The sequence below is a fragment of the Bos indicus genome, chromosome 27, assembly GCF_029378745.1.
Source record: "Bos indicus isolate NIAB-ARS_2022 breed Sahiwal x Tharparkar chromosome 27, NIAB-ARS_B.indTharparkar_mat_pri_1.0, whole genome shotgun sequence".
NCBI classification, from domain to species: Eukaryota; Metazoa; Chordata; class Mammalia; order Artiodactyla; family Bovidae; genus Bos; species Bos indicus.
Genome location: NC_091786.1, coordinates 32,150,229 through 32,279,364, shown reverse-complemented (window position 1 = coordinate 32,279,364; position 129,136 = coordinate 32,150,229). Strand labels below are relative to the sequence as shown.

General features: G+C 41.5%; 1 protein-coding gene across 1 annotated transcript; it reads right to left on the bottom strand.

Annotated features, from left to right (window-relative positions):
* Nucleotides 1-7,982: 7,982 nt before the first annotated feature.
* LOC109553264 (potassium channel subfamily U member 1) lies at nt 7,983-69,750 on the bottom strand. Its single transcript, XM_070781617.1, has 19 exons — nt 69,526-69,750; nt 65,755-65,871; nt 50,858-50,919; nt 49,668-49,758; nt 48,325-48,436; nt 47,099-47,174; nt 45,147-45,222; nt 41,090-41,260; nt 39,893-39,984; nt 37,381-37,491; nt 25,070-25,175; nt 23,443-23,525; nt 22,312-22,381; nt 20,973-21,125; nt 12,691-12,803; nt 12,230-12,298; nt 8,622-8,711; nt 8,385-8,483; nt 7,983-8,040 (listed from the first exon to the last, which is right to left on the bottom strand). The coding sequence occupies exons 1-19, from the start codon at nt 69,712-69,714 to the stop codon at nt 7,983-7,985; spliced, it is 1,938 nt and encodes a 645-aa protein (XP_070637718.1). The 5' UTR covers nt 69,715-69,750.
* Nucleotides 69,751-129,136: the final 59,386 nt, after the last annotated feature.

Sequence of the window (129,136 nt, the reverse complement as noted above, 5' to 3'; positions counted from 1 at the left end):
TGGCTGATTTTGAATCTGCTCCAGTCTACTCAGTAGGTACACTGTTGGAAAATTCTGCAATCTACCAGTCATTGGGACACACCTAAGAAGTGATACCAGGTCTTCCAGACAAGAAACACTGTTCTTAGGAGCTGCAGCAGCAGCAGGACAAGCAATCAAGCCCATGCCTTCCTCTTGCAAAAGGAGGGATAACATTCATCCATCTTTGATTTTTTATTTATATATCTGTTTCTGATCAAAACTTCAAGAAGATTATTATAGCTATGAAAGATGGCATGGATTGGTTTAAAGAGAGGCTAGATACAGGGAAAGATACAGCAATGATGCTGTATCTTGCTAGATACCTTACTAGATACAGCAAGGATGCTATCGTAATCATTGGGATAAGAAATATGGAGAGGGCCACAGAGCAGGTGGAGATGGACACAGAAGACTGCAGAAAAGGCAGCCCTACAGCCAAGTGCTGGATTGGCCACAAGAACAATGGCGACTGTCATGAGTACAGGAACACAAGATATTGGTGTGTGGTCTTGGTGGACTATTATCAGGTTGTTTTCCATTTTACTGGAATTAGGTGGACATATGATCCCTGACCCTGCTTTAGAGATGAAGAACCACTTAGGAACGCCTGTGCTCTCTCCTGCCCATAGCCATTGGTGCTGCAGGAGATCTTGGACAACTTTTAGCCAAGCTAGAGAGATGAGCTGCTTGACTCATTACAGGGGTAAGAACTCAGGCTTCTGGGTTTGGAATGCCCATCCCTGGGGAACACTGGCTGGGCTGACTCCCTTCTTAAAGAGGTCAATTAGTATGGGATGAAGATGAAAAAAGCGACCCAAGGCCAGATCTAAAGAAAACTGTGAAGTAGGATAAATTCAAATTAGGGCCTCCTATTCAAAACATTATTTTTGCCTCTCCCCGGGGGCTTCCCTGGTGGCTCCGAGTGTGAAGAATCTGCCTGCAATGCAGGAGACCCGGGTTCCATCCTTGGGTTGGGAAGAACCCCTGGAGAAGGGCATGGAAACCCACGCCCATATTCTTTTCTGGAGAATTCCATGGACAGAGGAGCCTGGCGGGCTATAGTCTATGGGGTCACACAGAGTTGGATATGACTGAGCGACACTCACACTCCACACTGCCTGTCTCTGGCTCCGCTCACACCTTCTTTCCAGTTTCCTCTTCATTACTCCTCTCTCCTTTTTGGCGACTCCATCATGAACATTAACATTTTAAGGACGAATATAAATTAGCTCTAGAGGGTGGCGATTAGGGGAGTTTGGACACGACTTTCCTTAAGCCCTCTCTCTCCAGCCTATCTCGTCCAGAGAACCCCGTGTGCCCCTCCCTGCCCTGGATGAGGACCACTGTTCAAAAAATTAGGTATTAAGAGAATTCAGTGCTGAAATGGCAGGCAGTGAACTGCATAGCTGGGGTTGGGAAAGTTTCTGCCTAGTAACTTATCTAATTACATAGGATTCTTCCTGCTCTGAGGGCTGGTCCTACCACAATCTTCATGCTCTGAATCCAAAAGAGATCGAGGAATGGGTTTGAATAAGTATCATCAAAAAAGCAAGAAAGTTCCAGAAAAACATCTATTTCTGCTTTATTGACTATGCCAAAGCCTTTGTGTGGATCACAATAAACTGTGGAAAATTCTGAGAGATGGGCATACCAGACCACCTGACCTGCCTCTTGAGAAACCTGTATGCAGGTTAGGAAGCAACAGTTAGAACTGGACATGGAACAACAGACTGGTTCCAAAAGGAGTTCGTCAAGGCTGTATATTGTCACCCTGTTTATTTAACTTATATGCAGAGTACATCGTGAGAAACACTGGGCTGGAGGAAGCACAAGTGGGAATCAAGATTGCCGGGAGAAACATCAATAACTTCAGATATGCAGATGATACCACCCTTATGGCAGAAAGTGAAGAACTAAAGAGCTTCTTGATGAAAGTAAAAGTGGAGAGTGAAAAAGTTGGCTTAAAGCTCAACATTCAGAAAATGAAGATCATGGCATCCGGTCCCATCACTTCATGGGAAATAGATGGGGAAACAGTGGAAACAGTGTCAGACTTTATTTTTTTGGGCTCCAAAGTCACTGCAGATGGTGACTGCAGCCATGAAATTAAAAGACGCTTACTCCTTAGAAGGAAAGTTATAACCAACCTAGATAGCATTTTGAAAAGCAGGGACATTACTTTGCCAACAAAGGTTCGTCTAGTCAAGGCTATGGTTTTTCCTGTGGTCATGTATGGATGTGAGAGTTGGACTGTGAAGAAAGCTGAGCGCTGAAGAATTGATGCTTTTGAACTGTGGTGTTGGAGAAGACTCTTGAGAGTCCCTTGGATAGCAAGGAGATCCAACCAGTCCACCCTAAAGGAGATTAGTCCTGGGTGTTTATTGGAAGGATTGATGTTGAAGCTGAAACTCCAATACCTGATGTGAAGAGTTGACTCATTGGAAAAGACTCTGATGCTGGGAGGGATTGAGGGCAGGAGGAGAAGGGGACAACAGAGGATGAGATGGTTGGATGGCATCACCGACTCAATGGACATGAGTTTGGGTAAGCTCCGGGAATTGGTGATGGACAGGAAGGCCTGGCGTGCTGCAATTCATGGGGTCTCAAAGAGTCAGACACAACTGAGCGACTGAACTGAACTGAACTGAACCAAGACGTCTCTGCCAATTCTTATTTCATCTGAATTTCATTGGTGAGCAAAATAATGAGACTCCTTCTGAGTTTGTGTTCCCCTGGGTTCTGTGATTGTTACTGTGTGTGTGTGTGCACGCACGTGTGTGCTACGTCACTTGAGTCTGTCCAACTCTTTGCGACCGTTTGGACTGTAGCCCACCTGGCTCCTCTGCCCGTGGGATTCTCCAGGCAAGAATACTGGAGTGGGTGGCCATGCCCTTCTCCAGGGGATCTTCCCAACCCAGGGACTGAACTCCTGTCTCCTGCGTTGACAGGTGGGTTCTTTACCACTAGCACCACCTGGGAAGCCCTGTCTTACATGCAGTACTTAGTATTGGCCAGGAACAGGTCTTAGTGCTTTCAATATTAATATATTCAATTTGTATACCCTTTATGTACTAATACTCTCACTTAACCCTCTGAAATATATAATATTGTCACCAAAAGATTATTTACAGAAATCTAAAACATGCTGAGAGCTTAAATAATTTGCCTCAAGTCACACAGCAAAGAAGTGATCAATGCAGAACCGAGCGTTCTTAACCATCACATGCTTGCTGCCTCTCTCAAATGCTGGAGTTTGAACTTAAGGGGAGGACCTCTGGTATGATTCTATTCAGAAAAAAATGGAGGAGGGATTATAAATCACAGAACATCAGAACTGAAACGGCCATAGTGGTGATGAAGACAGCTGAGTTTGGAACGGAAGACGCTGACATCCCAAAAGCTGATGTGTCTCTTCCAAAGCACAGCCAATCAGTGGCACAGCTGTGGTCAGAATTCAAGTGTTTTGAATTCTCATTGAGTCCAGCAAGTGGAAGGGCTTCCTTCCCAGGAGGCGCCCATGCAGGAAACATAAGAGATGTGGGTTCGATCCCTGGGTCGGGAAGATGCCCTGGATGAGGGCATAGCAACCCATTCCAGTGTTCTTGCCTGGAGAATCCCCTGGACAGAGGAGCCTGGTGGGCTACAGTCCAAGGGGTCAAGGTTACAAAGAGTCAGTCGGATACTACTGAAGTGACTTTGCACGCACACACGCGTGGGAGGTTGAAGGAGTTGATGGGGCTAAGTGAGCTTGATTAGCTCAATGAAGAGAGAATTCTACAATGGGAGTGGACCGGGCATACACCTCATCTGATTCTGAAATGTAAAATATTCAACCTGAAATCTGTATACTAACTTGAAGTCAGTAAATTTTCTCTTTTGTCATCTATTGGTACATTCCTAAGTCCTTTTAGAAAGTTGAGTCTCTGGGAGAATTTCCAAAACATTATCATGATTTTTAAATACATAAGGCCTAGTAGTCGCCTTCTACAGTGATGTCCTCTCTGGCACATTTTTGGTTGGAACTCTCCAGATTCATATTCAAATTCAAGTCCACTCCCCTGAACGGCCAGCCCCTGAATGTTTAATGGTACTCTGCTGCCACCATCTGGCAGACTGAAGTAAGAACAGCTAGCTCACTCACTGCCTGTTACTTAAGAATCTTGGTACCAGATTTATGAGAATTGTCCTGGATGCAGTAGAAGTGGTGATGGAGTTATAGTAAGGGAGCAAGAAGAAAAAAAAATGATCCTATTGTGAAAAGAATGAAAGATTCTGGGGAAGATCAAACATTAGATTATAAACTGAAAGGTGTACTGATTCCCTAGATACTATAAATTACTTGTTATAGAAGTGGATGAAATTTGCATTTCTACAAATATGAAGGCATAAGCCTTTTCTTTACACCAAAATCTCTCCAATTCATACTAGAGCACTTAACTTCCTGCTTTGCTACTGCTGCTGCCGCCAAGTCGCTTCAGTCGTGTCCGACTCTGTGCGACCCCATAGACGGCAGCCCACCAGGCTCCGCCGTCCCTGGGATTCTCCAGGCAAGAATACTGGAGTGGGTTGCCATTTTCTTCTCCAATGCATGAAAGTAAAAAGGGAAAGTGAAGTCGCTCAGTCGTGTCCGACTCTTAGCGACCCCATGGACTGCAGCCCACTAGGCTCCTCCATCCATGGGATTTTCCAGGCAAGAGTACTGGAGTGGGGTGCCATTGTTAGAATATAATAAAACACACTTAAAAGACAGATAAATAAAGGGGAAGTTATTCAATTTATAAAACACTTTTTGTTTTTCAAAATGACTGCCAGCACTGCATGCATATAAGTGAGTATAATTGATTTGCAAAAGTTTGATTCATACAATGTGTTTACAGGGATATGTCTACCTCATGAAACCTTGCTGAATTTTCATAAGGGATAAAGATACTATAATAAGATGATACGCAATGTATTTTTTTTTCTTACTCACACCTCTTTAATCAGATATTTCTGCACTCAGTCAGACTCAACCATCCAGTCAGACTCAACCATTGCCTTAAGAATGATTCATATTGTTACAGAAGGCAAAAGAGTCAACGTTTAACTTTTGAACCCCAAACAGGCTCTTTAAGTCCTTTTGATTAACAGTGTTCTTTAGACTTAAGTGTTCAGTTGCAAATTCTACAGGTAATAGAGATTTCAGGAAATGACACAGGAATAGTTTCTTTCTATACCCAATACCGTCTAAGGTTTTCTAGAAAAAATCCAAAAAGTCAGAGAAAATAAACAGGATTAAGATAGAGCCTTTAGGTTGGAATGGAATCAGAAAAGATCCATGAACCTGCTCCTCCATGAAACAAGAGTAACTAGTGAAAATCAAAACAAACACACACACACACGAGCCCATTTAAAGTCTCTGGAAATTGTCTAGCAGGCATGCAGCAAATGAAGGAAATTTATTTTAAAATTATAACAAATCCCACAGTGTAAAGAGACCAAAAGAACATAAGGAATAAAAAGACTAGGAGTATAGGGAAAGGTTGTGTCATGTACGGATGTGAGAGTTGGTCCATCACATGTACGGATGTGAGAGTTGGCTGAGTGCTGAAGAATTGACATTTTTGAACTGTGGTGCTGAGGAAGACTCTTGAGAGTCCCTTGGACTGAAAGGAGATCAAACCAGTCAATCCTAAAGGAAATCAACCCTGAAGATTCACTGGAAGGACTGATGCCGAAGCTGAAGCTCCAACACTTTGGCCACCTGATTCGAAGAGCCAGCTCATTGGAAAAGACCCTGATGCTGGGAAAGATTAAGGGCAGAAGGAGAAGTGGGCAGCAGAGGATGAGATGGCTGGATGGCATCACCAACTCAATGGATATGAGTTTGAGCAAACTCTGGGAGATAGTGAAGGACAGGGAAGCCTGGCATCCATGGGGTCACAAAGAGTCAGACATAACTTGGTGACTGAACAAGAACAATAGAAAAGGGGGCTTTGCAGACCTCAAGACTGGAGGCTAAAAACTACAGTAAGGTATCAAAAAGTCTACAAATAATAAATGCTGGAGTGGGTGTGGAGAAAAGCAAACCCTCCTACACTATTGGTGGGAATGTAAATCGGTGCAGCCACTATGAAGAAGAGTATGGAGGTTCCTTAAAAGACTAAGGATCCATCAATCCCACTCCTGGTCATATATGCAAAGAAAGCCATAATTCAAAGAGATGCCCACACACCAATCTTTACAGCAGCACTATTTACAAGAGCCTAGGCATGGAAGCCAACTAAATACCTATGGACAGAAGGATGTATAAAGAAGATGTGGTAAATATATACCATAGAATATTACTCAGCCCTAAAAAAGAATAGAATAATGCTATTTGCAGCAACATGGGTGGAAAGAAAGAAAGAAAGAAAGTGAAGTCGCTCAGTCGTGTCCGACTCTTTGCGACCCCATGGACTGTAGCCTATCAGGCTCCTCTGTCCATGGGATTTTCCAGGCAAGAGTGCTGGAGTGGATTGCCATTTCCTTCTCCAGGGGATCTTCCTGACCGAGGAATCGAACCCAGGTGTCCCGCATTGCAGGCAGACGTTTTACCATCTGAGCAACCATTGGTGCACCTGGAGATTATCACACTAAGTGAAGTAAGTCAGACAAAGACAAATATTATATGATCTCACTTATAGGTAGAATCTGGAGGGGTAGAACGTGATATAAGTGAAGTTATTTGCAAAACCGAAATAGAGTCACAGACATAGAAAGCAAACTAATGGTTACCAGAGGGGAAAGGTGGGGAAGAGAGATAAATTAGGAATTTGAAAGTAACATACACAAACTACCATATATAAATAGATTAAATGAGGATGTACTGCATAGCACAGGAAACTATACTCAATACTCTGTAATAGCCTATATGGAAAAAGAATCTGAAAATGTGTGTGTGTGTGTGTGTGTGTGTTTGAATCACTTCGCTATACACTTGAAACTAACACAACACTGTAAATCCACTATACTTCAGTAAAAGATAATTTTTTAAAAGAAAATTCTATCTGGGGGGAAAAAAAAAGTCTAGTAGCTATGGCAGGGATGATGGATTTCAGCAAGGAAGGTGACCTAAATCCAGGAGGAACAGTCGCTCATTGCTGATGCAGAGGCCACAGAAGCGGACAGTTACAGAGCTCAGGAGCCAGTAAGGATGCTCCTGTCCACGGGGCTTAGCAAGTTTATGCCTGCATTCAGAGAGACTGCCACTCGGGAGAAGAGAAGAACCTTAGGGAGAAGAAGAATGCTAACGGGAAATTCAAATTCTGAATTAAATGCTGAAACACTGGGAATTAACCTAAACCATCTTTAATGTACCTGAAAGAGACTAAATTTTCAACCAGAAGGGACTAAATTATTGTGAGTTCTCGAGGTTAACTCTTCCTTCCATTAAGTGGTAAGGGTTTGCTGGTGAGCTATCCCGTTCAATTTGAGTAAAGGGAGAAAGTTTCATTTCCTCATTACTGTGTCAGAATGAGAAAATTTTACACTCCTGACAATCCGCAAAGGAACAGAGTCCTCAGGGAACGGTTTTGTTCCCAACACTAGAAGAAATGATAACTATGCCCTGTGACAGAGGTGTTAGCTAATGCTACAATGGCAATCATATATTGTGATATAAATGTTTCAGTCAGATCATGTTGTACACCTTGCTGCTGCTGCTGCTAAATTGCTTCAGTCGTGTCCAACTCTGTGCGACCCCATAGACGGCAGCCCACCAGCTCCTCTGTCCCTGAGACGGAGAATACTGGAGTGGGTTGCCATTTCCTTCTCCAATGCATGAAAGTGAAAAGTGAAAGTGAAGTCGCTCAGTCATGTCTGACTCTTCGCAACCCCAGGGACTGTAGCCTACCAAGCTCCTCCGTCCATGAGATTTTCCAGGCAAGAGTACTGTTGTATGTCAAAGACATCTTAATAAAATTAAAAGAAAAAAGAAATGGTCATGAGGGGCCACCCTTACGGCCCACCAAGCCGTCAAACAGAGGCTGAACTTTCAGACTAAAGGGAGGGAAATACATAGAGAAAAGTCAACAGGCTCATCGCCCGTGTGCCTGGGACTGAGTTGGGAGGAGGCTGCAGCTGGCTGTGTGACCTTGGATAAAGTTAATGCATCTCTTCCAGAGCTCATTTGTCTAGCCTGTGAAGGGGTTGTACTAGAGAACTAGAACTAGTGAGGTTTCTTCCAGCTCTAAAAGACAGATTCTCAGGTCTGGGATGCCCAGTGGGGAAGTGTCTGTCTCTTCTTGGCCAAGTTCAAGAGAATACCTTCTTTAAGAGATGAAGCCCCTCCCCTTTCTTTGGCCACACCCCCCGAAGCTGGGCTGAGGACACAGAAAGCGCACTTGCCTGTCGCGCGTCGAGCCTTGCTTTTGCAGTCACATTTTTCAATTAGCTCGGGAGTCTGCACATCGCTGTGACAGATGGCACAGTAAAAGAAGGCTCTGGACAACGAAAGCAAATCAAGAATGACTTACGTGAGGTTTCACGCAGAAGCAGCACGGGGCTGACTCAGCCCGTCTGTCATTAAATTGTATTTGCTTTAGGGCTTTCTCCCCGTAAAGTGATAAAAAAATTTTTACCTTTTGACATCCTTTGCAGATTCAGCGATAAAGAACCCTAGTGTGTTCTTACGGAGCTTAACTTGAGCAGGTGGATTTAATATCAGCCCGCTGGAAACAGAAAATAAAAATACAGTAATTTCCCCCTCCAAATTCTGGGGCAATATCTGTTTTTACCAATGGATTCTCTAAGTTGCAGAGTTAATAGGACTCAATCCCCTTTTACTGCAGGAATTTACAGTAGAAAATGGGGATTTGACTGCATTTAATTGATCGATTGTGGACAAATATCCTGAGAGGGAGCCAGGTCAAAACTCAGTACCTGAGCTGCATACATTCCCTGGACTATGCCCTGAATCAGAAACAGTCAAAGCAATGCAGATGCAGGAAGCTTTGCTAATTTGAGATATCCAAAGCCAAAGAGGCCAAGGCTGCACAGTTGCTGGTCTTACTGTCATTCTAGTGGTGTACATACATCATTAGGCTTTTTGCCCTTTAGAAAATTCCTTTTATTGGCCAGTACAATTTTTAAACGCATGTCTTTGACTGCACTTTTGTCTTTGACTTCACTTTCATCTATCTTGATTGTAAGATTTTTGAAAGCAGGAACCACATGAACTGTTTCTATTTCTGCACCACTTGAATATTTTGATTTTCTGTTTTCTTATGGTTTGGGTGTTTGCAAACACTGTCTTATAAATTTCAACCATAATATTTTTTGATGGGCTACTCCATTGTGATTATCTGAATTCCTCAAACTCTCCCTGTTTGTCAGGCTCTCCCATTTTTATTTTCTTTAATTTAGACCTCCAATATTGTTAGGTCTTATAACCCTGTGCCTTCCCTCACTTTGTTTGTACATGATCAAAGTTCTCCTTTCCTCCTTTAAAACACACCCTTCCTATCATATTCACAATGGAAAGAGGTCAAGTCTTCATTTGGGCAAAACTTAGTCTGTTGTTAGGATATTGCAAAGTAATGTGCAAGTATGAGAGCCTTACAAAAATAAAAGAGCTTGTGCAACAAAAGCTCTTCAGATCTATGCTGAGAGTAAAAGATGCTGAATAGCTGTGTTCAAGTAGATTGTTATATGAAACCCTGTGTGGCGCTTTCTCTGAGTACTGACTGACTAACACATTCATGGAATGATTGCTTTTAAGCCTGAAAAGCATGGATTGTGCCTCCCCTGCTCCAATATCATGGGCTGATGTCCACCGCTCAAGAAGCATATGCTCAAGTTGCATCTTAATATGTCCTTTTCTAAAGGCAGGGTCCTCTGAACTCAAATTGAATACTTAGTTATGAAGATACTGTCGTGATAACTTCTCTGGTTGCATTTGCAAGAAAAGGTGAACTTTTTCCAAAGACTTGCCCCTGTCTTCATGAATCACAACAAGCTGCTCTGTTAGAAAATGCTGGCCCCTGGAACAGACTCAGGAAATTCTCTAACTGGGATCTGATCCAGCTTTACCGCTTACCAGGTGATAAATTATTCCCCAAGACAGACTCTGAGGATTACCCAGGGCTTTTGCCCATCCTAGAGCCTACTCAAGTGTATCAATTAGAAAAGAAAATAAAAAGTGAGGAGAGATAGGTTTCCCCTAGTTTTTCAATATACTTGCCTAAAGTGCAGCACTGAGTTGCCCTGCTTTTATTCTGTGTAATGACTGGGTGGATTTAGCACAGCTAGGTGACCAGAAGAGCTCCAATCACGTAAGTGCCCAGACTGAGTTCAGAGTCTCCTTTGCCCCTTGGGTGTGGTGCGAGCTTGGGAAAACTATTTACCTTTTCTTAGCTCCTTCTCCATAAAATGGAGCAAATAATTGTACCCTTCTTACAGTGTTGTTGTGAGGATTCGGGAGTTCATGTAAGTGAAATGCTTAAAGTAGTGTTGCTCAGGAACCAGCAATCATGTAAGACTGCTATTACCAATATCTTTGCCAAATCAGGATTTTATTCTTTTGATGCAACTCTGACTCTTTCAAGAGAAACCAGAGTTAAATCTATGTCAGAGCAGGGGTCTCTCTCCTTGGGGGTGGATGTCTGCTAGGAAGTAAACAGCATCAGAACTTCTTGAATATACATGAAACTTAGCTGCTCACTCATGTTTCTGGTCCACAGTGTCCTAACAGTCACCCTAATAAAGTTGATAGAAATCTGGGATGTTAAATGTGGAAACGTATTAAGAGCATTTGGCCCAGTCATTTCTGACTGCCAGTGAACAAAAATGACTGTATTATGGAGATTCAAAACCAAATCACAGATTTGGGTTTTATAAGTGGTATTTTTGAATTCTATGTCTATTTTTCAGAAGTGGGGTTTTGAATTCTCTGTCTTTAAAACTTTGCAAATAATTCTGATGTATAATCCCAGTCATTGAAGGCCAAAGATGTTAAAACCTGATCAGATGTTAAAACCCTGATCAAGCTTCTGGCTGCTCTGAAACTCAAACTGCCTTCCCTGTGAAGTAAGACACCAGCTTCCTCACTCACATCTATTTCCAGCAGAAAGGGAACTTGGACATGGGTTTAGATTTTGAAATTTTCATGAGTATGGTGGAATTGTTAAATAAAATGTAGCAGCCAGAGGATACCAGTCTTCACTCTCCTTAAGGACTTGCTTTGTGACATACCCTGCTGAGTCCTTTCCCTCAGATACCTTCTACACTCTTTGTACATGACACATTATTCCTTCTTTCTAACTTTTCAGATACTTGTACTGATATCATTCAAATTACTGAATTTTTGAGGGTTTCCTATGATTCTAGGTTCCTGGTAACGTCCGTCTTAGAGCTGGAAGTGATCCTAGGAATTCATTTGCGTGACATCCTCATTTTACAGGTGACGGACACTTCTCCAAGGCCACTGATCTGGCAAATCAGAGCCAGGTTCTGAACCTAGTCTATTGATTACAATTTACATCAGAATTAAAGGAAGTTTTCCACTAAAAAAAAAAAAAATACAAACAAGCCGCATGTTTCTTGTTTCCCATTCCACTTAAGCCCCACTTTTTCTTGTTTTCCAGCATCTTTTATCTCTAAATCATTGTGGCTGATTCTGGATTTTCTTTTTTTATTGTATGATCACTTCTCATACTTCTTATATTATCCTATGCATTTTCAGGAAATGCTTATGGTCTAATAAGGGTAACTCTTTCTTTCATCTACCTGATCAATAGCAAACTTTGCCCCATAGGTCAGTCAAATCCCCATTTTTTTTTTTCATATTTTTCAGATTAGTTTCTAAGGCTTTCTAAGGTTTGTGGGAACACTTTGATCACAAATAATTCTATTTCATTGTATGATCTACGGTCAAGCCTTACAAGATCTGGGAATATATTAAGAGGAACAGATCTGAGAAGGTGATCTTGTCGTCTCTCTCTCCTGATCATGAAAGACACTGGGGCAAGACCACCGCAACAGAGGCAAAGCCTTTGCCCACCCACTAGGGTAACCTTTTGAACCCCAGTGTTCATAGATAGTATCAAAGACACCACAGCTGCCTGGGTGCCTGAGAGGCCAGCTCTCACCACAGGGCCACAAGCTTAGTTACGGCTGTGTCTCTGCCAAAATCATAATCTTTAAAGAGTGTCCTCAAAGAATCTGAAGAGGTTCGAAGCCTCACTGATACCAGTAACCGTGGCAGGCGGACTTGTACTCGATGGCGATCAGCATGAGGTGCATCTTTGTGAAGCAGAGCCTGGAGAGAAGACGAGGAGGGGGTGAGGTGAGACAGGAGAGCAGAGCACCCGCTCACAGTGATGGGGGGCTGGGTGCTGTGCTGGGCTCTGCGCCCGGGGGGACACCGCCCCTCGGCAAGGGGAGGGCCTCTCAAACAGGAAACGTTCTCTGAAAGTTTGGACATTGGTGGAGAGAGAGTCCACCCTGGAGGAACTCACAGCTAGGGAGCCAACTGGGACAGCCATGAACCTGTCCCGCACGGACTGTAACCCCCAGCCCAGGTGGCAGACGCTCCAACTTACTCATCATTAGGCCTTCGGGGCCTGTCACCAAGCCTACAGCGAGCCCTCCGTGAGCTTTGGGGAAAGAGCGCGTGGCACGAAACCGAGGAGTGGTTTTCCCTTCACTTACTGGCAAGCGTCAGGAAAGGTCATCCCAGCAAAGTCATTGGAGAGACGTTGCGTCAGGATTTTGTTCTTCAGGCCGTTGCAGAAAAGCTGCTGCCAGGGCTCGTGAGGACAGATCTGGAACACACAGCCAGGCCACGGGAGGCAGGGTGACGTGGAGTTCAGGGTCTACTAGCTCAAGCTGTGTGCTCTGCCCAGTACCAAACCAGTGCCCACTGGCATTCAGGTCCCAGGAAGGACATTTGTCGGGACTTCCCAGGTGGTCCAGGAGTTCAAACTTCTCCTTCCAAAGCAGGGGGTGCAGATTTGACCACTGGTCAGGGAGCTAGGATCCCACATGACTTGTAGCCAAAAAAACCAACACATAAACAACAGAAGCAACAGTGTAACAAACTCAGTAAAGATTTTAAAGAAGTCCGTATAAAACATTTTTTTTTTTAATGAAAAGAAAGGAGCTTTGTCCTCATGATTAACTGGACAAATGTCAAAGGAAGAACTAAAACTCCATCGTACATCTCAATGACTCTGATAACGAAGAGGAAGCATCATGATTTACTCATGCTTCCTGCTAGAAATGAATTCTTCTTCCAGTTATTTCAGCAGGTAGACTGGTTTTTGAGTCAGGAACAACAAGATAAGAAGGGGAATGTGCACTCTAACTCATCTCCTCCTAGATATGGCTGTTTAAGATTATTAAAAAAAATATTAGTTTCCTAGTCATTGACTAATCATATACCACAAGGATGAAAACATCGATGACTTCTGCTCAGGATCAGAACCCTTCTTGGTTCTAATAAACTCAAAAAGCCATCCCAATGCTTGGACATGACAATGTAAAAATCAAGAACAGCGGCAGGTTTCTAGACAAAGGGGAATGTGATGGAAGGATTTCTCTCTCAGAAAAAGCTAAATGCTGCTCTCTTCTGTGCAAGACCCCCAGGATTCTGTTTTTCTCTCTGTGCATCATCCTCTTCTTCCTCCCCATGCAGCCATGAGAATCACCATCACGCTGCTCTGAGCAGGACAGGCCCCTTAAAGCCCAGAATCTCCCATGAAGCCTGGAATTTCTAGGAACTGTGAAACACTTTGGTGCTGGAGAGTTAAGGCCAGCCCAGAAACATGCCTCAGATGGCCATCTTGTGGTTCAGGAAGAAAAAAACAAAAAGAAACAGATGAACAAAAAAATTCTGCCCTGCTAAAAAGGACCACTTCTTTCCAGCATACCTCATCTGAGTCCCAAGCTGCAGGCTCTCCTGCATTTTCCCATTTTCTTTTTTAAAAATTACCATTATTACTGGCTTCACTGGGTCTTCACTGTGGTGCCCGAGCTCTCTCTAGTGGGTGCATGAGGGTCTCAACTTTTAGTGCACAGGCACAGCATTGGGGGTCTTAGTTCCCTGACCAGGGGCTGAACCTGCATCCCCTGCATTGGAAGATGGATTCTTAACCACTGGACCACCAGGAAGTCCCCTCCCACTTTCTTAAAATCCTTAATTGAGGAAGGCTCACCTCCTTGGGCAGTTCAGGCCGTGATTTAAGTCCTCATTGACTACAGAACCTGGCTTAGTGCTGCCAACCCAAAGGTTCCAGCTTATGCAATAAAGTAAAACTCTGATGGCTTGGCAGGTACAGAATCTGCCTGCAGTGCAGGAGACATGAGATGTGGGTTTGATCCCTGGGTCAGGAATATCTCCTGGAGGAAGAAAGGGCAACCCACTCCAGTATTCTTGCCTGGAAAATCCCATGGACAGAAGAGGCTGGTGGGCTATAGTCCATAGGGTCACAAAGAGTTGGACACAACTGAGCACATGGCTCAAAAAATAACCATAGACATGAAGATTTCTTGTGTCATTTTTTTTTAATCAGAAAAAGAAACAGGAAGACAAGACAGATTTGGGATTTGGATAGTAGACTCAGGGAGTTCAAGTAAATCAGTTGGATTAAATCTAATCCAAGTTTAAGTTTAAGGCAATGCTATGCTTAGAACCAACCAGAAATGCTGCTCAGACTTCAGTTTCTCACCATATATTCAATATAGATCAGTAGAGTCAGAATATGTGGCACTGACCCAAGGCTTTCTAATCTGACTGCTCAGAAGTTTTACAAATATTAATTCAATACCTGGGAAAAATCAGGTCACAAGTAGAATGCGTGCTAAGTTGCTTCAGTCATGCCCAAGTCTTTGCAACCCCATGGACTTGCAGCCCTCCAGGCTCTTCTGTCCATGGGATTCTCCAGGCAAAAATACTGGAGTGGGTTGCCATTCCCTTCTTGCCGTGATCTTCCCAACCCAGGGATCGAATCCACGTCTTTTATGTCTCCTGCATTGCAGATGGATTCTTCACCACTAGCGCCACCTGGGAAGCCTACGATTAGATTGAAGTGAAGTGAAGTCGCTCAGTCGTGTCCGACTCTTTGCGACCCTGTGGACTGTAGCCCACCAGGCTCTTCTGTCCATGGGATTCTCCAGGCAAAAATACTGGAGTGGGTTGCCATTCCCTTCTTGCCGTGATCTTCCCAACCCAGGGATCGAATCCACGTCTTTTATGTCTCCTGCATTGCAGATGGATTCTTCACCACTAGCGCCACCTGGGAAGCCTACGATTAGATTGAAGTGAAGTGAAGTCGCTCAGTCGTGTCCGACTCTTTGCGACCCTGTGGACTGTAGCCCACCAGGCTCTTCTGTCCATGGGATTCTCCAGGCAAAAATACTGGAGTGGGTTGCCATTTCCTTCTCCAGGAGATCTTCTCAACCCAGGGATCGAACCCAGGTCTCCCGCATTGCAGGCAGACGCTTTAACCTCTGAGCCACCAGGGATTAGCAAGTCTTATTTTACAGATGCAGAAACTGTCAGAGAAAGTTTAAATGCCTTATCCGAGCAAAGTAGGCCTTAAGACAGTGGCATCCTGACCATTAAATCTAAGTTAATAGGTTTAATCAATTTCAGTTAATAATTAATTGAATTAATTTTAGTTAATTAAGTTAATTAATTACAGAATCTAAAGCACCAAAGTGGAGTACAACATGAGAAAATTTTGCCCTGACTCTGACCAGTTTAGAATTCCTGAAAGGGAGTTTCAGACTTCAACTCCCTGATCAAGTCTCTCTTAATTCCTAGCTTCCAGAAGCCACTGTATGAATACTGACAGGTGCCCATCATCACTGAGGAGGTTCCAACTTACACAAACAGTAGGAAAAACCAACAACAAACAAGGACAGAAAACAAAGCCACAACAGGGCAGGCTGTACATCTGTACCGTCTGTATTTCCACGAAGGAGACAAAGTCGTCATGTAGAGTTCTCACTCTCGTTTCTCCAGACACGGAGAGTAAAATCACAGTCATCACAACAGATACTGAGTTAACTCTCGCTTTTCTAAACTTATAATGCACAGGCGGAGACAATGTCCTCCCCAGCCACTTTCTGGGTCACACACAGTGACCGCTAAGTGAACGTTAAAGTTTGTTCGCTGTAGCATCACCAAGGCTCACGCTGACTGCCTGACGGCTGGTTCTACTTCTCTGTATATGTGTGTGTTACCCGTCAAGTCGCTTCAGTCATGTCGGACTCTTTTCGACCTTTTGGACTGTAGCCCACCAGGCTCCTCTGTCAATGGGATTCTCCAGGCAAGAACACTGGGATGGGTACCATGCCCTCTTCCAGGGGATCTTCCCATGCGGGGATCAAACCCGCATCTCTTTCGTCTCCTGCATTGGCAGGCGGGTTCTTTACCACTAGCGCCATCTGGGAAGCCTCATCTCCTTATATTCACAGAAGGAATTCTGTGGTTGCCAGTGAGCATTTTGCTGGCCAGACTATCTTTTGAATCTTTCAATTCTTTTGCTTTTTCTTTACAGTATTGGAGAAGGGACCAGAAAAGGAATGCCAGTTTTTTAAACATTTATTTGAAAAAAGGAAATAAAGTGCAAAGAGAAGTCATAAAGAAAATTGAGCATAAGAAAAGTCAAATGTGGATGCATAATTAGATGGAGAGAAAGGTCACTCTCTGGAGAAACTTTGAGTTTTCCAGACCCAGCTGAGCGTTAAGAATATCTTTCCTGGAAGTGCTTCATGGGGATGGCATTTGGAAGGCCATGCTATGTGCTATCATATTTCATCCTGGTGGTCCATTGAGCCACTTAATTTGTCTCAAGCAAAGGTATCAACAAACCTGATGTAGGAGACTGGGAGTAGATATCCAACAGCCAGAGGCACATGGCACAGTAGTAAGACTGTAAGTCAGACAATTTTCTGTCTGTTACTCATTAACTTATTATACAGTCAATTAGTTAGCTTCCACAACTGGGATACTCCCTTGAAATACTAAGAGAAACATCAGGTCAGTTCAGTTCAGTCACTTAGCCCTGTCCAACTCTTTGCGACCCTTTGGACTGCAGCACGCCAGGCCTCGCTGTCCATCACCAGCTCCCAGAGCTCAACCTTATGTCCATTGAGTCGGTGATGCCATCCAACCATCTCATCCTCTGTCATACCTGTCTCCTCCTGCCTTCAATCTTTCCCAGAATCATGTCTTTTCCAATGAGTCAGTTCTTTGCATCAGGTGGCCAAAGTATTGAGGCTCCAGCTTCATCATCAGTCCTTCCAATGAACATTCAGGATTGCTTTCCTTTAGGATTGATTGGTTGGATCTCCTTGTAGTTCAAGGGGCTCTCAAGAGTCTTCTCCAGCACCACAGCTCAAAAGCATTAATTCTTTGGCACTTGATTTTCTTTAGGTTCCAACTCTCACATCCATACATGACCACTGGAAAAACTATAGCTTTGACTAGAGGGACCTCTGATGGGCAAAGTAATGTCTCTGCCTTTTAATATGTTGTCTAGGTTGGTCATATCTTTCTTCCAAGGAGCAAGTGTCTTTTAATTTCATGGCTGCAGTCACCATCTGCAGTCATTTTGGAGCCCAAGAAAAGAAAGTCTGTCACTGTTTCCACTGTTTCCCCATCTATTGGCTATGAAGTGATGGGATCAGATACTATGATCTTCATTTTCTGAATGTAGAGTTTTAAAGAAGCTTTTTCAGTCTTCTCTTTCACCTCATCAAGAGGCTCTTTAGTTCCTCTTCACTTTCTGCCATAAGGGTGGTATCATCTGCACATCTGAGGTTATTGATATTTCTCCTGACAATCTTGATTCCAGCTTGTGCTTCATCCAGCCTGCCATTTCCCATGGTGTACTCTGCATATAAGTTAAAAAAGCAGGGGGTCAACATAGAGCCTTGATGTACTCCTTTCCCAATTTGAAACAAGTCTGTTGTTCCACGTCCAGTTCTAACTGTTGCTTCCTGACCTGCGTACAGATTTCTCAAGAGGCAGGTCAGGTGGTCTGGTATTCCCATCTCTTTCAGAATTTTCCACAATTTCTTGTGATCCACACAGTCAAAGGCTTTGGTGTAGTCAATAAAACAAAAGTTGATGTTTTTCTGGAATTCTCTTGCTTTTTTGATGATCTAATGGACGTTGGCAATTTGATCTCTGGTTCCTCTGCCTTTTCTAAATCCAGCTTGAACATCTGGAAGTTCTTGGTTCATGTACTATTGAAGCCTATCTTGGAGAATTTTGAGCATTACTTTGCTAGCATGTGAGATGAGTGCAATTGTGCAGTAGTTTGAACATTCTTTGGCATTGCCTTTCTTTGGGATTGGAATGAAAACTGACATTTTCCAGTCCTGTGGCCATGGCTGAGTTTTCCAAATTTGCTGGTATATTGAGTGCAGCACTTTCACAACATTATCTTTTAGGATTTGAAATAGCTCAGCTGGAATTCCATCACCTTCACTAGCTTTGTTCATTGTGATGCTGCCTAAGGTTCACCTGACTTCACATTCTAGGATGTCTGGCTCTAGGTGAGTGATCACACCATGATGGTTATCTGGGTCATGGGGATCTTTTTTGAATAGTTCTCCACGTATTCTTGCCCCCTCTTCTTAATATCTTTTGCTGCTGTGAGGTCCATACTTTTTCTGTCCTTTATTGTGCCCATCTTTGCATAAAATATTCCCTTAGTATCTCTAATTTTTTTTAAGAGATCTCTAGTCTTGTCCATTCTATTGTTTTCCTCTATTTCTTTCCACTGATCGCTGAGGAAGGTTTTCTTATCTCTCCTTGCCATTCAGATGGGTTTATCTTTCCTTTTCTCCTTTGCCTTTCACTTCTCTTCTTTGCCCAGGTGTTTGTAAGGTCTCCTCAGACACGCATTTTGCCTTTTTGCATTTGTTTTTAATGGGGGTGGTCTTGATCACTGCCTCTTGTACAGTGTCATGAACCTCTGTTCATAGTTCTTCAGGCACTCTGTCTATCAGACCTAATCCATTGAGTCTATTTGTCACTTCCATTGTATAATCATAAGGGATTTGATTTAGGTCATACCTAAATGGTCTAGTGGTTTTCCATAGTTTCTTCAATTTATGTCTGAATTTTGCAATAAGGAGTTCATGATCTGAGCCACAGTCAGCTCCTAGTCTTGTTTTTGCTGACTGTATAGGGCTTCTCCATCTTTGGCTACAAAGAATATTATCAATCTGATTTCAGTATTGACCATCTGGAGATGTCCATGTGTAGAGTCTTCTCTTGTGTTGTTGGAAGAGGGTGTTTGCTATGACCAGTGCGATCTCTTGACAAAACTCTGTTAGCTTTTGCTTCATTTTGTACTCCAAGGCCAAACTTGCCTATTACTCCAGGTGTCTCTTGACTTCCTACTTTTGTATTCCAGTCCCCTATGATGAACAGGGCATCTTTTTTGGTTTTTAGTTCTATAAGGTCTTGTAGGTCTTCATAGAACTGTTCAACTTCAGCTTCTTCGGCACTAGTGGTTGGGGTGTCGAGTTGGATTACTGTGATACTGAATGGTTTGCTTTGGAAATGAACAGAGATAATTCTGTCATTTTTGAGATTGCACCTAAGTACTGCATTTTGGAGTCTTTTGTTGACTATGAGGTCTACTCTATTTCTTCTAAGGAATTCTTGCCCATGGTAGTACATGTTATGGTAATCTGAATTAAATTTGCCCATTCCTGTCCATTTTAGTTCACTGATTCCTAAAATGTTGATGTTCACACTTGCCATCTCCTGTTTGACCACTTCCAATTTATCTCAGGTTCCTATTCAATATTGTTCTTTACAGCATTGGACTTTACTTCCATCACCAGTCACATCCACAACTGGGCATTGTTTTCACTTTGGCTCCATCTCTTCATTCTTTCTGGAGTTATTTCTCCACTCTCTTCCAGTAGCATATTGGGCACCAATCTACCTGGGAAGTTTATCTTTCAGTGTCAGTCATTTTGCCTTTTCATACTGTTCATGGGGTTCTCAAGGCAAGAATACTGAAGTGGTTTGCCATTCCCTTCTCCAGTGGACCATGTTTGGTCAGAACTCTCCACCATGACCTGTCCATCTTGGGTGGCCCTACATGGCATGGCTCATAGTTTCACTGAATTAGACAAGGCTGTGGTCCATGTGATCAGTTTGTTTAGTTTTCTGTGACTAAAACATCATGTATTTAAAATGTATGACACACAGTATACATTCAACACGTGGCTACTCTTATTATTACTGCATAGAATGCCCCAAAGTAATCTGCAAAATTAAATTTTAATGATTATTTGTATAATTATTTCTCGATGAAAATAATTATTTATTATTGTCCATTACTTTGTATTTAACTTATATGTTAATATATGAAATCTCCACTAATAAGTTTTATTTTCTATTTCTACCTTCAGTAACTCAAAGTGCTTCTACATTTATGAATACATTTAGTTTCATAACATCATGGAGTGCAAGGAGGAAGCAGAGTTATGGTTTTTATTTCGCAAGTAAATATTTTTAGGTAAGAGCTTCCCCAGTGGCTCAGCAGCAAAGAATCCATCTGTCGATGCAGGAGACGCAGGTTTGATCCCTGGGTCAGGAAGATCCCCTGGGTAAGGAAATGGCAACCCACTCCAGGATCCTTGTCTGTAGAGTCCCATGGACAGAGGGGCCTGGTGGCTACAGTCCGTGGGGCGGCAAAAAAAGAGTCAGACATGACATAGTGACTAAGCAACGATAATAATTCTTGGGAAAGACTCAGGTAAACAACTTCTTTAAGGTCAGTGTGGTGCCTGGGACTTCAATCCAGATCTCTCAATCCCTTCTCAGCTTAAGTAGAAGCCAAATCTCACTTCTCAGGGCCTTCTTGCTTTCCTCAATTTTTATTTTCTATATCTGATCTTACATTTAGGAGGACATGGGGACAGAGCCAAGATTCAACATCAGTTTACAAGGTTACCTTCTTGTTTTGCTCAACAAATAGAGACGTCAGGAAGGTACACAAGCCTGGCACCAAGCAGCCCTGGGCGATGAATCCAAGCTTTAGTTCAGCAAAGCAGATGATGTTGTCGCCAGCGTTCCAGTTCCAGCTGGGGATCTTTGGCAGAAAGGCCTGTTTCAGGGTAGAAAGTAAGAGAAACAGTCTCATGGACACAGAAAACAAGCTAGTAACAAGCTAGTGGCTATCAGTGGGTAAAGGGAGGGAATGACAAGACAGGGGCAGGGAATTCTCTTAACACCAACTGCTACGTATAAAGTAGATAAGCAAGGATATGCTGTATGGCAGAGTGAAATATAGCCATTATTCTGAAATAACTTTAAATGGAGTATAATCTATAAAAATTTTGAATTACTACATCATTTTACAACATATACAAATATTGAATACTGTACACCAGAAACCAAAATGACATTTTACATTAACTGTTCTTCAACAAAACAAAGTATTGCTGTCTATTTCTCCCTTTAGATTTCTTCACATTTGCTTTATAAATTTAGGTCCTCCTATGTTGGTGTCATAAATAATTACAAAAGTTATATCTTCTTGCTGGATTGACTCCTTTATCATATGTAATGCTCTTCTTTTAATCTGATTAAAGTCTTTGTTTTAAAGTCTATCTTGTCTGATACAGGTACAGCTTCTTCAGATTTATTTTGTTCTCCATCAGCACGTAAAGTATTTTTCCATCCCCTCATTTTCACTCATTTCAGTCTTGTGTGTGTCCTTATTTCTCCTTTTCATTAGTTTTTTTTTCTGAGGTTTAATCTTATTCTTTTCTTTGAAACATAGTCCTCTGTTTCTTCCTTTTATTTGACTCTCTGTGTCGGTTTCTATGCATCAGATAAAATAGCCATCTCTCCTAGTCCTGAATGAGTGGACTTGTGCAGTAGATGAATCTCATTGTTCAACCCTGCCCTAGCCCTTGGCTGTCTCTTAAACCTTTGTCACTGTCCAACCTGACTACTTATTTTAGTGGCTCTCAATATTTAAGGCTGTGTCAAGATCTGTTGGTGACCCGAACGGAAGGATCTGAGTCAGCATCTAAATTCAGGATGAGCAGATTCCAGACCATCAGGCAGCTTTTAAAGTATATAAACATAACTCTTGCCAAATTGACATTTTTATATGGTTAATAATCTTAATGAGATTCCCAATTTCACCTACAACTGGCAAAAACCTTTTGTGTGTAGACCCACTAGAAAATAGTAAGTTCATATATTACTTGGAGGAACTAAGGTTCATCTAGGTCTGTAGACCAAAATAGGAGGAGACTGAACAGGCTATAATGTTGCAATACCTTGTTATGGGACTGAAGTATCTGTATGATGATCCTGGTGTTAGGGTAATAGTTCTTGATAGAGAGCACCCTACATAAACAACAAATATTCTCATTAGTGATGTGCCATGTCTAACATCTTTGTAATATTAATTCAATTCAAAGTTAAACTGATGTGTGCATAAGTACAGGAAAAGCACATATTACAAAGTTCTTTGTTATGATCTTTAATAGCATACATGTGGAAGAATACTATGATTTTAGTGACTTAGCAAATTATATCTATGGTAAGGCCAGCTCTTGGTATTAATAGCTGTGGTCATCTGGGACCAATTCTTGAGGAGGAATTTTCATACATTGTAGCTTTCAAACTCAAACACATTAATTAAAAAAAAAATAGGGACTGAATTGCTGTCTATCATTGAAGTAGCTCATAGACTGTCTAACACAACTTTCTCAAAATAACTTTTACAAAATAAGAAACTAAGATCCTTCTCATATTTACTGCATAGCTGTTTCTTGCTTTTTGTAGAGTAACCTTCAGCTATATACATTTATTTTGCTCTGAGCGCCAACAGGTTGTCTGGATTAGGTTCAATGGCATTGCATTTAAATCTGTTACCACAAATTAAGCTCTTGCTCATGGATAGTTCAGTTCAGGATGGTAACACTACCCATAGCCATCTTGAAAATACAGCCAAAAGTCAAAAGTGCACCATACTGAACCACACACAACCTTTCACTAAGACTCCTAGAAAAAAAAACCCAGTAAATAAAGTCTCTGAATAAGGTTCACAAATCACACGTGCTATCTTTATTTTTGAGATGACGTTAGTGAGAAAGGCGCTATCTGAACAGTTTATCAGTTATCTGTATGTTTGCTTTTTAAATTTACACAGCTGTTATTCATATAAAACTACAGGAAAGTAAGTGGAAAAGCACATCAACATACAGGAAACTGTATTTTGACTTCCTTTTTTCATACATCTGCTGTCTCTGGGGGCAAAAAATAAGGCAGAAACCTGGAATATGATGAATCCTCTGTGCTATGATAGATGACACCTGTTTAGTCCTATGTACTGGGCTTTATTTTAAAGGAGAGAAAATAAAGACCAGAATCTGAGCATATAAGACACAGCACCGGCTTCTTACCTCATAATGTTTGAAGAGTCTTCAGCATGTGAATCACTGCATAGGGGGTTGGCTATGATCAGGCACGCTTCTGCAGAGTCCACCTATTCTTCAAGATGAAACGGCAGTCACCTTGTTAATTGCATGGGCCATGCTTGCCTGTTCCCGTTTGGGCTTTTCTTAGGGTTCTGTTACCTGGTGCATGCTCAGTCACCCAGTCGTGTCTTGACTCTTTGCAACCCCGTGGATGGTAGCCCTCAAGGCTCCTCTGTCCATGGAACTTCCCAGGCCAGAATAGTGGAGTAGGTGGCCCTGGAGTAGAAGATCCCTACTCCAGGGATCTTCCCGAACCCGGAACTGAACTTGCGTATCGCATATCTCCTGCATAGCAGGTAGATTCTTTATCACTGAGCCACCTTGACAGCCCATGGTTTTGTCATAGAATTCCAATGAGAGAGAAAGCGCACTCCAGAAGGACTGGTGATAAGGATACCTGAGAGAGGCACCTTAGATGGATCAGGGTCCCTGACACAGATGCAGATTGCTTTAAAATGGGAATAGTGCATAGTGATATTTTTCCTATCATCCAAAAACATCAATTTATGAGCAGTGATGAGCAATAAGACCTTTTAAGCAATTGCATGAGCAATAAGACCTTTTAAGCAATTGCCTTTCAGTTTAGCAAAAAAATAAATAAATAAATACTGAAGAGGTTCTTATCCCAAGTTGCAGGAAGGAGAAAGATTATTTTGCCTGTGTCAGTTTTTGCTTCACTTCTTTGTGTTGACTCTGTAAATCTCTGCTTTAAAAACTGAAGCTTTTGGTATATATGATTCTGTGAAACCTAAAACATGAAAGGATGCTGGCCTTGGCCTTAAATGAAAGATATCTGGAGGGTTTGTATCTGTCTTAATCTCAGCCTAAATGGGATCTCTGCTATCTTCATTCATGCCCTTTCTATGAGAGGACCTATCAGTGTGTTTAAGAGAAGTTGGTGAAAGCTGACAGACTCCTAGAAATCTGTCATCTGGTAAGAATCCTACTTGGATAGAAAGATCTAACAGACTTCTGCTATCCACAACTTTTCCAGATCAATTAGAACAATAAAATAAAACTGCTGTAGACAGAGATTTCAGTGAAATAAAAATTTAAATGTAAGTGTATGTAAACAGTGAGGTCAATTTGGTATTTGTCAAGAAGGATTTGAAGGCCAATTGCTAACATTTCCTCTACGATCAATAAGTTGAAGGAGTTGTATTTACTCCAGTTAAGAGTCTGGAGTAATACCTTTGGGAAGACCAACACACTATCATCTTAATTGTTGTAGCTTAGGCACCCCACTCCAGTACTCTTGCCTGGAAAATCCCATGGACGGAGGAGCCTGGTGGGCTGCAGTCCATGGGGTCGCTAAGAGTCGGACACGACTGAGCGACTTCACTTGCACTTTTCACTTTCATGCATTGGAGAAGGAAATGGCAACCCACTCCAGTGTTCTTGCCTGGAGAACCCCAGGGACGGGGGAGCCTGGTGGGCTGCCGTCTATGGGGTCGCACAGGGTCAGACACAACTGAAGCGACTTAGCAGCAGCAGCAGCAGCAGCAGCAGCAGCAGCAGGGAAATGACAAGGAGGAAAAGAACTAGATCTTACCGCAACTCGCCTCAGATCCTCCCACTTGAGTGCAGACCCAGAAATGAAGGTTGTATAGGCCATGTGGTGCTTAAATATGGTTTCCAATTCCAACGAAGGAGAGACCCTGGACACAGGATGCCGTGCCAAAGACGGAAAAAGAAGAGTGGCTTCGGTTTAGAGACCGTTATATTATTTAGTGCATTTAATAAAAACCCTAATACTCTTGGAAAATATACATCTTCCATTACTAATCCCCATGCTCAGGTGATGTTGATACCATTAGCCGAAGTCTAGGAATGGGTCTTGAGCTCAGGTACATCAATCATAGTGACATGAAAAGATACAAATTGGATTAATACAAAAAAAAAAAAAAGAATTACTAAGAACAAGGAAGTTCAGGATCAAACGAGAATATTTCAATTATTCAAAAAGACATAGCATTTTAAAACAACTAAATAAAATAGTTTCTAAATATGTAAACATTTAAACAAAATTGGAGACACAAATAGATGAATCTGCCACTGTAATAAAATATCTCAATGCATCTTCTCAATTATTGATGGATCAAAGGGGAAAATGATAATTGTTTGATATTTATAAATTCTGCAAACAACTTTAGAACATTTTTCATTTTTGTTGAGGCAAAATTGACAATTAAAATTGTAAAATATTTAGTGAATCTGCCTGCAGTGTGGGAGACCTGAGTTTGATCCCTGGGTTGGGAAGATCCCCTGAAGACGGGAAAAGGTACCTACTCCAGTATTCTGGCCTGGAGAATTCCATGGACTGTACAGTCTGTGGGGTCGCAAAGAGTCAGATACAATTGAGCAACTTTCACTTTTTCACTTTAGTGTATGACATGATTTGATAGATGTATTTACTGTGAAAGACTCCTCCCACTGAGTTAATTAACACATCAATCACACCTCACGCATTCACCTTTTGTGGGGGTGATGACATTTAAATTCTACTCTCTTAGCAAATTTCAATTATACAATAGTGTTATCAACTATAATCACCATGTTTTATGTTGGATCCTCAGACTTTATTCATCTGTACCCTTTTACCAAATCTCTCCCTATTTCTCCCAATTCCCAACCCTTGGCAAACCATCTCTCCATTTTGTTTATGTAAGGGTGACTTTTTTTTTAGATTTCAGATGTAAGTGATAACATATTCTAATTTAACAATATGGATGAATGGAAGATTAATATACAAAAGTCAATTTTTTTTATACCAAAAGCAAACAACTAGAAAATACAATTAATAAGACACTGTTTCCAATAGTATCAGAAAATATTAATTACCTATAAAATGTCATATACATTTATTACAATATAAATATGTAAAATTATATAATATATAATAAACACAGCAAGCTAGGAGATTTTGCAATATTATTAAGAAACACTAATTGAGAACTACATAAATAGATAACCATAAGTTATCTTAGAGTTAGAAATAGAAGTCAGAGTTAGAAATTGTAACACAAAGAAGTAAATTTTGAGTCAAAAATGCAATGAGATTCTCATCAATTTTTGCAGTTTTTCATAGTTCATGATAAAATGATTATAAAAATTATATGGAAGATAAAGGGCCAAGAAGAGCTTGTCAATTATTGAATAAAGATAAGCAAGGAGGAAAAACTTGCCCTAGGATATGTAAGGATTAATTATGAGCCTTAGTAATTAAAAAAGTATAGTATTAACGCAGTGACAGATAAACTTATTAAAAAAAAAAAAAACAAAAACAGAAGAGATCTATTCAACTGGCAGCATGTCAAATCAGTGAGGGGAAAAGGATTCATTCAAAAACTAGCATTGATAAAATTGGTGTCTATGGAAAAAGATGAAATTTTATTCATGTGTCATGTCACACAAAAAGCAAATTGCTGTAGAATTAGGAATTTAAAACAAAAAAAGAAAATCCAAAATTCTTTATAGGAAATGCAGTTAATTATCTTATTTAAAGGGACTTCCCTGGTGGTCCAATGGCTAAAACTCCGAGCTCCTGACGCAGGAGGCCTGGGTTTGATCCCTTGTCAGGGAACTAGATCCTACATGCGGCAACTAAGAGCTCACATGCTGCAACTAAAAAGACCCCTAATGCTGCGACTAAGGTCTGGTGCAGCCAAATAAATAAATAAAAATAAATATTTTAAACATCTTTTAAATACTGGGATAGGGAAAAATTCTAAGCAAAAACTAAAAAGTTTTAAAATACAGTTGAAAATATTGAAAATATGAACTATAATATTAAAACCTTTTGAATATCAAAAGACATCTAATACTCTGAGAAAAGACAAGTTACAAACTGGAAGAATATGGCTACAGTTCACATCATTGATGAAGAATTAGTGTCAGAATATTTTAAGCTCTCCTAGAAATTATGTGGAGAAGGCAATGGCACCCTACTCCAGTACTCTTGCCTGGAGGATCCCATGGACGCAGGAGCCTGGTAGGCTGCAGTCCATGGGGTTGGGAGGAGTCGGACATGACTGAGCGACTTCCCTTTCATTTTTCACTTTCATGCATTGGAGAAGGAAATGGCAACCCACTCCAGTGTTCTTGCCTGGAGAATCCCAGGAACAGAGGAGCCTGGTGGGTTGCTGTCTATGGGGTCGCACAGAGTCGGACACGACTGAAGCGACTTAGCAGTAGCAGTAGCAGAAATTAAGTAAGAAAACCCCCACCAACAATCCAGTAGGAAAATGGGCAAAACGCATGGATAGGCATTTCACAGAAAGATGAAACACATATGGGTAATGAACATGAAGAGAAACTATACTCTTCGTGATAAGGGGCATGTAAATCAAAACCGCAATGAGATTCCATTTTACATTGATTGCATTGCAAAGATGAAAAAGTATGACCATGTCAACTGTTAGAAAAAAGCACAGATGTTTAGATACACAAAGTCCCTTACACATTGCCAGTAAGCTTCAAACATGGTGTAAACACCTGGCAAAACATGCTATTATCTCCTAAAATGAACATTCACATTTTTTTATACCATTAAACCTCCACCACTCCTCCCCCCATACACATAGACACTCTTGCACAGATCCACCAAGAGCCATATACAGGCCATGTTAATAACAAAACTACTTCCAACAGAAAAGTCTAGAAACAACTCAAATCAGACCAAGAGTGGATAAATAAAGTTTACTCTGTCAATGAAATCTTATAACAATGAAAAAAAAAAGTAAAAGTGTTAGTTGCTCAGTCGTGTCCGACTTTTTGCAACCCTATGGACTATAGCCCTCCAGACTCCTCTGTCCATGGAATTCTCCAGGCAAGAATACTGGAGTGGGTAGCCATTCCCTTCTTCAAACACCAATTAACTATAGCAACACTCAGAAATATGAGTGTATCTTAGAAATATAAAATAAGGAGAGTCTAAGTACTACAATATTCCATGGGTGAGATCCTCCTTCTGCAAAGGTAAATATATTTAAACATTTTAAAGAGTATATATAAATGTAATAAAACTACAGGAGAGATAAAGAATGATAATAATGATGGACAAAAAACTGAGAGCAGGATGAAATGTGGGAAAGACCACATAGTTAGATATAGATTGTGTCCTAAATTTTGTATTGATGGTGACTTCATACATGCTGTGCTGGGTTGTCATTTGAGTTGTGGCAACTCTTTGCAACCCTATGGACTGTAACCTGCCAGGCTCCTCTATTCATGGGGATTCTCCAGGCAAGAATACTGGAGTGGGTTGCCATGCCCTCCTCCATGGGATCTTCCTGACCCAGGATCGAACCCACATCTCTTATGTCTCCTGCATTGGTGGGGGGTTCTTTACCACTAGCAGCACCTAGGAAGCCTGGTGAGTTCATGTACTGGGCTTAGAACATTATTAAAACGAACTAATCAGAAAATTAAATAACCACAATGTGCTTATGTGTAAGTCAGTTACTAAGGCTGTTGTAAGAATTATGATAAATCCAATTCCAATTTCTCAACACCAAGAAAGAAAACTAAATCTGATCATGTCATCCCTCTGCTCAAAATCACCAAGAATTCAGAACTGACTTGGAGAAAAGACAACTTCCTTAAAGCCAAATCCTTACGATAGACTATATAACACTTTTATCATCTGGCCCACTACCAACTGCAATATTTTGAAATTCTCTGAGTAAAAGAGAATTATCAATCCTCTTGACTAAAACTTCCTTTGTTCCCTTAAAACATATGTGGACAAGTGAGAGCTTTGCATATTCCCATATATTAAATATCACTAGAGGTGGAACTTCTGTTTCTAGGAACAGTAAATTAGGTAACTTCAGCCAGTCTTCTACTGAGGATATATAAAAATAAAAATACTAGATGAAATATGAAAACATCTCCTAATAAATCATAAGAGATAAAACCAGACCATGAATAATTACCAGGCCAAAATTGAGAACAAATCAAGGTCTTAGAGGTTAAGTCTGGTTTTGTTTTTCTTTTTTTTCCACCCCCTGAAAGCACTGAGTAATTCAGAAGAAGCACTAACCAAAATGAGCTAACATATATAGCTGATTCATTTTGCTGTAAAGTAGAAACTAATGCAGCATTGTATAGCAACTATACGCCAATAAAATTAATTTTAAAAATTCCTATAAATTGAAAAAGAATAAATAAGTAAAATAAACATGTGAACCACGCCATCACCATGCTAAATGTCAGCTGGTGGTATCACAGGGCAACAGCTCTGCTGATGTACAAAATGAAGAGTTTGATAACGCCTCCAAATTTTAACCTGGCATAACTGAAGTATGGAGACATAGAAGTGTAAAACTGAATAAGCTAGTTTTCAGATAGACTTCCATCCTTAGCTTGTCGCCTGCATAGTACAAAGAACCTCAAGCCTTGAATTTGGATTTATGTGGTCTTGAGACAGAAGTGCCCCATTGTACTTGGAAGAAGTAAAGAAATACCCTTTCTGTAAGAATGTAATATTTTTCTAGGCCACAAGTTATCTACATATATTTTTTAACATAAGAGTCAGCACATAATCTATGATAAGAAAGCACAGGCAAAAAACAAGATACTATGTGTAACATCCAGTAAAAATAACTGACAATAAAAACCAAAGACTTATTGACAAGTACACAGTATTGATACTATGTATAAAATAGGTAACTAACAAGAACATACTCTATAGCACAGGGAGCACTACTAAATGCACTGTGGTGATCTGAACCGGAAGTCCAAAAGGAAGCGGATATATGTACATATATAGCTGATTCATTTGCTGTAAAGTAGAAACTAACGCAGCATTGTAAAGCAGCTATATGCCAATAAAATTAATTTAAAAAATTCCTATAAGATTGAAAAATAATAAATAAATAAAATAAACGTGTGAAACATGCTATCACCATGCTAAAGGTCAGCTGGAAAAAAAAAAATAAAGACTCTAGGCATCAAATTACTAGTCACAAATTACAACATAATTATATTTATTTTATTGAAATAAATGATAAGCCTGGAACACAAGAATCTAAAAACAGAATATCTGAAACAGAACCAAATAGAAACTCCAGAAAACTAAAAAATACAATAACTGAAATGAAAAACTCAATGAGTGAGTTTGTAAACAGATTAAACACAAAGAGAGAAGTAGTAAACTGGAAGGTAGGTCAGAATAAATTATCCAGAATGTAATACTGAGATATAAAAAAGAAGGGAAATATAAAAAAGAAGATAAGAAATATATTTGGTACAGTGAAGAAAAAGGACTCATTCATGTAAAATTGAATCCCCAGGAAAGGAGGATGAAGAACATAGTGACAAGGGCAATATTTGAAGAGATAATTGAGAATCTGCCAAAAATGGTGGAAAACACTGATCTGGAGACTCAGAAAGATTCATGAATACCAAGCACAATCAGTTCAGTTCAGTCACTCAGTCGTGTCTGACTCTTTGCAACCCCATGGACTGTAGCACGTCAGGCCTCCCTGTCCATCACCAACTCCCAGAGTTTACTCAAACTCATGTCCAAGCACAATAAATTATCAGAAATTCAAATCTACACACATCATATTCAAAGTATAACATACTTTCATATTAAATACTACATATAACCTTTTATAAATCTACCTGTAATACTGGAGACCCTGGTTTGACCCCTGGGTCAGGAAGACCCCCTGGAGAAGGAATAGGCTACCCACTCCAATATTCTTGGGCTTCTCTGGTAGCTCAGATTGTAAAGAATGCACCTGTGATGTACAAGACCTAGGTTTGATCTCTGGGTCGGGAAGATCCCCTGGAAAGGGAAAGGCTACCCACTCCAGTATTCTTGCCTGGAGAAATCCACAGACAGAGGAGCCTGACAGGCTACAGTCCATGGGGTTGCAAAGAGTTGGTCACAACTGAGTGACTTTCACTTTCACTATGGTCTTTTGAGAAGAAAATTCATTAAAGATCATTGAACAGACTTCTTAATAGCAATAACAAAACCAGGAAATCAACAGAATAATACTTCATGGTTCTCCAGGATGAAAGGTAGCAGTTTAAGACCCTATATTCATAAAATCATCTTTAAGAATGAGAACAAAATCAAGATGCCTTTGCATTTAAATAACAGAATTTGTTACTGGCAGATCTATATTTAATTCAGGATAAAAATGAGGGGGGGAAAAGCATAATGGAAACCAATATGAAGAAAAATATGTATATATACGTATAACTTAATCACCTTGCTGTACACCAGAAACTAATACAATGCTATCAATCAACTACACTCCAATTTTTTAAAAAAGGGGCAGGATAACAGTAATTTCATAAGAAGGAATCCAAATGGCTTATACATTTGAATATATTCTTGACCTCATTACCAACCAGAAAAACGAGATGAAAAACCACAATATGAGACAATGTCTTACAAATGCTATTCTGAAGAATGAATGGCTCAAATGAAGAAGACTGATGTATCCAAGCATCAGGTAGGGTGGGAAGTTACGTTTTAACTGGTAGTAAGGCTACAGGGCAGCAGGCACTCTCAGGGCTGCTGGGGAAGTGCAGACAAGACAGAAAAAGCATTCTGGACGACTGACAGTTCTATTACAGGAAGATTTAGTACCCTGCAGCTTTACTCCTGGGGACCAGGGCACATATACAAGAACTTTCAAAGCAACATTCTTCATAATAGCCGAAATTGAGGAGAAATGTCAACCAACAGTAGAACGGATTAAGAAAAATTGTCGTGTATTCACATAATGGAATGCTTTACCACACAGCAATGAAAATGAATAGGTACCGCTATACCCAGCTGCAACAAGGACGGATCTCACAAACGCAATATTGAGGTAAATCAATCTGTATCCCATTTTTGTGAGTTTAAAAACAGGAAAAATGTCAGGAGATATGAATTAATAAATGTAAGGTATCAAGTCAAAATCATAATTACCTCTAGGAGCTAAAGATGGGGCAACAGTTGGGGAGGGTTTTGCTGCAAAGCTGGCAATAGAATATATCTTGATTTTGGTGATGGTTACATGGATGTTTGCATCACAATAATTCATTTTAATGTACGCTGTAATTCTGTGTAATTTTCTGAGTTATAATTTAGGATAAAGAGTTTTAAACATGGTACTTAATTATTATCTATGCTCCAATGACCCATGCACAACTGTTGGGAATTTTTCACTTAACTTTTACTCTTATGAAATTATTTAATGTTGAAGAAATTAGAAAATATTTATTGCTATGCATGTGATATGGATATTGGAAAATATTTAATGATACACATATGAAAACGAGGTGACCACTACATACTGAAAAAAAAAATTTGAGGAAATATACTGTTATCATAAAACCAACATTTATTAGCCATAATGATATAAATACTCATTGCTGCTGTAATTACAAATTAGAAGATAACTCTGTTGGAACAAGTGAAGGAGACAAAGCGGTGCAGAGGGCTGAATAACATTCATCTGAAAAATATCAGGTGATAAGTAAATACTGTGTACAACTGAGGAGTCCAAAGAGTGATAAAACATAAATTTAAACTTAAAAGAAATATTAAAAATGAAAGAGGTTAATTATCTGAGTAGTAAGGCTGGAAAAAATTGTAAGGGGTTAAATATTTGGTAGTAAGCATTGAAGTCCCAGTATAATGGTCAGCTGGTGCCAAGAGCTGACTCGTTGGAAAAGGCCTTGATGCTGGGGAAGACTGAAGGTGAAAGGAAACGGGGGCATCAGAGGATGAGATGGTTAGACAGCATCACCAGCGCAATGGACATGAGTTTGAGCAAACTCAGGGAGATAGTGAAGGGCAGGAAGCCTGGTGTGCTGCAGTTCGTGGGGATGCAGAGTGGAACATGACTTAACAACTGAACAACAACATTTTGCTATTGATGTGCATGTTCATATGTTGCCTTCTGGAGCAGTTCTATCTTCTGGATTCCTACATGGATCTGCTCCACCCTCCAACGATTGTTGAATTAGGTGTCTCTTACATGTAATGACAATGTGCCTGTATGTACATGATTTAACGTGTGATGACAATGTGCCTGTGTATACATGGTTTTCCTTTATCCAGATCAGCATTATGGTACCTTTCCAATCTGACAACTGATATCATTTTTTGGTTCTAGGAAGTTTTTACTTTTTCATTTAATTGTGAAAAATTGCATGTATACGAAGTACATAGGATGCATACATTCAATACAAAGAATAACAAATCAATATTTATGTTTGACTGAGCTCAGCTGGGTAAGTCTTCTGCTCCGTGTGGTTTCACTGGAGTCAAGTACATGACTGTGTTTAGCTGAGAACCCTAGTGGGAACAATTTCTGAAAAAGTATCATTTACATGTCCATTAGAGCTGAAATTTGTGGCTCAGATGATAGAGAATCTGCCTGTAATACAGAAGACCGGGGTTTGATCCTTGGGTCAGGAAGATCCTCTGGAGAAGGGAATGGCAACCCACTCCAGGATTCTTGCCCAGAGAATTCCCATGGGGTCACAAAGAGTGAGACACAACTGAGCAGCTAATAAACATACACACACACACACACACACACACACACACGTCCATTCCCTCGGCTGGACTTCCGGAGGAGCTGGCAGCTGCATGGCCCTCATGCCCTTCAGAGCAGCTGAACTTCTCACATAGTGTTCCATGGCATCAAAATACTGAGTGCAGAAGCGCCCAGGCTTCTTATGGCTTGGTTCTTTAACTGGCTTGGTCATTTATATATATTTTACAGGTTAAAAGGAGTCAAAAGGCCAGCTCAGATCAAGAGAAAGGAGATTAGAAGACTCCATTCTTGATGGGAGGATGAGAATGTGTGTAAACAGCTGGGAGGTATTTCTGGTAGTTATTTAAAAAAAACAAAACAAAAAACTACCACTGTTTTCCCTCTGCTACATTCTCAATATCAAGTTAAGTCAAAGGCCAGCCCGGATTCACTGAGAGAAGCAGTATGAATGTACAGTGAGGAAAGGCAACGTGAACTTTGGCATCAAAGGAAAGTCCACCAGAATCACAGACTGTGATAATCACTTTAAAGCCAACAAATGGAGTGATGAGATAGGAGGATTCCAACAGGCTAACTTAGACAGTTTGGCCAGAGAAGGACTCTGAGTGCTGGGGGATGAAAATAAATCATTCACATCCAGTAGGAGAGCTTCTGAGCAAAAAGAACAGATCAATAAAGTAGCCTTTATAGAAGTTCAAGAGAGACAAGATAGGAACTTTGAATAGGGTTATGATAGCGGAGCCTGGCGGGCTATATACAGTCCATGGGGTCGAAGAGTCGGACATGACTGAGTAGCTAGCATTTCACCTTCAGGGCAGACGAAATGATAGCAACAGAATTAGGACACGTACACAGGGTCTGAGGAAGAAAGGAATGTCCAAGACTACGCTTAGTTTTCTGTTTTAAGGACTGGCATTGATGAGATGCCACTTGCTGAGATAAGTAATGCTATTTGCTTTCTTTCTTGTTTTATTTTTAATTTGCCTTGTGAAATGGGAAAGCTGGACTTGAGATCATGAATTTACTTTTGAAAATGCTGAGTCTGAGGGGTCTTTGAAACACTGGGATGGAAATATCCAGTAAGCTACTAGCTGTGTGACTATGAAGCCAGAAAGAATGTCCAGTGGGGATATCAATTTTGGAGTCTTCAGAAAGTGAAGTGAAAGTTGCTCAGTTATGTCCGACTCTTTGTGACCCCATGGACTATATAGTCCATGGAACTCTCCAGGCCAGAATACTGGAGTGGGTAGCCGTTCCCTTCTCCAGGGGATCTTCCCAACCCAGGGATCGAACCCAGGTCTCCCGCATTGTAGGCAGATTCTTTACCAGCTGAGCCACAAGAAAAGCCCAAGAATACTGGAGTGGGTAGCCTATCCCTTCTCCAGCAGATCTTCCCAACTCATGAATTGAACCAGGGTCTCCTGCATTGCAAGCAGATTCTTTACCAACTGAGCTATGAAGGGGAGTCTTCAGAATATAGATGTAATTGACAGAGTCTGGACAAGCCACTCCCAATGTTTGTGCCATTTAAGACATTTCAATCATTATCTTGACAAGTACCTACAATAACCTACGTTATTCTATGAAAATACAGCAGTGGGTAAAAGATGTAACTTTCCATACATTTAATGATTTCCTCTCTGTCTCAACTGGATTACAATTATTAGTGTTTTATCACTGGTTTTAACACTTTGGGTCTTTTGTTTGTTTACTATGTTTTAAATTAGGGGCCTAGCAATGCAAAATTGCTGAAAAGACAGGCATGACAATGATTCTGAAGCAGAACTCTTGGCTATCTATCCGCAGCACCATAAAGGAATTCAGAAGGCTTACTGGTCATCTCATAACCGAGAGCCTAAGGTAACGGTTGGTTGAAGGTGTCATAATGTAAAGAGTACAGTGTTCAACTACGAAAGGCATGAAGAAGGCTGAGGTGACCCCACATGCAATCATGGATAAGACCAAAATGTCATCTCATAGCTGCTTGACTTTAGTGAGTGATCTCTGGATATGGATTGACAATTTAGAAAAATAAAGAAGTTAGTTCTCTACACATTCGCGTGTGTGCGTGCTCAGTTGTGCCTGACTCTTTGCAACCCCTTGGACTGTAGCAGACAAGATTCTTCTGTCTCTGGGATTTACCAGGCAATAATACTGGAGCAGGTTGCCATTTCCTTCTCCATGGGGTCTTTCCAACCCCGGGATTGAATCATATCTCTTGCATCTCCTGTTATTGGCAGCTGGATTTTTTTTTTAATCACTGAGCCCTCCCTATAAATTACACAAAGTCAATTCCAGAGAGCTTAAATACAAAATATTTCAATATAAAAACCTAAAATAGTTACTTAATTTTAGAACAGACAGATCGAAGAACATCAGAAAGGCAAGAAGTCAAAAGGGAAAGAGTTGATAGATTGGAATCTGTGTAAATTGAATGCTTCTTCCTTAAGATAAAAGCACACACAAAAACTAAAAGACAAAGGGGAGGGAAATTTACAACATATGACACAAAAAAGCTACTATAAAAGTATACTAAGTGCTTAAAAGTCAGTGAAGTAACAGACAACCCTCCTTACATAAAAGAAATGAAGAGAATTCCAAAAAAATCAGCAAATCTTCAAAACACAAAAATTGCTCAACCTCATTAGGAACCAAAATTGTAAATACAGAACAATTAGAAACCATTTTGCCTACTTAAAACTCTTTTTGTGTTAAAAAGGCACTTACCAGTGTTTCACAAAATATTTGACTTGGACTCTGGTCATAAAAAGATAAATCACAAAGAACAAACACATGCCTTCTGCGTCCAGCTGGACTTTGCATTTGCAATTCTGAGAACTGACAGAATAATAACCATGAATTGCACCAGACTAGCGCACAAGATTATGGTTATACATAATAATACATGCTATTGTTGTTGTTACTTAGTCACTAAGTTGCTTCTGACTCTGTGTGACCCCACGGACTGCAGCACTCCAGGCTCCTCTGTCCTCCACTCTCTCCCGGAGTTTGCTCAAATTCATGTCCATTGAGTTGGTGATGCTATCTAACCACCTCCTCCTCTGGCAATCCCTTATCCTTTTGCCTTCAGCTTTTCGCAGCATCAGTCTTTTTCAATCACTTAAATAATATTAAAACCTGTACAGAAAAAAAATCCAGCAATTTATAGTCCAGAATAATATTTTCATAAGTTAACTCTGGTCATGAACTGCTTTTTCTTTACTTTTTGCTGATTAATTACTTCCTACTTTTAAAGATCAATGGTGGAAGGGCAATTTTCTTCCATTAAAAATATTTGCACATATTTTAAGTGTCCCCCGCTCATGGGCCGTACAGATATACTTACTCTCCCAGGAATACAATCTCAGTGTTGATCTCCCCTGCTTTGTGGCGGAGAAAGTTCCTCAGGAAAGCCATCACACTGTCCACAGTGATGTTTCCGCACACCACGATGAACCTAGAGAGTGAGAGCAAGGTGCAGCGGGTCATCCCAGGAACAGTAGCATCTTCCAGTCTAGATTTAGAGATGGACTCTTAAACAGCATGTTAAAAAAGCAGAGACATTACTTTGCCAACAAAGGTCTGTCTAGTCAAGGCTATGGTTTTTCCAGTGGTCATGTATGGATGTGAGAGTTGGGCTATAAAGAAAGCTGAGTGCCGAAGAAATGATGCTTTTGAACTGTGGTATTGGAGAAGACTCTTGAGAGTCCTTTGGACTGCAAGGAGATCCAACCTGTCCATTCTAAAGGAGATCAGCCCTGGGATTTCTTTGGAAGGACTGATGCTAAAGCTGAAACTCCAATACTTTGGCCACCTCATGTGAAGACTTGACTCATTGGAAAGTCAAGCATCTTCATTGGAAAAGACCCTGATGCTGGGAAGGATTGGGGGTAGGAGAAGAAGGGGATGGCAGAGGATGAAATGGTTGGATGGCATCACCGACTTGACGGACATGAGTTTAAGCAAGCTCCGGGAGTTGGTGATGGACAGGGAGGCCTGGCATGCTGCAGTCTGTGGGGTTGCAGAGAGTCTGACATGACTGAGCGACTGAACTGAACTGAACGTAGCTTAAACTTAGTTTTAAATAAAGCTGGTATATGTTCCACCAAGATTTTAAATTTAAAAACACCAAAGACTACATCTCTAATATACAAAAGCAGGCTCAGATTCTGTAGGGAATGATTCTACACTTTGAATTGCACATAACTTTTTAGGCATATGTGGGCAACTATTGCAACCGCTAGATTTTTCTTGCTTATTTACAACCTATGATGGACGTGCACGTGTGTTCATTACACTTGATTTTCCACTTGACTCCTGATTGGCTGGTGTAGTCTTTTTTCACTGACAAACCACTGATCATTGGAAAGTCTCACTGATTTTCCCACAGTCACATAGTATGGTTGAGCAGCACCAGAATCCAGGTTATTTTGGTTTATCTCCTGTATCTAAAATTACCCAGTAGTCACAAAAACAGTGAGTCCAGTGGAGAGACATCTCAGAGTGGCCCACAAATCTATGCATGTAACCTTTACAGTGAAAAAGAGCTGTCAGTTTCCTTAGGCTTAGTACACATAAGGAAGCTGTTCCACTCCACCCTATTAGTTATGTAAGAAGCTGAAAGTCTAATTTTAGCCTCAAACTTAAATTTTTCAGACCTCACTGACTTGGCATGTTTTATCCCTTTCTTCAGATGGGCCAGGTCAGATTTTGGCTTATTTAGTTCATTTCATTGTTTTCAATATTTGTTTTTCATTCATCTTGGCTTTTTATTTTCTCTCCCTACTCCTGAGTCAATCTTGGTTTTTATCCAACTGTGTTAAGACATCATTCCATAGGAGCTCATCTCCACTGTGCCTCTTTCCTCAACAGCAGGTAAGAATTGTTCCAAATTTAAGATCTCCAATTCATTATCTTCTTCTTGTTCAGTCACTAAGTCATGTTTGACTCTCCATGACCTCACGGACTGCAGCACATCAGGCTTCCCTGTCCTTCACTGTCTCCCAGAGTTTGCTCAAAGTCATGTCCATACAGTCAGTGACGCCATCCAACCATCTCATCCTCTGCCACCCTCTTCTCCTCCTGCCTTCAATCTTCCCCAGTATCAGGGTCTTTTCCATTGAGTCGGCACTTCGCATCAGGTGGCCAAAGTATTGGAGTTTCAGCTTCAGCATCAGTCCTTTCAATGAATATTCAGGGTTGATTTCCTTTAAGATTGACTGGTTTGACCTTTCTATTAGGTGTGAAAAACCACGATGGCAATGGAGGTAACATACATCCACTGAGAAATCGTGTAAAAGTAACTCTGACTTCACTTTGCTCCTGGGAACAAATGGCTGTGGTGTGGACAGAACAGGCAATCTGTGAAGGACTGAAGAAAAGAGACTCCTCCTCACTCGAGCAAACCTCTTTCTGTCATGAGCCCCACAAGCTTTACGGGAGTTTGGGCTGAGATGACTGAATTGAATTATTTTCAATTCAAACCATGACTTTAACTTGATCCATTATGTAAAATTAGTCATGAGTCAACCACATGATTAGAATGAATAAAACCATTAGTAATGGATCTAAGAGAACAGTCATGATAAGGAATGTGCAAATACTGGCACAATCAACATTTGACACTGAATGACAACATATCTGTAATAATTTTAACTGATTTAATTCTTACGTGTCTCTAGATACGTGAATCAAGTGGCAAATATCATCTTCTCGTGGTATCTACTCTAGCACAGCCCTCTTTTAGGGAGTGAGGACCTTGCCCATACATCCACCTAGGCCAGGCAATAGTGTTCAGAAAGAGACAGTGACCAGCAGAGTATCTCAAACTGCAGAAATTATGCCGTAAAGCTACTTACTTCTTCCCTTTGACCACTTCATAGGAACTGGTATATTTCCTCTCGTTGGCAAGAAGTTCCACCATTTCGGGGACATAGTTGGCGAACAGTACCTAGAAATGATCAGCAAATAAAACCTTAGGTCTCACTATGTCCAAGGATACTCCAAAATTCCAAGATGACAAAGGAGAAGGAAGGTCCATAAAATATTCTTTCTTATAACAAAGACATGACTATGAACCGTGCTTTTTAAAGCACAGTTTAAAATTAAAGAAATTTCTTCCTTTACTTCAGGCTTTGGACTTGGTTAAAATTCAACAGAATGCATTTCAGCCTTCAAAAAGATGAAAGCAAAGACAAGCAGTAAGACAACCTCCCCATCCATTTGGTCCTGCCATCACCTCTAAAGGCCCTTCTGACTCTTCCATTTGATCCTATTTGGGGCTTTGGGGAAAAAAAAAGCAATGGGACAGAGTGGAACCCCACTAAGGGAAAATGATAGAAATGAAGGGATGTAACAATTATGTGGACAGCGGGATGTCAGAAAAGTAGACTGGACTGGATGGGAGGGGAGTTTGGGGGAGAAAGGGCACATGTATATGTATGGCTGAGTCCCTTTGCGGTCCACCCAAAACTATCACAACATTGTTAATTGGTCATACTCCAATACAAAATAAAAAGTTAAAAAACGAAAGGTAGAATGGAGAACTCTGGGATGGTCTTTAAAGAATTGAAAGTAAAGTCACGGAAAAAGGAGGCTTCCTTTGTCCTGGACACACTCCTGAACCAAACACAGATGTTCCCTTATCTGTAGTAAAATGTTGGTGTGGAGAGAGCTTACTCATCTGAGCTGGAAAGAACACTACATCCAGCAGATCAAACCTCAAGTCCCCTTCCTCCTTGGAAGAAAGACTTTAATCTGATGGGCAAAAGATGAAGGAAGATGAGGTTGCTCCGATCAGTGTAGAGGCTAATTAGGAAGGTCTGCTCTCCTTTATTTACTACCTTCATCCCTGGCAATCAAGCAATTATGTCATGGGCTCCAGAGGATGCAGTCTGAAAAACATGGGATTCATTTATCCCTTCATTTTCATTTGACACCTGCTCTGAACAACGCAACACTTGCTCTTAAACCTACATCACTTTATTTCTCCCCATTAACCAAATGTTTTGGGTGTATGTAAGTGATATTCAAAAGATATAGGAAATACTCTTCACCAAACTCCCGAGGGTGAAGACTATGATGAAAATCCGTCCTAGGTATGTCTTGGGTACCACATCTCCAAAACCGACAGTCGACATTGTTGCCATGATCAGGTAAATGGACTCAAAGAATGAAATGGTCTGTGAATTTCTCCCTTGGAGCCAAGGATCACCGGAGTTTTCCACCTGTCCAAAGAAAGAAGACTCAGGCAAGGTCTGTAAATGGACTCCAAGGGAACGTTTATAAAGAAAAAGCAAAACACTGGATTTGTTTCACTTAATTCAATCCAAATGAAATAGTACATGATTCCCAGGTTGCTGTGAAGGGTGTGCAGATCGTGGGTAGTGATTGTGAAGTCGTGTGTCCCATCCAAAGTTTTGCAGATTGTGGGTAATGATTGTGAAGTCATGTTTCCCTTCCTTGCGATTATTGCTCAGATCTGAGGGGGCATGTAACTTGAGCCCACAATGGGATGCTCTCTGGAGAAAATGGCTGACAACCTCTCTTTTCCTTTCCTGTGGGTACCTCATCCAACCGTGGAGCCATGGGACTCGGAGGCTGTCAGGCTGAGCACTTATTATTCAGTCTCATTTTACAACAGATCAGGATCATCATGAGAAAATACACAGTTACACGGTCGCTTCATGTCAGGGAGCTTATGCACATGGATGTTGATGCATAAGGAAGCGCAAAGAAACTTTCCAGATTATTTTTCCTCTCTCCCTGGAAAAATATTTTCAGTGATTAAAAAGTAACTCTGAAATAAGCTGCAAGGATACACTGTATAAAATGGGGGATGTAGCCAATGTTTGATAGTAACTATAAATGCAGCGTAATCTTAAAAAATTGTGAATTGCTATCTTGAAGGCTTCCCAGGTGGCACTAGCAGTAAGAAACCCACCTGTCAATGCAGGAGACATAAGAGACGTGGGTTTGATTCCTGGGAAGATCTTCAGGAGAAGGAAATGGCAACCCACTCCAGTATTCTTGCCTGGAGAATCCTATGGACAGAGGAGCCTGGGGTCACAAAGAGTTGGATATGACTGTAAATGGTGCACAATCTTTAAAATTGTGAATCGCTATATTGTACACCTGTAAATGATATAATATTGTATGGAAACTATACTTTAATTAAAAAAAGAAACTCTGATAAATGTTTCCTCTGATTTTCCCGATTAGTCTTCACTTTTTTTTTTTTTTGGCCACACACACGCAGGATCTTAGTTCCTCGTGTCTTCACGTTTTAAGGAAACTAAGTTTATCAGATTTTTTTTTTTTTACATTAAACAAAAAGAGCAACTGAGGCAATGGCATTTGTGCTAAGTCTTTTCAGTCATGTCCAACTCTTTGAGACTCCAGGCTCCTCTGTCCATGGGATTCTCCTAGCAAGAATGTGGATTCTAGCAAGGAGTGGATTGCCGTTTCCTTCTCCAGGAGACCTTCCCAGGGATCAAACCCTCATCTTTTAGGTCTCCTATATTGGCAGGTGGGTTCTTTACCACTAGCGTAACCTGGGAAGCTTTGTGGTATGTGCTAGTTGCTTCAGTCGTGTCCGACTCTGTGCGACCCCATAGACAGCAGCCCACCAGGCTCCCCCATCCCTGGGATTCTCCAGGCAAGAACACTGGAGTGGGTTGTCATTTCCTTCTCCAGTGCATGAAAGTGAAAAGTGAAAGTGAAGTCGCTCAGTCGTGTCCAACTCTTAGCGACCCCATGGACTGCAACCCACCAGGCTCCTCCGTCCATGGGATTTTGCAGGCAAGAGTACTGGAGTGGGGTGCCATTGCCTTCTCCGTGTGGTATGTCTAGGGTGCAGCTAATCCACTAGGACTGCAGGTGGCCTTCTGAGAGCAGGTTGCCAGAAATGTGTGTTTTTGCAAAGAACCCCAAAGTCTGGGTTTTTAATGTGACTTCCTTTTAAAAAGGTTGGCAACATGTATATTATCATATGTGAAACAGATCGCCAGTCCAGGTTTGATGCATGAGACAGGGTGCTCGGGGCTGGTACACTGGGATGACTCTGAGGGATGGGATGGGGAGGGAGGTGGGTGCGGGGTTCAGGATGGGTAACACATGTACACCCATGGCTGATTCATGTCAGTGTATGGCAAAAATCACTACAATAGTATAAAGTAATTAGCCTCCAATTAAATCAATACATTAAAAAATAAAAATAAAAAGTTTAGCGACCAATACAAAAATAGCAAACACAAAATGCAAAGCATGTTAGGGGCAATAAATAGGGCTGCAGGCCCCATTCAGCCTGGTAATTGCTACTGAAAGCAAAAAAACAAAAACAAACCCTTGTCACCATGGTTTCTCCTTTAGCATCCTCTTGCCCTCTGTTCTGTGAGGGCCAACAGGTCTCTACAGGGAGACTGGTGACTGCTTCTCCCGGGGTGGACCCACGCCCTTGGGCTGACCTTCTAGATGTAGGAATCTACCTTTACTACTGTGACATTTCTCAGGGAAAACTGTCTCCTGCCTGCAAGAGGAGGAAGGATGTGGCAGCCTTCATAATTCCTTTCTTCTTTAATTGATGTACAGTTGACTTATAATATTGTGTTCATTTCAGGTATACATCGCAGTGATTCAGTGATCTTCTTCTGATAATTTTTCATTATAGGTTATTACAAGATATTGAATATAACTCCCTGTGCTATAAAGTAAATATACAGATATATATGAATATATAAATCTGCTCAGTTGTGCCCAACTCTTTGTGACCCCTTGGACGGTAGCCCACCAGGCTCCTCTGTCCATGGGATTTCTCAGACAAGCATACTGGAATGGGTTGCCATTTCCTTCTCCAGGGGACCTTCCTGAGCCAAGGATCGAACCCACGTCTCCTTCATCCCCTGCATTGGTAGGTGGGTTCTTTACCACTAGCGCCTCCTGGGGAGCCCTATAAAGTAAATACTTCTTGCTTACCTATTTTGTGCATTGTAGTTTGTTTCTTGAAACACCAAACACATTTGGTGTTTGACATTTTCCTTGATGAACTGAACATGGCTAAGTTTTTTTTTTTTTTTTTTTTTACTTATTTTTTCCTTTTTCTTGTTATTTTGAAATGGATTTTTGAGAGAAGAGCTCAAGTGGAAAAGACTTCTGGTCTGTTTTCTGTTTTGCTTTGCTTTTCTCAAAGGCCTTTGCAAGCTTTTAGCAGCCCACTTTAACTTCTGCATTTTCTAATGCCCTCTCCTCAACTTTCCTGGAGCAGTTAAGTCCAGGAGTTTCTTTCCTATTGCTGAAATCCATTTATTATGTTGCTGATTATGTGAGATGAGAGCTAATCTTTCTTGTAGACAAAGGAGGCAGCTGCATACACAGATTGATTCCAGGAGGACCAAGAAAGTCCCCAAACTCCCCTTTGCAACTCAGCAACTGCTCCCCCTGCAACTCTCCAGCTTTTCTAAGTACGAAATTCTCTCTGACCCTGTATTTCTTTATTTCTCTATTTATTTTTTATAATGATATTTATATCATTTATTACTATTTATTGGAGAAGTAAATGGCAACCCACTCTAGTATTCCTGCATGGAGAATCCCATGGACAGAGGAGCCTGGCAGGCTCCATAGGGGAAAGTTAAGTCCATGGGGTCACAAAGAGTCAGACATGACTGAGGGACTAAACACACATTACTATTTATATTATTATATTATATGTAAGTATACAATATACTCATTATAATTTATAACATTGTTTATTATGTCTTTACTTCTTTATCTCTTTATTTCTCTGATCCTTTATTCTTTTTCAAATTGCTGGAAACCCTATGATACAGTGATACATTTTACCTGTTGCTTATACTTTAGATGAATGCACTTATTAAATCCTTCTCTAAGAACAGGTTTTGAGAGTTTGGAGAAGACACATCGATACTGTGAGTGCAGGAGATATATGCTTGTGAGAAATATGGAGTGGAGAAAACCCACCCAAAGGAGGTAAAAAGACAGACCTCACGCTGATCACAATGATGGAGACAGGAGCTCGGGAGATTTGCCTCCATTTTTCACAGAAAAGACATGCATGCTCACCAGCAACATCACAGGGTTGGATGAGATGCTCACCAGGTGAATGAATCCTGCAGCCGTGAACCAGATGCTCAGAACGATGGATAACAGCTTGCAAAACTTCACTGAATTGCTAGGGGAAGAAGGAGTGTTGCTGGGTTCTGGCAGGTTCCAGAACAATACAAATACCTCATCCTCTAAACTCCTGCTCCTCAGAGCTTGCTTCTAGACCAAGAGCAATGATACACCTTCCTTGGGAGCATCCTGGAAATGCAGAGTCCCAGGCCCTGCCTTTATCTCTGATCTGCAATATTCCTGGATCCCCTCTCCTTATGCATATACACCTTACAGGTGGAGAAGCACAGCCCCGTGACACACTTTTGTTCAAAACCCTTGGTAGATTCTGGGGGATGATCCCTAGCCTGATATTATATTGACCAAAGGCAGAATCTCAAGAAGCCAGAGAGTGGATTTGCAAAATAAAATTTTGAGTGGATCACAGAAATGAAGAAATGGATTAATGGAGAAATGGATTAAATGAAGAAATGGAAGTGGATTACAGAAATTAAGCTCCATATCGCTAAACTCACAAGAGGATCCTTGGAGGAAGAAGATCAAACAAGCTCCTGTCTCCTAAAGAAAGCCTCCGAGTTTAGCTGAAATCTCTGGGGTTCTCAGCAAGGCTGCCTGTCCCACAAAAACAGCCCTTTCTCCACAAAGCATCAACTTATAGCAGTGAGACCCAGCTGGCCAGAACTATTTGATGATGCTTCTAGTGAGAATGCAGGGTCATGGAGATGGTGCGTACGTAATGTTAGACCAAAATGCTTACAGCTTTAACAGGACTGGAGCTTAAAGGTGCTGGGTTGGCCAAAAGGTTTGTTCGGAATTTTCCATAAGATGTTACAGAAAGACCCAAATGAACATTTTGGCCAACCCAATATTTGGATTTTTTTTTGTAACTGTAATTTTAATTTTGTGGAGACATTTAAATGATTCTATTTCTGTAAGAATGAGTTCATTGCTGCTACTGGGCAGCTCTCAGGCTTGGAGAAACTGTCATACATTCCTAGACAGCTGTGGTGTATTTCATGACAATGAATGTGTAGAATTAAAGTATCTGAGTTCTTTGGTGATCCACTGATTATTTAGTAAAATATTGTTTAGCCTCCATGTGTTTGTATTTTTTATAGTTTTTTTTTTTCCTGTAATTGACTTCTAATCTCATAGCGTTGTGGTCAGAAAAGATGCTGGATATGATTTCAATTTTCTTAAATTTACTGAGGCTTTATTTGTAGCCCAAGATGTGATCTACCCTGGAGAATGTTCTGTGTGCACTTGAGAAGAAAGTGTATTCTGCTGCTTTGGGATGGAATGCCCTGTAAGTATTAAGTCTATCTGGTCTAATGCATCATTCAAGGCTTGTGTGTTCTTATTAACTTTCCATTTAGATGATCTGTCCATTGGCATAAATGGGGGGTTAAAGTTCCTCACTATTATTGTGTTACTGTTGACTTCCCCTTTTATGGCTGTTAGCATTTGCCTTAAGTATTGATGTGCTCCTATGTTGAGTACATTCCTGTGTACAACTCTTATCTTCTTGGATTGAACCTTTGATCGTTATCTAGTCTGTGTCTCTTTGATCATTATGTGATCTTTGTCTCTTTTAACAGTCATTATTTTAAAGTCTATTTTGTCTGAATTGCTTTGATTTAAGAAAAAAAACTTGGGGGGAGGGGGAAGAGTTAAAGCCTAAATGAACGGACACACTGCAGGTCCAAGAAACAAAGAAGAAACAAACTCTTTAAGATGATTGCAAACTTCCAGCCAGTGTGTGAGGTTAATGCAATGGGAGAAAAGTAAGCGAATGCTACCTTGGGAAGTGAGGGATTTCATGACGTTTCCGCTGAAGTTTCTGATGGGAAATGAGCTGAGTTGAAGGTTCAGTTAACATTTGAATTTCCTAATCCAAACGAGTAAGGCATACTTGGGGCAGGCCTGGCATTTACCTGGTGCTGATGGCTCGCAGAATTTGCAAGATTTGAGGGAGTTCCAGCAGCCGCAATGCTCGTAAGAACCTTAAACCTAAAAGCAATCAAAAAAGAAAGCTGCAGTCTGAACTACCCCACACCTAGGACTGTTCATGTTCTCTCTCCCTGAAATGCTCAAATATATCACAATGTCATCAGTTTAAGACCATGAGGACTAGTTCAAATCCTGATTCACTTAATGGCTATTGTCATCTAAAGCAACACCCTTAGCTCCTCTGGTTCCTCATCTGTAAAATGGGAATTATAATGATACCCACCTCAAAGTGCTGCTGAGAATTATCATTACTACAAAGCATGTAATAAGCACAACTCACATTTTACTCTGTTTAACTCTTTTTTAGAATGGAGAGCAAATGATCCGTAAACCACTTAAATTCCTGACTGCAGAATCTCTGTGATACACTCCCCAGGGTTTACATGCTATTTGCATTTATATGGTTTGATAACAGCATCAGTAAGGAATATTTTTGTAGATAATAAATAATACGATTACATAAAAACTGACAAAGGCCACAGCAGACTCATGTACTGTCAATACAACTACCTTAAAGACAAAGTAACTAATTTTAAAAATCTCTAACAGGTCACCGCATATCTGGATATGAGGATTTATAGGTTTTAGATCTGGGAGGCTTTTCACCTCTCCTGTCACGTGGGATCCTAGCACAAAGGTGCCGAGGTGGGTGGTGATGTTGGGTGGTGATTTCCCTCCAGGAGCAGATAATCCCTAAACAATAAAAACCTTAGATATCAGATGACATCAGGCCCATCACTAGGGGCTGGGATGAAAAAAATGGGTTCTGAAAATACATTACAAAACCATACAAACATGGTGAGGAATTTTTTTAATGGAAATAAGGCTTTAAATGGGGGCTTCCTAGGTGGCGCAGTAGTAAAGAATCCACCTGCCAATGTAGAAGATGCAAGAGATGAGGGTTCGGTCCCTGGGGCAGCGAGATCCCCTGGAGGAGGGCATGACAACCCACTCCAGTATTCTTGCCTGGAGAATCCCATGGACAGAGGAGCCTGGCGGGCTACAGTCCATATGGTCGCAGAGTCAGACATGACTGAGCAACTGAGTGCACACAGGCTTTGAAAGTAAATAAAGAATACTTCGGAATGAATGTTGAGGGTTTTTTTTTAATTTTTTTGGAAATTGCTTCTAACTCCCACAATTCACTTACCTAGCCAGTTACTCTTCAAGTAATAAGAAATAAAGGTGGGTGGGATGGTAAAGATGTCTACAATCGAATTCATCTCCAACCAGAACTTGACCTTGTCATCTGCTGCCAGAAACTATGAAATAAAAGCACAAGACCCTGAATTCTGTTACCCTCAAGAATTTTACAGTGAACACTAAAGTGGCTTTTTCCAGGTACTTTTCATTCATTAACTGAAGCCCTGAACTCATTGTATCACATACATACATTATATATATATATATATATGCATATACACTTATATGTATTTATATAACTATATAGGTGACATAGTGGTGAAGAATCTGCCTGTGGGTGCAGAAGAGGCAAGAGATGCAAGTTTGATCCCAAGGTTAGGAAGATTCCCCTGGAGGAGGAAATGGCAACCCACTCCGGTATTCTTGCCTGGAAAATTCTGACAGCGGAGCCTGGTGAGCTACAATTGATGGGGTCGCAAAGAGTCGGACATGACTGACTGAGCACAGACACACAACAGATAATGTATATTTATGTGTGGTCTTCAATAGAAAAGGTCTACAAGTTCGGCTGGCCAAGGCTGTGTTTATGAATTTCCCTATTTAGATTAAGAAAGGAAGCACTTCCAGAAGGGAGGATCTGCTATAAAAATAAGATTGTGATGGCTATTGCGGTTGAATAAATTTTGAAGCGAGGTCATAGAAATACATATATATCCTTAAAAATACATGCATATTTATACACATATATGTGTACACATGTTTGCACGTATATATGCACATATGTGAGAGTGTGTGTACATATATATGTATATATACATACACATCTCTCTAAAACATGGAATAGATAAATCTAAAATCTAGATCTAGGGTGGGCCCTCAAAAATTGCTTGTGGAATGAGAGAACTACTGAATATATGAATGCAACAAAGTTAAAAGCACAGAGTCTTTTATGGAGTTATATGGCACAGAAGCCATCAGTGGAGCAGATGACAATTTCAGAGGCTTCTTACCCAGGTTCTGCTATTTTGTGATTACTAGTTGCTCTTACTCGGTGGCAGGTGGGAAGCCAGTGAGAAAAATTCAGGATGACGGGACGATGATATTTTCTAAAGGAATCCTTTCCACTCATGCTGACATTGTTGGCCTGGTTTACAGGCTCAAGCGCAGGAGAGAGTTTTGGGGTCTCATTATAACTTTTGACAATTCAGGACCCAGACCCTCTGGCTGTAGAGCCTGAGAGCCGAGGCAGATTGTCTGAGGAAGGCATCTCCTAGTATCACACGGATCTCTTCTGGACATGCCAGTGAGCGCCTCTGTTTACTCCAACATTCGATAGGTATACGTACTTACTCTCAGCCCAAAATAGAAACTAAAGAAAGCGTTGAAGGTCAAATCAATCGGGATGGTTCTGTCTTTGTATGAAGAACAGCTTCTTACTGGGCTAGAAAAGAAACAAGGACAGTTTATAAAGATGGACATTTTAAAAGCTGTGACTACAGAGGACACAATAGAGAATAGGTGGGCAATTTTCTATTTATTTACCATGAATGGTCAACCCAGACTCTTATGTGCACATCTCGAGGAAATTACTTTTCTCTTGGGAGCAGAGGTCTGCATGAACAAAACCACCGCACTATGAATGGAGCTAAGAAAAACAGAATTACCTGCTCTTCTTTTCATAGGGTTTGTTGGTTGCATTTCCACTTTATCAATGGGATTGAGCGGCACATGGCTTACATGGCTTTTTAAGGTTTGCAAGACCATCTACCCAGCCAGGACATTTTGGCTTCAGTATACTTCTGAGAGAGAGCTACTCCAGGTCAAATGAACTGATCTGAACCAAATTCCAAGAAAACGTTCCTAATAGATCAGTAAGGAATTCACGAAGCAAAGATGACTAGTTTCTGTAAGATCTCTGAAGTTGCCTGACTCGTGTGGCCCTGTAATCTCATTTTACTTTAGCTGGAGCCCAGTGCAGTTCCCAGAGGATCAGCATGGAGTTCAGACTCTGTTGGGCTGTGTCCCAGAGGCTGTCCTGACTGTGGCAGAAGTGAGGGGAGTGCCTGCAGGGAAGAACACAGGATAATGTGCTCCTATGTTCCTGACGAGGGCTAGAATTTTCTCAAGACCATCCAAACTTGTCTGAAATCTATGAGAAACGCTGAAATGCCTACCGAACTTCTGCGTCAACACCTAAGGAGCCCAAAGCCTGTATGGCCCACATAGAGGATCCAAAGGAGGCGTAATAGCTAGAGGCTTGTAGTCCCAGAAACTAAAACAGTCTTATGCACAGCACCCCAGCTTCTAGCAGTGCAGAATGACAGGATACAGAGGAAACGCATGCATTTGTGTGTGTGTGTGTATGTGTGTGTGGAGCTGGGTTTAGTACTTTCTGGGGGAAACGAAACACTTATCCTTTTTTATGAGCTTCTGTGTGTGAGTATCCGTGAAAGTATATTAAACATTATTCCTGAGAGAAAATTCCAAATTAGCTGGCAGCCTACTGATATAAGCAGACAAGACTGGGGAAATTTACTCACTCAGTAGAGTTGATGAAATAGATTATAAGAGACCCGATGCTTAGGACAAAGACAAGGATAACCTGGAAAAAAAAAAAAAAGAGAGAGAGAGATGTACAGATCCGTTTTGTTAACATGAACATAGATGAATAAACATACCAACAAAATTATGTTTTCCCTTTTTCCCTTCCTTATATATCTGTGGCCATTTTTTCAAACATTCATTCATTCATTCAAGAAAAATGGATTGGTTCAGACAAATGCTGTTTGAGTCCACCTGTATGACATGCCTGGAGAAGTTGAATTTATAGAGTCAGAAAGTACATTGGTAGGTGCTGGGAGAGGGGTGGGCGGAGGGGATGGGGAGTTAGTGTTTAATGGGGACAGAGTTTCAGTTTAGGAAGGTGAGATGTGGGAGACAGATGATGGTGAGAGTCACAACAATGTGACTATACTTAGTGCCACTGAGCTTTCCAGCTGAGTATGGCTAGGAGCATATGTTTTATGTTATGTGAATTTTACAACAATAAAAAAAATTAAATAAATGACAAATTTAAATAAAAACTGACTGGACCTTTACTATAATCAATAAATGAACCTGTATCCTCCCATAACTTCCTTAATTTTAACTTTCACACAGTTCAGAATAAACAATTGGTCCTTTCTGCTGCTTCTAAGGTTTTCTGAGCTCTGGAAGTCCTATCGTTCACTCACGCATTCACCAAACATTTATAGTGCTTAATATGTGTTATTCACTTTATTACACGCTAGAAAATGAGGGCCATGGCATACAGACTCTGAATTTGAATTGCCAGTGATGGTGGAGAAGAAACAGTCCCAAACCTGCCCCTCTAAAGGACGATCAGACTCTTGACAGGAGAGAATGTGCTATAAAGTGAGAAGAGAAGAACAAGTGCTTGAACTTGCCAATGTATCCAGTCTGTAAAATAAGAACTTGTGGAGTGCAATGAGAAATCTACCCATTCAGAATCTTCAGTGCATTTGGATGAAATCTTTTGCAGCCTCCGTGATTTTTTAGATCAATTATACACAATCAGTTAGTTCTAGTTTCCAAACATTAAAAAAAATATGTTCAGTCCAGTGTAAAACTCAGAATTTTATTTACAATTAAAGCTTCACTCCCCTCCAACTCAGGTGCCTCTTGGACAGGCTACCTGTATTTGAAAAGTGGTCAATGTCTTTTCTCTGTTAAGCTTTTTTGTTTTTTAGTTGAAGGCGATGGCAACCCACCCCAGGACTTGCCTAGAAAATCCCATGGATGGAGGAGCCTGGTAGGCTACAGTCCGTGGGGTCGTGAAGAGTCGGACACGACTGAACGACTTCACTTTCAATTTTCACTTTCATGCATTGGAGAAGGAAATGGCAACCCACTCCAGTGTTCTTGCCTGGAGAGTCCCAGGGACGGGGGAGCCTGGTGGGCTACTGTCTATGGGGTCGCACAGAGTCGGACACGACTGAAGCAACTTAGCCGCAGTAGCAGCACCAGCCTAGTGACTAGGCTGCCTCTGGCCTCTAGAGACTTGAGATTCATGATCAGTGTCAGGCAGTGAATCGAAAGGGGAGGTAGGACAGGTAACAGCCAGAAATGTTGGACCTGGCTGGTGTTAGATCACTAGGCTCTCACCCTTGGGCTCTCCAGGCAAGGGAGGTGTTAGTTTGCTTTCCTGGGTTGATTCATTGCTCTGTAGAGATCCCGATTTAATTTCTATTCCTATTCAACAGCTATTTGTTTCGTACCTCTCATGCCCCAAGAATCATTCTGGGGATTGGGATATATCTGTCACAAATATACACAAAGATCCCTGCCCTATGGAGCTCAGGGTCTGGACAATGAAGTAATTAACATGTACCTTAGGTGATATGTGAGAAGATGCGTGCTAGGAAAAGAAAGGAGAGCAATTGAAAAGATCAGAAGTGCAAGGTGAGGGGGCAGACTGGCTGCCATCTAGATAATATTTAAAGCTAAGTGTCCCCACTGCGGTTCTCCTGCGCTGAGTGGAAGCATCTTCTCTCGCTGGCTGCTCACAACTCCTTTCTCAGTGCACTTCCCACTCCTGATTCTGCTGGGACTCCTCCCTCCAGAGGCCTACTTGGACAGGTTCCAGAAGACTCTCCCCCGTGACCCATGTCTGGCCCAGGGACCAGCTCGAGCACCCTGTGCCCCAAGAAACACTAGAAAAGTGAAAGTGAAAGGAAAGTGAAGTTGCTCAGTCGTGTCCGACTCTTTGCAACCCGTGGACTGTAGCCCACCAAGCTCCTCCATCCATGGGATTCTCCAGGCAAGAATACTGGAGTGGTTGCCATTTCCATCTCCAGGGGATCTTCCTGACCCAGGGATTGAACCTAGGTCTCCCACATTGCAGGCAGACGCTTTAACCTCTGCACCATCAGGGAAGCCCTTAAATACAAGAATACAGTCTCTCAGAAAACCTCCTATAGAGACACAGAACTTCAGATCCAAGTACTAACATCAAACATTTCAAGAGAGGAAAGGAAGCCAAGTTGAAAGAAGAAGGAGGAGGAGGCGGGGGGTGGGGGGGTGCTGAAAGGGGTGGCCTTACAGACGCCTCCTGCCACCTGCAGATACCCAGGCGTTATGGGACTTTTCTCTGGGACTCCAGAGAAGGGAGGACTGGAACTCGGCCCTACCAGAAATCAGACCAGACCAGAACCAGAATTTGAGTTCTCTGCCAAGAGGAGGTGATCAGTAAATTGGAAATTGGAGGGAGCTCTTATTGTGGTGGGGTGGTGGTTGGGGCAGGGGGCATGGGGCTTTCCTTAAGGACCGATTGTCTTCAGGGTGGCCATCTCTCTTCACCAATGAACCAGACTCAGCTTCTGCATCCCCAAAGGTCTAAGAGATGCAATCTGATCTTTCTAAGTGGTCTATCACTTGCCAGGAGAGGAAAGTCCCATGCCCCGCCGCCCCAACCACCACCCCGCCACAATAAGAGCTCCCTCCAATTCCCAATTTACCCTGATTTACATGGGATTGGTCAAGATGCTAAGACTTTCAAATGGTTTTCTTTCAACTGCTTTGTAAGTGGCAGAAGCTGTAGCTTACTGGGAGTTACTGACATCTATTTTTCTTGGGGTCTCAACTTTTACTGTCAGTTCTAACATCTGAATCATGAATCAATGGAGACATCACTAAGTTAGTGGGTCTCATGGAGATATTCAGTTGCAAATGTAGTCTGAAGTTCAGGAAAATATGTTGGGGGTGAATATATATAATATATATATATATATCTATATATATATATATCAGTAGATTAATCATTATTAATAGTTTTCATGAAATATTTTTCCTTCTCCTTACATATAATTACATATTTTTCTCCAAGGCTAAATTCCATAAGTGATTATTTATGTGTAAATCATGTATTGACAAGTCTCCAGAAATATGGTGGCAAGGCCATATATTTACAGCAATCCACAACATAGGAATTAACAAAAAAATAAATAAAAGAGGGAAATTTTAGCTTTATTCAAGAAGAACATCAACTTCATGTAAAAAGTAAAAAGGATGTAAATGTAAAAAGGATGATCCAGAAATTATGTGTAACAAACAACAAAATGTGTACCAAAGCAGAGTAAGGCTCTGGGAGCTAACAGCTTGTGAAGGCTGTTCAGGTGAAAATGGGAGATATTCTGAGAAGACTTAGGAATTTCCCTTGGGTTGAAGGAGCAGAGTCTGGAAGTGCTGGCTGGCTGGGAGAGGTGGGAAGCCCTCCATCTGGGCTTTGATTTCTACCTGCGTGTGTGCATGCTCAGTCCAACTCTCTGAGACCCCAAGGACTGTAGCCCACCAGGCTCCTCTGTCCATGGGTTTTTTCAGGCAAGAATACTGGAGTGGGTTGCCATTTCCTTCTCCAAGGGATCTTCCCGACCCAGGGATCGAACCCATGTCTCCTGTATCTCCTGCACTGGCAGGCAGATTCTTTACCACTGAACCACCTGGGAAACCCCAGTGGAGCTTAAAACCCCTGTTCAGCTGGTGGATGGTTATGGGTGTCTTCAGAATACAAACAGCCGCCAATGCAGTTGACAAGGGGCGCTATGAAAACCCTAGATCTTCCTTTGTGAAAATGAGCAGACAACAGAAAATTGACAATTACATAGAAAGGATAAGAAAACAGGAAGATCGGGCCGACAAAACAGACTACATAACTTCCAGGGAAAGAGTGAACACAGAATATATAATCAGACATTTCAGAATTCCCATTAGTGTTCCGGTGAAATTCTAAAAATCTGTGAAACAGTACTGGAGGATTGGAAAGGCAGAGGAACATGGGGTAACACAGGCAGTATTGCAAGAAGCTGTACCCCCGGGTGCTGGGAGATCAACAAAGAAAGGTCAGGATTCTCAGTATTTAGCATCTTAAAAGAGGTGCCCTTTGGAGGTGGGCTTCAGACTTGGGCGGAGGCGTCCTGGATTGGCTACTGAGCTTTGGTTCCAGCAGTGTTGGCAAAAACTGGAAATGGAAACCAGACATGGCTGCTGGAGTGAAAAAACTTTGATGAAGTGAGGCTGAAAAAAAACAGACGCAAAACACAGGAGCAGTTCCTCCCCCCACTCTAGAGCACAAGGGAGCTGACAAGGGACCTGTGGCTGCTGAGCACTAGCCTCACATGCCAAAGCAGAGGAGAGAGGGGGGATTCAGAGACCAGAAGCAAGGACATGCATCTAGCAAGTATCCTTAAGGAGCCAGGACACTTTGGAACAGCACTTCCAGAGATTTTAGGGAAAAGGATTATAAGCCAAGAATTCTAAACCCAACCAAATTATAGTTTACTTCTGAGAGCAACAGAAAAGAATTCTTGGACATCCAAGAATTCAGAAAGTACACACCTACAGTTTCCCTTGCAAATGAATATGGCAAGTACTCAAGAAAAAAAAAAATAGAAAGTTAAAATAAGTTACGTAAGAAAAGTGATGCCTAATAAAACAGGTAAAATTAATGGAATTTTTAACTCTAAAGAAAATATTAAGAAGGAAATCTTATGAGTTGTACAATGCTAAAAGCCAAAAACAAAACAAAACAAAGCCCCTAAAAAACAGTAGCAATCTGGAACTGAATGTTCAGATTAATTCAACAATTTCAGGAAGGAAAGAGGGGTGGTGTGGAGGAAAAATGTGCCAATAGTCTCATGGGAGAGCAGTATACAGATATAAAACACGCAGAGGTATGATTGGAGAGAAATATAGGTGGGGAGTTTGTTCTGAACTTCATTTACTGAAATGCTTATGATATTCTATTAAAAATGGAAAAACCCAAGTCAAAAGATGCAAAAGACGAAGAAGGAAATGGCAACCCACTCCAATAATCTTGCCAGGGAAATCCCATGGACAGAAGAGCCTGGTGGGCTACAGTCCATGGAGTTGCAAAAGAGTTAGACACGACTTAGCGACAAAGCAACAAGAACAATAACAATTTCAACACTCACGAGGCCACTTGTGTATTGACTTAACCACAATTAATTCAGCCCAACTGCTAGAGGCTTGTCACTAACACTGAGAGGGGTTTAAACCAACAACCACATCCAAAACAGATAGGCAGAACAGGTAGCTGAAATCCAGAAGTCTGTCATGGGAATACTAATAGTGGGTCTGTTTGCTGTTCCATGGCCACTTACAACATGGTCAGGCCAGTTGCAACACTGTAGTCTAAGCCGCTTCACCTGGGAGGGTGGAGACGCACCAGTGGCTCCCCTTGATGCCGTAGGCTGATGGATTCAGAGCTCACAGGCCAGGAGCTAATGCTGCCAGGCAAACACAGGCCTCTGGGGGAACGAGGCAGGGGATGAGCCCAGAGCTAGGTAAAGCCCTCTGCCCTCTCTGGTCCCAAACTGCACATTCCTTCCACATACTATTGCCGGGAACCGGCGAGAGACATTCCACTCGTGACAAAGGTCATGAGGAAGGAGGCTCGGCATACACAAAGGCGGGATCGAGCCTCAGGAGTCCCCCTGGATATTCTCGAGCATCTACCCCCAAAAAACCAGAGTCTGCCTACTTTATTGCTTTGTGCTCTCACCTCTGACTTTACTGGGGGCTGTCCCCCACCACCATCTCGCTCTCTCTGTCAAAGAGTTAACTTACAGCTCCAATTAATAAAGTTCCTGGGCATTAGGAGTGTTTAAATCCAAACCCCTCAGATAGCTCTCTAACTCGCCTGACAAGTTTACCCGGACTCCTACAGCTATGCACACGATTGTTTACAGTCTCCCAGCTTCGAGAGGCACGGGAAGCTTAAGATATTCAAATAGCTTAGAGCCTCTCAGAGAGTTAGAAACTGTCAGAATAAAACTAGTAAAAGATTTCATTGATGAGCCAATGCTTGTTGCCAAGTTTTCACATCCCCTGAATTGTATCCTTGAATGTGTATTAATTAATACAGTTGGTATGTAGAAAAAATAAGCAGTGGCCTTGGTGTTAGTAACTTTAGACCCTTAAGGTAATAAATTCTTTCCTTTGTTGTAAACCCATTACACATCCGCCCTATAGGAATGCAATTTTATCTTCGGAAGATGGCGCCAAACCTTAAAATAATTACTCTTAGAGAAAATAAGTCTTTGTGGATAAGTCTTTGTCAAGAGTCATAAAATGTTAATAGGCCTTCTGACCACAAGATGATGTAAATCACCTAAACCATTTGTATACGATAAATTTGCAGGATAGAAACCCTAGTTTTTGATAAGGATCAAAGACTGCTGACTTTGCATCCCCTATTATCCTCTATGTGTAACTTAGCGTATAAAAGCCCCTGTTGAAAATAAAGCTACGGGCCTTGCTCACCAATGCTTGGTCTCCCCATGTCATTCTTCCCCTTAACTTCCAGCTGAGTCTCCATCTGGAGTGCGGATATCCTCTGCGACCATTTATTTGCCTGGGCTTCTAAGACCCACTCGAGAAGGTGTCTAAGGTGGGGCACCATCCGCTATTCGAGAGGGTGCCTGCGGCCTCCGTGGTCAGAGCTAACCTGGTGTCACAGGTTATATTGATTTTCTGCGCAAACCAAGCTACTCAGCTTCTTTTCTCCACTGAATTCCTACTGAGCTATCCTCATTCTATTATTCTTTATATCTTTGATAAATAAATAAATAAATAGTCGCCGACGCCGTCTCCCCTTCGAATACCCTGGATCAGCCGGGGCTGGACCTCGGCATACTATCAAAGTGTGATCTGAGGACTCAGCTCCAGGGATCCCAAAGGCTTCTCAAAGGAAATCTGTGAGATCATTTAATGGCACCCCACTCCAGTACTCTTGCCTGGAGATCCCCATGGATGGAGGAGCCTGGTGGGCTGCAGTCCATGGGGTCGCTAAGTCGGACATGACTGAGCAACTTCACTTTCACTTTTCACTTTCATGTTTTGGAGAAGGAAATGGCAACCCACTGCAGTGTTCTTGCCTGGAGAATCCCAGGGACAGGGGAGCCTGGTGGGCTGTGATCCATGGGGTCGCACAGAGTCGGACACGACTGAAGCGACTTAGCAGCAGCAGCAGCATTTATTTTCTAACTACAGACCTACATGAAGCTGGGTTTTCTTGGCATGTTTCAAAACAACATACTGCCTGTAGAAACAAATTTAAGATTCTAGCTGTCTTGAACTAGACCAGACAGTAAAGACATTTGCAAAATTATAAAAACAGTACTGCTGCTGCTAAGTTGCTTCAGTCGTGTCCGACTCTGTGCGACCCCATAGACGGAAGCCCACCAGGCTCCTCCATCCCTGGGATTCTCCAGGCAATAACACTGGAGTGGGTTGCTATTTGCTTCTCCAATGCATGAAAGTGAAAAGTGAAAGTGAAGTCACTCAGTCGTGTCTGACTCTTAGCGACCCCATGGACTGCAGCCTACCAGGCTCTTCCATCCATGGGATTTTCCAGGCAAGAGTACTGGAGTGGGGTGCCATTGCCTTCTCCGAAAAACAGCAGTACTCTTCTAATTAAGTTTTGGAAAAATTTGACTTTTAAAATAAATGCCATTCATATTACCCCCAAAATGCAAAAGAAATAAAATTAATAAAAACCAACAAATGAGGACCAGTTGGTAAAAAATCCACCTGCAATGCAGGAGACCCCGGTTTGATTCCTGGGTCACTAACATCCACTGGAGAAGGGACAGGCTACCTACTCCAGCATTCTGGCCTAGAGAATTCCATGGACTGTATAGTCCATGGGGTCGCAGAATTGGATACGACTGAGCAAATTTCACTCACCTCAACAAATAAGGAATGTAGATATCATCCAATTGTCAGTATTTAGTACACCCACGACCTTGATGCTGGGAAAGATCAGAGGCAGGAGGAGAAGGGGACGACAGAGGATGAAATGTTTGGATGGCATCACCAACTCAATGGACATGAGTTTGGGAAACTCCTGGAGTTGATGATGGACGGGGAAGCCTGGTGTGCTGCAGTCCATGGGGTCGCAGAGTCAGACACGACTGAGCAACTGAACTTAACTGAATGAAGGGTTTACAATACTCCCTGCAGCATTTTAAGGAAGTTTATAGTCAAGGCTATGGTTTTTCCTGTGGTCATGTATGGATGTGAGAGTTGGACTGTGAAGAAGGCTGAGTGCTGAAGAATTGATGCTTTTGAACTGTGGTTTTGGAGAAGACTCTTGAGAGTCCCTTGGACTGCAAGGAGATCCAACCAGTCCATTCTGAAGGAGATCAACCCTGGGATTTCTTTGGAAGGAATGATGCTAAAGCTGAAACTCCAGTACTTTGGCCACCTCATGTGAAGAGTTGACTCATTGGAAAAGACTCTGATGCTGGGAGGGATTGGGGGCAGGAGGAGAAGGGGGATGAGATGGCTGGATGGCATCACTGACTCGATGGACATGAGTCTAGGTGAACTCCGGGAGTTGTTGATGGACAGGGAGGCCTGGCGTGCTTCGATTCATGGGGTCACAAAGAGTGGGACATGACTGAGCGACTGATCTGATCTGATCTGATTCACATTATATGAAAGAAGTTCAGTTTGGGAAAAATTAATCTGCTCAAGATGAAGTGCAGAAGCCAATGTTTTAAGTTCACATCTTTCAAAATTCTCAATCACCATGTCATTTTGCCTCCCCAGTAAGGAACAAATACGTTACAAAGGTTTTAGTTGTTTATCCAACACCCACTCTCCCTTTTCTTACTAACAGAACTCCCGTTTGTTTGCTTAAGCCACAGATATTTAGATAGCCTATTATGCAGTAAATTCAATCTCTAAATATTATAAAGACCAACAAAACAGATCACCATAAAGGAAAATAATTAAATCCTCCTGGTAAATTAACAAATAAATGTATTCTTAAATCAATAAACACAAAAATCCAGCTACATGATATTTAAAGAGACACATAAGAGGAAATAAGACATAAAGACTGAAAGACGCTGGGCAAAGACATCCCAATCAAGTATGAATAAAAAGAAAGCAATGTTACATGCTAATATTATATCCCAAAACATGCCAGGAGTTAAAAAAAAAAAAAAAAAACTACAAAAAATCCCCACTCAATGTGACAAAAAACACCTAGTCAATGTGACAAAAATGGATATTTCATATTAGTAAAATGCACTATCAACCATGGATATACAATAGGTAACTATGCATCAATTGATGCTATATAAAATATCTAAATCTGATAGAAATGCAAGATATTTGATAAAACTATAAAATCATGAATGAAAAATTTTGACATGCCCTTTTCAAGCAGTCAGCAATTAATTAAGGGTAGGGAAAATACATATAATTATAGTGCCTATATGTCAAACCATAAACATTCTCTCAAAAGTCCATTACACAGTAATAAAAATTGACCATGTACTAGGTAACAAAGAATTTCCCCATAAATTTCATCAACTAGAGATCATAAAGGCAGTGATATTCTTGGTCCATCAATTCCACCAAAATAGAAAAGAGAGTTTTCCATTCCTAAGGAAACAAAAGCACGCACGCTTCTCAATAGAATAGGAATCCAACAGGAAATCAAAATTAAAACTGAAAACAACTTAAAGACGATCAGGCATTTTTAAAAACCAGAATATCACTTGCCAAGGCCTATGAGATGTGACCAAAGACGTGCTCGGAGGAAGAAGTTTTTATAAATGAAATTCAACTGAATAACCTGTTGAAAAGCACTCAGCCCAGATGACTGGCCAGGTGCAGGCTGCGCAGGCGCAGTGGGACTGAGCTGGGCATGCGCAGTACCGTGATGTGGCTTCTAGGCTGCGCCCGGCCAGATGAGGCCGCCAAGGTTCACGGTTCAGGGATCTCCAGGTTGACAAGAAAGACGACTGGTGGCCCACGGCAGAGCCGACTGGGGAGGAGGTGTGAGCACGAGCTCGGGAAAACCAAGCTCATCCAAGCTGCTCCAGTGACGAAAATAAGCCCAGTGATCAGGAAATTGACCAACATGATGATTTAGGAGGAAACGAACTGTGGAATACGTGAACCGTGAACTTCCAGATGTTCAAGCTGGTTTTAGAAAAGGCAGAAGAACCAGAGATCAAATTGCCAACATCTTCTGGATCATCGAAAAAGCAGAGAATTCCAGAAAAACATCTATTTCTGCTTTCTTGACTATGCGAAAGCCTTTGACTGTGTGGATCACAATAAACTGTGGAAAATTCTGAAAGAGATGGGAACACCAGACCACCTGACCTGCCTCTTGAGAAACCTGTATGCAGGTCAGGAAGCAGCAGTTAGAACTGGACATAGAACAACAGACTGGTTCCAAATAGGAAAAGGAATACGTCAAGGCTGTATATTGTCACCCTGCTTATTTAACTCATATGCAGAGTACATAATGAGAAACGCTGGGCTGGAAGAAGCACAAGCTGGAATCTAGATTGCTGAGAGAAATATCAATAACCTCAGATGTGCAGATGACACCACCCTTATGGCAGAAAGTGAAGAAAAACTAAAGAGTCTCTTGATGAAAGTGAAAGAGGAGAGTGAAAAAGTTGGCTTAAAATTCAGCATTCACAAAACTAAGATCATGGCATCTGGTCCCATCATTTCATGGCAAATAGATGGGAAAACAATGAAAACAGTGAGAGACATTTTTTGGCTTCAAAAATCACTGCAGATGGTGACTGCAGCCATGAAATTAAAAGACACTTGCTCCTTGGAAGAAAAACTATGACCAACCTAGACAGCATATTAAAAAGCAGAGACATTACTTTGCCAACAAAGGTCCATCTAGTCAAAACTATGGTTTTTCCAGTAGTCATGTATGGCTGAGCGCTGAAGAATTGATGCTTTTAAACTGTGGTGTTGGAGAAGACTCTTGAGAGTCCCTTGGACTGCAAGGAGATCCACCCAGTCTATCCTAAAGGAAATCAGTCCTGAATATTCATTGGAAGGATAGATACTGAAGCTGAAACTCCAAAACTTTGGCCACCTGATGCAAAGAACCAACTCATTGGAAAAGACCCTGATGCTGGGAAAGATTGAAGGTGGGAGGAGAAGGGGATGACAGAGGATGAGATGGTTGGATGGCATCACCAACTTGATGGCCATGAGTTTGAGTGAACTCTGAGAGTTGGTGATGGACAGGGAAGCCTGGCGTGCTGCAGTCCATGGGGTCACAAAGAGTTGGACACGACTGAGTGACTGAACTGAACTGAAGTTATTGGCCAGGACCCCGGGACAGAATGATGAAGGTGTGGAAAGGAAGCAGTCTGAGAAGTTCCACACTGTTTCTGCAGAGGAACAGAGAGACATCAAACTCCATTCCTGCACTCTCTTGCATGGGGCACTGAGAAACTGAGCCTGGGATGGGCAGGGACCCGTCCTCAAAGGTGCCCATTCCTACCAGGCCCCTGTGATACGAGCTGACCAGTGTGGTGGCTTCCTGGCCTCGAGAGGAAAAAGTACCTGTGGATGGTGTTGTCTGAGGAGTGTCACGGTTGCTGCTGGAGGCTTCTGGGAGCCGCAGTGATGATCTAAAGGAAGCGTGATGCATACAAGATGGCCAAGGCCACCTCTACCCGGGCTGGGTACCACAGGTAGTAGGGGGAGGGCAGAGCCTCTTCTGCCCCTGGACAAAATGCAGCTTCTATCACCTTAACCAATAGGTAAGGATTGGCCACATGATGCGAAGAGCTGACTCATTTGAAAAGACCCTGATGCTAGGAAAGATTGAGAGCAGGAGGAGAAGGAGACGACAGAGGATGAGATGGTTGGATGGCATCACCAACTCAATGGACATGAGTTTGGGTAAGCTCCGGGAGTTGGTGATGGCCAGGGAGGCCTGGCATGCTGCAGTCCATGGGGGCACAAAGAGTTGGACACAACTGAGTGATTAACACACACACACACACACACACACACACGTATATCATGAAACAAACTAGTTTGCCTTTGACAGTTCCTTTATTTTCAAACTTTAGTGCCTCTTGAATTTCTAAAACATAATTAGACTGTGTCAACCCATGCTTCTTAAAAACTCCTCAATGACTCCCTGTTGCATCAGAATAAATCCTTCCATTTGAGCAACCTACGCATTGCAGGGCCCTCCCATCTCTACTCAGACCTCACTGTTCTCCTACCTCCTGGCCTCTGACACAGGAACCCCATTTGGCATTTACCGTAATTTGAGCCCTTACTTCCACAAGTCTCTTCTCTCAAACAGGAAACTTGTTCCTTCTGCTCTTTAATCTCTTTATTCTTCTGATTCTTCAGGTCTCAGCTCAAATCTTACCTTTTCAGAGATTTCCTCTCAGATCACTGCATCTAATGTGGTCTAACTCCAAAACCACCAAAATTCTCAAACATACCCCTCATCATTCTCTCACTGGTAACCATCTGAATTTATCCTTTCTGTTTATGTACATATTTATCATTTCTACCTCCACGAGAATTTCAGTCCCATAAGTGTAAGACTCTCGCCTGCATTTTTCACCATGTCTAGAATATATGCTTCGCATGTAGTTGCAAACAATAAATATTTGTGGAAAGAAGGAAGAAAGGAAATTACAAAGGAAGGGTGGGTGGAAGGAAGGAGCCATTCCCCGCCCCCCATCCTTTCATACACACTTGCTTGGAACCCTCACAGAGACTCTCAATTCTGTCTTTCAGTGCCAGACTATTCTGCTTCCTGTTTTCCAACTATTTAATCATAACCCATGTCAGATCAAAAGAACAATTTTTCCATCATTAAAGAAGTACTATATATTGGCATGTACTCAACACTTACTCCTTGCCACCCACTCTGTATACGCAGTGCTTATATGGTAGACGGTGTAGAGTTCTCTTTTGCCTCACCCCAGTCACCTTGACTACTTTAGTCCCAACATTGTCCACATATAATCTAACATGATTTGAACACTTGAAGAGATCTAACCAACAAATCCGTGATAAAATTTTAAAAAAAGAACCAGAAAATCCTTCTTTAACAGGTGTTGGGGTTAAGGATTTCAAAAAAGAGACCAGAAAAAAAAGGAGAGGCACATTCTCAGATGACTCAGTATTCACTGCAGAGTTCATCAACGCAATTTTATTTATGTACTTTAAGTTTTAAAAGCTGTTAGATCTGAATTAAGTAACATTGAGTTTTCTAGAAAAGAGCGATGTATGAATCACAAAAGACGATCGTTGTTGGTTCACATACATCTCCTTCCACTGTGTTACCACGTGATGGCAGCACACCCTCACATTACAGATTCTGATTTTGAATGTTTCAGATCAAACAATACTACTGAAATGATGATCAGGGTGATATTCATTTACAGGGCGTCTGCTATTTCCAGACAATGGGGTATAAACTTCCCCCCATCCCCCTGACATGGTCTTTTTCTCTCAAGGAGCGCATGGAGCAGTGCGGGGAGACAGGCTTATGCACAGATAATTTTAAGAACAGTGGAAATGATAGAAACCTAGAGGTGGGGACTCTTAGCTTAATATGGTGGTTGCTGTTTAGTTGCTAAGTCGTGTCTGACTCTTTGTGACCCCTGGACTGTAGCCACCAGGCTCCTCTGTCCATAGGCTTTTCCAGGCAAGAATACTGGAGTGGGTTGCCATTTCCTTCTCCAGGGGATCTTCCTGACCCAGGAATTGAACCCAGGTCTCCTGCACTGCAGGCAGAGTCTTTACCAAGAGAGCTAGGGAGATAAGGTAAAATTTCCCTGATGGGATGATGCCTGGATTGAATTTTAATGCATCAGAGTTTACCTGGGTGAAAATAGGAAGTAAATGATAAATATTCAGAGGCAAAAAAGACTAGCTTTTGAAAATTTACTTTTAATTGGAGGACAATAGCTATACAATGTTGTGTTGGTTTCTGCTGTACAACAACATTAATCAGCTATTAGCATACATACATCCCTCCCTCTTCAGCCTCCGTCCCAGCCACCCCTCCATCCCACCCCTCCTGGTCATCACAGAGCACTGAGCTGAACCCCTTGTGCTATACAGCAGCCTCCCACTAGCTATCTGTTTTACATATGGTAGTGTATATATGTCAACGCTGAAGAAAGGAAGCTGTTAGCATCAAAGGAGGGGGAAATACCTGTCCCCTACAGAGCAGAGAATCCACTACAAACCAACATTATTTGAGCATCAGCTATATGCCCGGCATCGATCTACATTACAAAGAGAACAAACCATCTACATACAAGAACAGAATGCACACAACCTTTGCCCTAATAAAGTTTTTCTTCTGGGGGATAGACTGACAACAAATAGAAAACGCAATGCCAAATGAGTCTCTTCACTCCAAAGGAAAAAGCAAGCAGAAGCGTAAGTTGGAGACCACAGATGCAGGGAGACAGCCGTTGGGAGGTAGTGATGTTTTGGGAAAGGCCGCCAGGGCACAGCAGATGCCTTTACGTGGACCATGCATCACAGTCATGGCTAAAGTCTTTTAGCAAGTGGTCACTGGAAACGTACTCACCAATACCTGTCCCACCAAGGTCTGTGCCGAGAGCAGCATTTCTATACGATCACGAAAGTGGCTCTGGAAGGTGAGACTTCTTGAATGTTTACGTCTCATGTTACCTGAATTAAATTCCTAGAAGCAAGAGAAAGAAATGGAGAGTGAGCTGGGTCTCAGAAGAGGTCATGGGCTTCATGAGTGGTTGATGGCATCTTCTGCTGTGACATCAGCCAGAATCTCTCCACCTTGTCCCACCCCAGGAAACTTAAAGTCCCCTCTTCCATATTTCACGGATGAATCTGACTCGGTTTGCATTTTACTGCTCTTCTGCAGTAGTTTCATTCCAACCCCTGCAGTCTTTGCCATGTTTGTCTCACATCCTTCACACTGACTCTGTCGTAATGATCAGGGTTGGGAGAAAAGAGCTTCCTTCTGCTCTGGGAATAAGTGTCTTATCCTTTTCCATCAAGATACATGGACAAAGAACAAAGATTACACGTGGATTTCTAGGTGGTTACTTAAGTATCTGCTTTTTTTTTTTTTTTTTTGAGCAAGAAAGAAGAGGAAAATGTTTAGGCATTTTATATTGATTTTAATTCCTTATCTGGTATCCTATCCTGTTGAAACTATGATCCTCCCTCACATTTATAAAATGCCTTTACTTATTATACAATCTTTGGGTTCCGCATCTGCGGATTCAACCAACATCAGATGGAAAATAGTTGGAAAAACAATTCTAGAAAGTTCCAGAAGACAAAGCTTGGATTTGCGGGGTTTGGGCCTCTAGTCACACAGCATTTACATTGTATTTGGTATTATAACTCATCTAGAAGTGATTTGAAGTGTACTGGAGACATGCCCAAGGAAGGTGCAAGTACTATGCCCTTTTATATAAGGGACTTGAGCACCCTCAGATTTTGGTATGGGGGGACGTCCTGCAACCAACCCGTGGCTGATACCAAGGGATGACTCTATTTGAAATTTATAATAATCTTATGAGGTAGACAAAGTAAGTCTGATTGAATCCATTTTATACTGAAGGAAACTAAGGTATCACAAAATTAAATAAGGAAACTGAGGTATAGCAAATTTAAATGACATACTCGTGGGCAGGCAATGAAAACAGGCTGGAGGCTGAATTAGCCGCTGGGTCTGTTAGTCTTGAACTAGTCCCCAGAAAGGCACACATGAATGGGCATTGACCTCACCATGTGGACTAAGACCTCTGAGTTTTAGAAAAGCTCATTTCATGTGGAGCCAGGCTTTTGAAATGATATAATTTCTCTATCTATGTTTTCTGAATGGTAAGAAGTTTCATTAAATGACTATTTGATAGAGTTCATATCTCCATCAACGATTGCCTCTAATGCCTATGACTCATCCTGTGCCTTCCTGGGAAGTTGTCTGGACATCGATTTTTTTTTTTAAAGATATTCAATGGCATGAATGTGGAACACTCATTTGAATTCCATTATAAAACTGAGGTGCCTTCTGTGGGAAAACAAATTGGCCCTAAGATATAATAAAATTGTACATATGAATGTAGTAAATCTTTTAAAATGCACATTTAAGGAGAAAATTATGACTCTCCAAATAATTTTTTTAAAACAATTTTCCACAGTACCTAGCTTTGTGGCATTTTTGCATTAGGCCAACATTCCCAAAGGCTTAGAGAAAAATACAACACTCTCAATTCAATTAGATCTAACAAATTATTAAGAAGTCATTCAATTGTTATCAAACTCTCTCCTCAGGATTTAAAAGAACAGCACAGTCTGTTGGTTGCTAAGACCCCACTGGTGAACATTTTGCAACATCTTCTTCCTATCTGAAATGAAAGGTACCTCTGGACTGGAAGGCAGACATAAATTATATCAAAAGAAAGACATGAAAAATACAGCAAATGTTTGTAGACAAATGGGTTCCCACATTTTTGTAAACCACAGAAAAACGAATATAATGGGGGAGAAGATACACTTCTGGAAGCAGAAATCTAAGGAGACTAAATAATTCTACCAATTCAGTTGTGCACTAAAAAAATAAAATAAAGATAGAAGGCAGGTTCACTATATCCACTACCCATTTGTGCTTCCCATTAGTGTCATTAAGCAGTTAGAACCCAGGATTCTTCTCCCAGTTGTAATGCCACTGCTTGTTGTTTTTAATCTAGAAATAATTAGTAATAGCACTGGGGCTTCCCTGGGAACTCAGTGGTAAAGAATCTGCCTGCAATGCAGGAGACAGGCAAAACTTGGGTTCGATCTCTGGATGGGGAAGATCCCCTTGAGGAGGAAATGGCAACCCACTCCAGTGTTCCTGCCAGGAAAATCCCATGGACAGAGGAGTCTGGGTAGACTGCAAGTCCATAAGGTCACCAAGAGTTGAACACGACTGAGCACACAGCAAACTCATTTAGCAAAAAAAAAAAAATCTGTAAACTTCCATATTGGACACTTCTCAAAAGCAGACACCTGAATTTCATGTAATGACACTGCCAATGCCCTGAAAAAATTACCAAGTTATAAATTCTTTTATGTCAGTGTTTAGCATCAAGAGTCAGTGCTTCAAGGAACTGTTCAGGATTAATTGCAAAACACAATTGAAATGTGTTCTATTCTGGAAATCAGAGAAATGAAGCTGGGGGAAAATAACTGAGAGCATTCAACCACTGGTACTAGAATAGCCATTATGTAGCATTTGAGTGTTTCTATTCCTTTAAGCCAGCTTCCCTGATGGGGCCATGGTAAAGAATCTGCCTGTCAATGCAGGAGACAATGGTTTGATCCCTGGGTTGGGAAGATCACTGGAGAAGGGAAGTGGCAACCTAACCTGGAATACTTGCTTGAAAAATCCCTATGGACAGAGGAGCCTAGCAGGCTATAGTCCATGGGGTTGCAAGGAGTTGGACACGGCTTAGTGGTTGAAGAAGAAGAACAACAGTCTCTTAAGCAGAGCTTTCCCTGGATAAGATACCTCTTTACCATCATCATTTTCCAGCTGTTATTCAGCAGCGCCCACCCTTGCAAAGCTTGTTTGGGCATAAAAAAGTGTCTCTGCATTTGCGGCTGGATGACCCGTGCCACGTGTGCATGGGTTTCTGTGGGTGCGTGTGTATAGTTCCTTGGGTTGTTTTAACATGTATGAAAGGCAGTGTATACTTCTGAGTACCTGAACCTCTTGCACGAACGATCCGGGAAAGTGAGATTGACCCCGGCGTCTCTTCTGCCTCCCTCATCGTACCTAACACGACTGTCATTTTAAAATTTGAAACAGAGGCACAGACATAGTGCTGTGGATGCTCAGTCACCCGGCCATGTCTGACTCTTTGCGACCCCACGGCCTGCAGCCCCCCAGGCTCCTCTGTCCTTGAAATTCTCCAGGCCAGAATACTGCAGTGAGTAGCCATTCCTTCCTCCAGGGGAATCTTCCCAACCCAGGGATCGAACCCAGTTCTCCTGCATTGCAGTCAGATTCTTTACCTTCTGAGCTACCAGGGACTCAGTGTTAGTAGATGTTTTTTTCAAATTAGTGACCTCTGTTTCCAGAGCTAACATTCCGCATCATCCACATGAGGCATTGCTTCTCCCAGAGGTGGGAGAGGAGGCCAGGTCTTGTAGCTGTGCCCTTTGGAATGAAGGCCTGGGGTCCTGCCCCCTGAGCGGGGTGGACACCTTTCTAAGTCACTCCACCACAGCTCTTGGCCCAGGAAAACTGGGTGATGCCTTTGTGGTCTTCTAAACACAAACTCAAGCCAAACCTGTCTCTGATCTTTGTAACAGGGGAACTGACCAGGAAAATTCCCTTGCTCTTTTTCCATTTTTTAAAATTCCTCCCGATGAACCTGGATATGAATAAGATGAGGAATCCACAGAAGAAGATTACAATGGAGGAAAGAATAAACACTGCCTGGATCTCAGTTGTACAAGACAATTTCTCCATGCTTTCCTCAAGTTCATCCTTTGGCTTGGTTACAAACATCTTGAGACAGAACTGTCCGGCGGCCTCCTCTGTGATGTCATGATCACACGGTAACGATTCCAGGAATTAGAGTTCAGTGCGTCAGGGTCTTAACCTCCTCGTGCAGCAACAGTGAAGGGGTCTGGTAACCAGTGAGGTGCTGACTCACAGGATGCAACTGAATGAGCAGAAGGTCCAGGACGTGGGTCTTTGGAAGACCGGGATTCTAGATGGGATGCTCTTACTGATTTTCTCCATGACCTTGAGAAAACTGCATCCTTCGTGGCCACGGTCAACTGGCCATCTATCTGGTTTGTGCAAGCAACTTTAGGAGAACTTTTTTTTTTGAGTGAGATGACCTTGAACCACGCCTGAATCCACAGGCTGACTCTTCTCCTGAGTGATACCACAGTCTCAGTAACCTCAGAGGAACAGAGGAGAGGAGGACTTCAAGATTTTTGTGTATCCTCTCAATCAGAAAGGCAGAGTACAGGAGTTGCAGGAGGCAACTTTGTGAGGGGGAACACTGGTTGGTTGCTTTTTAGCTCAGGAACTCATTCCCCCCATCCCTTCTTTTATGGGGCCCTCTCCTTTCTTGCTTTTATCCCTGCCCTGTCCCCAGACCCTTTGGTCCAGTACAGGTAGAGTTCAAAATGAGAGCAATAGCTTTTATTTCCTCTGGTGTTTTCAAAGGTGTAAGAAATGTCATGCCTTTCAGTGTGCACGAGTAGTGGGCAAAATTTCAGTGCCCGGCAGAGGGGCTAGTTCCCCCCAGTTATTGTGAAGATGAGTCATCTTCATGCTGTTGTCCTTTGGGGCCCGCCTTGACTCAGCTACCTGTAGCAACTGATAGCGATAGCTTTTCCTAGAAAGGCTGCCATGGGCAGATTGCCTTCTCTTCAGTTTACCTATAATTTTCACAAAAGGCTGTCATTAAGCTCGCTGGCTAGCAGAGGGCAGCATGATAAAGAACTCTGTTCTAGGAGTCCGAAGCTCTGAGCTCCAAACCCAGCCCTTCTGTTAAGTTACTATGTGGGATCTTCCAAGTCACTTAGTTTTTTATAGTCTTATTTTAAGATAATACAGACTTGATGCCATCTTTAAGAACTCCATAAGGTAGTGGGATCGTACTGTGAAAAGTAGTGCTTAGCTAGTAGAGTTCTTTTTATGAATGGCATTGATTCTAAAGAAAAGGAGGAAACAGGCAGATAAAGGAAGGAAGGGAAGCGGGAAGGAAAAGAGGGAGGTAGGGGAGAAGGAAGGAAGGAACAAAGAAGGAAGGGTTTTGTTCATATCACACACTCACACTATATGCCCATAGATACGTGGTAAACAAGATCACAGTTTCCAAGTTGAAGTTCATTCACATTGTTGACTTAGTCTGATTAAGCTGTCATCACCAATGATATTTTTCCACTTCCTGACGTTTGTCGTTAAATATTGTCAAAGTATCACTGTCCTCTGAAAGAAGTGCTATCAGCCGAGTGTGTATATGCACAGGACATGGTGGTGGGGTGTGTGTGTGTACACAGTGGCATGGTGTGTTTCTGTGGGTATGTGCCTCCTAGCACGCAAGCAGATACTATATTCCAAGAACTGTAAGCATGATAGAGAATAAAAAAGACTAGTTCACCCCCTCCCAGGGGATCCAGTTGTCAAAGGAAAACAGTTACAATTAGAAACTGGCCACATGTCCGGGGAAGAAGTCAAGTAAGTAGAAGGAGGACCCTCACCCAGCTGAGGCTCCCCAGATGTGCTCAGGAGGCTGCCTTGAGTATGCCGATTGTGTTTGAAGCTGGGGTCTGAAACGGGGGAAGCTACCTAGGCCCAGAGCCCCTGTGGGCTTGGGGGAGCTGGACAAACGCTGTGAGGCTGCGGGTCTCTCATGAGTGAAGGTGGAAGGGAAATGGCACTTCTGCACAGGCTGGTTGGTTGGAAAGCAGTGGCCCAAGAGAAGGCTGGGGATGTCAGGAGGGAAACTTCGTGTTCCAGTTTTCGATTAAAAAATATATATATATACAAAAAACTTTGGGACTTCCATGGAGGTCCAGTGGTTAAGAATCCCACCCCAGGGCACAGGAGTTGAGTGCCTGGCCTGGGAAGAGCACCCCTGCTGCGGAGCAACTCAGCCGGTGCACCGCAGCTACTAGCCCACGGGGAAACGGCTGAAGGATTTTAAAGAAGAGAGTTAAGTGAGCGAATGCCGGTCATAAAAGGATGGTCCTGGCTTCCACGCAGAGAAAGCACTGGTCCAGAGAAGAGGTCAGTCCAGGCAAGATGCTGGGTGGAGACAAGTGGGCAGGGGTGAGTCAAGGCAGTCCAGGGAGTCAGGTCTGCAGGCGGGGATGAGGGCGTGGCCACGTCCAGGCTGACCCCTCCCTTTGCCTGGTACTTCCGGGTGGTCCTGGGGGGACCTTTCATTGCTGTGCCTTTAAGATTGCACTTAAGAAATGAAGACTCTGCTACTGATGAACTTTCTTTTTTTTTTTTTAAGTTCAGATGAATTTTTTAACATGCCAGTGATTTCATTAGAAAAATAGCTTCACTTTGTACACATCTCTGTAATTTACCTCTGGGCACTCAAATATTCTGGAAAAATTATACTTTATAATGAGACTGAATAAATGTTTCATTTAAAAAATTTGCTCTCTTCAAGAAACATGCATCTGAGAAAGTAAGAACTTCATTTTTTAAGTGTACAGAGCAATACTCACGAACGCGTGTGTGCATGTGTATGCCTATGCTTTTAATGCTTCTGAAAATAACAAATCATATTTCCATGTTATCTTTTAAGGGCCTAAAAGTATCCATCCCAGTTAATGATGCAACCCTCCCTTCCACTTTGACAAGCAGGGGTTTATTTCATACCCCCAGCTACACCCACAGCAATAGTCAAACACACTGGTCAAGACGTATTAGGCCTCAGTTCAGGCAGCTAGTCAATGACAAAACCAGGTCTAAAGTCAAAGATGAAGATGGTGTCACCTCCACAGGACACTCACTCCACAGAAGAAGCTGTTTCTGAGATAAGCATCTTCTTGCTGACTTAATACATCCATCACTTTGGAAATGCTACACTGTCTCTCAAGATGTTTCCGAGAAGCTGTTTTAGTCACCACATCTTTACCTTTCAACTTCTTCAATTTTCATTTTTGGTTTAATTCCTCTCTGTAAATTTGCATGGAATAGGCAAGATAGTAGATGAATCAATTTTAAGGAAAGCTTTCTTTTGAGGAAATACGATTTAATCCATATTCTATTTACATCTCTGAGCTATTGAAACCCACCCTTTAAAAAAGACATTGCACTTTTTCCCTTCACTCTGGTGTTCCCCATTTATTCTAAGTGGACAGAGCACAGAAGATGGTCCACTGTGGTAGGGATTTTAGCCCAACAGAATGCCCATTCTATTTTTGGTGAGCATATGTTTTTAGGAATTATTGGCTTTTTTATTATATGTTTTATAAACAATGTACTTGTATTTAAAATCCAGACAGAAACTTCCAGTTTTGTTTTTTGTTGAATTAGTTGGTTTACTTCTGAAGTGGAAGTCTTGCCATGGGCTTCTAATGCACCTCCGATCCTAACCATTGCCTCAGTAAAGTGAGGAGGCTATTCTGGTGTTTGAGATTCTACCAGCTTTGACACATTATAAATCTTTAATTCTGTAAACCCAGATTAGTTCTCTAATAGATTGTAAACATCTTTCCATATTCCACTCTCTGACCTCATTTCCCATATGGATTCTTTTTCAAAATGAACAAGAAACTCATACAATGCAATATCAAAGGAACCCAAACAACCCAATTAAAAATGAGCAGAGAATCTGAATAGATATTTTTTTCCAAAAAAAAACTTACAGATGGCCAACAGACACATGAAAAGACGCTCAACATGACTAATCACCAGGAAAACGGCTATTTGATTAGAAAGGTGCTGTTTTGGGAGAGAGGCCATGTCTTCCTATCTCTCTGCTTGGTCTCCCATCGCTTCTCACTAATTTGCTTTCTCTGCAGACTTACACTTCATTTTGGGTATTTTCAAACTGTATACATGGGTCAAATACATGGGGTAGGTAGGTTTACTTTGGGTGAACTGCTAGGTTCAAAGTAAAGAATTTCCACAATATCTTTAAATTTCTGATTTTTTATTTCCGATTATTGTACTAGACATTTGGAGAGTGGTCCTCACAAATTCCAGTACGAGTAGAACAAAAGTGTTGAGACAGGAGCCTTCCCTGTTTGGCCAGTAGATGGAAGTATTTCATAAGGAAATAGGCAAAAGTAGGGTTTTGGTTGGCTGGTTCTTGTTTTGTTGTTTTTAAGAGGATGGACAAAGATGCAGACAAAGGCCCATCTAGTCAAGGCTATGGTTTTTCCAGTGGTCATGCATGGATGTGAGAGTTGGACCATAAAGAAAGCTGAACACCAAAGAATTGATGCTTTTGAACTGTGGTGTTGGAGAAGACTCTTGAGAGTTCCTTGGACAGCAAGGAGATCCAACCAGTCAATCCTAAAGGAAATCAGTCTTGACTATTCATTGGAAGGACTGATGCTGAAGCTGAAACTCCAATACTTTGGCTACCTGATGCGAAGAGCTAACTCCTTGGAAAAGATCCTGATGCTGGGAAAGACTGAAGGCAGGAGAAGAAAGGGACAAAAGAGGATGAGATGGTTGGATAGCATCACCGACTCGATGGACATGAGTTTGAACAAGCTCTGGGAGTTGGTGATGGACAGAGAAGCCCGGCGTGCTGTGGTCCATAGGGTCACAAAGAGTCAGACACGACTGAGTAGCTGAACTGAAGAAGATGGAAGACTCATCCCAGAAAAGAAGTAGAAAGGAGAAATGAAAAACAGAAGCTCAGAGACAAGTTCTATAAAACACAGAGCTTCTAAACTGACTAAAAACCCATTTTCTGTTGAGGTTTTCTCTATTCTCTGTGACTCTGTCCCTTTTGAAAGAATAGAAGGATAAATTAAATAGTTCATAACTCTGGAGTTTTTTTTTTTTTTTTTTAATACAATCTCTGTGGATTCTTGAGAGTCTGAAAAAAATCTTTTCAGGAGAGTGAATAATGCAATCAGCCTCTCCAGCAATCATGCCAGCTGAACATGAAGCTGGTGACCTCACTGGAATGCTTAATGCCCATCAGCAAGAGTGGTATGAGAGGAACCACAGGGAGGCCTGTGTTGGCAGCTCCAACCAACGATTCGGGCTGGGGTTCCAGTGCAAGAATCACAAAACCATTGCTGTGTCCTTCCTCTTGCCTGCTCCTGTTTAGAACTACTGGTCTACCACAGACAAGCTAAGGTGGATAACCAAGCATTGTACCAGCAGCTGGTTGCGTGAGTCCTCTGGGTACTGTGTGAGTGTATTTCTAATATCTCAATTTCAGTGAACTGTGTGTTCGAGTTTCTAGGCAAAATCATATCCAACGTGGAAATTAGATTGAAAAACGGAATTGTCGCCAACAGCAGAGGAGATGAAAGCCATCATTTCTGTATCAGCTCCCACTGAATTGGTGCACTCATCAACACACCCCTCTCCAAATGCCCCAGTCTCCTTGTGAGTTTCAGCAGGAGATGAAGGACTGGATTTTTAGCTCTGTGTTTGTTTTGGGGAAGCAATCAACAATTTTCCAAGTATGTCAGGAGAGAAATGAAAACTCTATAGATAAAAAATAACTTCTAGAAACCAAATTTCTTTTCATCTACGTATTTTTAAAGAAAATCCCAACAAATAACAAGCATGCATGAGGCAAATGAAATGCTCTGAGACTGGTTAACATCTTCTAAAACAGAGCTCAGCTTATTCGCCCAGCTCTATTATTTCTCTCATCAAAGGGTAATGTTGCCCTCTTTATTAGTATTTCTGACTTTTTTCATCAGCATTGTGATTTTAATTGCATTTGTCTAAAAACTGCCTCTATAAGCAATGCCCTTGATATAGAGTTTCAATGTAACTGCTGCATTAATACACTTATTTTCTTCTTGTAGTATGTCCTTGAAGTAAGGGCTTTTAAAAATATAATATGCAAAAACTATGTAGATAAGCATTGAGGTATAAGAATTATTGAGCATTAAATCTATTTATCCCCAAGTTCTTTTTTTTTAAATGAGAAGATTGAGATCAAGGCAGAGGAATATATTCTTCAATTTATGAAAACAAAGTTACCATCCCCACCCCCCGCCCCCGCCCAATCCAAATGCATGGCATTTTGGAAGGAAAAAGATAAACCTACAAGGGTTAGTCATCGTCAAGCTCCAATGGTCAGTTTCTTTGGTAAGATCGTTGGGCCTCCTAAGTATTTTAAAACATCTTTTGATCTCACTTCTAAGAAGCAATGAACTTATTTGGGGGGTGGAGCAGGAGAATGCTATAGAAGAACGATGGATCGCAGCCTTTCTGGACAGGAGAGACAGGGAAAGGAGAAAGCAATTTGCTGGCAACGTATTATTTGCTGGTTGAGAAAGCCAAACTCCATGGAGCAGCCATAGCTGAGCAAGCTCCCTGGCCCCTCCTCATTTACACTGTCTATAACCACTAGAGCCAAGAGCTGGGGCTGGATGCCACTGCACTTAACAGTCAGCCCTCTGTATCTGTGGATGTGAAACCTGGCAGATTCGAAGGGCCAACCGTCCCATGTCATTTTATTTGAGACTTGAGCATCTGGGGTTTTGGTATGAGTGTCCTAGAACCAACTTTCTGGGGACACCAGGGACTACAGTACTCACCAAAGCAAAGATGTGTATGTGTGTATGTGTGTGTGTGTGTGTGTGTGTCTGTCTGTCTGTTAGTCACTCAGTCATGCCTGACTCTTTGTGACCTTATGGGCTATAGCCTGCCAGGCTCTTCTGTCCATGGAATTCTCCAGGCAAGAATACTGGAGTGGAGTGGTTTGCCATTCCCTTCTCCAGGGGATCTTCCTGACCCAGGGATCAAACCCTTGTCTCCTGCATTGCAGGCAGATTTTTACCATCTGAGCCACCAGGGAAGAACACCAAAGCAAAGGTAGCTCTTTGGAAATCTTGCCATTAGGGAGCAACAGCGACTAATTTTTGCCTTCAAGGCCCTCCCAGCCCTACTTCCCTCCCCCCACCCCTTTAAAAAAAAGGGTTAGGGTGTTTTCTGTGTGTTTTTTGTTTGTTTTTTTCCACCTTGGGGCACAGGTGAATGAGCCCTTCTAAAAGCACACTTTTGCAGTTTCCTGCTCAGAGCTGGGGAAGAAATGGAGTCCTGAGAAATGGTGGATAAAACAAAGCCTGTGTTTCTCCCTTTGTTTGTCAATGCTGCCTTGGCTCAGCTCGAGGAAGCTGGAGAGAGGGGGTGTTTGGGGCCCTGCACAGGAATCTCATGAGTTTGGGAACGGGTTGCTCTGGAGACCTTTCCCCTCTGGATTTTCAGGAGTCAGACAAACTGAATTTAGGTTTGCAAAGTTAATCCTTGCCCTGAGGCACCATCCTTGGATTAATAAATCTAATGAAAGAACCAAAATAGTAAATCATTTTACTGCATTTCCACTCAAAATGTTTTCTTCTGCTTGGACCTTTCTTGCTGCAAACACTATTTTATGAGTGATCTCAACCATAGATAATCCAGATTTCCCCCAGAAATTAAGAAATAGGGGAATCTTTATTTCTGGGCTTCCCTGGTGGCACAGTTGCCAAAGAGTCTGCCTGCAGTGCAGGAAACATGGGTTCCATCCCTGGGTCAGGAAGATCCCCTGGAGAAGGAAATGGCAGCGCACTCCAGGATTCTTGCCTGAGAATCACATGGACAGAGGAGCCTGGTGGCTACGGTTCATGGGGTCACAAAGAGTTGGACACGACTGAGCGACTAATAGTTCTTTATAAGAATCATTAATGAGATGATACAAAACAAAGCACCAGAGGTTGCCAGAGGGGAAGGATGAGAAGGAGGAATAGACTGGGAGTTTGGGATTGACAATGGTTTTGTTAATTATTCAAAGTAATCGCACCTTTAATACAGTTGCTAATTGTTTCCTATTTTAGAACGCATATTTGGCTACCACACTGTGTTCTGTATGATCCATTGTAAACTACTGATACCAGTATTTTCAAGGTTAAGAAGGAATGAGTTCAGTGTCTTCTCATCCCATTAAAATCCAAACATTCAAAGTACATAAAGAGAAAAAACGTGAGTGAGCCTCCCTGGTGGGTCAGCTGGTAAAGAGTCTGCCCGCAATGCACGAGACCAGGGTTCGATCCATGGATCTTGGAAGATCCCCTGGAGAAGGAAATGGCAACCCACTCCAGTATTCTTGTCTGGGAAATCCCCAGAGGAGTCTGGCAGACTACAGTCCACGGGGTCGCAAAGAGTTGGTCACGAGTGAGTGAATTTGCTTTCTTTCAGCTTTTTCACTTGAACTGGTTTCATCCATCCACCCAAACATCATTTCATCAAATAGATATTTCTGTGTTCTCTGTGCTTTTCCTCCTCCTGATGTTACACTAACATTGGGGATACTAGAATAAACAACAACAAAAACAAACCAAAGCAGAGAAAGGTAGAAGAAATTCAACAAGTCTCCCCTAGAAAGACAGGAGTGCTGTAAGAAAGATGGCCCAGGACTCTTGCTTGGCTTTGAGAGGAAGGATTTTTCCTAATCCTTTCTGCAGCTGAAGAATAAGTTTCTGGGGGCCCTTTTGGTTTCCAGACTTTTTTCCCAAATCTGCCACACGTTGGTTGCCATTCTTTCTCGTCCTATGTCCCCCACCTGCTTCTGGAGTGAGGCAGCAGTTAGCAGTAGGGATGCTTAGAATCTAGTACCCCAGCCCAGCCAAGCCACACTCCGATAATCATATCATTAACCTTGTGATCGGATGTGGGGTTGGGGACGAGCCAGGTCAGCTTCCCTGAGGGCTGAGACTCCCTACTTTGAAAAACATGCATTTCTATCTAATGGGCAATCTGTCACTTGCCTTCTAATAGAAATCAGCTGCTCCTAGAATAATCATTAAACAAACTGACAGCATGAGAGAGCTGGACTTCCCAGCTTCGGTGCTGCCTGCCTGAGTCAAGCACGTGGAATGAAAACAAGCACGACACATCACTGCACATCCTTTAGAAGCTCATCAGTCACAGGAGGATCACAGGCTCTGCTGACTCTTCCCCTGGAGAGTCCAGGGGTCCTTTGTGGCCAGGGGCCAGTGCCCTGGACCCCAAGTGATGGCTTTGAGTCTTGACTTTGCCACCTACCAGTGCTAGGGCGAGAAAAGTCTCCTGGGAGATACAATACCTACCTCAAAAATGTCTATCTCATGGATTGCATGAGAGTCAAGTAGCTGTTATGAGAAAAAGCACCTTGTGAATTTAAAGATTTAAGCTCTCAATGCGATGGCAGTTTGGACACTCGATAATCACAGCTGTCAGGGTTTCATATTAAACACTTTATGCAGATGGTCTCACCAAATCATCACAACAGTGCCTGGTAGATATCAATTCCCCTACTTTAGAGATGGAAGATTTGGCGTCCAGAGAAATTCAACATTTCACCCAGGTCTCTGAGCTAACAAGTGGTGAAGATGATTCAAAGCCTAGTCCACGGTCCAGCTGACTCCGGAATCAGTATTCTCATTGATGGGGTTTGGGACAGGTCACTCCAAAATATGGCAACTCAGCATATTAAATATACTAATGAATTTTTTTTTTTAACGGGCAGAAGCAGTTTTTTTTTTTTTTTTCCTAACTGCCTTGTCATCCTTCTTCCCTGAAACAGGTCATAAAGCTCCCCTGTGAAAAGTAACTCTCCCTATGCAGGGCAGGACAAAAACACTCTTATCACCAGAGACAGGAAATTTAGGGCCAAAAAGGCTGTATAAGTGAACCTTGCTAAAGTCACCCTTATCTTTCTAGTTATTTCTTCTCCATGAATCACCCCTGGCCTAACCCCTTTGCGTCTTTTCCATTCTTCACAAATTTACTATTTCCTGGACAAATAGCTTTTGGATCTGGTCACTTCCTCTGTTTTCATTCTTCAGTGATCGCCTTCATCCCCATGTAAAAATTCAGTTCTCTTTGTATGCTTTTCTCTGACTGTCTTGGTCAGATTGGTTTCCAGACCAAGCCAGGGACCCTATGAGGATGGAAGGAAATGTTTTTTCTTCCTCAACATCACGGTTTCCTCCTCTGCCTCAAGAGGATTGAGGGAACTTTGTCCTCTTCTGAATCACTGTTCAGCAATGCTGCCTGACAGTTGGCCTGTTACATACAGACTGCTGCCTTTATCTCGGGGCAGGGGAGCAGATAAAACTCTTGGCTTCTGAGGCTGCTTCCCTGCAGAGAGGTTAAACCTCCTTCCTCCTCTTAGCCCTCGTGATTCATTACAAAGGGGCACTCGATACTAATGAAGGCTCTTTAATGGCCTTTATAGAGCTATCCTGATTGCCTCCAGTGCTCTGATTTGGAGATCGTGTTGTTTCTTAGGGGAGCTCTTCAGACTAAGGAGGAGAGAAGTGGGCATGACTTGGAGGCAAAGAGGGGAGGGCGCTGAGGGATGAGGCCAGTCCCTACACCTAATTAGCAGCATTTTGCAGCTGCCACGGAGGAGAGCTCTTCTAAGGAGAAGTCACAGTAAGATGCTGTGATGCTTTAATGGCATGACCATCTCCTGGGAGATAGGGAAGAGAGGACTCTGGGTGACTGGCCCAGGTCCTCTAGAACTACTTTGATTTGAGGTCTCATCCCTGGAAACTGTTCATAACAGGGAAAGAGCTCTGATACACTGAAATGCACTGGGCAGAAGGGCAGATAACCTGTCAAACATCATCTGACATTGAGTATTTGAAGTGTGTAGTTGGAATTATATAGCATTACTTTTAAGGTACATGATTCTTGTTTAGGGTAGGGTTGGCAGTAGGCATTTACTTCTTGCATATTTGTTTCATTTTGAAAAAAAAAATGAGTTAGCTGAGATTTATAGATCTTCTTTGGCTCCTCCACTGCATTTTGCAGAATCTTTTCACAGTTTTAAAAAGATGGGTTTGGTGGAGGAGATGGCTGTGCAGAGAAGGCAGACACACAAAAAGCAGAGGGAAACTATGAGGAAGCTTTTAGTGCTTAATTAGAACCTCAGGTGTGCAGCCCTAAAGAGGGACATGAGACCAGATGATTTTTCATGGAGGAGACAGTAATAAGGAGCAGGCAGAGTTCAGAGGATGAAGGAAATAGAGAAAATCATTCCAGCTGAGAAAAGGTCATGAAATTCAAGAATGAACATACATGCAGAGGGGAGGGGGAGGAGAAACATTGTGAGCGGACTCAGACCACTTGGGAAGCTTGGTCCTCGGGTCTGTCTGCACATGAGAATCACCTGGGATGCTTCAGAGTCGACACATGAGCCCTCCCCACCGATCTTTTTGTTTTAGAAATTTATCTGCAAATCTCATTTCTCTTATACAGAATCTAGCACTGCAATTAAGAGGAGACATAGTTTAAAGGAAAAAACAAACAAACATGCTTTGAGATCTAAAGGTCAGTGCTTCTATCCCTGACCAGGTCTATGATCTTAACGACAAGGTAAAGAGCATCCTTGAGTAAAGTGGGTGTCATCTAGGGCTATTATATAGGAGATATTGGAAAATGGCTAGATCTCAAAGACACTGGCCTCTACTTAAGCTGTTTGGAAATGGAATAAGGTGTGTGTGTGTGTGTGTGTGTGTGTGTGTGTGTGCTTATTAGCATCAGACTCTTTGCGACCCTCTGGACTGTAGCCCATCAGGCTCCTCTGTCCATGAGATTCTCCAGGCAAGGATACTGGAGTGGGTTACCATTTCTTTCTCCAATGGGGGCAGGGAGGTCTTCAAAATCCAGGGATTGAACCTACATCTCCTGTATCTCCTGCACTGGCAGGTGGATTCTTTACCACTGGTGCCACCTACAGAAATGGAATAAAATGTATAATAATAAAGACTATTAAGTATCTTTCTGGGACTCAAGAACCACAAGACAATAAAACAATGGCTTCTTGACTTTTGTGGATAACATTTAAGATTTTGACTAGGAATATATAGCTTCATTAGTAATTTTGCAGACCTTATGAATTTGAACTTAATGTTCTAGAATTGGCTAGGATACTGAGTGTCTTGGTAGGTGAGCTTAACAGATTCTTTGTATCTAAATCTTGACTCAACTCTGTTGTCTGTCTGGCCCTGTGTATTTACTACAGTTCATGATTAAAAAAAGTTAAAAATAAAGCAGCACCAAAAAAGCTACCCGTTTAGATCTTTTGAAAAATGACCTTGAGAGACAGTCAACAACTAAGTTTGGGATAAAAGTTAAGGTGCTCAAACTTTATGTTTCTCAGCCAGAAAATAATATTAAGGACTCAAATAGTGAGTTCAATGCAGAACTATAATGTACTCTAAAGAGAGACAAGGGTAAGCAATCAGTGATATCTCAGCAATTGCTTCCACCAGGATTAATTTTAATATCTGTATAAAAGGCATTAGTACTGAATTTACAGAATCAGTCATTGTCTAAGGGGGTTACTTAAATTTTTACATTATATCTCATAACATTTTATGGGGACAATGATAGATAATGGTGGTATTTTGAAATTTGTGGATTTAAGGTCTTGGGACATTTCCCATTGGAATGTGCATTTCTTAAAGTATTTTTGATATGGTCCAGATAAGAAGAACAAAAGAATCTAGAGAAGAGAGGATGTAAAGCAGTTAAAAAAAGAATTCCCTGAACCCTGTCAGATACGGATCTGGAGATAACAGTCTGAAGGACTAGAGTCCTAATAGGTTGATAAGGGTAATGCAGATGAAAAGACAGAAATGTGCTGATGCAGGTAGGAGGCTGGACACTCCTCAAAATGCATGACATGAGTTCGGAAATTTATGTGAGCAAACTCCAGGAGCTATAAATGGGGAGTTTCCAAGACCAGGGCTAGAATTGCAGTCCAGTCCGTTCCTAACTCTGTGACTTTGAAAAAGTCCTTTATTCTCTTTGAACCATAACTTCTTTTTCAATTGGTTGTGACCCATAGCATGTGGAATCTAGTTCCCTGACCAGGGACCGAACCCTTGCCCACTGCAGTAGAAGCCAGAGCCTTAACCACTGAAACACTAGGAAAGTCCCTTAATTTCTCAGTTTGAACCTATATTTCTTTATCTGTAAAATGACTGCAGGGGCCTGGGTGATAGCTGAGATACAGTTCAGTGATTTTATGGCTTGTATATAATCATACTATATACAGGTATGCATCTATTTTTCTCCTTCTACTGTACGTTAGATAGTGAATATTTTCCATGTCACTGAAATTACTCTAAAACATTGTTGCAAAGACTGTGTAACATGTAATCTATTAATTAGCCATTTTCTAGGTATTCGGGTTTTCAATGTTTTTAATTATAAAAATGCTACCATAAGTATCTTTGTAAATATTTGTCCCTGCTGTAGTGACTTCCTTGAATAGAGTCTTAAAAGTGAAATTACTATGTCAGAGAATATAAGCCTTTTTTTAGACGTTTGATATGTATTGCCAGATCTCTTCTTGGAAAGCTCTTATCATTTTTATTCCCTCTTGAGCTCCTGGGTCTTCTCTTTTCCACCCACATTGCTGTGTTTCATGTTTTCTGTGTGTGAGTTCGGGTGATAATTTCATGTATCTTACCATTTCAATTTCTAGTTCTTCTTTCATTTTTAAATGGAATGTTTATACACATGCATTTATAAGTCACGGTCCTTCATGCAGGGCAGAAAAATATTTTTCCTCAACCTTCTTAGGGTCACTGGCTGGATCTGAAAATTAAACTGACAAAGACAATCAGAGAAAAACAGACACTTTTTATTGAGTTTTTTACATACACAAGGGAGTCTTCACCAGAGAATGAAGACCAAAAGAAGGGACCAGAGCAGGGAGCTCTTATGACTTTTAGACAAAGAATCGATACATTTGCAAAGAATTGACAAGACAAAGGGTTTGGACTAGAGATGGTAAACAGTGAAGAAGTAACTAGGAAAATAAGGACTTAACAATGGTTTGTTTGCAGAATGCACTGGTGCCATATCTGTGCTAATAAAAATCTATTTCCAGAAAGGAGAGTTTGTATTCTTGCTTCAGGTAAAAAAAGGAGAGCTTTTTTGTGTTTACTGTTTCTTAATTGCCTTCCGTTCAAAATAATTTTTATGTGAAAGATGCATATTTCGGGGGTGACATATCTGGTTTCCTATATTCACTAGTAAATTATCTGTTGATATTCATTGACCTTTTTTTTTTCCCATTGGAAAGACAGTCCTTTGTTTCAGTGTTAAGAATACTTTTATGTTAGTGATAATCATTGTCTTTGTCTCTTATGTTGGTAATCCATAGGTGTCTTGGTCTCACCTATCACTGGTGACAAATTTTCTGCCAATCTTAATGTTCAGAGTCTCAAGCAGTTCTGGGCTCCCCCTTGCCACATTATTCTTTAGGAACCTGGTTAGGGAAGGGGAGGAACTCACATAGGGATCAGATATCCATACCTTTTCTTGATGGCAGCTCCTTCTGTCTCTAAGTCCCAGACAATCAGCCTGATGCTTTTCACCATATTCCTGAAGCAACGTGGGGACTCTTCTCTCTGGTCAGTCTGATAGGTTCCTCTACATTTTTACGCTGCTCCTTGGAAGAGGTTTCCCACTCCAGGGTAGTGAGATTCCCCAACTATCCAGCAGGCTGGTGCCCCCTTCTCAGACAGCACAAGTGTGCCAAGGGTAGAGGTGGTGCTGTGGGGGCCAGGCCAAATTCAGATTTTTCTTAGAAGTCATCTTCCTACTGATCTCGAGGTTCTGACACTTTCTTTCAGCAGACACACAATTTTCCCCTTTCTGTCCAGTCTACCTGTCAGATCTGCAGACACATTGGAATGTGTCCAATAGTCATGTTCTCTCTTTCAGACTGGTTCCCAGAGCCCTCCAATGCAAGGCAGGTTGCAGCATCCCTTTCCTCTCGAAGCATCCCCTGACAGTTGGGTAGCTTGTCCGAAGGTAGGGCTGTTCCCTCTCAGAGCAGTGAAGGAAGTGCTACGTCCTGATGTCAGGAGGACTCACAGTGTCCGTTAGATGCCCCCTCCCCAAATACTGCTACGTGGCATGCCAATGCTTCTCCCAAGTTTGTTACTGATTAAAAAAAAATTTTTTGTGTGTGATGTGGACCATTTTTAAAATCTTTATTGAATGTGTTACAATGTTGTTTCTGTTTTCCATTTTGCATTTTGGGCCTCAAGGTATGGGAGATCTTAGCTTTCCCACCAGGCACCCCCTGCACTGGAAGAAGAAGTCTTAACCACTGGACCATCAGGAAAGTCCCAATACTGATGCTTTCCAAGTACAGAAGTTCATATTTTTATATAAACAAATTTAGGATCTTTCTCCCTTCATGATCTGTTCCACTTTCATTCTACATTGAAAATGCCCACAAGTCTGAACTCTGTTGTTCATCTGGAAACGATTTTCAATGAAAAGCTTAAAAAAGGAAAAGCAATAACTTGCCCCCATCGTTTACTGCAGGCTTCTTTGGGGGTTCAGTGTTAAAGAATCAGCCTGCAAGGCAGTGGGGGCTGGTTTGATTTCTGGGTCAGGAAGATCCCCTGGAGGAGGGCATGGCAACCCCCTCCATTATCCTTGCCTGAAGAATCCCATGGATAGAGGAGCCTTGCAAGATACAGTCTATGGGGTCACAAAGAATTGGGCATGACTGAAGCAACTAAGCATGTAGCACATCATTTATTGCAAAATTTATCAGTTCATAGTGATTAAAATCGATCAATTTGCCAGAACTATCAGGCATATGCATCCAAGTGACAGAGGAAAAAAAATTATAAAATAGACCATATGTAAGAATGTAATGAGTAATAGAGGAAACACTGCATGTGAGTGAGAAAGAATCCTATTATTCTGTGAATAGTATGGAAAATTGGCTACTTAGATAAAACACCAAGGTAGAACTATAAAGTACATGTACAGCTATTTTAACCCAAGTTCAGGTAGGCAATTTTACTTAAGGTGTCAGATACTGTTTTGGGTATTGAGGACACAATTGTGAAATAAATAGACAAAAACTCCGATTTATTCTAGCCAGAGAAATATACTTCAAGTGAATGAAAAAATAAGTTAATAAACAGTTTTACAATATAAATGCTACAAAGGAAATGAATGTGGTGAAGAGTTAGAGAAGTGGGGAGGAGGCAGAATGACTTGTGATGAGGTGGTCCTGGAAAGCGTCTCTAAAGATGGAGTCTGAGCAGAGGCCACAGGAAGCACGTCTTCAGTGAAGCAATGAGAAACAGCAAGAAGTCTGCAGGTGACGGCAACTGGAGGGGTGGCCCCTCTAGTCTGCGCTGATGGTCTGAGTATCAGAGGGGCGGGGATGGTGTGAGAAAAGCAAGGAAAAGTGTGGAAGCGGCAGTGAGAAGGAGAATACACTGCCTCACTGCCCTGCAGTATTGGGGAGGAGAGGGAGATAAAAGGCCTCCCCTTGAAGAAAAACTTGGCAGAAATGGAGTTCTTTGGAAAAAGATGGTTTTCAATAAAGGTAAAGCCATGAAGCTGGGAAAGATTGAAGGCAGGAAGAGAAGGGGACGACAGAGGATGAGATGGTTGGATGGCATCACAGACTCAATGGACATGGGTTTGGGTAAACTCCAGGAGTCGGTGATGGTCAAGGAGGCCTTGCTTGCTGCGGTCCATGGGGTCAAAAAGAGTCGGACACGACTGAGCAACTGAACTGAACTGAACTGAAAGCCATGAAGAGTTAGAAGATTTACTTTTTCCAGAAAAGGAAATCCAAGGTGCACAGTAGAAGTTTTGTAGGGGCGGGAAGGTGTGGGGAACATACTGTATGATGGGATGTTCCAAATAGGAAGAGGATGACAGTGGGAATAGCAGTAAAGAGATGAGAGTACAGATGGTACTTAAGTAGGGAAGCAGGGCATTGTGGGATTATCTCTTATCCTCTCCTAGAGGAAAAGTCAAAGTGTTAACTCAGTCATGTCTTTGAGACCCCATGGAGTGTAGCCTGCCAGGCTCCTCTGTCCATGGAATTCTCCAGACAAGAATACTGGAGTGGGTAGCCATTCCCTTCTCCAGGGAATCCTCCCAACCCAGGGATTGAAGCCAGGTCTCCTACACTGCAAGCAGAGTCTTCACCATCTGATCCACCAGGGAGAGGTAGGGGAATGCTTATTTCTACTTATAGTCCCAAGAAATTAACTGAATGAAGTGGAGTGATGGTTCTCTGTAACTCCAGATGATGTTTGTATAATTTGTGTAACAATCTTGACTGGGGACTGAGGCATGAGGAGCAGGTTGGAAGATTCTCACTGAGAGTGAGAAGCAAGGTGTCGGTCTTTGGGTGCTTATTTCCTCAATCATTTTCTTTTATAATGGTCAGTCATGAATATAGGGATTATTTCATAAGCTAGAGTTATAGTCACTGATACCAGAAGTCAGAGGTGAGACTGTCCAACAAAGAAAAAAAAATGCATAAGTTGTTAATTCTACTAAACAGTGCCAGACTATGAGCTGTAATAATTTGGGAAAGAATTTTAAACCCTAGGAAATGTCATCGGGTATTTGTCAATACTGCTGAAAATCATGTGTATCAGTCAGCTTTAGTTGCAAGAAACAGAAAATGACCCTTACAAAACAAAAATGAATTTATATTAGAATATTAGCTACTCACAGTAGCTTGAATATCTGAGAATGCTGGACCAGTAAATGTGTGGACCATGGAGCCAAAGCAATGGAAAACAAAAACAACACACATATCTGGTCTGTTGGGAAACCAACATCGTGGCCAATTGTAATTGGCAAAATGGAGCCCCAACGAAGTCCACGTCCCAATCCCTAGAAACTATAAATAGAATACTTTATGTGGCAAAAGGGGCTTTGCAGATGTAGTTCAGATAATGGACCCTAAAATAAAGAGGCTACCCTGTTTTATCCAGGCTTGTCCAGTCTCATCATGTAAGCCTTAAAATAGAGAACTTTTCTGACCAGAGGCAGGAGAGATGTGGCAGGGGGAGAAGTCAAATTCCAAGCATGAGTAAGACTCTGCACCACTGATGGTTTGAAGATGGAGCCAGAAACATGATGAGAAGTGTAGGTGGCCTTAAGGAGCTGAGAGAGGGTCCTGTATGAGAGCTAGCCAGAATGCGGGGAACTCAACCTGCTACTGCAAAGAACTGAATTCTGCCAGCACTTCGAATGAGCCTTAGAAGTGGATCATCAATGACACCCAAGAAAAGGCAAGGGCAAGACCAAGACCCAACTGCTTCAACTTGCATTTCAGCAAACGCTGGGCCTCAGTTTATTACCTACATAAACAGCAAGATGGAAGAGCAGTCAGAGGTTCTGGTCCCACACACCAGAGTGGGAACCTCTCAGATTCCCAGAAAGGGTGACATCTCTCCATCCCAGAAAGGATGACACTAAGCAAAAGCATCCATGTAACTATAGTGCAAACTGTGGACTACCTCATCGCTAAGGCGCCAGTTCAAGGCTACAGCTTATCCTCTAGCTCTATTCTGATGGGGGGAAGGGGCAGGGCAGAAAGTCCCATACCTCATCATCACCTAGGAAATGTCTTACAGGAAGATTAAGTGCAGGGGAAGATGATCTCACAGAAGTTTCCTACGATGCTCGCATACTCTCTTGCTCTGGGAAGATCACGGGCACCCTGCCCAGGCTCAGAAGAGCTGCACTTCAGGCCTTCATCTGCTTGGTCTATGTGGAAACCTGCAGGGTCAGCAGAGTGCATGGCAGAGCCATTCCTGTACATGGAGTCTCTCTCAGAGTCTCCAGATAAGAGCTCAGGCAGGTCACCACCTTGATTGTTTTTTTCTTATGAGACCCAGAGTGGGGAAATCAGTCATGTCATCCCAAACTTCTGACCTACAGAACTGCCAAGAGAATACATTTGCATTGTTTTAAGGTGCTAAGTGTTAGTCTCAGTCATGTCTGACTCTTTGCGATCCCATGGACTATAGCCCGCCACGCTCCTCTGTCCACGGAATTCTTCAGGCAAGAATACTGGAGTGGGTTGCCATTTCCTTTTCCAGGGGATCTTCCCTACCCAGGGATCAAACCTGGGTCTCCTGTATTGCAGGCAGTTTCTTTACCAGCTGAGCCACCAGAGAAGGTTCCAAGGTGCTAAGACGGCTGTCATCTGTTACACAGCATTGGACACATACGGGCTTCCCTTGTGGCTCAGCTGGTAAAGAATCTGCCTGCAATGCGGGAGACCTGGTTTCCATCCCTGGGTTGGGAAGATCCCCTGGAGAAGGGAAAGGCTACCCACTCTGGTATTCTGGCCTGGAGAATTCCATGGACAGAGGAGCCTGGCAGGCTACAGTCCATGGGGTCTCAAAGAGTTGGACACCACTGAGCGACTTTCACTCTCTCAGAACACATATGAGCTCTATTCACCAGGACAGTCAGGGACTTAACTGAACGCTGTTGCTGGCATTTCAGGTGTTGGTGTTCTTGGAAAATGGATGCGCCCACATCTACTTTCAGAGAAGTTCCTCCTGCCTCGATTTTTTGCTTTACCAGTTCCTTCTTCAAGGTCCAGTGGTTGCTCGGTATTGGGTGTGCAATCATATGCCCGTGTGCTGACTACAGGGAGGGTTTGGAAGGGAGTGTCTGAGCTTTTGGGGTGGAATTAGGCTCTGCTTCTCTTCCACTCATAATGTGAGAAATCCCCCAAATAGTGAAATGAGATTCAAATTATCATCAGGAAGAAAGTGTTGTTACTGTTAATTATCACTCTTTTGTTGTCCAATACCAGGAGATCCAGGCTCCTACGGTTTCCAGATTTCACTATTTCAGAATAGTGCTTCCCTGAAGAGACTCGGGACGGCCCCATTGAATCTGAAGCTATAGCGCACCTGGCTACCCTGAGCTTTTCCAGCAACTGACTAAACCAAAAGAAATGTCTGTGATACAGGAATACTGATCAAGAACATGGTTAATTAATGCATTGTGCTACTGCATAAGATGAAATTTGTGAGATGGTTATTATGTGTGTAAAACTAAGAGGGGATCCTTTCACTCTGATCTCTTGGATCCTGCACCTGTGGCTTCAGGAAGGAAGAGCTCCTTTCTGGTTGTTGGTGTGGAGTGACTTCCAATTCTATGCACAACACCTCTGTTTTGCTGGGTGTTTTCCCTTAGTTAACACAGAGTCTTCACGAAGCACTCAACTGACTTCAACGGAGTTAGCTGCTCCTAGATGACGGATTGGAGGATAAGATCAGTAAATCCTAAGGGATTCTTTCACTGTAAACTGAATTCACTGAAAAGTGAGTTTCTTGGAATATTACTCTCTTTTCTAAAATTTATTTGAAGTGCTTCAACTTCGCAGTATGGGGCATGCGTGCATATCTAAATTAACATTGATCTAGAGTGCAGGAATGGTCGCGTAGCATGTGAAGTATGTTAGTTGCTAACTTACATTTCAGAATATATCAGAACGGGTTGGTTAGAATCTGAAAACCTTACTGTATAGTTCACACTCCACTACAGTAAGTACCTCACATATCAGTCTGATTTGGCACCAGAGGGTTTATTAATTAACATAAAGAATATTAAATTATGTCATTGGAGAAATGAATAGTGTCAATATATGTCAGGCAGAAAGATTTGAACAGAAAAAAAATCAATGCTAGTTTGATTAACACTCTGACAATCCCAGCAGGCTAATAGTTTTTGAGCAGTACCCTAGATTTTGAACTCTACTCATTCCCGAGTTCCCCACTTTATAGAGAATTCTTTGCTCTAATAAAACTAGGAACATAGCTGTTTCTGCCATCAGAATACTTGTTGGGGCTGGATGAGCCTTTAGTGCAAGTGACTTGCAGAGTACGTAGAGTGTGGAAAGGGTGGAGAGTAGGGCTTCACTTGAGTTGCAAGACCACATTATTCAGATATCTTAAAACCTGCTCGCCAATCAATATTGGTACTTATGGCAGTATTTGCAGCAATATCAATGGTACTTTTGGTAGCATCAACATTGGCACTTAGGTACGGTTTTTGCTTTCTTTAAAGCACAATATCTGGCAATGATATTGCAGAGGAAAAAAACGGCTCCAACCATCAGTGATCACTGGAGGCAACCAATATCCACCCCAAAGAACCTAACAACTCTGAAGAGCTGGTTAACCTAGGTCAGCCTTAATAAAGGTACCATTAGGGTGAGTAGGGCCATACTGCTGATAGTGGTAGGTATATGGTGGCCACGGATCAACATTTCCTGGCGATTCCCTGGGTCGTTTCACTGATACACAGGAATGAGTTGGCTTAGGTCAACCCTGGCCTCCTTGTGGGTAGTGGCTGCTGCCAAGTGTCTCAAAATAGGTCATTTGTCACTTGCAGTGCCATCCTCCGAAAGATGCTGAATGCTTGACCAATCTACTAAGAGCCACCACATCCTTGAGATGCCAAATGAAGCCGCATTGTCTTTGAGTCCTTCTAGGGCTGGAGCCATGGGATAACTTGAGGAGCAACAGAAAGAAGGACAATCTTCCTGACTCTGTGTTGACGTTCTCATCTGAGCACTCTTTGGGCTGAGAGTCTCACAAGATCTCTCAAGGAAAGAACTCTTTTATCCTGTGGTTTTTAATACCCTTCTCCATGGAACTGAAAACCCACAGCTCAGGAAACACTGAGCGTGGGAGCCATTGTTCCAAGACCTTTGTATACCCAAAGTCTCTGCATAACATGACTTCCTCAAGCCAAACAAACATTCTATGTATATAAACTCATGCAAATAGATACCGAAAGGAAATAAGTGCTCATGCTTGAGGTTATATGTGGGGAGACATATCAGCCTGTCTTTAGAATGAGGTCATATTACAGTAATGCATACCAAAGTGAAAAAATTATATTTTGTGAAGATTAGTCATTATTCAATCTAGTAGATTTCCTTGTTGTGTCTAAGTCTTTTGATACTTGCAATACTTCAGGACATTTATCATACCTTATTTTTTATTTTATTTTTTTGCCACGCTAAACAGCTCTCAGGATCTTAGTTCCCTGACCAGGGATTAAAGCCAGGCACTTGGCAGTGAAAGGGGGTGTCCTGACCACTGTGCTGGCTGGGAGGTCCCAGAACACTTATTGCAAAGTCAACTCCTGCAGAGGCAACATCGCATCTGCAGATACCCTAAGGTAGCTCATAGGGTTGTCTTGTTCAAGCCCAGAGAAATATCCAGAAGGGTCCAAGGTCAGTGTTTTTAAGCTTTAAAAAATAAGTTGTTAACCTTTTTAAATAGTTAAATTTCACTTTAAAATATTTGGATTTCTAGATATACTTGAAAAACAAATCCTGCACCCTTATTCCCAGATGGCAGGAATAGGCTATGACTTTTAGAAAGGGCATTGGTCTCCAGTTTTTATATACTTTCCACCTTCCCACTTAATTCTGTAGGTTTTTGTTTGTATTCTGTGCTTCAGAATCTCATTCATGTGGTGCATTTATGTGGAAGAACCCAGACAAATGTTATAGAAATCAATTTACCAAAAGCTCTACAAATACCCTATGACTCTTGACTATAATTTCATATTGTCCAGTGGGTTCCAAAAATCTGGTCATGGAGCAGCACCTTGATGGCTGCAGGGAAACGAACTGGAGGAGTTTTCTGAATTTAGATGATCAGGCTCCTGCCCTCAGAGATGTCCATCTTGTTTAAAACATCTAGAGTAATTCTGTTGCACACGTGTGTTGGGAACAATTGGTTTCCTCCAGCCGTTCTGATCCTGGAGGGAGGGAGGGTGAGATGGGAGGGGCAGGGGAGCCCATTGATTATTGCAGCTTGACTGCCTGGCAGGTCCAGGAATACTCATACATTGAATTAAATTTCCTGGCATTCAATTCAGTTCAGTTCAGTAGCTCAGTCGTGTCTGACTCTTTGCGACCCAATGGACTGCAGTACGCCAGGCCTCCCTGTCCATCACCAACTCCCAGAGTTCATTCAAACTCATGTCCATTGAGTGGGTGATGCCATCCAACCATCTCATCCTCTGTTGTTCCCTTCTCCTCCTGCCTTCAATCTTTCTCAGCATCAGGGTCTTTTCAAACGAATCAGCTCTTCACATCAGGTGGCTGAAGTATTGGAGTTTCAACCTCCACATCAGTCCTTCCAATGAATATTCAGGACTAATTTCCTTTATTAGTAATTTTATTTTGATCTGTTAGATGAGCCCATTGAATGAAAAGATCAAGATCTAAAAGAAACATGGCTGAAGTCAAAATTACAGAAGCAGTAGCAGCTCAGAGATCTGTGTTCTAGGTCTCTCTGTTTTCAAGAGTACTTTGGCCTCTTGGTTTCCCCAGACTTCTTGTACATTTTCAAAACCCTCAGCAGGGTGATAAGCAATTGGGTGATTACTGGGTTTAAAATTTCTCTAATTTTACCTCTTCTATTTTTCCTTTAAGCTCCTCTGTCCATAGGTATTTTTTGAGGTCTTTGCACAGTATCAAGATGGAACACTGACATTCTGATGGTAGGTCAAGTAAATATTTCATATCTAAATGTTGATATTGATCTATTTTTTTCAGGTTTTTCTAAGTACTTTTTCTAAATATTACCAGCTGAGCCACAAGGGAAGTCCAAGAATGCTGGAGTGGGTAGCCTATCCCTTCTCCAGCGGATCTTCCTGACTCAGGAATCGAACCAGGGTCTCCTGCATTGCAGGCAGATTCGTTAACAACTGAGCTATCAGGGTAGCCTAAATTTTGATATTAGTCAATTTTTTTCAGGTTTTTCTAAGTATTTTTTCACTGGATAATATTCCACATGTATTTCCTGATGTACATATTTTTTATACTCAGAGGAAAGACGTAAGGAGGATGGAGAAAAAGAAATTAGAAGCTTCCAATTAGAGTCCAGGATTTCCATGGTTTCAGAAACCTGATCAAAGTCTTTACCAAAAAAAAAAAAAAAAATCACCTCACTCACACCTCCAACAGTCTTAAAAAGTACAGCATCAGTGTCCTAACAGACACAGGGAGCAATAGTGTTTGGATATGAGGGCTTAGTCAAATGAAAAGTTGATCAGTGAGACTGAGTACCTACCCTTTGATAGAAGCCAGATGCTGCTTCTGTGCATATGAGCTAATGGCAAATGAAGGACTTTCTCCTGAATTGTAATGTGTTCTTTTATCTGTATGAATGGGGCTCAGATGGTAAAGAATCTACCTGCAATATGGGAGACCTGGGTTCGATCCCTGGGTCAAGAAGATCCCCTGGAGAAGGGAATGGCTACCCACTCCAGTATTCTTGCCTGGATAATTCCATGGGCAGAGGAGCCTGGAGGGCTACAGTCCATGGGGTCGCAAAGAGTTGGACACAACTGAGCAACTAACACACATGACTGAGCGATTAACACACACACATACACACATCTGTATGAGTATTTCAAATCTAGAGCTTGACAAAACAGAAGGAATGCAACATAACTTTTGGGACCGTGCTGAATGCTACCAATGCAGCAGCAACCCTAGTTAAATATAATACAGGATGCAGGACTGCCATGAAAAAAGTGTCCGTATGTTCAGGTCCTCTCTTCTTCCTTCCTGCCTAGTTCTCCCTCTTCTTTTTCTTATTCCTCCCCCTTGTTCCTTGCATCACTTATCTTTCTCTCTGCCAAACACCACCCCAAGTAGAGTAATTTAAAACAATGAACACTTATTTAGCTAACGGTTCTGTGCATCAGCACTTCTGTTTTCAGCTTGCTTAGGTAATGCATCTGTGGTCAGCTTCCAATCAATGAGGAGCTCAGATCTGAGGTTTTGGGGACAACAGCAAGTACCTGTTAACACACAGCAGGCTAGCCCGTGAGAGGCACAACGGGGGTTTCGAGGATCTTGAGAGGGAAAAGAGGCATGCAGGGCATGTGGAGAAGGAGGCTCAGACCCAGTACAGCAACATTCCTGACACGTCCTCGAATCAAAGCAAGAACAGCCCAGATGCAAAGACTGAGGAAGAGGTTCTGCCTCTTGCAGGAAGTCCTGTAAAGTCACATCGCAAAGAGGCATGGATAAAGGTCGGAGTGAAGCATTACAGCAATTTTTGTAATCTATCATCTCTCTGTTGCAGGTCTCATGAGTCTCTTGGTGACTTACAATTACTGCAGTATCTGGGTGTATAGGTGTTGTGTGTGTGTGTGTGTGTGCACGCTCAGTCATGTCCAAGTCTTTGCGATCCCATTTACTGTAGCCTAGGCAGATTCTTTACCACTGAGCCACCTGGGAAGTCTGTGTAGGTGTTATAAGGAGTGACAAAAGGAAGAAAAACTATTGTTGCTGTATTCAAGTTCCTAATAATCTACTGGGGAGATAAACATCTGCCTCATCTAAGGTCTACAGATTCATGCATCCCTAGCTTATAAACACCAAACACACGTGTGCTAGGGAGACATGAATGAGAGGCTATTGGAAGTAGGGAATATTTGAACCACAGTCAAATTTGTTTAGCTACTTCAGCTCCCTGTCTATCTCCACCATAGACTAAGCTCTTCTGCGGCTGCTAAGTCACTTCAGTCGTGTTCGACTCTGTGTGACCCCATAGATGGCAGCCCACCAGGCTCCCCGGTCCCTGGGATTCTCCAGGCCAAAACCCTCTTTAATCCTGCTCTACTTGAATTTTAAACATATTTAAAAGCAAGGAGAACAGTATAACCACCCTCCACATACTCACCACATAAATCAAACAGCTGTCAATATTTTGCCATATTCTATCGTATATACATGCCACACAACCATACATACACAGATATATGTATAATATTTAAAAACAAAATTCGTATATACATTTTAAAAATCAGACATTTTCAGCTGAGAGAAATTTATAGTTCTAAGTGCTAATATTAAAAAAGAACAAGTGTCACAAATGAACAGCCTAACTTTATATCTTAAAGAGGGAGGAAAAAAAAAAAACTAAAAGCTAGAGGGAAGAACATAATAAAGATTAGAGCAGAGGCAAATAAAATAGAGAACAGCAAGGCAATAGAGAAAATCAATGAAACTAAGATCCTTGTTTCTCCTTCAAAAAGATCACAGAATTGATGATCTTTAGCTAGATTAACTTAGCAAAAATAGAGAAACGCCTCCAAGAAGTAAAATCAGAAACAAAAGTGGGAACATTACTACTGACTTTACAGATATAAAAATAATCATAAGGGACTACTATGAAGAACTGTATGCCAACAAATTTGATAACTTGCAAGAAAAGCACAAATTCCTAGATGCATGCAACCTACTAAGTCTAAATCATCAAGAATTAGAAAATCTCAATAGATCAATAAGGAATATGGAGATTTTATTGGTAATTAAAAAAAAAAAAAACCCTACAACAACAAAAATAGTTCTGGGTCAGATGACTTCATTAGTGAATTTTATCAAACGTTTAAAACAACAGAATCTCAGGTTCTTCCAAAAAGTTGAAGGGGAAGGGACACTTCCTAATTCATTCTATGAAGCCAGAATTATCCTGAATCCAAAGCAAAGAAAACTATAATACATACCAATATTGCTAATGAATACTGGTGGAAATATTCCCCCTAAAATACAAGCAAACTGAATCCATGTTAAAAAAAAAAAAAAAAAACCCATGATTAACAAACACTTATACCTGGAAGGCATGATTGGCTCAATATACAAAAATTGACTGATATAAAACACTACATTCTTTTTCAGATTCTTCTCCCATATAGGTTATTACAGAATATTGAGTAGTTTCCTGTACTATGTGGTGGTCGTGGTGGTGGTCGTGGTGGTGGTTTAGTTGCTCAGTCGTGTCCGACTCTTGCAGCCCCATGGACTGTAGCCCACCAGGCTCCTCTGTCCCTGGGATTCTCCAGGCAAGAATACTGGAATGGGCTGCCATTTCCTTCTCCAGCTATATGGTAGGCTTTGTTGATTATTTTATATGTAATAGTTCTTGCCTGGAGAATCCCAGGGATGGTGGAGCCTGGTGGGCTGCCGTCTAGGGGGTCGCACAGAGTTGGATACGACTGAAGCGACTTAGCTGCAGCAGCAGAATATGTTAATCTCAAACTCCTAATTTTTCCATACCAACCTCCATGTTTCCCCTTTGGTAATCACAGGTTTGTTTTTGAAGTCTGTGAATCTGTTTCTATTATACAAATATGCTATTTTGTATCAACTTTTTTAGATTCCATATATTAGTGACATCATATGATATTTTTCATTCTCTGTCTGACTTAACTTCACTAAAGACAGCGGGCGGTATGGTTGTTCCCAGGGTCTTGCAGAGGAGAGGACTGGGAAGTCCGTGTTTGGTTAGTACCAAGTTTCGGTGTGGGACAATGAAAACAAGTTCTTGAGATGGATAGTGGTAAAGGCTGTAGCATAATATTGACTGTGTTTAAGGCTGCTGAATTGTGTGCTTAGAAATGGTTAAAACAGTTTTATGTTTTGTATATTTTATAACAATTTTAACAAAATAAGTTGTTGCTGATGTTGAGTATTTTATGTTGCATCACATCAAGCAGCACAAAATGACTAGCTGACCCATTATTCATGGCGGAGACAAACCATTCCTCCATTGTGAGGGGATATTGTCCCCTGTACAAGTGGGACTTCACCTGAGTGGCAGCATTTTCAGCACAGTCACTTTTCACTTAGTGATTTTAGCATTCATCAGTGATCCTTGCCTGACTCGAGCTAGTCAGTGGTGGTGTTTTTCTCCCTGTCGTTTCATCTACAATCATTAGCTGATTCTCTTTTATAATGAGATATTGTTTTCTCATCAATTAGGGCCATCTGGTGACATGTCATAGTCAGAAAAACAAAAGTATAAATGCCTAATTAATTCTTTCTTATTAATCTACTTTTAAAGTCAGAAGTTAGTATAACTGTCATTTCCAATGAAAGCCTTTTTCATGTGTGTAATTTCAATTTCAAATTTCAATCCACAATGTTTTATATATACATATGTATATACATACACACACTTCCCTGGTGGCTCAGCTGGTAAAGAGTCCGCCTGCAGTGCAGGAGACCTGGGTTTGATCTCTGCGTTGGGAAGATCCCCTGGAGAAAGAAATGGCAACCCACTCCAGTATTCTTGCCTAGAGAATTCCATGGAGGAGCCTGGTGGGCTATAGTCCATGGGGTCACAAAGAATCAGACACAACTAAATGACTAATTTTCACTTTTTCATACATACACATACACACATATGGGCTTCCCTGATGGCTCAGATGGTATAGAATCCGCCTGCAATGCGGGTGATCTGGGTTTGACCCCTGGTTTGGGAAGATCCCCTGGAGAAGGGCATGGCAACCCACTCCAGTATTCTCAGCTGGAGAATCCCCATGGACAGAGGAGCCTGGAGGGCTGCAGTCCATTGGGTCGCAGAGTCGGACACAACTGAGCGACTAAGCACACACACCTGTATTTCACTGGGCTGAAATTGTATATTCACAACATGCTACAATGAAATACATTTATTATTATTATTTTGCTCATATTGTTTCAAGTTTGAACAGTAGAATCTCTTTCAACTAGGTCCTGGGTCCTTTTGACAGAATTCCATTAGTCTTTGAATGCCTTTTTGTTTTCTGGTACAAAAAAGATGTCCCAATACCTTTCCCTTGCCCTAGCAGATCTGGAGACAGTCATTTTTAGAAAAGAACACCGTCCCCTTTAGTGGAGAATGGTATTGAGAAAACAAACTTTGGATACAAGTGGTACTCAATTTTACTTGGATATCACTGATCATCAACCCTTTCGTGAATGCCATAATTTTTTAAAAAAAATCTTGCATCTATCTATACAGTTTTCATTTCAAGGATGACATAAAAAAAGTTACTTAATTTCTTGAACTTTAGATCTGTGTCTCTTTTCCCATACAGTGAAATCATGATACATAAAAAATGATATGGAAATGACTATTTATTGTAGCATAATACAATATTCACAAGAAAGTTTCAAAATAAAATAAGCATTACTACTGAAATAAAACTACTGAATAAACTTTAAGATTTCCTTGTACTTCTTTTTAAAATAAGTTTATCAATGTCTTTTAAATTGTGGTAAGAACATTTAATATGCGCTCTATCCTCTTGGCAAATTTTTAAGTGTGTAATGTAGTATTGTTCATTATAGACACGATGTTATAATGATTCTGCTGTGACACCTCTTTGTAACCTCACACAGACTCAGTTTAGCCCTGAAGTATTCCAAGTCTTCTCCAGAAATCTCCAGCCTTTCTTACGTTACTTAGAGTGCTGGTCGTTGCACACATACTTGTGAACTGTAGGACATCATTCCTCTCTGACTCAGGGCAGCCCTTGCTTTTCAACAACCTGATCTGCTGGGTAACCCATGGGAGGAAGGGCTCATCCGTTCGCACCCGACATCCTCTATTGCTTCTGTTCTTAGGAATCTGGAATTGGAATCTACATGATTGATTTCTACCTTAAAATATCTCACCGTTGTGAATCCTAAAGATTTTCTGAGCTTGAGGTTATCAAACTCTCTTCTGTTTTTCTACGGTTAATGGGCAAAGCAATTCTCGTGAATCCTCACTGAGCCCAAACTGCCTAGTTCTGGGAAGAGAAGAAATATTTAAAGTCATTGGATCATACTGGTTCAGTAACACTCGAGCACACAGGCACAGGTCTCAACCAAACAATGATTCAAACATTGCCTAACTTGCTGAAATAGTGCTTCAAATTTGAAAAAGGAATTGCGTTTGGATTATTCCAGTGACTTCTACGATTCAATACCATGGAATCCTTGACTTGTTAAACTCTGTATTTTAAGATACACGAATTTTGTTCTTTTTAATATTTACTTCACTTTAAACTTTAAGTGAAGAATATCTTAAAGCAAATTCTTCTTTTTTTTCTGGGAAAAGGTGGTATGTATTGATATTTTAAACTAAGAGTTCATTGTTCTGCCATGAATGGAGGCCCCTAACTCTTCTTATCAAGTTGCAATCTCAATTATACGTGGAACTTAAAAACATTGAACTTACAAAAACAGAGAGTAGAATGGTGACCCCCACAGCTTGAGGTGTTGGAGGAATGGGGAGATACGGGTCAAAGGGCACAAACTTTCAGATATAAGATGAAAATACCCAGGGATCTACGGTACAGCGTGGTGACCACCGCTAACAACAGTGCTCTGTCTACCAATACAATAACAATACTGCTTCACAGACTGTTGCTATGAGAGTAGAGCTTTAATGTTCTCACTGCAACATAACGGAAACAAGAAGAAAATGGTAATTATATGAACTAACCTTGTTAACTAACTTTATTGTTGTAAGTATTTGGCAATATATACATGTATCAAATCATTACCTTGTATAACTTAAATGCACACAATGTCATTATGTCAAGTATATCTCAGTAAAGCTAGAAAAAAGAATTAAGGAAACTTCAGGAAGATGTAAACACAATAATTAATTTGGTCATTATTAAGGGACACTGTATGATAAATGCTTATAACTTAAAGACAGTGTGATCTCCAAGTTCTGAGTATTATTTCTTCAATTAAAAAAAAACAAACAAACAATCATTCAGTTCAGTCCCTGAACTCAACCCACTACCAAGAAAATAGAAGAATTCACTCGGGGTAGGGTAGGAAAAATCCCCTAGAGAAGAGAATGGCAACCCACTCCAGTATTCTTGCCTGGAGAATTCCAAGGACAGAGGAGCCTGGTGGGCTACAAAATCCATGGGGTCACAAAGAGTCAGACAAGACTGAGCAATTAACACTTTGGACTTCCCAGGAGGTGCTAGTGGTAAAGAACCTACCTGCCAATGCAAGAGACATAAGAGACCCAGGTTCGAACCCTGGGTCAGGAAGACCCCCTGGAGGAGGGCATGGCAACCCACTCCAGTATTCTTGCCTGGAGAATCCCATGGGCAGAAGAGCCTGTGGGCTACAGTCCAGGGGATCACAAAGGGTCAGACCATCTGAAGCAACTTAGCACACGTGCACAGGAGCTGCCCATGCTCTGAAGAACAGAAAATCTGTACACACTGGATGTGTTGGTCCTGCCTGCTCGGTTACTCTACACATCTGATCAAAATCCAAATGAATTCTGGGTCTGGACAAAAGGCACGCCACAGCTAAAAGCTTCCACATGCCGCAACAAAGATGAAAGATCCTGCAACTAAGACCTGGTACAGCCAAATACATTTTTTTAATTTTACTTTAAATGTCAGGTGACAGGAAAACTCAGAACTGGCTTCTAGTTTGGCATCTGTGCTGGATTATGATTTCTTCCGGACTGGGCAATATTCTGGATAAACCCCAAATCCCATTTTATGCAAGAATCTAAGCTCCTACCTTTGTCTTCCAGGTCCTTTGTTTCACAGCTGAGTCAGGAGACCAATGTGGAGGATTAAATCCATTCAAAGCTTGTGCAGAGACTATTTTCATTTTCCCCTGCTGCATTTTTCAAAAGAGGATAAGACCTATTAAGAGAGATTTATATTCTGTCAAGCTTTATTTGAGAGAATGATATTCAACATTCCAACCCATTTTTGCTAACATATCTGAAGAGAAAGAATTTTTCCCTTTTAACGTAGTGAACTTGTCTCTTTGGCTTAAAATCTTATGATGAGGTCACAGATATCTGATGGAATCTCAGACCAAATTAAACAAAGGAAAGAACCACTTCTTAAACAGGATTATCTATAGTGTTGTGATTGAATATATATTATTTTACTATTTCAAAATTTACTTCATGCATCTTCTGTACCACATAAATTTTCTTCCCACTCACGCAGTCTTGAATTACAACGTGGAACGCAGAACACACCTCCTGGAATCCAGGAGGCTGAAGTTACATCTATAGATTGTTGCTGTTCTTATTTAGTCTCTAAGCTGTGTCTGACTCTCTTGTGACCCCAGGGACTGTAGCCCGCCAGAGTCCTCTGTCCATGGGATTTTCCAGGCAAGAATACTAGAGCAGGTTGCCTCTTCTTCTCCAGGGGATCTTCCTGACCCAGGGATCAAACCTGTGTCTCCTCCACTGGCAGCAAGTTTCTTTACCACTGAGCCACCAGGGAAGCATCTCAGCTAAAGATATTTCTCCTAATTATAAAAGCATCCTCTTCCCATCTTCAGCCCCTGACCTTTCATGTGCCTAGAGAATCTAGCAGAGCTTCCGAGGAAAAAATATGACCACGGTCCATGCTTTCCTTCAAGTCAGAAGGACTACCAGGGAACTGTTGGCAGCCAGGGAACTCCTAACTCCTCCCCCCTGGGGAAGCAGCTTCATCGGGCAGAAGTCTCTGGAGAGTGACCAAGTGCTAACAGCCCTATCTCTTTTCTCCAAGACATTTTATTCACCAGCAAGTGCTTTTGGATGAAGAGATTCCTTTCTTGGTTTCTCTTGTTAAATTTAACATCTCTCAAAAGAATTAATTTCAGCAACTCAATACTAGCAAGTGACTAATGAATTACTTTGGCCACCTGACACAAAGAACTGAGTCACTGGAAAAGATCCTGATGGTGGGAAAGATTGAAGGCAGGAGGAAAAGGGGACGACAGAGGAAAAGATGGTTGGACGGCATCATCAACTCAATGGGCCTGAGTTTTGACATGCTCTGGGATTTGGTGATGGACAGGGAGGCCTGGCATGCTGCAGTCCATGGGGTCGCAAATTTGGACACAACTGAGCTGAACTGAGCTAATGAATTCTATAACTATTTTCTGGGAAATTATAGAACAGAGAAAAAGGGAAAATTAGAGTGATGAACTCTGATTGGAGGAATCTGCTTTACCATGTCGGAAGTGCCTTGGCACAGGTGACCCACTCACCTTGCTGAGAGTATCAGCAATCAGAGATGAGGCAATCAGAAGAGGGAGAAATGGAAATTTTCCAAAGACAAATAGGGCAGTTGCTTCACCCTCCATGGGAGGGTGCACAGCAGTCATGGGATGTACACATAGAGCGGGGTGCAGGATGGCTTTTTCCTATCACCCCAAAAATCAGCGTGAGAAGCCATCAGCCTAGGAGAAGAAAGGGCCCTTTAACTTAGTTTTCCTCTGAGGTTAAGAGAATATTGCCGTTTTTGTTTAAAAAAATCCCACAGATAAATTTCTCCTATTTCACCACTGTAGGCATTTTCAGTGGCTTGAATTGAAAAGCCATGAACAGTGATGAGAGGAACATCACATTTCAGAAAATCGTGGTAAGAGATGAAAGAAACATGGGGACTGGCCACTCAGGTGGACGACAGGGTGTGTGTCAGTGGTATGATGACACCGGGGGACCCTGGAGCTGCCCCTCCTGCGTCTCTGCTCTTCTTGAGCACTGGGCTGGCTGCACCTTTGCCTCACTTTTTAAAAAAAATTATTTTTATTGGAGCATAGTTGCTTTACAGTGCTCTGTTAGTTTCTACTGTTCAGCAACGTGAATCAGCTACACATAAAAATATTCCCCCTCCCTTTCGGATTTCCTTCCTATTCAGGTCACAACAGTGCATGAAGTAGAGTTCCCTGGGCTATAAAGTGTGTTCTCATTAGTTATCTACTTTATCAGATCAGATCAGATCAGATCAGTCGTGTCCGACTCTTTTCGACCCCATGAATCGCAGCACGCCAGACCTCCCTGTCCATCACCAACTCCCTCCCGGAGTTCACCCAAACCCATGTCCATCAAGTCAGTGATACCATCCAGCCATCTCATCCTCTGTCGTCCCCTTCTCCTCCTGCCCCCAATCCCTCCTAGCATCAGAGTCTTTTCCAGTGAGTCAACTCTTCACATGAGGTGGCCAAAGTACTGGAGTTTCAGCTTTAGCATCATTCCTTCCAAAGAAATCCCAGGGCTGATCTCCTTCAGAATGGACTGGTTGGATCTCCCTGCAGTCCAAGGGACTCTCGAGAGTTTTCTCCAACACCACAGTTCAAAAGCATCAATTCTTCAGTGCTCAGCCTTCTTCACAGTCCAACTCTCACATCCATACATGACCACAGGAAAAACCATAGCCTTGACTAGACGAACCTTTGTTGGCAAAGAAATGTCTCTGCTTTTGAATATGCTATCTAGGTTGGTCATAACTTTCCTTCCAAGGAGCAAGCGTCTTTTAATTTCATGGCTGCAGTCACCATCTGTAGTGATTTTGGAGCCCAGAAAAATAAAGTCTGACACTGTTTCCACTGTTTCCCCATCTATTTCCCATGAAGTGATGGGACCAGATGCCATGATCTTCGTTTTCTGAATGTTGAGCTTTAAGCCAACTTTTTCACTCTCCACTTTCACCTTCATCAAGAGGCTTTTTAGTTCCTTTTCACTTTCTGCCATAAGGGTGGTGTCATCTGCATATCTGAGGTTATTGAGATTTCTCCCGGCAATCTTGATTTCAGCCTGTGTTTCTTCCAGTCCAGCATTTCTCATGATGTACTCTGCATATAAGTTAAATAAGCAGGGTGACAATATATAGCCTTGACGTACTCCTTTTCCTATTTGGAACCAGTCTGTTGTATACATAGTATCAATATTGTATATGTGTCAATCGCAATCTCTCAATTCATCACACCTGCTTTCTCCCGCCTGGTGTCTATACACAAGTTTCCTATGTCTGTGTCTCTATTTCTGCTTTGCAAACACGATCGTCTAGACCATTTTTCTAGATTCCATGTATAAGTGTTAATACGCAATATTTGTTTTTCTCTTTCTGACTGACTTCTCTCTGTATGACACTCACTTCATTTTGTGCCTGCTGCGTCCCTGACCTGGACAGTAGCATGGTTTTCTGTACTTAGAAGGTGTAGGTCTCTTCAAGCCCTGACTGTGATGGATTCCTCATGTGTAACCTTAAGGGAATATCTTTATCTCTTGAGAGATGATACCACATGATTACCACTCATTGTTGGAGACATTAGGATCCTATCACCTGAATAGGGTTTTCTCATTGACAAAGTCTTTTCAAAGGTTATTTCTTCCCTTTCTGCCCTTGTTTCCCCAAATTGAGGTATAATGAAATGTTCTCTGAATTTATCTTTCACAAAAGCTCTGTTACATTAAAATCTATGAGTCAGGTAAAGGCAAGCAATGAAACTAAAATGGTATAGTTTACTCCACTGGGGTTTATATATATATTGTGTGTGTGTGTGTGATTGATGGATTGATTGATGCATTTTTGCTTTCAAATAAACACAACTTTTCCTATTGTAGATCCCTGGCTTTATTGTGCTTTTCCTGGAAGATTTAATAAAATCGTGCGTTTCAGCATTTGTTTTAGAGCTTCCATCCTGATATTGCACTGGTGTGGGTGATGCAAAGAAAGCAAAACAAAACCTATTAACCTTCTTCAAAATTGTTACAATATAAGTTTCTTCTTCGAATAGATACGCTGCTGGTTGATCAGTTGTCCAAGAAAACTTTTCTAGCCACTGCCCTAGAGCTCTCAGCAGTGAGAAGTTAGGAGATTTCGGCTCAAGGAATGAGACCGTATTGACATCAACCACAGTATCCTGAAACTGATGAGAATATGTCTCTTAAATATTTAGAGCAATGGGCTAGATGTAAAGGGAATTAAAAAAAAACACACACACAGATATTTTCTCAGGGAATGGGACAAATTACCCCTTGGATCTAAAATAACACCTATTCATATGAACCAGAATGATAAAGCAGAACTTCCCAACCAGCCCTAGGGAGATGCTGAGCAAAACTATCAGTGTTGATAATTTCCAATAATTCTCAGCATGCACGTATCTTATAATTCTCGAAGTACACTTAATGCATTTGACTTTGCATTTTCCTCCTGAGAAAATTATCACTATTTATCAATATGTATGGCATTATAAAATAAGAATTAGGTCAGCCTCCTTCACACTTTGGGATCTAACATGGTAGTAATGCTTGTTAGACATTGCTAATTCCGTTCCCCCCAATATCTGGTCTCCTCTTCTTTAAATGGGGACCTCTGACTTTTAGTTGAGCACATTACAGCCCAGAATAAAAGACTCTCTTCCCAACCTTCTTTACCAGCTAGCCATGGCAAAGGGATGAATCTTTACCAGGAAGATGGATGTGGAAATGTGTAGAATTGTGGAAAGGCTGCTTGAAAAGAGCTGTCTCAGCTGAGAGAGGGGCCCTTTATGCTCCTCTGTCATTTCTCCTCCTCACTTGACACAGTCATGCTCACCACAAGGTGACCCTGGGGGAGGGGGAAATACAGACTAAGGATGGTAAGGTAAAAAGGCAGGAGCCCCAAGTCCTGCCCACGCATGGAGCTCTTCCCCAGCCCTAAGCAGCTGACTCAGGACCTTCTCTACTCAAGTCAGACATTTCTCTTATGGAAGCCACTGGTTGCTTTGTCTGCTCTATGAAGGTAAATCTTAAATATAAAGTATATCAATAACAATGTTGTGGAGGGTCATGTTGGAGCCTGAAATAAGAGGAAATTCAGTAAAACTGATTCTGTCTTTAATTTAAAAGTTCTGACCTTTTGTTTACATGGATTTCTTGGCATACACTTTGATTTGTTTAAATACTTCATTGGGATTGCTGCTTCTTGGAAGATAAATTAGACATTTTCCCCTATTCCTCCTAAGTACAACTAAAACTTTTTCATTATATATATGTAAACCATGGACTTTGGATTATATTGATGGTTTAATGCAAGTTCATCAATTGTAAAAAATGTACCATTCTGGTGGGGGATACGGATGAGGAGGGAAGCCATACGTGTGTCAGGACAAGGAATATATGGGAGATCTCTGTACTTTCTATTTAATTTTGCTGTGAACTGAAAACTGCCCTAAAAAAATTGTCAATTTTAAAAGAATTTAATAGAACTGAAAGGAGAAAAAGGCAAAAGACCAAATTGTATGTGGAAAAATCAAGACCCTTGTCCTAATAAAATGATTGGACAGAAAATTAGCACGAGTACAGAAAAACTCAGTATGATCAGTGATCAGGATATAATCCATTTTCATAGAAAAGAAACCACATAGGGGCCATACATCCAACCTCAATAAATTTAAAGAAAATTTAATTCAGATTGAGTGTGTTGACTGACTACAAATGAATTATATATTACCCCTTAGTAATATTTATTAAAATCAATATATTTAGTTCTCCTCACTCTCCAAATTCTTTCCAAAGATAAAAATTCAAGGACATGTCTTTTGCTGCTGCTGCTGCTGCTGCTAAGTCACTTCAGTCTGTCCGACCCTGTGTGACCCCATAGACAGCAGCCCACGAGGCTCCAGTCCCTGGGATTCTCCAGGCAAGAACACTGGAGTGGGTTGCCATTTCCTTCTCCAATGCATGAAAGTCAAAAGTGAAAGTGAACTCGATCACTCGTGCCCGACTCTTAGCGACCCCATGGACTGCAGCCTACCAGGCTCCTCCATCCATGGGATTTTCCAGGCAAGAGTACTGGAGTGGGTCGCCAGTGCCTTCTCTGGGACATGTCTTTTAGGACCAATGTAAAATTAATCAGTTAGCAAATATTATTTAAGAAAAATGTTTCATTAATTTTATTGTGTGCATGATGTGCTAGGCAATGTATACATGTTAAACATTAAACATTTTTTAAACAAATCATCACAGAGGAAAATTTCCACTTAAGGTATTATGTTCCTAGTTAGTATGCTCACTATTGTGTGTCACAATAACTGACTCTAAACAGCTGATGCAGATAAAAGATGTGACCTTTGAATGATCTCAATATCCTAGACCCTTACTGGACCTTACTGGGCTTCTCTGGTGGCTCAGATGGCAAAGAATCTGGGTGCAATCCAGGGGACCTGGGTTTGATCTCTGGGTTGGAAAGATCCCCTGGAGAAGGGAATGTCTACCCATTTCAGTATTCTTGCCTGGAGAATTCCATGGACAGAGGAGCCTGGCAGGCTACAGTCTATGGGGTCACAAAAAAGTTGGACATGACTGAGCAACTAACATTACTGGACCTACCTGAAGACATTGTCCAAAAAAGTGAACAATGAGGCTTATTTCAACTAATCATACTGGATCCATGGACTCATTCTATTCTATCTATAAAGCTAGTCTTCAGTTAACAATTAACTAGCAGAACCACCATTAACTCTGACTTTCCAACACTTAAAATCCCTTGATTTCTTTTTCTAACCAACAAATAAATGAATTTCTCCATTGCTGTATGTTCCCTTGTTGGCAAGTTAATAGACTCTGATTTGCAACTTAGAAAAAAGATAAATTTATTTTTCTTCCCTTCTTTGGTAACTGGATAAACCAAGGTCTGCAGATTCTGAGCCCAAAGCTCTTGTATTCATCCTGTACTGCCTGAGTGCCCACCACTTCCATGGAATATGCATAAGGCACACATTTAAGAAATCCAGCCCTGACCCCACAAGAGGCCGTTGATCTGTTGAAGTAAATAGAGATGAAAATAATAACATGAAAAATATTTCAAGAAAGCAAAAAAATGCAATTGCTGAAGAGTGGAAGATACCAAAAGCACTGGGGACTTGAAGGGAGGAGAAGCAGAATGAAGAAAGACTCTAGGCAGGAATGCAGAAAATAGGCAAGTAACACAGAGATCACTAACGCTCCTGTATCAGAGGCTGATCAAGCTGAACAGGAAGTTGTAGGGTCAGGTGTGGCTGAAGTTAGCACTAGGAATTTGTATTTCATTTTCCAATCTGACCCACCAGGGGAATGTGCCCTATTTATCTCAATAATACAAGATGACACAACAGTGGTCCTTCAAAAAGGGATGAAATGGGAAGAAAGTGAAGTCGCTCAGCCATGTCCAACTCTTTGCGACCCCATGGACTATAGCCCACCAGGCTCCTCCATCCATGGGATTCTCCAGGCAAGAGTACTGGAGTGGGTTGCCATTTCCTTCTCCAGGGGGTCTTTCCAAGCCAGGGATCAAACCTGGGTCTCCCGCATTGTAGGCAGATGCTTTACCATCTGAGCCACCAGGGAAGTCCTATGAAAGGAAGTCCTATGAAATGGGAGAGGAGGTTAAAAATTGACCACTGACTCACTGCTATAAGCCATGGGGATCTGCTGGATACCTTTGAACCGGGAATGACGTATAACGACAGTGGTGTTTTATGAGATTAGTAAGAAAAGGAGCAGAGGGCAAAAGGAAGAGGGATGAAAAAAACTGATGGCATATTTTAATCAAATCCAAAATTTGTTCTGAGTTGCTTATATCTGTCAAAGAATTAGAGGATGGAATTAGAACTGCTAAAGCGAACTGAAAGAAGTCCTCTGATGGAATGTGAGCTCTGTGATACAGAGCTGGGTGAGTTATTCTGCAGACAGAGCCTGGGTCAGGGCCTGGCACACCATCAGTATGCAATAAAGTTTTAAAACAAATGAAAGTTAAATAATTGAATTAAAACAACACTGGAGAACTTCTGGGTTGGGCTTGTAATATGAGAATTTGGCAAATCAAGGACGTTTACATTATCCTGTACTGGGTTTTCTTTGATACTTGTGTCTGCAGATATTCGAGTGGGGACCTAAATTTGAGAAAATAGAGTCTTTTAATTTTTAAGTTGAGTTTCTTACACTGATTCTGAGGTTTTATTTCATTACAGAGAGTTTGGAAGTGTTTCAGGAACTAAAATGAATACTTTCAGCAAAAGCTAGGTTTGTGAGTCATCAGATAAAGTTATTGTTTTTAAACTGAGAGAACTTCTCAGAAATAAAAGTCATTTAATAGTCAGGATCTGACCCCAAGATCAGACCAGCAAGATCCGGATAACTTCTGACCTAAAACCTTTTCCTCTCATAGAAGGCTCACCTAAGTTCACTGTATTCAGCCTTGCACGCAGCACCATGTGGGAACTTCTCAAATACCTATGTCTGCAGCTGCCCTCAGATATCCAGGTATCACATGGTCCGGAAGCAGGGGCTTGGACATTAGTATTTTTTGAAAGTTATCGGGTGATCCTGCTATGCAGACATTATAGAGGACCACCCCCTGCTAACTTTATCTCTCCCACCAACTGCACCCCATGCTTCATTTCCCTCTAAAGTCACCAAGCCCTTTCACGCTTCTGTGCCATTACTCACACTGCCCCTTGTCACTCTAACTTCATCCGAGGAATACCTGTTTATTTTCTTTGTGACTCAGATTAGATCCATTTGATCCTGGACATCTACTCTGCTCTCATGGCCAGCTCTGGCTTCATCAATGCCTCTCTATCCGATGTTGCCACAGCTCTCAGCTGACTTATATACAGTTGTCCATTTAATTTTGCCCCCTGGGTTAGGAACTCACTGAGGGCAAGAAACATGGTTCATTTCTGGTAGTATCCTGATCACTTGCCACTTGGTAAATAATTAATAAATATGTATTTGATGGAATCAAAATTATTTGAAAATATAATAGACAGTAATGTCCAGATTATGTTAAAGTCCCATTCAAAGTTTCTTTCTTTCTTTTTTTTTTAAAGCATGCTTTGTGTGTATTTTGTGCATCAGGACACAGAACTGAAAACTGAGGGTCCTATTTTCTGGTCTGGACAGTCCTTAGGTTTCCCTGAATTTTAGTTTCCTCACCTTTGAAGTGAGAGAATGGTTTCAAATACATTCTATATTCTCATTAATTTTTAAATCAATTCATAGCTCACAGAATATAAAATTATAAAATAGCCTAATGGGGTGGTAAGAAAACACGCAACTTTCTGCTTGTAAGCTATTTATATGCTAAATGCACATTCACCTCCTGAAATCATATCTTCATGGACTGGAACACTCTTTGAAGCACAGAAAATCAAGAAATGTGCTGCTCTGTCAGCCTTTATTAACCATCACTTAATGGATGCTTACCAAACATTAGGAAATTCACAGCTGGGATGGTACCGTAGGTGTCTGCTTTACTTATTGATCATTTGTCTTCAAACTACAATAGTATTAACATATTCTATATTCATGCTAGTAGTATTGGTTGGGCAAGCAACATGGATTTATCCTTCGTTACCCTAAAAAGATGAATGTTAAGTGAAGCTAGTTTCAGAGGATCACACTATTTATTCTAAGAGAACACAAGAGTCCTTACTCAAGAACAGAGAATTCCCAGTAGGAGAATAAAATTATGTAGCATTTACTGAGCACCTTCTATGTACCTTACATTCTACTTTGCTTGTTCTCTCATATGTATAATTTTATACTCATTAACATGGCAAGGTAGATTTTTTTTTTATTTTATAAATTTGATTGTGTTTTAAATTCATTTAAAAATTTAAAAATTTTATAATGAAAAAAATTTAAATATGTAAAATAACAGTTTAGTGTAGTGAACATCCATGTACCTATCACCTAGATTTAATACTTTGTCAATGTTTTTCCTTTATCTGTTTTGTTTCAGGTTTTTAAAACTAGAGATATTCTGACAGTTTACCTTAAATTCTTTAGTATCCTCTCAAAAAAATAAGCATTGTTGCTGAAACAATCATTCACAATACCACTACAGCACCAAAATATTGAAACATCTCCTTCATATCATCTAACATTAAGTTCACATTGTATTCATGTTCCCAATAGTTCTCAGAATGTGTGGTATTAAAAAAATACATACTGTCCGAAGTAGTTCTGGGCTGGGCTGGAGCGGAGGAGGGAACAGTGAGCACAGGGGCCGAGTGTGCTCACATCCTTCTGCCCCTCTTTGGGGGGAGGCTCGTCTGAGACAGGACGGCCCCTTTGAGTCACCAGCCGGCAGGATTACTCCCACACCCGTGTGCAACCTGGCACAGCGGAGACACACAGCACACACACACAAGGGCAAGCCAGTCCCTAACGGAATATCCCGATGGGATGCTTCCAGAAGCTTGGAGAAAGCTAAGGCCACACTAGGTGAAGCCGAAATGCTAGAACTTCCACGGCGCACAGTGGAGGGCATGATCAAAATGCCCAGGGAGAGGAGCAAACTAGAGAAAGCCCAGTTGCATTCTAGAGGGTCTGAAAGACACTACAGTTGCCAATGAGATGAGGAATCCACTGGAGAACTGAGCAAACGTATCATGGGGTTGCTGAGTGGTACCTGCCTTCTGAAGGCCAGGGAAAGTTACACAGTTGGGCCCCTTGATATCAGTGGGTTAAGATCTGATCTTATATATAAGATCTGATACATAAGGTGGCCGCACTTAACAGAGTAAAGTCAAGTGGGCACAGTTATTGTAACGAGTGTCAAGATATGAGCAGTAGCTGAGAGTCTGGTCTGCAGGCAGCTATGAAACGGTTACCAGGATACAGTATTCTTGGGGGCAAGAGAGACAGGCAGCCACCAAGAAAAAGACTTACTTCATACAACAATAAGTCAAGAATAAATGACCAGGAGGCTGAGGAAAGCTACCCCGTATGATACCAAATGTTCAGCATTCTTGCTTAGTTTCCAGACATGAGCCAGTTCTCGGGCCCAGAATTCATTTAACAAAGAAGAGGTGAGTCAAAATGAAGAAGGATTCTGCAGCAGTCTGGCAAGAACATATGTAGAAATTTCCCAACCCTCCCTAGAAGGACCTACCATCATTTTCTCGGGTAAATGTACACTAAGGACGGATAGTACATAGGCCTTTCAAGAACTGTTAGATACCAGGTTCATGCTGACAGTGATATTCTGAGATACAAAGTTATCCTGTCCCCCATTAAAGTGGGATATATGGGGTTCTCATAATACAGCGAATCTTGATCCAGGCCTGGCTCATAGTGGATCCACAAGGTTCTATTCGTGGTTAAGAGCAGTATTCCCAAGCGGGGATATGCTGGCTTCAGATCCTGAAGAGCTTGAATAGGCACCGAGCTTCCTTTTTAGTGAAAGAGGTCCTAGAGGCAAACTGTTTTTTATTTTGGAGAGAATTTCCTACCATAACCCAGACCACTAGATCCCTAATAACATGACCAATAGAGGAGGCCTTAGTGTTCATATGGAGAAGGCAATGGCACCCCACTCCAGTACTCTTGCCTGGAAAATCCCATGGATGGAGGAGCCTGGTAGGCTGCAGTCCATGGGGTCACTAAGAGTCGGGAACGACTGAGCGACCTCACTTTCACTTTTCACTTTCATGCATTGGAGAAGGAAATGGCAACCCACTTCAGTATTCTTGCCTGGAGAATCCCAGGGACAGAGGAGCCTAGTGGACTGCCGTCTATGGGGTTGCACAGAGTCGGACACAACTGAAGCGACTTAGCAGCAGCAGCAGTAGTGTTCACAGGGTTTATCTTCCATCTTCTGAAGCACGTTCTCACCAAGACTTCTAATGTCATTGCCATGTTTTGGCTCACTTTGGTCAATTAACATTATGTCAATAAGATGGACCAATGTAATATTCTGTGAAAAGGCCGGATAGTCCAGGGCCTTTTGGAATGAGGGTGGAAGAGATGACATGTGACAATGTAAGTGTATTCTGTGGCCAGTCAGCACCAGTTGAGCCAGGCCTACTTCTGAACCTCCTTTCTAATAGGAAAAATAATGCATTTTCCAGATTAATAGCATGGACGCTCTCTGGAGGTGACCACTGACCATATCTGGGAAGGAAGCAAATTCTTAGGAGTGGAAGTTCCCTGAGGTCAAGGCCAATGCCCCAAGAGGTGGGAATCTGTGAGCAACCAGGGCTAGTGCTCTCATGCAGCTGGGCTGATTGGGTGATGGTCCTGACAAGGAGATCCAAGTGGGGACCACTGTAGCTATGCTGTGTGTACTTAGTCACTCAGTCGTGTCCGACTCTTTGCGACTCCTTGGGCTGTAGCCCGCCAGGCTCCTCTGTCCATGCGGATTCTCCAGGCAAGAATACTGGGGTGGGTTGCCATGCCCTCCTCCAGGGAATCTTCCCAACCCAGGGATTGAATCTAGGTTGCCTGCATTGCAGGTGGATTCTTTACTGAGCCACCATGGAAGCCCAAGAATACTGGAGTGGGTAGCCTATCCCTTCTCCAGGGGACCTTCCTTACCCAGGAATCAAACCAGGGTCTCTTGTATTACAGGTGATTCTTTACCTGCTGAGCTACCAGGGAAGCCCACTGTAGCTATAACAGTAACTAATCCCCACAGTCTAAGGGAGAATAACTTATGTAAGTTATGTAAAACCCAGAAAACACTATTAAGATTTTAATATTACATTTAGTTGCTGGATTGGAGAAGAAATCTAAATCTATGAAGTAAAACTGATTTTTTGGAAAGTTCTGTTGTTTCTATCAGTAATTTTTCCTTAGTGAAATGGATCAGAAATGCAGAGTGTTTAGCAAGACCTTCTTCATATTGTTTCCAGTTGCTTTACCCTCTCGGTGTGTGTATTTTAAGTTAATTTGACCCTGTCACTTGAAGAGGGTTCTCACTTGGATCAGAATCAATCTATGGATGTGAGTAGCCTTGTCCATACACGGAATGCTGACACTTTCCAGCAGGGGAGAAGACTATTACCAACGAGAATTCCACACAGAGGACCTGGCCGACTTTTGTAGGTAGAAGCAGCAGAAACCTAAATTAAGGCTTGTCTGTGATAGTGTTCCAGCCAGGACTAAATGCAATAATGCACATATTGATTGACCTCGCTCCTCTAGCCTTACAGTTTGTAGATGAGAACAATTTGATTTCTTTGTTTCTGCCTTCTGTAGTGCAGACAATTTCCTTTGGCCCTTGGGGGACATTTCTAAGAGGGAGAACAGCTCATCCTAAATCTTATGATGGACTTTGCCTGGGTGAATAAAGAATAAAATTTTACTTCGCCTCTTTCCCCCACATGCTTGGGATTTAAATGTTGGAGAAGCAACTCATTTCCTCTAGGTCTCAGTTTCACCGTTTTTAAATGAGGAAGTTGAACCCATGATAATTGTGTACACTTCCATCTCTGAAATTGTTTCTGAGGTCCTGAGATCATTTTTCTGTACTGAGACTACCTGAAAATCAGTTTTCACTCCTGTTGGCCAATGCATACCATATTCAATGGTGTTTGTAACAAAATCATATTATTATTATTATTTTATAAAAGCAATACATGATTTTCAGGAGTAAGCCTCTTTCTGAAGCCAAACACTTAAAAGTAACAGTTAAGACACAAAATGACCAATTGAAACTAGGAACAAGGGAAGTGAAGTTCCTTTCCCCAAACTCATCTGTGAAAGGAAACTGGGGAAGTGCTGCTGCTGACAGTTCCGAGAGGCGACATCTCTATAGAGAGGATGAAAGGACATGGACATAGATTTAGACCAAATCTGAAGACAGTCACCCATGGGTTCAGTACAAGACCAATGATGTCTTGAGATCACCAAGGAAAGACTAAGTTCTGAGCTGGGAGCTTGGAAGAAACTGAGCAAAGATAGATGCTGTCAGCTAGGGAGTGGGCATAGGTGAAAAGTAAAAGGCAGAAAGCCACAAACCACAATTCCAAACACAAACACACAGCTCACACTAAGAAAAAATGCAAAATTACAATAACCAGAACATAAATGTTCTTTAGATAGTATTAAATAAATAACTCTGAAAAACTGCTATAAAATAATCATATAATCTAGGAGTTAAATGCATAGCAACTATTAATGGGAGGGAAAAAAACAGGCATAAAACAAGAACAGGTAGAAAATGAGAAATGCAATTACTGAAAGAGATTTTTTAAAAATATTTAAACCTTAGACTGAACACAGGCATAAAACTAGCTAACTGAGAGGTAGTTCTAAGGAGATTATGTAGAGAGTCTTGATTAAAATGTAATTAGACTGTGCTCAAGTTCTTCCCTTTCAGAAGTTAGTTGTTGTTAGTTACTCAGTCATATCCAAGGCTTTGTTACCCCATGGACTATAGCCTGGCATGTTCCTCTGTCCATGGGATTCTCCAGGCAAGAATACTGGAGTGGGTTTCCATTTCCTTCTCCATCAGAAGTTAGATACAGGCAATCAATAATTTAAGACTTTGTTAAGAAATATATAGTTAATTGCTCAGTCGTGTCTCTTTGTAATCCTATGGACTGTAGCCCACAGGCTCCTCTTCCATGGGGATTCTCTGAACAGGAATACTGGAGTGGGTTGCCATGCCCTCCTCCAGGGGATCTTCCCAACCCAGGGATCAAACCCAGGTCTCCCGCATTGCAGGTGGATTCTTTACCAGCTGAGCCACCATGGAAGCCCAAGAATACTTGAGTGGGTAGCTTATCCCTTCTCCAGGGTATCTTCCTGACCCAGGAATCGAACCGTGGTCTCCTGCATTGTAGGTGGATTCTTTACCAGCTGAGCTACCAGGGAAGCCCATATTTTATAATAATAAATATTTATTATAGAAAATTTGGAAAAGAAAATAATGGATGAAGATAGAAAGGAAACTCTCATATAACACTGTCACCCAGAGAGACAAAAAAAATAATATTTGATATAATTCCCTAATATATATGCAATTTCCTCATGTATTATTTAATCCTTTCATTTATATATGTGGACATATATGAAGGAATTGGGGCTTTCCTGGTGACTCAATAGTAATGAATCCACCTGCAGTGCAAGATCTGCAGGAGACTCAGGTTCAATCCCTGGGTTGGGAAGATCCTCTGGAGAAGTGAATGACAACCCACTCCAGTATTCTTGCTTGGAGAATCCCATGAATAGGAGCCTGGTGGGCTACAGTTCATAGGGCTGCAAATGATACAAATGAGCAACTCTGTAAAAGTCAGGCCATACCCGTGAGGAAATCATGTATATAAAGTATTAAAAGATAATTAATAAAGTCTCCCACGTCCACTTGAAATGCTAGAGTTCACTTCAAGGAGTTCTGTTATTATCCCATAAGTCTTGAAAGTTCCCAGTACATATATTATTGTCAATGCATACCTTCAAACTCACCTAAACTTATGTGCTATACTAGGTTTGTAAGAAATATGAGTCCTGTCTTTGAGCAGTTTAATATAAAGAATAAATCTGAAGTAGATTTATCCAGAACCTCACCACTAGTACGTCTACACCTAGGGGGAAAAAAAAAAACAGGCATAAGTTAGTTTTTATGAGCCTTGTGGCCAAAAATTCATTTTATGTTTCATCCAAAAGAGATGATAAACAATCTTGTCAACAAGTTAGTACTTGTTAGCACTTCAGGAACTTTACGTAAACTCTGATTATAGAATATTGGCAAAGCTTTAAAAAAAGTATTCATTCCAAGAAGCATTTGGCTTGCTACTAATAAACAGATTGGCTTTCCAATATAGGGTACAAATATGAGAGTAGATTAACTGCTACCTGCTTCTCTTCTCACCTAAACTTTTCCCCCATAGTCAGATTACTATGAAAGTTGTAATAAAATTTGTAGCTGGTGTTTCATTCACATTTCAGTATTATTTTGTTACTATTCAAGCCAGTGAATAGAAAACAAATTTACATGATGATAAGAGCTCAGGCAGATGCTATCCATAATGTTAACTACTTGTCATACATGGAGATGTAGTTTTCTCTCTCATGGGAAAAGGATTTCTCATTTCTCCTAACCATAGAGCTGTAATATTTATTGTCTCTCAGCAAAAACTACAAGGCGTTCACTGCAATGATGTCTCTTCTCAGAATAGAGTTTTACAGCTTATAGCTTCTCTCACTGACTTTCTCTCTGCATTTAGAATATTTGACAGAGATTCTCTCTGGAAAGGAGTCTGGATAGTGAAGAGAGGTTAGATCATGCAGCTACAGTCTCCTCTTTCCTGTCACAGACCACAGAGACCCCATATCAAAATGCTGGGTACCCTTAATAGAATTCCCTGGCGGGCAGGGAGTATAAACTGCTAACCCTGCCAGAAGCCAAGAGACACAACACACACACACACACAAAACACTGGCAGATGGAATTTTATCAGTCAACCCTAGTAGAATCCACATACTTGAATTCTGTTTCTCAAAGTCACGTTTAAACCCAGATAACAGTTTTGAGCACATCCAGGAAGTATTCCTGCTGACAACTGGGAGCTCTCATTCTATACTCTCCATGTTAATTCCCCTCAGTGACTACCAGTGAGAGACAAGAAAGCTTTTGAAGAACTTACTAAAATATATTTTAAGCAGGTAATGGGGACGAGTATCACAGTTCGGCATTTTTTTGTAGAAATATTGACAAATTTACCTCTCAGTCAGTCAGTCAGTTAAGTCGCTCAGTCACGTCCGAATCTTTGCCACCCCATGGACTGCAGCATGCCAAGCTTCCCTGTCCATCACCAACTCTTGGAGATTGCTCAAACTCATGTCTATAGAGTCAGTGATGCCATCCAACCATCTCATCCTCTGTCATCCCCTTCTGCCGCCATCAATCTTTCACAGCATCAGAGGGTCTTTTCCAATGAGTCAGTTGTTCACATCAGGTAGCCAGAGTGTTAAGTTTAAGCTTCAGCATCAGTCATTCCAATGAATATTCAGGACTGATTTCCTTTAGGATGGACTGGTTGGAGCTCCTTGCAGTCCAAGGCACTCTCAAGAGTCTTCTCCAACACCACAGTTCAAAAGCATCAATTCTTCGGTGCTCAGCTTTCTTTATACTCCAACTCTCACATCCATACATGGCTACTGGAAAAAAACATAGCTTTGACTAGATGGACCTTTGTGGGCAAAGTAATGTCTCTGCTTTTTAATATGCTACCTAGGCTTGTCATAGCTCTTCTTCCAAGGAGCAAGTGTCTTTTAATTTCATGGCTGCAGTCACCATCTGCAGTGATTTTGAAGACCCCCAAAATAAAGTGTCACTGTTTCCACTGTTTCTCCATCTATTGGCCATGAAGTGATGGGACCAGATGCCATGATCTTAGTTTTCTGAATGTTTAGTTTTAAACCAAATTTTTTCACTTTCTTTCACTTTCATCAAGAAGTTCTTTAGTTCTTCTTCACTTTCTGCCATAATGGTGGCGGTGTCATCTGCATATCTGAGGTTATTGATATATCTCCCAGCAATCTTGACTCCAGCTTGTGCTTCATCCAGCCTGGCATTTCGCATGATGTATTCTGCGTATAAGTTAAATAAGCAGGGTAACAGTATATAGCCTTAACATACCCCTTTCCATATATGGAACCAGTCTATTGTTCCATGTCCCGTTCTAACTGTTGCTTCTTGACCTGCAAACAGATTTCTCAGGAGGCAGGTAAGGTGGTCTGGTATTTCCATCTCTTTCAGAATTGTGTTGCGGTCTACACAGTCAAAGGCTTTGGCTTAGTCAATAAAGGAAAAGTAGATGTTTTTCTGGAACTCTCTTGCTTTTTCAATGATCCAGCAGATATTGGCAATTTGACCTCTTGTTCCTCTGCCTTTTCTAAATCTAGCTTGAACACCTGGAAGTTCATGGTTCCTGTACTGCTGAAGCCTGGCTTGGAGAATTTGAGCATTACTTGGCTAGTGAGTGAGAAGAGTGCAAATGTGTGGTTGTTTGAACATTCTCTGTCATTGCCTTTCTTTGGGATTAGAATGAAAACTGACCTTTTCCCGTCCTGTGGCCACTGCTGAGTTCTGCGTTTTTTGTGGTAATATTGACAAATTCACCTCCCAAGTCTTGCAATCACGTGAACTGTCCGGTTATGTATGTATCGCTGATGGTGTAACACTGCTGCCTGTTCCTGAAATGTGGACTGCCAAGCACTTTGGAAGGACAGAAAGGTAATTGGGCTAGAAATCTGGAATCTTATGTTTGGTTCTGCCTCAACCGTTCACGGGTTTCCCTGGTGGCTCAGATGGTAAAGAATCTGCCTGCAATGCAGGAGACCAGGGTTTGATCCCTGCTTGGAAAGATTCCCTGGAGAAGGGAATGGTTACCCGCTCCAGTATTCTTACCTGGAGAATTCCATGGATAGAGGAGCTTGGGCAAAATGGCCTTGGATAAGCCATACAGCTTCTCTGGAATCTTGTTTTCTTACCTGCAAAATAAAAGGGTCTAGCATACTTTGCTCATTTGATCTATAATTTGTAGATTCTGTGACTTAAATGCATGGTATATGTGTAGAAGTGAAAGTGAACCTCAGACTGTGACTCAAACCCACACGGCCAGGACTCGAGCCAGGCCAAACCTTCAGGCTTCCAACCAAGATCACACTTGGTCTCTGGACTTAATGAGGCTCAAGTTCTTGATGTCTCATCACAGAAGAAATTCAGTGAGAGACAAAGTGATAGGTCAGAAGTGGATTTGTTTAGAGAGAGGCACACTCTGCAGACAGTGGACCGGCCAGCTTAGAAGGAGACAGCAGGCTTGAAATATGGCATGGTTAGTATTTATGGGCTGGGTACAATTTCATAGGCTAATGGGTGGGAAGATTATTCCAGTCATTTCAGGGAAGGGGTGGGGATTTCCAGGAGTTGGGCCGCCACTCACTTTTTGGCCTTTGATGGTTGGCCTGAAACTGTCATGGTGCTGGTGGGTGTGGCATTTATCTCTGCTGTGTTATGATGTTATGATGAGCTTATATTGAGCTCAAGGTGTAGTAGAAGTCAACTTATCCACCATCTTGACCCGTTCGGTTCTAATTAGTTTAAGTCATGTCCTCAGGCTTTGTCATTCTTTCCAAGTTAGTGTCTTTCCCCTTTCCCTGCGCCTGCACTGCAGGAGACCCAGGTTTGATCCCCGGAATTGGAAAGATCACCTGGAGGAGGAAAAGGCAACCCACTCCAGTATTCTCGCCTGGAGAATCCCCATGGACGGAGGTTCCTGGCCAGCTACAGTCCATGGGGTTGCAAAGAGTCAGACACGACTGAGGAACTAAAGACAGCCCTTCCCCCCTGTTTCAGAAGTAGCATGGAGTAGGAAAGCATGAAAGACAAGGAACACAGACCTAAGAGGCAGCGAAGCCTACCTCAGTCACCTTTAAATCCTGGTTGCACTTCATGTTAGTGGGGTGGATGCAACGCCTTAACCTCCCTGAACACACTTTTTCATTTGTAGAGAGGAAATAACAATGCACACCCCAAGGTATTATCAGTATTGAATATAAAACGTAACTAAGGAAAAGCCTTGACCATTTACTGGCACAGAATATGCAGACTAAAAATGGCAATTTTATTGCTTTTGGTATCTGTTTTTCACATACAAATTTGAGAACCATTCATTTATGTATGACAAAAGAATCCTGGGATTAAAATGATAAGTTCTGGGCTTAAATCCTGCTGTGTGGATGACAATAAAAAATACAATATACCAAAATTTTTGGAAGGAAAAGATGTTCTTTAGAATGTAATTCATAGTATATATTATAATTATATTTTTAACAGGCTAAAATTAATTGCATGAAACTTAAAAAATGGTAACAAAAACATAGTTTGATAAATCTAATGAAAGTAGAAAAAATGAAACAGTCAATGTAAGAGTAGAAATTAATGAATTAGGAAACAAATATAGAGTAGGCAAAGTTTTCTTAAATAGGACCAAAATGTATTATTCATAAAACAATTGATTTATAAAAGAAAACCTATTAAAATTAAGACTTTATTTGTCAAATATATATTTAAAAATAATAAGACATTTGAAATACATAATTTCATCAAAAGAAACATCCAGAATATATAAAGATGCTGCTGCTGCTGCTGCTGCTAAGTCACTTCAGTCGTAAAAGATGCTAGACAAATACATAAGAAAGTTCAGTAGAAGAAAACAGGCAATAGTCTTGAAGAGATGACTCACAAAAGAGTTATCCATTTGGACAACAAATATATCTAAAAACACTTGGACTGGTTCAAAATTGGGAAAGGAATGCATCAAGGTTGTATATTTTCACCCTGCTTATTTAACTTATGTGCAGAGTGCATCATGTGAAATGCCAGGCTGGATGAATCACAAGCTGGAGTACAGCTGGGAGAAATATCAACAACCTCAGATAAATAGATGATACCACTCAATGGCAAAAAGAGAAGAGGAAATAAAGAGCCCTTTGATGAGGGTAAAAGAGGAGAGTGATAAAGCTAGCTGAAAACTCAAATTCAAAAAAACTAAAATCACAGCATCCAGTCCCATCACTTCATGGCAAATAGATGGGGAAAAGGGGGAAATAGTGACAGATTGTATTTTCTTGGGTGTCAAAATCACTGTGGACTGTGACTGCAGCCACAGAATTAAAAGACCCTTGCTCCTTGGAAGGAAAGCTGTGACAAACCTAGATAGCATAATAGCATAATAAAAAGCAGAAACAACATTTTGCTGACAAAGGGCCCATACAGTCAAAGCTACGGTTTTTCCAGTAGTCATTTAAGGATGAGAGAGTTGGACCATAAAGCAGGCTGAGCACTGAAGAATAGATGCTTTCAAATTGTGGTGCTGGAGAAGACTCTTGAGAGTCCCTTGGATAGCAAAGAGATCAAACCAGTCCATCCTAAAGGAAATCAATCCTGAATATTCATTGGAAGGACTGATGCTGAAGCTGAAGCTGAAGCTGAATCTCCAATACTTTGGCCACCTGATGCGAAGAGCCAACTCATTGGAAAAGACCCTAATGCTGGGAAAGATTGAGGGCAAGAGGAGAAGGGGATGACAGAGGATGAGATGGTTGGATGGCATCACCAACTCAATGGACATGAGTCTGAGCAAGCTCTGGGAGATGGTGAAGGACAGGGAAGCCTGGCATGCTGCAGTCCATGGTGTCACAAAGGGTCAGACACAATTCAGGGACTCAACGACAATAACAAAGGACACTCAACTTCATAGGTCATTATGTATATGCACGTTAAACTACAGAGAAGTACCAGAGCATACTTACCATAATTGCTGAAATTAACATTGTGAGTGTTGGCAAGAATGTGGAACAATTAACACTCTCACTTCTGGGGGAACTGTAAACTGGAACAATTGTTTTAGGAATCTGTTTAGCAATGCCTACTAAAGCTGAGTATATGCGTACTGTAGGACCCGACATCTCCACCTCTAGTTCCATACCCAGGAGATTCACACCACACGTAGCCAGAGTAGCACTATTTGTAATAGCCTCAAACTGCAAAAAGTCTAATGTCTATCAGCAGATAAATAAATGGTGGTGTATTTTGACTATGAGACAACAAGCAGAGTGAACAACTGTCACACATACATGTATGAATCTCATACATGTGATGTTGAGCGAAGGAAGCTAGTTACAACAAGAAAAACATACTATATCATTCTGTTTATATGAAGTTCCAAAGGAAGTAAAAGTAATCTATGATACTAGTTGTCAGAATAATGGTTAATTGGTAGAAACGTATTTTCTGAGGAAGGTTCTTGGGTGAAGGTATTTTTTTAATTTTTGGATTTGGGTGACAGTCACATAAAATATTCAGTTTGTGAAATTTACCCAGATAGATACTTATGATGGGTGGATATTTTCATGTGCTTATATTTCAATAAAAAGTTTACTTGTAAAAATACTGGCTCTGTGACGTCCCAGCTTTTTGTTCTTTGGAAAATCAGTTATCAATCAGATCAAATCAGTCGCTCAGTCATGTCTGACTCTTTGCAACCCCATGAATCGCAGCACACCAGGCCTCCCTGTCCATCACCAACTCCCGGACTTCACTGAGACTCACGTCCATCGAGTCAGTGATGCCATCCAGCCATCTCATCCTCTGTCGTCCCCTTCTCCTCCTGCCCCCAATCTCTCCCAGCATCACAGTCTTTTCCAATGAGTCAACACTTTGCATGAGGTGGCCAAAGTACTGGAGTTTCAGCTTTAGCATCATTCCTTCCAAAGAAATCCCAGGGCTGATCTCCTTCAGAATGGACAGGTTGGATCTCCTTGCAGTCCGAGGGACTCTCAAGAGTCTTCTCCAACACCACAGTTCAAAAACATCAATTCTTCAGCGCTCAGCCTTCTTCACAGTCCAACTCTCACATCCATACATGACCACAGGAAAAACCATAGCCTTGACTAGATGAACCTTTGTTGGCAAAGTAATGTCTCTGCTTTTTAATATGCTATCTAGGTTGGTCATAACTTTCCTTCCAAGGAGTAAGCGTCTTTTAATTTCATGGCTGCAGTCACCATCTGTAGTGATTTTCTATATCTTATTTCTCCTATCTCTAAAACAGACATGAATGAATAACTATTTCACAGCATGTGAAATAGAATTGTCTCTTTTTCTCTTTAAAGCACACCATGGCCAATTAGTCAACGTGTTTCAGGTTCTGTGGGTGCAGTGATGAACCAGACAGTTCCCCCGCCTGCAATAAACTTGCATTTTGCTTCATTATGTATAGATATGAGGACAAGGATCACATTTGATCCAACCTGAACTCAACCTTCTCTTTTAACTTCCACACAAAGAATTGCTAAGAAAGTGGCAAAAAGCAATTCAATTCATATTTGATAAAGAAAAAAATGATATAAATTTCACCTTTTCCCCTGCTTTGTCCCCTCGCTGTGATACAGACAGTATGCATAAGGTAGCTGGGAAAAAGCTGAAAGCAAGAGATCTTGTGGTTAAATAATGAAGATGAAAATTATCAGGGTAGTGTATTTAGAAAGCTTGATGATGCTGATGGCCCTGGTGTTCTTCAAGCCAAACCTGTGTAGAATTTTGGTTTCCTCTTTGTGTTTTAGTTCACTGTTCAGCTTGAATCTAACTCTCAAACGCAGTCACCTGCACATACTCACTTCAGCTTACAGCCACCTTGCTTGTCACTTTCCTGGCCAGTTCCCAGCACTTTCAACAAATGCCTTTACTTGCCCATGGCTTGAACCTAAAAACGCTTCAACCTTTAGCTTGAACCTGAAGACAAACTGGTAAATTATTAAATTTCCAAGGCCACCTCTTACAGGGTTTGGAAGATCTCAACAGGAATCTCTATAATGTGAACTGCCCAGCAATGTTATTAGAGCCCCATGGTGCATGCATAGAGAAGTGAAAAGAAAATAATCGCTTCTTTAATACCTGGACAATTGACACCACTGAAAAAGCATGTGGATTCTCTTTATCCTGAGAGTTGGGCTAGCTTCTCTTCCAGTTCCCCAAGAAACAGTGAAATATTCAGAAACTTCTGAGTCCCAGTCAGCATTCAGGGTGGGTGAAAGGGAAGGGGCTTGGCAGAGATAAGTCATTGAGTTCAATCGTGCTAAATTATTGTGGCTCATTAGGAATTATCAAAAGCCTTTCTCAGCAGAAACAATTTACACTGAAGAGATTGTGTTTTTCTAAAACAACTCTCACATTGGTTAAATGCATACATGAGAAACTGTCCTTTGGTCAGGGTTAGTGTTAAGGCTTTACCCTAGACTTTGTCAATGCTGCCGTGGTTGAGCAGTAACATAAAAAGGCAATTGCTACAGAAAGTAGAAAGTAGATCACTGCAGATTTTACTTAAAGCCAGTGATGACTGCGCAACACACTTCTTGAAACAATGAAAGTAATAGGAGTAAGATCTTAGCATGCATTGAATGCCCATGATGTGTCAGATGCTGTTCTAAGTTTTCAAGTCTGACATCACTTATTCTTCACAATATGCCTATGTTATATACTTTCCAAAAAAGCTTGGAACTACCCTGGTAGTCCAGTAGTCCATTGCCTTCCAATGCAGGGCGTTTGGTTTCGATCCCTGGGCTAAGATTCCACATGCCTTGTGGCCAAAAGTCCAAAACGTAAACCAGAAGCAATATTGTAACAAATTCAATAACAACTTTTAAAATGGCTCCCCCCAAAAAATCTTTTTTTTTTTTTTTTTTAAAAAGCTTTCTTATGGTATAATTGACATATGTAATACACTTCACATACTTCAAGGATACAATTTAATAAGTTTTGACATATGTATACACCCCTGAAACCATCATCATGATCAAGATGAAACCATTATCACGATCAAGATGAAAGAACATGGATCACTCCAAAAGTTCTTTCTTGCTCTTTGGCAATTCCTCCTTCCTGTATTTCCACATTCATATCTCTTTCCAACCACTGACCTGTTTCTATCCCCATAGGTCAACTTAAAGTTTCCAGAATTTCACATACATTCAATCATATAGTTGTCTGGGGGAATCTGGCTTATTTCACTTAGCATAAATATTCTGGGATTCATCCATGTGGTCTGTGTGGAGCCCATTCATTTTTATCACTGAGTAGTACTTCGTTGTATGTATAAGCAAATTTTATACATGCAACTGTTGATGGATATTTGAGCTGCACAATTATTGGTTGTTACAAATGCAGCTGCTATAAACATTTGTATACAAATATTTTTATACATTTATTTTTATTTTTATTGTCTAATAGCTAGTAGTCAAATATATGAGTCCTGTGGCTTGCTTACCATTTAAAAAACTGTTAAACTCTTTTACAAAGTGGTTGTACAATTTCAGTGATAGAATTTTGCCTTGAAACTGTGCATAAGAGTTCCAGTTACTCTACAAACCTGTCAATGCTTGTTACTGTCTGTTCTTTTTTCATTTCAACCACTCTAATATGTGTGCTGTAGTAGTTCCTTGTTGCTTTAATTTGCATTTCCCTAATGATTAGTGATGTCAGGTGTCTTTTTATCTGCTTATTTGCCATCTGTTTACCTTCAGTGAACTGTCTGCTCAGATCTTTGACCCACTTTTGGTGGTTACTTGTGTATTTGGAGAGTGCATAGTAACATACAAAGAAAGTTCTGGAAAAGAAGCAAACACACGTAGTTGTGAACAGTATCAGCGATATTGAGTGCCAGCTTCCTTTATTCGGTTAACATAGTGCTACTTTACCTCTTTCTTCTCCAGATGCATTTGATAGACTTCATGGTATACGTGACAGTATTACTTTGGTCTTTTCTTGAGATGAGTTTAAGTCTGGGACCTTAACTGTGAAAAAAGCTGAATAGAGAGAAAACCTGTTGAACAGGACTGGCTTCCCTGATGGTTCAACTGGTAAAGAATCCTCCTGCAATGCAGGAGACCCTGGGTTGATTCCTGGGTTGGGAAGATCCTCTGGAGAAGGGATAGGGTACCCACTTCAGTATTCTTGGACTTCCATGGTGGCTCAGCTGGTAAAGAATCCCTTGCAATGCTGGACACCTGGGTTTGATCCCTCGGTTGAGAAGATCCCCTGGAAAAGGGAAAGGCTACCCACTCCAGTATTCTGGCCTGGAGAATTCCATAGACTGTATAGTCCATGGGGTCACAAAGAGTCGGACACGACTGAGTGACTTTCACTTTCACTTTTAAGTTTGAATGCTGGTTCTATTCCAGGCTAGTTGAGTCACTGTGGACAAATCCCTTATGTCTGAGTCTTAGTTGTTTCTATCTGGACAACTGGGGGGTCAGTGTGGGGTGATGGCTCTCCCTTTACAGAGCTGCCATGAGTATCAAAAGGAGCTAAGGAAAGAGAAGCATCCAGGACTGTATTAAACTTGTGTTGTTTTCAATTTCCTTGTCTTTCCTCCCCCCTCTCTGTAATTTCAGTGGGAGACAAGCAGAGATGTGTACAGGGCCTGAGAAAAGAAATACATGATATACTTCAGGGAATTCTTTTAAATACTTTTAAAGTAGATGCCTTTATAATTAGAAGAGTGAAAAAATTTCTGTCACCTAGCACTACAGATGCCAGTGAACGAAAGGTACGTTGCACTATGCACCAGATGTATAAATCAGCCCAGGGAATACATAAGATGAAGAATCTTATTTCAAGTATCTGAAGCCTCACTAGGGACACAGTATATATCCCCATAATCCTTCTCTTTTTATTATTTCAACTTATATGAAATGTTTACTTGGAAACAGAAGACCTCCTCTGGCTAATGCTGAGTGATGTTGACGTTTTTATGAAAAAAAGAGATGATATTGCTTGCTACAGCTGGGTGGGCGGTAGGCTGGGAAATTGGGATTTGAGGATCTTCAATAGTACTAAGTATTTTTAATACATTTAAACCTGATCCAAAGTCCATGTGGTCAATTGTATTATTTGTTCATAAGTAATTATACATTTCTTAAGCTTGGCTTCCCCTGATGAGAATACCCTTCTGTGTAGTAGTTTCTAATGGTAAATACGTCATTTTAAGTCTCCAATACTTCAATGCTGCCTGAGTGAACAACAATTCAATTCAGTTCTGACACTAATAACCCAATAGTTAGTATGTAGGTCCCATGGGTTAAGGGCTCAGTCCCACAAAACTGCCCCCACTTCAGGGTCAGCTGTAAATGGGGCCCCCGGCTGACCCACACTTCTGCCTGCTGACTACCAATTCAGCAGGGGCTTCAACAATCCCCTTGATCAGGTTCAATAATTCATTAGAATGATTCACAGAACTCAGATAACCACTTCACTTATGTTACTGGCCTATTAGAAAGGATACACAGTGCAGAGTCCTAACCCCATCAAAAAAGATACTATATGACCCTGCAATCCCCCTCTTGGGCATATATTCAGAAAAAAACATATGGTTGGAAATGATAAATGCACCCCAATGCTCATTGCAGTACTGTTTACAATAACCAAGACATGGAAGCAACCTAAGTGTCCGTCGATAGAGGAATGGATAAAGAAGATGTGGTACATATACATGATGGAATATTACTCAACCATTAAAAGAATGAAATAATGCCATTTGCAGGAACATGGATGGACTTAGAGACTGTCATACTGAGTGAAGTAAGTCAGACAGAGAAGGATAAATAGCGTATATCCTTGTATGTGGAATCTAAAAATGCATTATACAAATAAGCTTATTTACAAAACAGAAACAGACTCACAGCCTTAGAGAACAAACTTATGGTTGCTGGGTGGAAGGATGGGGGAAGGGATAGTTAGGGAGTTTGGGATAGACATGTATATGCTGCTATATTTAAAATGGGAAACCAATAAGGACAGGGAACTCTGCTCAATGTTATGTGGATATCAATATATATATTTCTCCAAGGAAGACATACAGCTGGCCAAAAAGCATACGAAAAGATGCTCAACATCACTAATTATTAGAGAAATGTAAATCAAAACTGCATTCCGACCTCATACCAGTCAGAAAGTCCATGATCAAAAAAACCTATAAATAATAAATGCTGGTAGGGGTGTAGAGAAAAGGGAACCCTCCTACACTGTTGGAAGGCATGTAAATTGGTGCAGCCACTATGGAAAACAGTACAGAAGTTCCTTAAAAAACTAAAGATAGAACTACCATGTTACCCAGCAATCTGGGCATATCCCCAGAAAAAACCATAATTTGAAGAGACACATGCACCCCAATGTTCATTGCAAGGCTATTTATAATAGCCAAGATATGCAAACAATCTAAGTGTCCATCAACAGATGGATGGTAAAGAAGATATGGTACATACATACAATGGAATATTACTCAGCCATAAAAAGAACAAACTAATGACATTTACAGAGACGGCAATGGCACCCCACTCCAGTACTCTTGCCTGGAAAATCCCATGGACGGAGGAGCCTGGTGGGCTGCAGTCCATGGGGTCGCTAGGAGTCGGACACAACTGAGCGACTTCACTTTCACTTTTCACTTTCACGCATTGGAGAAGGAAGTGGCAGCCCACTCCAGTGTTCTTGCCTGGAGAGTCCCAGGGACGGGGAGCCTGGTGGGCTGCCGTCTATGGGGTCGCACAGGGTTGGACTCGACTGAAGTGAC

Excerpts from the sequence above, each read along its gene's own strand:
- LOC109553264 (XM_070781617.1), bottom strand. The coding sequence starts at position 69,714 with ATGTTTGTAACCAAGCCAAAGGATGAACTTGAGGAAAGCATGGAGAAA. Across the intron at positions 45,223-47,098 it reads CTGCGAGCCATCAGCACCAG|CAATTCAGTGAAGTTTTGCA; the intron begins GTAAATGCCAGG and ends TTCTTCCCCTAG. Across the intron at positions 8,712-12,229 it reads TCCGCCTGCCACGGTTACTG|CGGGCTGATATTAAATCCAC; the intron begins GTATCAGTGAGG and ends TTCTGTTTCCAG.